This window comes from Abramis brama, assembly GCF_963993115.1.
Source record: "Abramis brama genome assembly, chromosome: 15".
Lineage (NCBI taxonomy): Eukaryota > Metazoa > Chordata > Actinopteri > Cypriniformes > Leuciscidae > Abramis > Abramis brama.
Window position 1 is genome coordinate 28,636,245 of NC_139977.1, and position 125,124 is coordinate 28,761,368.

Consider the following 125,124-nt stretch of genomic DNA (forward strand, 5'->3'; position numbering starts at 1 on the left):
TGTCCGTGTTGTTTGAAATAGTAAAAACGGAAAGAAACGGGGATAAATATGTTAGTACTTAGATAGTAATGAGAAAAGCGCGCAGCTGAGATTAGCCTGATAGCACAGTGACACACACCAACACACAGCAGAAACTAGTGCGCGCATGCGTAGACAAACCAGCGCATGTGACAGCAGTTCAAAGATCAAGAAGAAAAAAAAGGAAATGTATTTGTTCCGTTATTTATTTTTTAGTTCATTTAATAATAACATGTAAATACAAAAGGTGATTAAAAATATTTAAATACTACATTAAAAGTAGATGTAGGGGTATCATTGTTATATCATTATTTTTTAATTGTACAATGGTACAGGCAAAATATGCAAATATCACAGTTTATGAAGTTAGTACCATGGAATATTTAAAGGTAGGCTACCACAGTATTACAGGGTATAATGCCTTTTTTTCTGCTACTGGTTATTACTCAATCTGTTATTTTCATATTAGCCTAAATCATGTTGCTATTATTAATAGTTGTAACTGTTAACTGTAATAATTAAACATTTAACTGACCTATATGCAAACAGACCTGTTAATTACGGCATACATTATATTATTGGCCTACAACTGTCTTAATTATGTAGGCTATGTGGGTTATAGGCTTAAAAAATAATATATAACAGACTATTTTCAAAAATAATAAATGATCTTCTTGCTGTTGCTTTGGTCAGTGGTGTGCCCGGGACTGTGGACTGTGGAGGTCTCCGTGTGATCTACTCCTCACAGCCACTGGAAGCAGAGTGGACATCATAGACACCTCGATTGCCGGAGGTAATGTTTTCGACTGGAGCAGGTAAAGTGAGATATGTCACACGTGTCAGGAGTTGTCAAACTGCAGACAACGCGCCGGGAATGATGAATGTCATCACCACCGGAGCCCACGAGCTGAGATGCCGGTCCTCCGTCACTCGGGTAACCTAAAGACTGCACGCGAAGCAGGACTGTCCGGTGAAGATTGAGACGCGCGTGATTCATGATCATATCGCTAAATCGACTCATTTATGGTTATTGATCATAAAAAGGGTCGGGTGTAGTAAAAGAGCTGGATACCATCAGGACAAAACACCCTTGCACTGGCCTCCGGTCCAATTGAATTCGCAATTTCTACCATAATTAATAAATTATGTGCGTGTATAATTTATCAATTTATTAAGGACTACACATGTAGGCTATATACACACTATGCACTGTCACACTATCACATATGGCTACATATACGTATACAAGTTCACCACCAACAAAATGCTGATCTATTCTATTCTATTCTATTCTATTCTATTCTATTCTATTCTATTCTAGGGTTTAATCAAATGTGGATTAAGGAATTGATCAATGCAAACACATATTGTTACACATATGGTCAGAGGTGGTTATAGCTTGGTTTTATTAGCCATTATATTTTATGCTATATTTAAAAACCATCGAATGTCATTTTATTCATATAGTGCTTTACATGAAACCGATGTTTCAAAGCAGCTTTGTGGTAATAAACATGAAAATAACAGTGATGTTTAGTCACGGAATATCGATGTTATGCAAATCAGACATATCTGCATTCTATCTAAATATATGCACACCATTTTTCAAATATGATTCATGGTAACATCTAAATTAACTGGTTTTATTCAGTCAAAAATAGTATTTAGTATGAAAGAATCAATCTGCAATAGGTTACACCGGGTCAAAGGTCAAATAGCTTCTTGAGATACAACTGCACATTGTCACTTTTTTTAGTAGATTTAGTCTAGATAGCAGATATTATTGACTGGCAAAGCGCCAAAATGGTTTTCAGACTCTTTGATCAGAAGGGAATGGTGATTAAACCGCAATCCAATGCACTGAAAATGTCCACAAAGCTCCAAAGTGCTGCCTGCGATTGAGCCGTACGCTCGCCATTGATATTGTTTACTGCAATAATCATTTACTGCGATTCCAGCTTATACGCCATTCATTCACAAATTACCGTGCTTAATGAGAAACTAAACCATCGGGCTTCTGAATTCCCACCATTTTATGTTTGCTTTTATTGCTTGGACACTTTCTACAAGGGACCAGAGGAAATTATGGCAGGCTTATTAGATGATTTGACTTTAATGAAATAAATAAATAAAATAAACTGTCATTAACTCCTGTTCCAGGAGGTTAGAAGGAGAGAAAAAATACTTATTCATTCTCACTGCTACCGGAACGACCTAATGATGTAGGATTTCAGATTTGTCACGCCTTAATGCGATTCATTATATCTAAAAGTGACTTCAAAAAGCCTAGATATTACCTTGTCTAATACATTTTTCTTCCCTGCTGACACCCTGATAAGGGGCCACCCGCGCTCCGGTCTGACGTGACAGCCGTTATTATCGGCCGGGCCTCCTAAAACCGGCCCCCGAGCTGAAATAAAACTTTAAAAAAAGAGCCGTTTTTCTTTCTTCCCCTCTCCCTCTTTCTCTGACTCGTTGATTATTGGTATTTTCCTAGTTTTCCAAACTAATAAGTGGCACTATCAAGCATTTGGAAGCGCCCAGAGAGCCGCAGACAAGCTGCTGGGCCTAATTGATATTGAGCGAGTCGCGGGGAGGCTGAACGGGGCCACTGCTGGCTAATTTGCAGTTTAATCAGCGTCAGTAATGAGAGCGGCTGATTAGCGCTGCCTGGAAATAAAAGAGAGTTACAAGGAACGTCTGTCAGAGTCCGGTGATAATTCAGGACTAATTGTGGTGATTAGAGCAAACTGGATGACTTTGGAGTTTTCAAAAGCAGTGTGTGTGCGTGTGTGTCTAAACTGCACTTGCCTTCAACAAAGGCCCCCCTTTCTAATATTCAATTAAACATTTAATAATGTAAATCAATGTTCAAAAGCATGAAGAATGTCTGTCATACCAGACAGTATATTTGATCACATAAACCCAATAGTGGCTAATTCATTTACTGACTAGCCCACGTAAAACAAAGCAGTGATGTGCATCTGTTTCTGAACACCTCCACTGGCTCTCTCTCTCTCTCTCTCTCTCTCTCTTTCTTCTCCTGAAGGCTTTTGCCATGAATTTCATGTTTGTTTGACAAAAAAGTACTCATTGTGGGAATTTGTCATGCCATGTTAATTGCTAGTAAGTACATTTTATTTAAATAGAACATTTAAAAACAACAAAGCCAAAGTGCTGAACATAATTAAGAGTACAATACAATACAAAAATATAAAACAATACAAAGAATACTTAAAATGCCTGGGAGTAAAGATACATTTTCAGCCTATATAATTTTGGGAGGTGTAAGGCGGATGCGTGGCAGCTGATTTCATAAGCTAGTGGAGGCAACCAAAGACTCTATCACCCTTCGTTTTTATAGGACATTCAATAATGCTTTGCAAGAAAATCTTAAAGGCCTATGTATAGGGGATATACGAAGATCTTTAATATAAGATGGAGCCATTAAGAGCTTTAAAATCAACAACAAAATCTAAACTGGATCCTAAAACGGACTGGAAGCCAATGGAGCCGGGCTAAAATTGGGGTGACAGTCATATTTCTTTGCCCTAATCAACAGCCTTGCAGTTTTATTTTAAGCCATCAGAAGGCCAAAGTAAAGGGAATTACAATAGTCTCGACATGAAGTAATTCAACTGAAGAAATAACCTCCCCCAAATCTTGAAAAGACAAAGATGTTTTAAGTTTAGAAATAATTCATAATTGGTTAAAAAAAACAAAACTATTTTTAACAGAATTAATTTGCTTGGTTAAGCAAAATACCGGAGTCCAGAATGACACCAGGTTTTCTTACCCGAGACTAAACTGAATAGGAAATAATTAACAAGTTCATTGATAAGACCACCTCTCAATTTCGGGGGACCAAAGATAATTATTTCAGTTTTGTCTTTTTAGTTGGAGAAAGTTATTTGACAACCACCGTTTTATGTCCTCAAGACAGTCCAGCAAAGGTTGAATGGAATGCCAGCTTTTAACGGCAATACTCCCAAGTGGAAGCATACAAGTTAAAAATAAATGGGCCCAGTATGGAACCCTGAGGTACTCCACTAATAATAAGAGCTGAGGATGATGAAAACTTACCCAAAGATATAGCTATGTTATGCTAGGTTTTTTTTCCTTTCCTTGGGAGTGTTGTGAACACTCATAACCTCCACCATCCTAAAGTGACAGTAGAAGTCTCTGCATAATTTATAAGACAAAAAAGTAAGTAATTTAAGTTTTAGATTATAATTTGATTTGATATGTTAAATGACAGATTTGGCATCATCTGAATCAGCAGGTTTTTGTTTAATTTGATATATTGTTGGCTGGTTTCACGGACCGGGTTTAGATTAAGCCAGGATTAGGCCTTAGTTCAATCTAAGTAGCTTTTATAAACGTGCCTTGGAAAAAAAACTTTACTGGTGTGAATCTTGAGACAAAACAATGGCACTGACATATTTTAAGATGTATCAGTGCAAGTTGCTTTCAGTAAAAACAGCTCACACATGCATTTTAGTCTTGGACTATAAGCCTTGTCTGTGAAAGCGGGGGAATATCACTATATATATCATCTACAATGAAAAAAAACACAACAAAGACTGAGCACATGCAAGTGTTGTAACACCACTTATTTCCCCATTTTCCCCAATTACTTCTGTTGGACCCATAAAATTTAACAAAATGGGACAGTGCCTAAGCCAATGAAGTTTTATGTATTTTTATGTGTGTTTTAAACTTTATTATTATTATCTATTAAAATGCTTACATTAAAATGGAGATGGGAGGGAATGTGGATGGGGATAGCATAATCATTTTTCTAAACATGTAAGTTTTAATAAATGTTTTTAAAATGTTAAAAAATGAAACTTTATTTTACAGTGTCCTTGTTACATATGTTACATGTACTTACCATAGTAATAACAGTAAATTATGCATAATTACATGCAACTAACCCTCAACCAAATCCTAATCCTAACCCTATAGTAAGTACATGTAGTTAATTAATATTACTCAGTATTTAAATATATAATTACACTGTAACAATGACACCTTAAAATAGAGTGTAACCCTTTTTTACAAGTAATTTGAGTTACAGAATCAGATGCCTTTTTGAACTTGAAACTAATTTGCACAGTTGTAGATTTCTGAAGTCTGTAGATTTATGGAAATATTAACTAAAAATTGAAGTGCAAAACAACAGCAAAAATAAATAAATAAACAAATAAAAAAAAAAAATTATATATATATATATATATATATATATAATTCTCCCCAGTTCCCACAATAGTATCACAGATTCCTGTCATTGAAACATCAACACATGATTTCTTTGTTGCAATTCTTACATTTACAAATTCTGAAAAAGTCAAGGGAATTTTCTTTCGTGTGTGTTTGTGTGTGTGTGTGTGTGTTAGAGGCCTTATTATCAAACAAAGCTGCTAATTTCGTTCTCTTTTTTTAAAGATCCTCAACGGCCTGCACGGTGAGAGCGAATACTATGTATTTCTTGAGACGTGCCTGGTTACCCCACTGGAATAGCAAATGTAAAATTAGTGAGAATGTGTGTATGAACGCTGTCGGTCAATTAGCGCTCGGGAGGCGAGAAGCCGCTGGCACCTGCTGCCATTCATCCCGAGCGCTCTCTCTCTCTCTCTCCACTTCAGAAGGAATAAAGTTGGAAATATGACAGATACATAACAGACATTTCTAATATCGACCTGCCATCTTCTCAATTCCACCCAGGCCGGGTCTACAGGAGACAAAATACACAGTGCACAATGTGAATTTAGGTTTTACATCTGTTTCAGTCATGCGGAGAACACATGAAATATCCTCTTCAAATGTTTTACCCTCCATCCACTAACCTTACTTTGTGTTATCTGACAGTCAGTTCAGGTATAGAAGTATAGAAGACTTTAATGAGCTGATGATATACAAACATTTTGGAATAATTGAAATTAGAAGACGACTATGCTCACCAAGGCTGTATTTATTTGATCAAAAATACAGTAAAACAGTAATATTTTGAAATATTATTACAGTTTTATATAGAAATATTATTACACAAGAACTGTTTTCTATTTGAATATATTTTATAATTACATTTTTTCCTGTGATGCAAAGCTAAATTTTAAGCAGCCATTACTGATTTGCTGCTCAGCTATTATCAATTATTATTTGTGCTCAATTATAATATAATTCTTATTATTATTACTGTATCAGTGTAGAATTTTTTTTTGTCACTTTATATTTTTGGGATATCCTGGCCTTTAGGATTCTTTGATGAATAAAACGTATTTAAAAAAAAAAACAGCATTTATTTTGAAATATACATTTTTCATAACATTATTAATGTCTTTACTGTCACTTTTGATCAATTTTTTTACTTTTGAATGATAGTGTATCAGTTTCCACAAAAAATATTAAGCAGCACAACTGCTTTCAACACTGATAATAATCAGAAATGTTTGTTGAGCAGCAAATCATCATATTAGAATGATTTCTGAAGGATCATGTGACACTGAAGACTGGAGGAATGATGCTGAAAATTCAGCTTTGCGCCACAGGAAAAAAAAACGACATTTTAAAATATATTCAAATAGAAAACAGATATTTAAAATTGTAAAAATATTTTTAAATATGACTGTATTTTTGATCAAATAAATGCAGCCTAAGTTAGCATAAAATTCTTCTTTCAAAAGCATTAAAAACTTGGAATCATTCCAAATGTTCGACTGTCTAGTGTAAATCAAATCAGTGTGTAGAAAAGTAAATGTGCAGCGCTGGGTTCCTCCAGAAGCATTGTGGGCTGTGTATGTCACGGAGGTGTGATTTGGCTCATTATTTTACTTAATAAACCCGAGCGGAGTGCTGGATACACCGGGCTTTTATTCTTATTGTCCCGTATGACCCCAAGTCTTTCACGGCCGCCTGTGTGAGCTGCTGTCGGGCGGATCGATAATCCTCCCGAGGTTTATCCATACGTGCTATTCTAATGTCAGAGAGCAGGCCCCAATTGATAATGATAAATATTTTGCCGGAAGATTAGGTGAAGGGAGCGTGTCGTGGAGGAGCTCTATATTCCAGCCCCGGTAACCTCTGGCTCCGCGGGACTCATCCATCCGAGTGTCAATGGCTGTCTTGTGGAGAGCATCAGTGAGTAAACACGGCTCTCGACAGAGACCCCCAGCGGACACCCCCCTCCCCGTCCTCCGTCCTGCTGTTCCTACTTTGTCCTCCATCAATCACCGCCATTGTGTCCTGCGGATGTTAGATAGAGTCACTTAATATCCTCTTCTTCATCTGTCCGCTCCGGCGGCACATGATGCGCCTGCAAGAGCCGAAGGACGTCGCGTACGGATGGGGGACGGGGAACCGGGGACTGGTGCCCTAAAATGTGTTTGTGTGAGAGAGAGAGAGAGAGAGAGAGAGAGAGAGAGAAAGACCTGTAAACACAAAATATGACCAGACATATGCACTGGTTAACATACGCATGTTTTTGCTTTAAACTAAAAAAAAGGTTCTTCAGCCATTTTTTGCTATATAACACACTTAAAATTCTTTATGGTTCTTTAAAGATTTTAGTAAATAAATATGGTAACACTTTACAATAAGGTTTCATTAGTTCACTACTTTAGTTAACATGAACTAACAATGATCAATACTTCTACAGCATTTATTAATCTTAGTTCATGTTAATTTCAACATTTACTACATTATATACATTATTAAAATAAGTTGTATTTGTTAACATTAGTCAATCCACTGTGAACTAACATGAACAAACAATAAACAGCAGTATTTTTATTAACTAACATTAACAAAGATTAAGAAATGATGTGTATTGCTCATTTTTATAGTTCATTTTAGTTAATACATTAATAATGTTAACAAATGAGACCTTATTGTAAAGTGTTACCATAAATCTAAAATAAAATGACAATAAAACAAAAATGAATAAAATGGCCTTTGTGGAATTTGAAAAAGATTGTATAATAATAATAACAATAATAATAATATTTATTTTATATAGCACCTTACTACGAGCTCAAGGTCGGTTTACAATACAAAAAGCATTTTAGGTTTTAATTGGAACCTACTGTACTTTCATAGTCCCCATAGAGCAAGATTATGTGTTTCACATACTTGCTATTAAAAATGATGCAATTAAAACAAAACAAAAAAAACAGATCTGATAAAGCTTTGTAAACGCATTAATTTAGCAATATAAAAGCATTATTTGTTGAGTTAATTGGATTAAATTGTCAGTTGTTTTTTTCTCACAAAAAAAAGAAAAAGAAAAAGAAAAGATGTAGACTTAATTGTCTCAATTTACAGGTATTTAAAAATGAGGTGAAATAAATGCAAATAAAGAAACAAGTCATCAGTGTGTGTAGGATTGCAGGCCTGACCCGACTGAGGCTTCCCGCTGCGCCTCAATATTGACTCTTACAATTAGCGTCAATATCAGAGCCATTAGTGACCATATTATTGTGGAATTGAAATCAAAGTGAATTCATAATGACTACAGCAAACAGCATGACACGGTTAAAGGGCGGAGCGGTTTGAAAAATAGCCCTTTCATTTCATAAAGCCTTCTTAACAAATAATAAATTGACCTCTTAATAAATGGTGCAATGTTCAAACCTTGAGCAGCCGCTTAACTAATTAGGATTAAATTCCAGTATATTAGAACTCGCTAATTTGTCAATTAAAAAATACTTAGCGGCCATGGCATTGAATTAAACATTAGACATATCTGAGGACCTCCCCATCTCCAAGCATTCCCTTGTAAAAATGACAAAAACAAACCCTTTTCTTAATTGCACACATAAATACCGACTTTCACTCATGACAAATTCAACGCGCCATTTTCAAATGAAGAGATTGTGTGTGAAAGGATGTTCCCAAACCTCATCACTGTGATTTATGGAGTTAAACAGTCACCTCTGAATGATGGTCTTTCACGTGCCCTCCGAGTTTAAAATGGAGACATCACCTATCCCGCCCGGCCCACCATTTGTTTATGGAGGATTTTTTGACAAATAGGCAGCGCTGCCACGCGTGGATGGACGCCCTCATTCCGCGCACGGCTTGTTTACAGCGATGAGACCATTTCCACGGATTACACTAATCACACACACATACAGGTGAGCAAGATAAACACGCTTTTCCACAGATGACCTTCCTGACCTTTAGGTAACATGAAGACACTGAGGCAAAAGAGAAGTATTTTTAAATTAAATTATTTAAATATTTTTTTATTAAAAATATCTTTATTGTTTAGGATAATAATAATCTTATTCTTATATAAATTACATAATATATGAATTTGTGTGTAAAAAATATTAATATGCACTATATTAATCAACCACTAAGTTGAATCAACCTATGTGTTTAATAATAATAATCTTATTCTTATGTATACATAATGTATGAATATTTTCATAAACATGATATATTAATGTGCACAGTTACTTATGCATCATCCACTATCATGATGTAAAAAATATAAATATGCCTAAAACACTTTCTGTTTGCTGCACTTCAGGAGAATAGGCTATGTGTTATGTAATAATAATAATAATAATATTAATCTTATTCTTATATGAATGACATAATACATTAATATTTTTTGTAATAATTGTTTTTATTATGCACTGTTACTTATGCTTCATCCATTATTATGATGTAAAACTTTAAATATGCCTAAAATATTTTTTGCTGCACTTCAGAAGAATAGGCTATGTGTTTATTAATAATGATAATAATGATGATAATATTCTTATTCTTACGAATTGCATACTATATGAATATTTTAGTAAAAAAAAGATTAACCACCAATGAATCAACCACTATCACTATCAAAAATATAAATATGCCGAACATTTTTTTTTGTTTGCTGCATTTCAAGAGAATAGGCTATATGTTTTATATAATTTTACATCTTATGCTTATATGAATGACAATATATTAATTTGTTTATTTTCGTAAACAAAAAATATAAATATGCCAAAAACATTATTGCTGCACTTCAGGACAACAGGCTATATGTATTATAATAATAATAAAAATAATAACAATAATAATAATACTGGTCGCACTTTATTTTACAGTATGTGTACTTACCTCAGAGTAATATAAGGTAACTACATGGGTTACGGTTAGGTTTAGGGTTAGTACTTAGTTATTACCCAGTTATTGTAATATAATAAGTACATAGTATGTATGGGGAACATGACTGTAAAATAAAATCTTACCACAATAATAATAATAATAATATTTTGTCTGGTTTTAGGTTTAATCCCCCGTCCTCCTGATTTCATTGGCATTTCCCAGGACGTGTTTTGGGCACGGCCTCTGCTGTGGGAGCTGTGATGAGCCTCTCTAAAGAGGGAAACACATCCCATCAGCTTTCATCACATTTCACGACAGTTAGAGCTGCGATTCATGACACATAATGTAATAGCAATGAAAGATTTCCTCTGAACGGCGGGAGCCTCTCGAAGTAGGCCTAGATCAGGAAAATATTGTATAAATTTCTCTCTAATTTATTTCATCATTCCACATTAGGGACATATGAATTGTTCAAATTCGATAACAAGTACTCAGTTCAGTTCATTATGTAAGATAAATTAGACTTCGATAAAAATGCAGCGGCGCACAGTGGTTCCTTGAATGAAATGTAATTTGCGCGAGAATTTGTTTTATCTGTCACAAATATTCCCAATTAGCGGGCGTAATTATTTGATAGTTTCTGCAATTATGGCTTGAACTGCTGGATTTGGAACAGTGTGGGACCGTAATTGGCCTAAATGCGATATTTTGCATATTTGCATAATGAGGAAATTGGTAGAAAATTGTGTTCACCCATTTGTGAAAAATCCTATGAATTTTATGAATTTGAAAGGTCTGTTCCTAGAGCCAGTGACTTTGCCTGCTGCTCCCGGAGGAGGAACTGCAGTGGAGCGGGCAGAGAGCCAAGAACAGAGGAGGAGAAAAGAGCAGGAGGAGAGGAGACTGAGAGAGAGAGAGAGAGAGAGAGAGAGAGAGAGAGAGAGAGGGAGAGAGAGAGAGAGAGAGAGAGAGAGAGAGAGAGAGAGAGAGAGAGAGAGAGGGGAAAATAGTAGCCCTGGTCCCTTAGTTGTTCATAACCGTCCTTCAGTGATGAGAGCATACGGCTTCATGATTAGCAGCAAACAATGTAAGATAGATAGATAGATAGATAGATAGATAGATAGATAGATAGATAGATAGATAGATAGATAGATAGATAGATAGATAGATTAAAAGACGGACTGACAGATGGACAGATTTTGATGGCTGCAACGCACGCAAATAAAAGTTGGGACAGAGGGATGTTTACCACTGTGTCACGTCACCTTTTCTTTTAATTACACTTTTTATTCATTTGGGAATTGAGGAAACTAATTGTTGAAGTTTTGCAAGTGTAATTTTTACCTAATCTCACTTGACACAAGAGCACTGCTCAACAGTCTGTGGTCACTGTTGTCTGATTCTCCTTTTCATGATGGGTCCTACATGTTCAACAAGACAGATCTGGACTGCAGGCAGTCAGGCTCATCCACTCTATAGTGTAGTCTACGAAACCACTGCGTTTCAGCATGTGCAGATGAGGCCTGGCATTGTCTTGCTTCCCAGGAAAGATGTCATCTTGATGCCGTTAAATGTCTCTGTACAATCCCAATATACGCCTCCGCATCAATGGAACCTTCATGCATATGCAAGTCGAGCATGTTTGCACTGATGCACCCCAATTCCACGACAGATGTTTGTCTGGATGGTCCTTTATGACTTTGGGACTGAGAACTCAAAAACAAGCGGAAACATGGACTCATCTGACCACAGCACACACTTCCACTGAGTTCTGGATCATCTGAGATGAGCTCAGGTCCAGAGAACTCGCCAGCGTCTCTGCACTGAACAGATGTATAGCTTTCTGTTGCGTGACAGAGATTGTAATGGCATTGTTTGATGCAGCGTCAGACTGTTAAGTGACAGCGGTTCTCCAAAGTACTCTTGAGCACATGTGGCTGTATTAAACATGTTTCTCATGCAATGCCATCGAAGGTCACATCATGTTTCCTACCTTTCTTCCTGAGATTTCTCTGGATTCCCTGAATCTTTTCACAATATTATGTGTGTAAGTTGGTGAAAGACTTAAATACTTTGCACTCTTGCATTGAGAAATGTGATTTTTGAATTGTTTGACAATTCTCTCATGAAATTTGGCACTAAGGGGTGAGCCATGACCCATCTTTGAGTCTTTTGTGGATGCTCCTCTTATACCCAAACACCATCCCCTCTCCTATTACCAGTTCTCCTGCTCATTGTGGACTGTTTCAAAAGAGTTTGAAAGTTTGAGGATTTTGTTTTTCTTTGTACTTTTGTCAGTTAAATAAAGGTTAAACAGAATTAACAAATCACAGATTCTTGATTTTATTACATTTAAAAAAAAATGTCCCTACTTTTCTGGATTTGGGGTGATCGATAGATCGACAGATAGATCGACAGATAGATCGACAGATAGATCGACAGATAGAACGACAGATAGAACGATAGATAGATAGAACGATAGATAGATAGATAGAACGATAGATAGATAGATAGAACGATAGATAGATAGATAGAACGATAGATAGATAGAACGATAGATCGACAGATAGAACGATAGATCGACAGATAGAACGATAGATAGAACGATAGATAGATAGATAGATAGAACGATAGATAGATAGATAGAACGATAGATAGATAGATAGAACGATAGATAGAACGATAGATAGATAGATAGAACGATAGATAGATAGATAGAACGATAGATAGATAGATAGATAGATAGATAGATAGAACGATAGATAGATAGATAGATAGATAGAACGATAGATAGATAGATAGACAGATATCTGTAAGGAATAACACTGTGACTTCAAACTTTCCAATATAAGTATGTAAATTACATGCAAATGATTGCGCTCGATAAAAAGATTTCCATTAACTCTAACAGAAAAAATCCTAACTGTAATGGCACTTGAGATAATGCATGAATTAGTTCAAAATAATATTCAATATCACATGGAAGGCATTACTGTTATTATTATTATTGCTCTTGTCGCCGCTGTTGTGAAACAGTGATTAAGTGTGTGAGTGTGTCTGTGAAAGACACATGTTGACGGGCCGTCATAACTTCATGATGGTTTAACGCTGTTGCTCACACAGCAGCATTTGACGTGTGACAGGACTGCAGCTCACGTTTTGATTTATCAGTGAAATTAATTTCTCTTGACATTTCCTGTAAACCTCTATCCTCCTGATTTCTCTGCAATGTGCGGCTCATCCACTTCATTAAAAAGAACAATAATTCAAAAAAGAGACAAAACCAACAACACAGGTAGAACATAATAATTTTCATTAAGATATTACTGTTAATATTAAACATTAATATTACATTAATAAATATTAATATTAGATTAATATGATATAATAATGTGAAATAATAATGATCTTATGTAGGCCTAATGCTTAACAGATGAATTACTTGATGTAAAAACATGAGCAATATCTTAAAATTTTATTAATTTACTGTCACAAAGCTCAAACTCTAAATAATGACCTATTTAAAGTTTTATATATATACATATATAGCTTGCACACACACACACACATATATATAATGTGAAATATAGTGATAAATTGATCAAATTTATATACAAAAAACTGTAAAAAGCACACACAAACATACAGTGTGTGTGTGTATAATATATACACACAGACACACATATATAGCCTATATATATATATATATATATATACACACACACACACACACACACATAAATACATACATACATATACATACATATACATATACAGAGAGAGAGAGAGAGAGAGAGAGAGAGAGAGAGAGAGGGGCCTATATGAAACATTTTAATATTATTAAAGGTTTAAAAATATATATTTTGAATATTTTGTTAGAAAAACAAAGGGTGCCTTAAAAGTTCTTTAAATACAATACATTATGCATTTCCATACGCATCAACTACATCTGTTTAGCATTATATAATGCTTCCTCATGACGCATTAATGCCAGTTATCATAAAGTGCTATCAAAACATGTCATATTCATGATGTGTCCGGATCACTACTCGAGACAAGCCACCAAAGCAAACACCATCGCTTCAATAATAGCCTGAAAGTGGAGGATAAAGCTCACATATACAGACTCTCATATAAAATATCGCTCAGCGTTGGCCCATCCACTCAGCGCCGGCCATAAAGCGCTTGCAGTAATGATCCCCGCCATTTCATGGGGTATTACACCATAATGATGATAGCGCTGCCATTTGCATCCCAACCATCAGCCACCTTCATCTTTACCTCGCACCACCGAATTTATAGAGCGACCATATCAGAAAGAAAAAAAAGCAGCCTGGAATAATATAACCCGCGCTTAGTGTCACCGGGGGAGATTTATATATAAAAGACAGGGCTCACCGTCATAAATGAACAGTGTGTGTATTTGGAAGAAAAGGGAAAAATGAGAAGGTAAAATAAAAAGATAAAGGTTGTAGTGAGAATGGAGGGTGAGAGAGAGAGAGAGAGTGGGAGGCGGATGAAGGAAATAAGCAGATGAAGATGTACACTAAAATCCTCCAATGACAGCCCATAAATGATGATAGGGGTTAGGATAGGGATTGGGGGGAGGAGGAGGAGGAGGTGGTGTTGTCGAACGTAAAAATGTCCCTCAAAAACAACACACGCACACACTCCATAAAAGTGTTCCTCGGCAGATAATTCGCAACAAGCAACCTGTGCAAACAGCGTATACACACACGAGCGCAAACACAAACAGACACACAACGCTCCCTTCCCTCCTTCGCACACAAACCCTCAGTGTATTTTACCATGGGAGTTAATGGGAATGAAATACCTCAGTGGATGAGTGCAGATGTGTTTGATACAAATAGTCATTTTCCTATTTGCTGGCTCATTGACTTTGATGAATGATGGGAGTTTGGGAGGACGCATGATGAATGGCAGCACCTTGGCTCCATTGCATGCCCTATTGATTCTCTTTCTTTATTACTGCTGCAACCCAGCTGCATGATGCTCTCTCTCTCTCTCTCTCTCTCTCTCTCTCTGTGGAAGACAGGGGAGATGGGAGGTTTGGCTTTCTTTAGGGAGCGAGAGGGGGCAGAGGTGCTGTATGTGTGTGTGTGTGTGTGTGTGTGTGAGATAGGCTGGCACTGTGGGAGGCTGCTTTTGAGAAGGTACAGTATGTGGGTAGTGTTTAATCATAAACAGTGACTTATGCAGGTTTGCATGAGTGTCCATTCTGGCTGCTTGAGCAAAAGGTACCAAGTAACTTTGACTCATTAATATATATTTTTTTCGCTTGAGTGAATTTTTATCATCAACTACATCTCCCTGGGTGACGCCATACATCCGCATCTTAAAGTCACCATGAAATCAATATTGACATGTCTTGTTTTTAATGGAATATTTCAGTATCTATTATACGTGATTTATCCATGCACATCATTATTTGTTTTTAATTCATGTGCCCTCATAAGCTTTAATCAAAATAACTTCGCCTCCCTCTTGCAGCATCTCTTCTCTTCTCTGATGATGCGTTTACTGGCGTGAGGGCGGGGCAACCTGTCACTCACATGAGATCCACCAATAGCAAACCACAACCAACCAAAGATCAAATCAATTCCAGATGGACAAAGACTCGCTCTACATTTGTTCTTGTTTGAGAAGCAGTTTCACTCAGATATACATCACAACACAGGCAAGAAACGACTATCGCAACTTCAGTTTCATGTCGACTTTAACGTGAAGTCTCAAGTTGGAGGTTGGCATTCTATTGTACTTTTCCAAGAAGGAAATTCCAACTTTCCAAATTAAATGGAACGCAACTAAAACAAGCTACTTTTTTCCCAGCTAACATCATCTAGGCTGCACAGGCTATTTATTAATGTTCAATAATATTCAAACAGCTATTTAGAGATTATTTTATGCAACTGTTGTACCCAGTGCCATATTTCTAATAGTTAATGTGATAAAGTTTACAAATATACAGTAGTGTTCAAAAGTTTAGGGTTGGTAAGATTTTTTTAATGTTTTTGAAAGAAGTTTCTTTTGCTCTCCAAAGCTGCATTTATTTGATTAAAAATACAATAAAATTGAAATGTTGTGAAATATTATTACAATTCAAAAGAACCGTTTTATTTTTGAATATATATTAAAATGTAATATATTACTGTGTGATCAAAGCTGAATTTTCAGCATCATTACTCCAGTCTTCAGTGTCACATGATCCTTCAGAAATCATTCTAATATGAGGATTTGTTGCTCAACAAACATTTCTTATTATTATTATCAATGCTTGTTGTGCTGCCTAATATTTTTGTGGAAACCGTGATACATTTGTTTTTTTAAGTTATTTGAAATGGTAATCTTTTGTAATATTATTATTATTATTATTATTATTATTATTATTATTATTATTAACTCCAAACTTTTGAACGGTAGAGCGCATAACAATACTTTGATAAAGAATACCGTCAGATACGTCAAGGTGGTCTGGAAGCTGAACTTTAGTTTCCACATTTTCTCATTAGATATGTTGTATTTTGATTGAAGTTAAATCGAGGCAAGACTGTTTAGTGTTGTGTAGGAGTTAGTGCTTGAACTTTTTTTAGTTTTGATGGACAGTAAGTTTGAAGGCAAGCACGGTTTATGTGAAGAGACTATAAAAAATCATAATAGCAATATTTTGTCAAACATGGATGTCAAACATGGATGGCCTTATAAGGTAATTGTTCCTAAAATGGAAACACATTAACTTTATAATAGAAACAAAGCGGCAGAGGTTTTACACTTTGCTCACACTCCATATAATGTTATGGCAACATTCTTAGATCACTCAAGTGTTACTGTATGAAAATATGAGGCATCATGTGATATGAACATCATATGCCAGCAACACAGATGCTTGTTGAAGATCGAGCTAATTATGGCTATGACATCTGGATAAAACAATCCTCCAGATTTACATTGAAGGAGGGACCCGTGCCATGTAAAGACCAGAATATCATAGAGACTTGAGGACGCTGTTGATTTAAGCAACCACCGAGCAATGACACAAAATAATGCAGAATTCAAATTTGATAAGGAAATTAAGTTAAAAATGCACTGAAATTTGTACAGCTAATTTTAAGGTCAAGACGAACTTTGAATTCTAGCTTGGCAACCTTGTTTAAAATATTTGAAGATTTAAAAAAAACAAACTTTAAAAAGCATTCATGTTTGAAGGTTTATAGGCCTTATGGACGGTGGACAGACGGGCGGACAGATGGAAGGACAAACAGAGCAAATGATAAATAGACAGGTGGAACGACAGTGTAAATACCAGTCAGATGAATACATTTTGTGTGCGAGTCAGTTTGTGTGTGTGTGTGTGTGTGTGTTCTTGTAGTCCAGGCGGTCCAAGTCTGATGAGACTCAACACAAACTCAGTAAGGCTCCGTCACACACTCTGCTCGGGTCACTGCTGTTGCCCACAGCAACGACAGGCAGCAAAACACACCTCGAAAACCTGCACTGTCAAGCAGTCACATCTGAAAGCAGAGAGGTGGACTGACTTACAGAACTATTCCACAGCTCAGTGCTCCAACACACACACTCACAGTGCTCCAACACACACACGCACACGCGCACACACTCACAGTGCTCCAACATACACACACTCACACACACTGCTCCAACACACACACGCACACACAGACACGCACACACACACACACACACACACACAGTGCTCCAACATATACACACACACACACACACACACAGACAGTGCTCTAACACACACACAGTGCTCCAACACAGACACGCACACACACACACACACACACAGTGCTCCAACATATACACACACACACACACAGACAGTGCTCTAACACACACACAGTGCTCCAACATACGCACACTCACAGTGCTCCAACATACGCACACACACTGCTCCAACACAGACACGCACACGCACACGCACACACACACACAGTGCTCCAACATATACACACACACACACAGACAGTGCTCGAACACACACACAGTGCTCCAACATACACACACTCACAGTGCTCCAACATACGCACACACACACTACTCCAACACAGACACGAAAACACAGTTCTCCAGCATATACACACACACACACAGACAGTGCTCCAACACACATACACACACACACACAAACTTCTCCAACACAGACATGCACACACACATGCTGCTCCAACACAGACACGCACACACACACAGTGCTCTAACACACACACAGTGCTCCAACATATACACACTCAGTGCTCCAACACATACACACACAGACACACCCAGTGCTCCAACACACACACGCACACACACACACAAACTGCTCCAACACAGACACACACACTGCTCCAACACAGACGCGCACGCACACACGCGCGCACACACACATACACACACAGTGCTCCAACATATACACACTCAGTGCTCCAACACATACACACACACACAAACTGCTGCTCCAACACAGACACACACACACTGCTCTAACACAGACGTGCACACACACACACACACACACAGTGCTCCAACATATACACACTCAGTGCTCCAACACATACACACACACAAACACACACAGTGCTCTAACACACACAGAGTGCTCCAACATATACACACTCAGTGCTCCAACACATACACACACACACACACACACACACAGTGCTCTAACACACACAGAGTGCTCCAACATATACACACTCAGTGCTCCAACACATACACACACACACCCAGTGCTCCAACACACACACGCACAAACACACACACACACACACACACACAGTGTTCCAATAAACACAATCATCAGATTTGCACAGACACGTTTCATCTTCAGAGAAAAAAATAATGTAATTGTGACCATGTACGTTTACATTTATTCATGTAACAAACTGTTTTATCCAGAGACTAACAAATGAGGAATATAACAAATCGATCATCCTAAGGATGCAATTTCTTGTAATTATGACTATCTTAATATTGACTTTATTTCGAATAATTTCATCTTTATTTCTCATGATTGCAACTTTAATTCTCGTACACATTACATCTATCAATGTGACTTTACATCACAACTGCAACTTTATTTCTTATTTTAATCTCACAATTGTGGTTTTATTTTTTTTAGCAATCAGACTTAAAATATGTCTAATGGACAACAAAACACCCCAAGAAAATCTCACAGACTTACATTGAAGGAATAACACCCTAGCAACTGCATAGTGCATAGCAATGAACTTAGCATCTTGGCGGCTGCATAGCAACACCCTGGCAACCACCTTCGCACCTGCTCCCACAATTTCTTCAGAACTGATGGTCTTGTAACCCAGCAAATGTTGTTGCGACATGAAACAGATTCACATATTTATAAAGAAAAAGCTGCCGCATAAAATAACAAATGAATTAAATGTATTTTGTCACAACAAACTACATGATGGTGCTCTGACCCAACAGAAGTTCAACCTACATGCAACAGGGACATGGACGTGACTGATGGTCTCAGTAACTGTTAGGAAATGTTATTGAGACTATAATAAGTGTAAAGGCAGAGTATATATTTGGTTAAAAATGTTGTAAGGCAAGTGGTCATAACTCAGGCCAACTGTCTTGAAGATATAGTCCATTTTGCAGACACCTGCAGGTTCACATGGCTGTCAATCACTCCCTGACCCCCAGGAGAGGCTGACAGCGGGAGAGGGGTGGGATCGATCACACCAACTGATACTGAGTGATTAGCTAAATCACTGGAATCAAAATGACTATTGAACGAGTGTGTATCTGTCTGACCACAGAAAAAGCATGAGAGTCTTAAAACACCTCACACCAAGAGACAGGCTGTCAGATGCAATCGGTCAGTCGCTAGATTTCCTGCTTTCTGTTTTTATTTGATTACTAGACGGAGTCAGAAGAGTAGCTTATGAATGTAAGACCTCGCTCTGTTGTTGGTCTCGGGACGGCCAATGAGTCCTGCTTGAATTCTGATGAATTCATCGTACTGCGTGTTTAATGCACTTCTGCGTTTACTCAGTGCAACTTACAGTTGTGTTTATATATATTTGTATATATATATATATCAGGGATGGGCAACTTCAGTCCTGGAGGGCCACTGTCCTACAGAGTTTAGCTCCAACCCTGAAAAAATCACCTGCCTGTAATTTTCTAGTAATCCTGAGGGCCTTGATTAGCTTGTTCAGGTGTGTTTGATTAGGGTTGAAGCTAAACTCTGTAGGACAGTGGCCCTCCAGGACCGAAGTTGCCCATCCCTGATATATATATATATACACACAGTACTGTTTAAAGGTTTGGGATCAGTAATACATTATTTGAAGAATTTAATACTTTTATTCAGCAAGGATGCCTCTTTAATTGATCAAAAGTGACAGTTAAGAAGACATTTATAATGTTACAAAAGGTTTCTATTTCAAATAAATGCTGTTCTTTTGATTTTTCTAATCATCAATGAATCCTGAATCATTTTTTTTTTTTTTATCAGAGGTTCCACATATATATTAAGCAGCACAATTGTTTTCAACATTGAGAATAATCAGAAATGTTTCTTGAGCAGCAAATCATCATATTAGAATGATTTCTGAAGGATCATGTGACGCTGAAGACTGGAGTAATGATGCTGAAAATTCAGCTTAGATCACAGGAATAAATTAATTTTTTTTAAATGTCACAATAGTATATTTGTATATTTGATTTTAAAAAAATCAATTTTCAAAAACTATATAATTTTAATGTTATTTTCAAAAACATTAAAATCATGTGTGTGTAAATTGTGTGTGTGTGTGTGTGTGTATATATATATATATATATATATATATATATATATATATAAATAAAACAAGCCCTATATCTCAAAATGTTATTATTTTTGTAAAAAGCCATTATACCATGCAACAGACACATAACGCATCATTTTAAAGAGTCACTAAATTACAGATTAATGTAAAACAAACTCATTACAGACTCCACAGACACAACATGGGCCTGGTAGTACTTTGTCCATCAAGTTTTCTTTTAGTACACTCCAGCAGTTAACTCAGTAGTACACAAAAATTACCCTCACCCACCGAGAGACCGTGTGTAGTCAGCCATTACTGTTAAACTAAAAAAGCCAGGCTCCATCCCCGTACCCCCCGCGTACCCCATCTCTAAACGACATCAGAGGCGGTGAGAGACACACAGGCAGTAATGAAGCGCGTGTCATGTGGAGATGTAATTACCTCACTCTCCTGCTGGGTGTGCACTTCCTGGGTGAGAGGAAAGATGAATCGCCAAAGTGGGAAAGCGCTGAACCCTCAAAAGTTGAATTCACCCAGCGCAGCACCCCCCCCCCACACACACACACACCTCCCCGTCCTGCTGGCTGCTTTGGGGAGGGGAATGGTTTGGGCAGGCATTTAGCTAGCTGATAAATGATGAGTGTAGTTTTTGGTGCTCAGGATCCAGGAGATGTGTTTGTTCTGTACTCGTGTGTGTGTGTGTGTGTGTGCACTCAAACTGGATGCTGGGAGTTATTGAGTCACAGCATATGGCACAAAAGGGGGGGGGGGGGGGGGGGGGGGGGGGGAGAGAGTTGTAGAGGGAAGGGAGAAGGGAACAGGTGTCAAAGGACAGCAAAAAAATAGAAAAAGATAAGTGGAAGCAAAGAAAATTATGGGAAATAAACATGAGATTTACCACGTTTCCACCGAAATGGTGCTGATGACAGCATCCTCTCTCAAAACTGGCCAACTCTCTTCTGACTTGTGATGGCGTAGCCGACTTTACTCTACAATCTGTCCATAAACAAATATAGCACATAATTACCAGAACATAATTATCATAATATTAAATAATGCAATATATAATATACTGTATGGTATCTATTATAAACAGAAAAAATGTGGGAAAACTGTACCTTTAGGTGTTTAACAAATTTTCGATTAACTTCAAGGTACACCCTTGTACCTTATATACCCTACGATAAGGGTGCATTTTAGCAAAGTAGAGAAGGTACAAAGATGTCCATTTGAAGGCATAAATTATGCAAAATTTTTATCTTAAAATTGTATTTTACATTTTTAAATATTATCTTGTATATAGTTTGTAATTTTTTTGTTATATGAACTTTAAGCATAATATTTTAAATATTGTTAAAAAATGATATTTTAAAATACAAATATTAAAAAATTCACATTTACATAATTTAAAATATACATTTTCAATATACAGTATATGTAAAAATTCTAATCAATATGTTTAAAAAATAGTCATGTTGTACCTTTTCTACCCTTTTAAATTTTAATTATATGTAAATGTCATATTTTTTAAATTATTTAAAAATATAAATTAGATATATATTTAATAATTACATATGCACTACCATTCAAAAATCAAGTTATTTATCAACGATGCATTAAATTGATCTTGAAAAAAAAAGTATCATGCACGGTTTCCACAAAAATATTAAGCAGCACAACTGTTTTCAACATGAATAATAATAAGAAATGTTAATATAATATTATAATAATATTATTAATAATAATATAATAATATTAATAATTATAAAAAATAATAATAATTTTACAATTATTAACATAGAAAACAGTTATTTGTAATAATATTTCACAATATTTTACTGTTTTTACTGTATTTCTGATCAAATAAATGCAGCCTTGGTGATCATAAGAGACTAATCTTACTGATGCCATATTTTTGAACGCCAGTGTATTTTTTTTATTAAACATTTAAAAGTGATATAATGCAAAAAATAGCAAATACATATGCTATTTGTGAATAAATTCAAAGCAATATTAAAGTTTTGCAGCGTGGCTTGAAGTGTCAGTTGTCCAAGAGTACTATCTATGTTCAATTTGCTTTGTAAACCATACTTGGTGATGACATCAGATTGTAAACCACCAAGTTTAAGGGCCCGATACAGAGTCAGAACCACTTTTGTTTGTGGCAGAAATGTCCAGAATGGCTCCAAATTGAGTGCTGGCTCCTGCAAAAAGGGATAAAAGAGAAAGCGAGAAAAGAAGATGGATAAAAGAGAAGTGTAGAAAAAGAAAAAGAAAAAGAGAGCGCAGGTGGGAGGGGGGGTTATCGGGCCAGTGGGTGGAGATCAATTTCCCAACAGCCTATCAGTCAAACAGCACTACACTATTCTGCTGATTGCACACTTTCAGCTCAAGTCAACCGATTTCCAAGTGTGTGTGTGTGTGTGTGTGTGTGTATGTGTGTGCCGGGCACTCATAACTACAGGTCTGGAGTGAGCGAGGATCTGTCACGATGCTTTATTTCCTGAGGTGCTTAGTGAGGACGGCCAAGAAAGGGACAGTGTGAGAGAGAGAGAGAGAGAGAGAGAGAGAGAGAGAGAGAGAGAGAGAGAGAGAGAGAGAGAGAGAGAGAGAGAGAGAGAGAGAGAGAGAGAGAGAGAGAGAGAGAGCGCTCTCAGGTGAGGGTAACCCGGTCCGCCACCGTTCGCTCTGGGAGAGGGAGGTGGCAGAAAGCCGGTTGTGTCAATGCATTATGCATTAGAGTCTGCGCTCGACTGACAGCCCCTCTGCCGCCCTCGGCTCTAACAGGGCCGCCGCTAATCAAAGACGACACATCCCAATGTCCAGACACACACACACACAAATTTACTAATCAAAAAGTGTATTTCCTAGAGGCTGTCTCCCAGGAGAAATCCGGCGGGGAGAAATTGGAATAATTTATTAGCTTACAAGTTTTGGTTGACAGTTAGCCCGGGGCTATTTATCTCAGTAATAGAGAACGTCTCCAATGTGGCAAAATTGACCAAATCAAACAGCTTTGATCAGAAAATGAATCTGGCAAGCTTGTCTGTCTTCACGCACCCCTCAAGAAAAGCGGGAAACAAACAAATCCAGAAAAAAAAGAGAAGACAGGGAGGGAGAGAGAGAGAGAGAGAGAGAGAGGCTATTTAAAACAGATTTTCAAAGGAAAAAAAAACATCACAGATGATAAACAGTGAGTTAAATACATTCTACGACAAGAAAGAATACGCAGTGGTGCCGTGACCCGGCTATATTTATTTCAACCAGTCATTTAGCTTGATTAGCTCATCAGGAGGGTATTTTTACATGTAATTGATGACTTTAATCAACGTGAAAACACTTTAGTCAGGACTGCGTTCGCAAGCGAGCTTTTTTATATGAGGTCGATCACATATCTCTAACTGTTGAAGTTGAAGTTTTGAATAAATATTAATACAGTGGCTCGTTTTAAAGAATGTCCACGAACCGTTCGGACGGAAAACAGCATGTGACAACCTTCAGACACGCGCCACAGGCTTCACTTGTGAGGGACGCGCGGAGCAAAGGGGAACAAATTCAGGTCGAGCACCACAACAAACCGCCATGGCAACTGCTTTTGACAACATCACACCCGGCCTCTATACACGGCAGACAGACACGCTCATTTGCGCGGGAGATTGACGGTTCAAAGGGTCTTGATTTTGACACTGAAAAGGAACAAATATTCTCACATGTTGATCTAGTTTAATTAGAGCTGCGTGCTTTGATGCATGCTTGTCAGGGGCTGCTTGATGTTGCATCAAGTGAAGTTAAATGCGTCTCACTCAAGATGACACAACGCAAGAGAAGTTTGTGTAGGCCGACTGTCGCGCAACGTTCAAACAACCTTCAAGCTAAGACGCTTCATCTCTGTTCGACATTGCTCACATGTTCCAAACATCGTTTTCTTAAAATCTGGAACGACAATGTCCTATATTCACTCTTAAGAATAAAGGTTCTTCAGTGGTTTTTAGCTTTAGCAATTTTCAATTATAACTAATTATAATAGAGAACGTCTCCAATGTGGTAAAATTGACCAAATCTCACCCAAAAATTGAGGGAGAGAGAGAGAGACAGTGAAGAGAGCTTGTATAAAACAGATTCACACATTTTCAAAGGAAAAAAAAACATCACAAATGATAAACAGTGAGTTAAATGCATTTTATGACAACAAAGTATACGCGGTGGTGCCGTGACCCGGCTATATTTATTTCAACCAGTCATTTAACTTGATTTGCTCATCTGGAGGATATTTTTACATGTAACTGATTACTTTAATGAATGTAAAATCACTTTAGTCAGGACTGAGTTCGCACGCGAGCCTTTCTATACATGGTTGATCACAAATCTCTCATGTGGTTGAAGTTTTGTAATAATGTCTTATGTTCAGTCTTAAAAAAAGGTTCTTCTGTGGACTTTAGCTATAGCAATTTTTGATTATAATCAAACCCTTTTTTTTAATAGTTTGACAGAATGCACACTTTATTATCGCTACAACAAAATTTGTCATTGTTACAGTGTAATCATATATTTAAGTACTGAGTAATATTAAGCAACTCCATGTACTTATTATAGGGTTAGGGTAGGATTAGGGTTTGGTTGAGGGTTAGTTGCATGTAATTATGCATAATTTACTGTTATTACTACAGTAAGTACATGTAACATATGTAACACGTATACTGTAAAATAAAGTGTTACACAAAATTTCTTATACTCATTGTATACTGTCAAATAACTATCATCATGCACAACCGTTCAAAAGCGTGGATACGATTTTTTGATAACACTTTAGTTAAGGGTTGAATTCTCACTTTTAACTAGTTGCTTATTAGCATGCATATTATTAGGATATTGGCTGTTTATTAGAACTTAAAAAGCGCATATTAATGCCTTATTCTGCATGACCATATTCTACATCCCTTAATCCTTCCCTTAAAACGTACCTACCTTAAAAACTATTAATAAACAGTAAAAGTTGTAGTTAATAGTAAGAATTGGACCCTAATCTAAAGTGTGACCGGTTTTTTAATGTTTTTGTAAGACGTCTCTTATGCTCACAGAGGCTGCATTTATTTGTTTAAAAAATACAGTAAAAACAGTAATACTGTGAAATATTATGACAGTCTAATATAATGGTTTTCTATTTAAATTTTTTTTTTTTTATGTATTTTATTCCTGTGATCTAAGCTGAATTTTCAGCATCATTACTCCAGTCTTCAGTGTCACATGATCCTTCAGAAATAATTCTAATATGCTGATTTGCTGCTCAAGAAACATTTCTGATGATTATCAACGTTGAACATTTTTTTGGGTGGGAAACATAAAAAAATTTCAGGATTCTTTGAATAGGAAGTTCAAAATGACAGCACTACTTTTTCAACATTATAAATGTCTTTACTGAATAAATGTATTAATTTCTTTTAAAAATGTATATATTACTGACCCAAAGTTTTGAACAATATGCATGCAGAAACCCCGTTTATGAGTGCGGTTCATTACAGGCCCCTCACGCCGCCAGCAGAGTGAAATTTTTCACCTTGTGCAGACTGCTTTTTAAACTACATTTGGACTCGTGCCGACAATTACCTCCTCAAAGTCTCTAAAGTACCAAAGCTCTGCCTAATTAGTATGCATTATCAATTAACAGCCTTAATAGGCGGCAGATTGATCACATCCCCCTGTTTCAGGGGCCGAACAGAGGCGAAAGCTGGAATGAAAATTTCCTCAACCGCTCTCACTCACGAACAGCAACAAAACATCCATGATATAAAACAACTCAACTGCTGCTGTAAACACGACTGCAACACCCAATAAAGTACATCAGGAAACTGAGTTATTTGAGGTTTTTTTAAATTAGCACTTTTTTATATAATTTTCATGTTTTTTTTTGTCCTTTCTTTATGTGCTTTTGTCACTGTATTCATTTAAAAATGTTTAATCATTTTTTTTTTTTTTCAGTTTTAGTTAGTTTCAGTTTTTATTTATTTCCAGTTAATAATGTTAGTGCTTCAGCTTAAACTTATACATTTCTAATTTTCATTTAAGTTTAAGTTTAAAAAAAAACAATATTTATATTTCATTTCGGCTTTATTTCAATTAACAAAAACGTTTTTATTAATTTTTATTAGTTTTATTATTAGTCCTGTCAGGAACTACAACAGTAGGCCTACTACTAAAAGTATTATTATTATAATTATTATTACATATCCAAAGTGACTAACAATTAATAATAATACTAATAATACTAATAATAATAATAATAATAATAATAATAATAATAATAATAATGATAATAATAATTAGTGCAATTAATAGCATCTAACATAAATGTTTTTGTTTACATAATATATGTCTGTATGTATGTAAATATATATATATATATATATATATATATATTAGGGCTGTGAAAAGATTAATCGCGATTAATCCCATCCAAAATAAAAGTTTGTGTCTACATGATATATGTGTGTGTACGGTGTATAATTATTTTGTATATATAAATACACACACATATGCATGTATATATTTAAGAAATATTTGCATGTATATACTGTATATATTTATATATAATTTATATTAGGCTATATATAAATTTAAATATTTTATATATAAATAACAAATATTTCTTAAATATATACATGTGTGTATTTATATATACAAAATAATTATACACAGTACACACACATATATCATGTAGACACAAACTTTTATTTTGGATGCGATTAATCACGATTAATCTTTTCACAGCCCTAATATATATATATATATATATATATATATATATATATATATATATATATATATATATATATATATATGTATATGTATGTATATACAGTGAGGAAAATAAGTATTTGAACACCCTGCTATTTTGCAAGTTCTCCCACTTAGAAATCATGGAGGGGTCTGAAATTGTCATCGTAGGTGCATGTCCACTGTGAGAGACATAATCTAAAAAAAAAAATCCAGAAATCACAATGTATGATTTTTTAATTATTTATTTGTATGATACAGCTGCAAATAAGTATTTGAACACCTGAGAAAATCAATGTTAATATTTGGTACAGTAGCCTTTGTTTGCAATTATAGAGGTCAAACGTTTCCTGTAGTTTTTCACCAGGTTTGCACACACTGCAGGAGGGATTTTGGCCCACTCCTCCACACAGATCTTCTCTAGATCAGTCAGGTTTCTGGGCTGTCGCTGAGAAACACAGAGTTTGAGCTCCCTCCAAAGATTCTCTATTGGGTTTAGGTCTGGAGACTGGCTAGGCCACGCCAGAACCTTGATATGCTTCTTACAGAGCCACTCCTTGGTTATCCTGGCTGTGTGCTTCGGGTCATTGTCATGTTGGAAGACCCAGCCTCGACCCATCTTCAATGCTCTAACTGAGGGAAGGAGGTTGTTCCCCAAAATCTCGCAATACATGGCCCCGGTCATCCTCTCCTTAATACAGTGCAGTCGCCCTGTCCCATGTGCAGAAAAACACCCCCAAAGCATGATGCTACCACCCCCATGCTTCACAGTAGGGATGGTGTTCTTGGGATGGTACTCATCATTCTTCTTCTTCCAAACACGTTTAGTGGAATTATGACCAAAAAGTTCTATTTTGGTCTCATCTGACCACATGACTTTCTCCCATGACTCCTCTGGATCATCCAAATGGTCATTGGCAAACTTAAGACGGGCCTTGACATGTGCTGGTTTAAGCAGGGGAACCTTCCGTGCCATGCATGATTTCAAACCATGACGTCTTAGTGTATTACCAACAGTAACCTTGGAAACGGTGGTCCCAGCTCTTTTCAGGTCATTGACCAGCTCTTCCCGTGTAGTTCTGGGCTGATTTCTCACCTTTCTTAGGATCATTGAGACCCCACGAGGTGAGATCTTGCATGGAGCCCCAGTCCGAGGGAGATTGACAGTCATGTTTAGCTTCTTCCATTTTCTAATGATTGCTCCAACAGTGGACCTTTTTTCACCAAGCTGCTTGGCAATTTCCCCGTAGCCCTTTCCAGCCTTGTGGAGGTGTACAATTTTGTCTCTAGTGTCTTTGGACAGCTCTTTGGTCTTGGCCATGTTAGTAGTTGGATTCTTACGGATTGTATGGGGTGGACAGGTGTCTTTATGCAGCTAACAACCTCAAACAGGTGCATCTAATTTAGGATAATAAATGGAGTGGAGGTGGACATTTTAAAGGCAGACTAACAGGTCTTTGAGGGTCAGAATTCTAGCTGATAGACAGGTGTTCAAATACTTATTTGCAGCTGTATCATACAAATAAATAGTTAAAAAATCATATATTGTGATTTCTGGATTTTTTTGTCTCTCACAGTGGACATGCACCCATGATGACAATTTCAGACCCCTCCATGATTTCCAAGTGGGAGAACTTACAAAATAGCAGGGTGTTCAAATACTTATTTTCCTCGCTGTATATATATATATTATATATTATATACATGTATGTCTCTGTGTATGTGTATATACAGACAAATATTTATACATATGCATATATACACAGATGCACACACACATATAATATACTATATATATATATATTTATATATAATAATTATATATATATATATATATATATATATATACACATACACATACATACACACACACACACGTATATATTATGTAAACAAAAACGTTTATGTTAGATGTGATTAATCGCGATTAATCAGTTTGACAGGAATAATAATAATAAACCTTTGCTGAAAAAATATACAGCTTAAACCTGCCTAAAGTGGTTTTCTGGTTTAAGTTGGTCTTCCAATCTGGCCAAGCTGGTTTTGCTGGTCTGCCAGATGGTGCTTCTGCCTGGCCTGAGAAGTGCTCAAAACCTCTCTTAAACCATCCAAACAGACCAGCATAACCAGTGAACATTGCAAGACCAGCAAACCACCTAAGATACATTTAAATGGCTTATAACAACTACAATGAATGAATGGATAGATGGATGGATGGATGGATGGATGAATGAATGGATGGATGAATGAATGGATGAATGAATGAATGGACGAATGAATGAATGAATGCAGTCTGAAATACTTCAATGAGAGCGGTATTAAACGCACACTCAACTAAAATCACGTTTGATCCAAAGTGCGGCCATTCATCAGCCAAATGAGACTCATGTTTCCAGCATACATTCATTTTCAAGACATTGTTTAATTGCGCTGTTTTACATAAAAGTCGCTGAGTGGAGGAAGAGTGTGATTTTCACTTACTCTCACCAAACTGTGTCCTCGTTCATCACTCGCACTCATCAGAACTCTCATGGAGAGCCGTTTCCATTAGAAGAAACAACAAAATGCTGTTGATGCTGTGTGGTGTTGGTGAAGATTGATTGACTGATGCATTGATGGAAACCATTCAGGGAAGATCTGGAAGCAAAAGACAATAGAAATGTGACATCCTGAAATTAAGCAAGGCAGCAGGAATACAAGAAATGGCTCTTTACTCATTCTCTCCTGAATATCATAGAAAAATTACACTGTTACAAAACATACGTAAATACATTCCTATAAATTAATATTCTGCGAAATGTAAAGCCATTATATTGCACGCATTTTAGCCGCAGGTACCAATCATGACCAAGTCTTCATTACCTACTTATATTTGATTAATTTTAGACTTATTTTTCATCTACACTCTGTGGCCTACATTATGCTACATAATATGCAGGTCAATATTGCGAGTTACTGAGATTGCCACTGGCCATTAAATTAAAGTTTGACAAATGACGCTCTCACTGCACAAATTTTCAGCTAAACAACTTTGGCCACCAGTTTGAGCATGTCTGGAATGGAGATTTTAAGCTCATTTTTATCATATCAAACGTCCTTATTTGTCATCGACCCATATGCAAAACAATATTTACAATAATATTTACAACCATTTGGGGTTTAAAGGCTGTGGGAGGGTGCCGAGATGTAGGTCTACCTCCACCGCCCTGTTTGAGCTTGCAAAGTTTTAATCTGTATAAATGAATGCATTAAATTGTTTGCTTATTTGAATAAACACCGATACAAATCATTAGATGAATTACTTGGCCTGCTGATTACAACTTATGCATCAAAATGCACTTAATTTTCATTAGGAGGTATAAAATTAGATGATTATTATATTAATTAAGATGATTACAAACAATTATCCTTCCCGAGCACCCGCGGTCCTGCAAACTAGGTCAGTGTGATGATGTATTATTCCTGCACGGAGCCATTTCTCCCGGCCTTCTTTCAGCACGGAAATCCAGAATAAAGGCCTGGAAGGGCAAATAAAACGCTGGTCAGAATTTTCTTTGTTTCAGCCGTCATAGGGCCACTGGTGTTGGGTTGTTTTCAAACGCAACAACAGGGAGCTGAATCCATTACCTGGCTATAGGGCCGCAGACACGCGTCTGATGTCCGAGTAGTTCACGCCGCGTAATACACTGGGCAGAATGTGCTGAGAATTCGGGGAAACTGTGGAATTGAAGAGTCACAAATAATAAGCGTCACCGGGACAGTGACCGGAGAGAATGGCCTTCCTTTACGTCTCTGAGAGCGAGCAATCTAGCTCCAGAGAAAACAATAGCACCATATAGGACTCACTCGCCATGACTTAAATGACAAAAGAGCATGCAAATTAGGTTAGGATGGAGATCAAATGCATAAACTCACCTCATATAAGTCAGATACCTTGTGCAGAGAATCAACTGCAAACTGCAAGATATAAGGTAAAACACAGCAAACATTTATAGGCCTGTGTGTATAGTGTGTAAAATGATTGAAGTCACCCTGTTTCTGCCAAAATACCAGTTACTGTCATTGTTATACTGTAAGAAGTTTTCCTTTTGTTTAATTTCCTTCTTTTATTTTAATTCTCGTCAGTAAAATACTTTGTATAGCCAATTTTCATTTGTTTGCTAACTAAAAAGCAACATGTCCTATTCAACCAATAAACTGAAATCTGCAGGCCGTTTAGAAAATTATGTTAAGTTGTCATTAGATCGTTCCTATTTTAAAGTATATATATATGAGTCTTAACGTAAAAAGAAAAACAGTGCAATATTTTCATTGAAAAGAAAGATAATAAGTGCATCTTGATCTTTTAAGACACAACCCTTAATTACAGTATAAAAATACAAAACTATCATTCATAAAAAAATGCATTTTTAGTAAGACTCCACAACAAATAACTAATAGTAATAGCAAAATCAACTACAATGACAAATAAGGTCTGAAAAAAAGCTAAATAATTATCCTGTAACAATAATATGTCATGCTGTAATGCATGCTGGGAGCTCACAAACCTTTGGGAAAAAAACAGCAACATTGATCATTTTGAAAGTATTTGTGTAAAATCTGTAAATTAACTCATTTAGTCAAGATGGGACAACATTTGGTGGACTATTTTGTTATTCTAAAATGTGTTTTTACATAAAAAGTCATTCATATTTATTAGGCCTATCTGTGACTTTACAATGCTGGTATTTATGCAATGGATAAAATGCGACTGGTTATTTATTTATTTTGTACAGTGAAGTTACAACCGTTTCATTTTAGTATGGTATTTTTGCAGAGACTAAGCTTACCAGGGTACATTTCTGAGCCATCTCTGATGTTTCCTAAAGCAAGACCACAAAACCCACTGCAAACCCCACACCTATGCGCGCGCTCGAGCCTGTAGCTGCATTTCAAGCCTGTTCTCGGCACGCTGATGTATATTTCATTGTCCACGGCTTAATTTTGATTTATCGTCCGTCCATAAATTAGAAAAATATGTTTTAGAATTCCATCTTGCGGAAAAGCTGCGCGTGATGCCGGGGGATTGGACGATATTTAAGATGTCAGAGATACATATTGGATTAGCGCGCTTTGTTCGCGCGCCATAGCAGGTGTTTAATCACGGCTGATGCGCGCGCTGAAATGCGTTAGGACAGGAACGGGAGCCGCGTTCCCCGGGACTGCGATAAATCACAGCCGAAAGCAACTAACAATCCCCCTCCCCACCTACACACACACACACACTTCCAAAAAGCATAAAGACAATCCTAAAGGCGCGCGTGCACGTCACTGAGGGCAGCAGTCACATAAACGCATTTAATCTCGAACTGTTAATCGGTCTTTAAAGCGTTTAAACTTTTTTTTTTTTTGCGTCGTATTAATTTTTTACCTTAAAACCGAGCGAGTGCGAGTTATTCAGTAGCCTACCTCTGAGAGGGTCCACTTTTTCAGAGAATTTCTGTCAGTATTTTTCTTATGAGATTCGTCTCGCGCAACCATATTTGGCGCCCTCAGCATCCAAACGTTAACTATACAATAGGCCTCTACTTTTGTAATTTTTGCGATTACTGAAATGTTTGCATTGCAGCCTGTAAGGACTTAGCTCTATGATCATTGCACTAAATCTAATTGTATGTAAATATTAATTTAGCCATTCTACTGTTAAGCCTAAAACAACTTATGAAATATTTTCACAAATATACAGTAGGCTACTAAGAAAACAACAACAACATGGAAACAAATACTGATTAAGGGACACAAAAGATATGATTTTCACTGTACACCCCAACATTTATACGCACAGTTGTAATTGCTGCCTTACTAAACTGAAGTTTGATTATTGCCTTAAATTTGTAACCTGCAGTTCATTACACTTTTTGACTATTTTGAATATAATTTTGATGAGGAATTCAAGTTGATATTCTGAAAAATCATATAGCCTATTCAGGTACAAAATGAGATAACTGTGACAATTTAAAAAGTTAAATGGATTGAAACAAGGATATTATAACAATGAAAACACTGCATGACATGAGTGTGTGTGTGTGTGTGTGTGTGAGAGTGAGTGAGTGTATGAGAGAGAGAGAGAGAGAGAGAGAGAGAGAGAGAGAGAGAGAGAGAGAGGCGGGACAACGTTTAGGAGAGCAAACATTTTCAAGGTCATCCGGTGAACTGGAACGAGCTCAGAGAGATGCATGGCGAAAACGGCGCGTTTTGACACGAGCGCGAGGTTTGATTAAAAGGTAAAGTAATGGGTTTAAACACACGCCACGCGCGTGGCGCGCCAGACTCTGTTGGCTTTTCGCAAATTACTTAACGGTGCAGTGATGGAAATAAGATTGTAATGTTTGGTAATGGAAAAGAAAGCCCCATATTCTTTTTCTAGCCTTCTTGTTTTCTGACATACACAAAATAAATTACCCAGGCTAATAGGCATGGCGCGTGGAATTTTTTTCCCCGCACCTTCTGAGGGAATTCAAACGTGTTCCTAGCGGTTTCATTTTACATTCGTTATCTCACGCAATATTGGTTGGAATGATGAAACATCAAACACCTAATGTAACATTAACAGTACTGACTGCTGAGACAAATAGCTCACACACAAAAAAAGCCCCAAAAGTAACTCAACCTTGAACATAGTGGCTCTGCTGCCTGCGCGCGCCTGGCCTTAAAATATGCCTAATAGTGAAAACCAGGGGCAAGAAAACAGCCATCACAAACTGGAACAAATGGGGTTTTGCAAAACACAAACAAAGATGATTTAAAGTGCTACACAAATACGTGCGCATGGTAGTTAATACAACCCACAACTAATCATGCATGTGTGCGCATGGGAAAGGCAGACCCGCAAAACCACGCAAACCCGCACACAATCAACCCGCCACGCAAAAGATGCAATTTGCAAACGCATGACTTGGCATGCATTTTGGCTAATTATTAGGCAAAAACCTGTAGGGTAATGGGGGAAGATGCCCTCCTTCAGAACAATGTGCATTTACTTTTAAATTGTTACATATTTAGATATAGCTAAGTTTAGCATGTGCAGGATTATTATGCATCAGCCAATGTGCTATAAATAGAATAGACCCCACGATCTATTCATCCATCCATCCATCCATCCATCCATCCATTCATCCATCCATCGATCCATCTTACCTCATGGGTCTAATTTTATCTTTTTACTTCAAAATAAAAACTATAACTTTTACTCCTCAAATCCAAAAACATGAATATGTGCCCACAAATCCCTCATTAACAAATAGACAAAAAACTTTGATATTCAACATAATACAGTATCATAGAGCACTATTTTCCAGAGACACAAAATTAGATCAATTAACCTCAGAGAACTGTTTCGGCTGACTAAATCTGACAAACGTTGATATTCAGTTAAAATGACAAAATTAAAATTAGCGTACACATTTATCAAAAGTGCTGAGATTTTGTGTCATCTATGGTCAGGAGAAAAATTAAAGTGACTTACTATGTAGCAGAGGAGACCGGGGCTAGTTGTCACACTTTCTACTCAAGTGGGTTTATGTATAGACACATTACCTTAAAGCCTTCTAAACATTTCCACCATCTTTGCCCTGGAAAAAAAGATAGTTTATTAAACATACGCTGACCAATAACAGTGCATGCTGTCACATTATGAACCTGTCTTGAAATAGCCATATACAGTAACAAGTAATTGCCAACAGATTGGCTATTGCAATTATTAAATGCACATAATGACAACATTTGTTCTGAGAACACAGTTCAACCTTCATTATAGATATGTTTTATATTTTGGTTTATAGTGGTTATTTATTTATTTATTTATTTATTTATTTATTTATCAAACATTATATAATATTACTTCATTATAATATACTGACTTTCTATCTATCTATCTATCTATCTATCTATCTATCTATCTATCTATCTATCTATCTATCTATCTATCTATCTATCTATCTATCTATCCATCCATCCATCCATCCATCCATCCATCCATCCATCCATCCATCCATCCATCCATCCATCCATCCATCCATCCACATTATAACATTATGGTGTAGGAAATTGTAGAGGATACCATGCACAAAAATGATCCAAATTTAAGACTAACATTCACTTGACTGGACTTTTGACGTAAAACCTCATGCATTGATTTGTTTTACTAGGTCACCACACTGACCGGTTAATCCCCATCAAGCGCTTCTGCTCAGCTTTAGAGGTGCCGGCGAGCTTCAGAAGGTGATAGCGCCATTAAACAGCGATCAGAATATAGCAATTAAGCTGACATTACACTCGCCCGGCGCTGTCCATAGGTGTCCACCGTTTATCCGGGAACCACCTCCTCTTAATTGCCTCCTAATTCCGTGTGTCAGATCCGTGTTTCCCTGCTGTCCCGCCCGCTGGTCGTGTCTGTGTCTTTACCGTTCTTAACTCCGAGGCGTTACTCAAGTCAATGACACAAGGCAAATTGCGTTTAATAAATGAGCTTAATGGATCACGCGATTGGATTGTGAGCGCAATGCTTCCTCTGGTTAAGCAAAACATTTATATCCAGTTCTAAGTGTTTTTTAAACCGTGCAGACGGGCTGTGTCTCTCACCTACGATTTAAACTCATTATAAAACAGGTGAGACAAATTCAAGAGCATGAAAAGTGATTTAGGATAATCAGGGGCACGACAGTGTCAGTTTAAGCTTGCTTCAGTCAAAGCGACTCCATTTAATCACAGATGACATTAAAGTACTGAGATATGCAATACTTAGCAAAGTATGATGACACTTGTCCAATATGGCATATGGCAGTCACCGTCAAACGTCCTGGTGCGACCACGTGGATATTCTCTAATCTTGCACGCTCACCTAATCGAGAATGCGAGTAAAATGTCAGAGATGATGACACCTTCTCTCTCTCTCTCTCTTTTATGGCCACGGTATGTTTGGGTGCGCAAAACAATCTCATCGGACATTATTGATGTTACAGATGTTGTAGTAATCAAATTATCGGTCTGTGAAGGGCCCCCCTCAGTCACCGGCGCGCGCGGTGATGAATTACGGTAAAGGTCATCACGCGGCTCCGTTTTATTGGAAGTTTATATGGTAACGCTCGGATGAGTGTCTGTAGGGACACTGTGTGTGTATGGGAGGGGTTATGTTAGAAGTTTGGGAATATTATCTGCTTGCAAACATAATATCCAGGCATGTTCATGTGAAGCAAAGATAATCATAGCCCACAAAGTTCATTATGCTATCACATTAGCTACTTGTAAACATATCTATTTGTAAATGCGCTTTACGGTCACACAACACAACCAATTTTGTGTTCAGTTGTTTTCTAAGGTAGCATCCTTAACAGACACTAAGTGGGCAACTGCATTTCAGTTCACAGCAATGAAGTGAAATAATGCATTGTGAAAAACAAAACAAAAAAACAACAAAAAAAACAAACAAGTAAATGTAATTCAGTTCATACCAGAAAGAGACCATTCTCTTCATTACATCTAACAATAAGGCTACAAATCAGCATGTTCAAAACAAGTAGGCCTAAGTGCTACATAAACATGCTGGCAAGCTATTTTTATTCTTGCAATCACCTCTATTTCCCACTACAATAGGCGACACGTATTGTCCCGTGGACAAATCCCACATTCAAATGTTCATTTTATTATAGGTTTAACGGAATGTTACCAAATAATTCAACCATTGAATCTCGACAAAATCTCTCTCAGCGGGACACCTATAATCCCTAAAGGGGAACCAACACCTATAACTGAGCCTTTATAGGATTATCACGGATTACACCACATTAGGGTCCCACGTGGCCCCACACCAAAGGCCCGGTGCCTCATCCATTGTGCGGGACCAGTCTCTCGCGCTGACACTCGGGGTTATTTGTTGTCACTCCGAGCACATTAATCCCGCCACAATTAGGTGTCAGCTCGTGGCGTTCTCTGTTTGATGATAGCCTTGGGCGGCTGCAGCGCTCGAGCCCTAATCAGCAGAGTAAACTCGCGCTATATTTCAATTTGGGGAGGCGCTCTTCCGCGCGGAGGGCCCCAGCACGGCAATAAATAAAGCGCCTATTTACGCCACCATCACACAGAGACATCCAAATGCACTTACCACCGGCCCTCTCATCATGGCCCGCATTCAACAACAGCCATAAATCAGAGCTTTTCAAACGCAATGATTAGTGAAGCCATTTACACACACACACAGCGCGCTCAAAAAACTGAACATACACTTCACACTACTCTTGCACATTTTTGGTTTCCATAGATCTGTGCTGTAAAAGAGAACCAAGTGAATACATGTTAAGTGTATTTATTTCAAAATATCTCATTCCAAAATCTCATCAAACTTTACTTTTGACTACAATACTGAAATCTATCTATCTATCTATCTATCTATCTATCTATCTATCTATCTATCTATCTATCTATCTATCTATCTATCTATCTATCTATCTATCATCCATCTATCTCTATTTCTCTCTCTATCTTTCCATCCATCCATCCATCCATCCATATCTCTCTCTCTATCTTTCCATCCATCCATCCATCCATCTATCCATATCTCCATCTTTCCATCCATTTATCCATCCATCCATCCATCCATCCATATCTCTCTCTCTATCTTTCCATCCATCTATCCCTATCTATCTATCTATCTATCTATCTATCTATCTATCTATCTATCTATCCATCCATCCATCCATCCATCCATCCATCCATCCATCCATCCATCCATCCATCCATCCATCCATAAAAGTTTGAATTTTGAATTGTATCTGTCACTAATTTCATAGTGGCACTATTCGCCATGGATTAAAGTCAGATTTTTTATGATACAACAATGAGCATACATGAAATATATTTTTACAAGTGAACAGATGCGACACAAACATGTTGGCCAACAATACACATTCTAGCAATCAATTTAAACACCCCAACTTCTAATTTGACCATGAGGAGTCACATGGAGTGATTTCCCCTCTTCACACGGATTACAAAAATCTGTTATTATGGCTAATCTGGCATTAGACATTCAGCACGAGGTGGCCCGAACAGCCCAAAACAGCGCTATTGAGATGTTAAGCAGTGCGTTCTGTCTCTTGTTAGAGTGTTAATTGGGTAAGTGTAGTCCATTTGTGTAATCCCTCAGTTTCTCCTGATCTCTCATTGCTTTACTGCTCTAAACGGGAGTGGATCTGCGTCAAGTGGCGCCCGTAATCTCTATTCAAATATCTCCATATGACAACTGCCTGCAATTAGAGCGCCATCACTCTCTATTTGAGTCCTTCATCCGGGATCCGTCAAGGGAGCGCGGGGGGCCAAACAAAGGAAACGCTTTATAGGGTTTGATTTTCCATGAGCTGCCTCTCAGTGTAATTCTCACGCAGGATCTAGAGGAGGATTAGGCCTCTGTTTCAAAACCTAGCAAGCTGTCTTCTTAGTGCTGGGCTCAGATCATGTCAAGTATTTGACTTATAACAAACTTGTACTTTTATGAAAGCTACAATTTCTTTCACTTGACAATTGTAAAAAGAACCAAAATGGCAGTGGCCCAAAGAGTTAAAGGTAGCTACCTCCACACATTTTACTTTTTTAGGTAACATGCTTATGGTGCACTTTCTTTGTTTTAAACATTTCACAAATGTATATACTGATGTCACCAACAACAGATCTGCATCCATTTTAGCATTATGAGCAATACATACAAGAAATTAATCATTTCTGAGTTCTAGGATGTGAACAGCTATCCACACTCTTGAAAATAAAGGTTCCTTATTGGCATCATTTGTTCCATGAAGAACCTTTAACATCCATGGAAACTTTCCATTGAACAAAAGGTTCTTTATCGAGGAAAAAGGTCCTTCAGATTATTCAAATGTTCTTAAATGGCTGTTTCACTTAAAAGTTCTTTAGGGAACAAAATGGATCTTCGGTAACACTTTACAATGAGGTTTCATTAGTTAATGTTAGTTAATGTATTAACTAACATGAACTAACAATATATTTGTTACAGTATTTATTAATCTTTTTTAATGTATAGTTAATAAAAATACAGCAGTTCATTGTTTGTTCATGTTAGTTCACGGTGCATCAACTAATGTTAACCTTTGATTTTAATAGCGTATTAGTAAATGTTGACATTCATATTAACTGAAATTAATTAATGCTGAAGAAGTATTGTTCATTCTTAGTTCATGGTCACTAAAGTAGTTAACTAAAGAACCTTACTGTAAAGTGTTACCGGATCTTCTATGGCATCGCTGCAAAAACCTCCTTTAGGATCCTTTACTTTTAAGAGTGCAAACTTAAAACTCTCTATATAGACGAACCACACTGAAGACTCGACTCACAATTAACTTTAATACAGTCTGTTGTTAGAATGTTGCCAAGTCAACAATGCAATACTCTAATAAGCAAAAAAAAAAAAAAAAAGATCAATCATGATGAATCAATGATTAATCTAACCAAAAGTCACATTTTTGATTAGATTAGAAATACAAGTATAATTTTAAATCATGATTTCTGACATTACCTGCAATGTTTAACAGTATGAAAAAATTAGTATGAAACATTTTTATAGAGGGATTTCCTTCTCTATAAAGATAAACATGATTTAACATTTTAATAATCTATCTTAGTACACCTTTTGATGCCTTAAAATGCTCCCTGTGTAGTCAACTCACTTGCTTTTAGAACAGAGCCTAAATCCGAGGAATATGCACGGGTGAAAAAAAAAAAAGTCCCCTCTCTTAACAAAAGTGGCCAGAGCAGCCAATTGAGAAATGAGATGCGCATTTAAAAATCGGAGGCTGGCCGCGGAGGGGTACCTGCTCGCTTTGAGCCCCACGGGTTAATTAATTGGGGTTGAATGCACATGGGCGAGGAGCGCAACCGCGCGCCTGGTGACACTCCGCATCTGTGCGGCCAAGTTGCGCGTGCGTTTCGTCTTTTCTCCTCGCCGAAAGTCCATTGAGAAGGGGCGCGCAGGGGAGGATTCTTAAATGGTAAATTAGCATTCTGATGAGAGCGCGCAGGGCCCCTGAGAGAGTCAGGAAAAAGGGAGGGTGGCATTAATGACACCGCGCGCACTCCAGTGACATAATTTTCCACCGTAACCGGGCCCCTTCTCTCTCTTTCTCATCCCATCATCCCCGCACGGTGCTAAAAAGACCCCGCTATAGACCCTCCGTCCCCAGGGAATGTGTGCCCTCGGTGCCTCAGGCCCCCGAAGAGTCTCAATACAAATAGCCAATTTGTAATACATATTGTGAGGAGGAGGCCGGTCTGGTTTTGTAAAGCGGGCCGGCAGCAGGATCTCATTTCCAACACCTCTCTCATGCTGTTCACCGAGATTCACCTATCAATGGCGGCCGCTACTCGCACCTGCTCGCGAATTTGGTTTTAATTCGTTTTTCTTGTGAGTACGAAGGGAAATGACTGGACTTTTAAGAGACCAATCAGGCATGCGCCCCGGTGATAGAGGCCTTCACACACACTCATTTTGGGAAAATATAAAAATGTTCTTCTACTTCACAAAATAAAAGATTCAAAACCTTGATTTCCATCAAATGCTGGGAAGTAATGTGTGTTTTATTGCAAGGTCCCTATTATGAGCTTAATATCAAATGCATTTGCGTGTTAGGACATTTTTTGCAATTTATTAGATTGAGAGAGATGCATTTTGGAAGCATTACGCAGGCCACATCTCTCCATTTTAAACATCTCATAAGTCAGGCTTTTACACAGAGCCTCTTGATTTACAGGTTGATGGGGCATTCTGATTGTTTGTAAAAGAGAAATTCATTTAAAAAGCCAAACCGCGGACAAAACCTAAATGGGTATTTCCATGCCTTCCGCAAGAGTGCTTTCTCTCAAGAGAAGTATGGTGGTGGATTTAAAGAGGATGAGATGGGAAGAGGAAAGCTCTCTGATAAGAGGGTGGTGGCGGCGCGAGTCTTTATTAGCGTTAGCATGGAGAGCTGCATGCTGGTTAATGAGGAGTACTCAGGGTCTTTGTGAAGCTTTTGTGTCTCTAATGCTACTCCGCTTTGTCTGGAGGTGGATTTAGCCAGACCTTTATAGAGTAAAATTATAGCTGAATAGACCAGTCAAACCATGGGGCCCGGCCCCCTCTGTCAAGAACTCATTCATTTATATTAACTGACTCTGAGCACTAGATTTGAGCATGCAAGTAGATGAAGACCCCAAATCACCATTATTTTATGCAAAAAGTCAAATATATATATAAAGGTAAAACATATGCAAATATATATATTTGCAAAAATATATGCAAAAAATATAGGTAAGACTTTACAATAAGCTTAATTCGTTAGCATTAGTTAATGTATTAACTAACATGAACTAACAATGAGCAATACATTTGTTAGTTAATCGTTGTTAATGTTAGTTAAAAATACAGCAGTTCATTGTTTGTTCATGTTAGATTTACATTAACCACAGTACATTAACTAATGGTAACAAATGCAACCTTTGATTTTAATAATGTATTAGTAAATGTCGAAATTAATATGAACTAAGATTAATAAATGCTGTAGAAGTATTGATCATCCTTAGTTCATGTTAACTAGTTAACTAATTTTAATTAATGAACCTTATTGTAAAGTGTTACCAAAATATATGTATACTCAAATACTTCAAATACTGCACATTAAGGCAGACTGAATATATATATATACACACACACACACACACACACACATTATACATACAAGTATACACATATAGATAGATAGATAGATAGATAGATAGATAGATAGATAGATAGATAGATAGATAGATAGATAGATAGATAGATAGATAGATAGATAGATAGATCCTATATGGCAATATAGAGCGTATATTGTCAACATTGTATTGACAAACCCAAACTAAATATGCAGCATTGGTGATGAATTGTTTTTCTATTCCCAATTTTTCTGCGAGACATGTTAATGCACTGAGTGTTTTTTTACGGCTAATTCAGGCACTTGAGGGCTTTCACGGAGCAATCGGGGCTAATTAAGACACTATAGCCTTCACACTGAGCAACTCCTATTACATCTACAGCTTTTACTACATAAACACACAATCAAAGGCCACAAATTTGTATGTGCGCATTTTGCTCGCCAGAATTCAGGAAACACCTGCAAAAGAGGGTACTTAAACCTTAATGTGGAGGCACAATGAAAGGGACGTCGGCTTTCAATGAGAGTTTAATATGAAATGAAAACACCCTCTTTTATGACAACACATTCTATAAAACCCATTATCAGCCAATTACACAAACTCCGTCCTTTACAGAGCAGCTCACAGCTGAATCAGCCTGTCGGTAGACAAGCCTATGAATGATGATCATGATTTATTTTTAGCTAAAAATTATTAGATTTCATTAAAAATTCATAATGTGCCATAACAGCTTTTTTATTGCATCTTAAATCAGATGTGATGACATACATAATTGCGGTCAGACAGCTAATCTGTTGGAGTTATCGTGTTTATTTACTATTTTTCCTTTGAATAAACTACATATTAACATTTAGTGGTGTTTGCTAGGGTGTTGTGAATGGTTGCCAGGGTGTTGCTAGGAGGTTGCTTGCTAAAATACACTTAAAGGGATAGTCCACCCAAAAAAAATTAAATCCGGTAATCATTTATTCCCGCTCATTCCAAACCTGTATGACTTATTTTCTGTGAAACACGCGAAAAGATATTTTGAAATACAATGAAAGTCAGCATTCTTCAAGATAACTTCTTTTGTGTTTTGCAGAAGAGTCAAACAGGCTTGAAACGACCTGAGGTGAGTAAATGATGACAGACTATCATTTTTGGGTGAATTATGCCTTTGATACAATGGCAATCACTTTACAGTGTACAATGACACAAATGAGGCACTTTTCCAGTTAACAGATCTTAAATGACTAGGCCACAGCACCACATATAGGCTACTTTAACTGACCTCTAAGTCTGTAGGACTCTGTAAGTCTGTAAGACCTCATTCAGTCTGTAGTAAAAAAAACAAAAAAAACATACTGGACGTAAATATGCAAAAAAATACTTGAAAGTGCCAACCGCTCACCAAAGGAAACTCTTTTCTGTAGGATCAGCGTGAAACCAAAGGCAGACAAGCTGGGATTTTCAGGAAACCTGTTTGGAAACAGTCATTAGTTTTGCAATTTCATTCAGTGAAAACGGTGGTTGAAAAATTGCATACTTAAGCTGTGAATTAGCAAATTAACATGATAGAACACAGAATAAAGGGTCAGTAAATGTGAAGAGGAAAGATTTGGCATCAGTGTGTGTGTGTGTGTGTGTGTGTGTGTCTCTCAGCTAAACCCTGTGTGTTCCCTGCTAAACCCTATGTTGCCACAAAAATGGCAATATCCAAAATCCTTGACCTTGTGGGGACATTTTTTGGTCCCCGAGAAAAACAGCGTATAAATCAAATCAAGCCCCTTTCACACAGAGCGTTGATCCCATAAAATTGCCACAGTGCCTTCTGTGTGAACGCAAACATGTCCCGGGATTGAGTCCGGCATCGATCCCGGGATGGGGACCTATAGTAACATTGTCCCGCAGTCCCGGAAAGCGCCCTGTGTGAACAAAAAGCAGAATCGATGCCGTAAAGAGCCGAAGCGGAGATCGTTCGCCAGCGTAGTGAAATGGTACGTGATGTGCTAATTTATGATCGAATCAGAAAAAAGAAAAAAAAATGCACGAGCGTGGTTTCTCGATAGAGAAATCGCAGATCATAAGCAAACTGAAGACGCTGCAGAGACATTACACGTCACAGTGATGTCTTTACGGGATCTTTATGGGATCTGAAAAATCACTGGCAGTGCGAATTAACCAAAATCAAACGATCGCGGGACACATTATCAGTGAATTCATGTGTAAAAGGGGCTAAAGTAAGTTTGAAAATGTAAAAATGCAGAAAGTTTTCTGTGATGGGTTTAGGGGTAGGGTTAGTGTGAGGGGACAGAATAATATACAGATTACACAGTATAAAAGTCATTATGTCTATGGAAAGTCCTCATAAAACATGAAAACACAATGTGTGTGTGTGTGAGAGAACAAACAGTAAAGAAATTCATTTTTTCTTACGTTATTTCTCCACTAGCTTGTGATGACCACAGGCAGAAATTACAATTCTCTGTTTCATCTCACGAACGAATCATCTATATGAATGACGAAAAAGAGGAAAACAAGACGGAAGATGAGGAAGAGAGAAAGACCGAGAGAGAGGAGAAAAATCAGCTGAAAATCAGAAAAGATGAATCTGTCTTTCTCGTCTAATGAGCATCTGATTGAATACTTCAGAGGGAGAACATGCAGTCATTTAAGTTCAGCTCCTCAAAGACGACCAAAAAAACCTAATTACAATAAAACAGACATAACATAGCTGTGAAGCAGCCACTTACGGCTAATCATATCAATTACTGCGCCAGGGGCTCCTCAGAGACACCGAGTGATTGTTTGAAGAGAAAAATTGTATTTGGTGAGCCAGAGACACTCACTCACAGCAAACCATCCATTACTCTCCATTCACTTTCCTCTGCGAAACTCCTAACCTGCACACACACACAAGAGTAATCACAGGGAGGAATGTATAGGTTACTGCTGCAATTTATGCTGTCGAGCTGTTTGTGTCGTAACTACGTAAATTGGATGTTAAATGAGATGAGAAACTTAGATGCGTAACAGGAGATCAATGAAAACAAGACTGTTATTGTTATCCGTTAAAGATGTAGATGTTATAAAGCCGCAGGTGTGTAAATGTTTTCCATTAGGATCACAAAGCTCACTTTAAACTACTTTACACAGCAATATCTACTCGAAAATGATTTGTTCTCACTTTTAAGTTCCCTTTATGTATATAAAATGATATATATACACACTATGTCCATTAGATTATTAAATGTTTTTGAAAGAAGTCTCTTATGCTCACCACGGTTGTTCACAAAATACGGTTAAAAACAGTAATATTTTGAAATATTATTACCATTTCAAATAACTGTTTTCTATGTGAATATATTTTAAAATGTAATTTATTCCTGTGATCAAAGCTGAATTATCAGCATCATTACGCCAGTCTTCAGTGTCACATGATCCTTCAGAACATTTATCATCATCAACGCTTAGTTTTTTTGTTGTTGAAAAGATGATACTTTTTCTTTAATGAATAGTTCAAAAGAATAGCATTTGAAATGGAAATGTTTCGTAACGTTATATATGTCTTTCTTGCCAGTTGATTAATTTAATGAATTTTTGATGAATGAAAATATTAATCTTTAAAAAAAAAAAAAATCCTTTTTCCTTTCAATCTTCAGGACTGCAAAAAAACTGGAAAAAGTAAATGAATTCATGCATCAGCAGAGTTGCGGTAACACTTTACATTATGACATATACATTAGACTTAATTATAATATAGTAACTGAGTCATTGCTTTGAAGGATATGATTTACATGTAATTCATTTATATTACTCAGTAATTTACTTGTATGCATATGCAATAATGCAAGTGTTTTTCCAAAGCCTTTCAGAGCATTAAAGAAAACGGCAACACATTTAAGCTTTGTTATTTTAAATTGATTGAAAACGATTAATCGCACTTTCATCGAGATGGCTTATCGCGATTTTAAAATAGCAAAGGCTGCGATTATTTTTTATGCGCAGCTTGTCATTGTAGTGTATTTATAAGTCGAGTAATACAGTCGTGTATTTATAAGTCATGTTTAATCAAAGCGTTTCAATCTTCTGTTTATTCAGCTACAGCGATAGGGATTTCCTGGAATAATGCGCATTATTGTAGGCTACTTCTGCGGCGGGGCATATTTATCGTGTTTGCACGAGAGCGCCCTCTGGCGTTCAAATGGGGCAGTATTTACTACCGATCAGCCGCACTCCACTGACAAGCTGCGCATGAAATAATCGCAGCCTTTGCCAAATCGCGTGCGGTTTTATTGCGATTAATCGTTAAGCCCTTCTCCAAAAGTGTGATTTTTTAGTTTTTTAGTTTTAACGTTAAAGAACATTTAGATTTCTTATAACAGGCCAAAAAGGCATTCCATGAAAAAACAAATTGACACAAAGCAAATAATGTCTTAGAAATACTGCAGCACTATTTGAAAATGACAAAAATACCTGCATGCGGGAGGTTATTCATTTATGAACTAAATTAAACGTATAATGAATTCTTTGAGTGAAGCAACTTTTTTTGCTGTTGTGTCTATATTTAAAAAAGATTCTGGAAATCCCTAATTAATAATCCTTTTGTCATAATGTTAGATCATTTTAAATACAGATGCCGATTTACATGACAGATGATGGATATTATTTTAGCATAAAATGTGTCAAAACAGCCTCACTAGTGTGCATTTGAAACCGCGTGCCTTTGCTTTCAGGCGGACATGACACAAGCAGGTGAACACACTCGATTTAGACCATTACAATCCAAAAAAAAAAAAGTTTCACAGCATTCAAGTTCTTTTAAAACATCAAATATATTGCGTGTGAACCCTGAAGCCAAACGGAGTGTGATTCTTTCCTCCAAGCAGTCAATATTTCACCCTGACAAACGGTCCTGAACATCAAGCGCAAATGAGTGAACAATAGGTCACATGTCCTCGTCCCTCCCAGCACTTCACCCGCTGTTAACTGTCTTTGTTAGAGCACAACAGATGCATTTGTAAACGCTTGTGGCACTTTTAACCACACAATTAATCAAGAGAGCTGCTTTTCCTTTGTGTTTTTATTGTTTCTTGTTTTCTTTTGTTACAATATCTGCTGTCACGGAGCACTTAGTGTATTTCACCAGCTGAAATCCCCCCAGGCCTCTACTTACACTGAACTCCAGTCACTCCAGTCCAGCTGAACATGCTGTGGGACACATCTTGTGTTGTAAACTACTGAACGCCATATTCAAGACTGAAATGAACAATGTTTTTTTTTTTTTTTACTTGAAATTGTAGTGTTCTGTGGTATTCATAAAATTAAATATTTGTTCTTTTCTCTTAAAGGGATAGTTCACCCCCCCAAAAAAGTAAAGTTCTGTCAATTTACTCATCCTCATATCGTTTCAAACCTGTATGACTTTCTCCTGTAGGACACAAAAATTATATTTTAAAGAAAGTTCTCAAAATATTCTCATTTCAGTAATTGTAATACATTATATACGTACATACTGATCTAATTAACTTAAAAGTGTGTTATATTTGCTTTTTTTGCTATATTAAAGTATAAGTATAAAACACAGTATCAAAACAACACATTTCACATGCTATATTACACATTTCACGACAATATTGTTGATCTGACTGTACTTATGCTGTTGGACATCATTTTTTCCAGAACTGCTTTATAGATGAAATGAACTAATTTAATAACTGATGATCTTTACGACGGAACTGAATCAACACTGAACAACAGCCGACATGCTTCATTTCCCTGTTATCACTATAAAGCTTGAAACAATCTTGTATAAAGCGCTATATAAATAAAGGTGACCATATGTCTTATAATGCATATCATTATATTATATTGTAGTGCATTATATATAGGCTATATAACAAGCTGCATTATCCACTTTGTTTTGCAACACAGAAATAAGTTATTTTCTGTGAATGTGCAAGACTTCTGATTCATTAGCCGCTATGTGAAATAAATAGGCTAGAAGAATAACAGTAAACATAAAACTATTTGCACTACAAACCAGTGTGTTTATAATTCCAACAACAATACTAATATAAGAAATACCAGTTTGCAATATCACAGATGACACCAGAAGCCAGACACATTCAATGTACAAATGGCCGGAACCAACTCTTATGTTAAAAACAAGGTGGATAATGCTTTATGAATATGTCCATAAGGGAATACTGTATATATTCAGAGTTCTCACTTTATAATAAAGATTTAGCATATGACATCAGTCTGTGGCTAACCTCATCGACATGCATGATGCTTTCAGTAAAGCTCAATAAGAATGACACATAAAAAAATGTAGATTATAAAAAAAGAGCAAGAATGCAGAGATGAAGTGGGGGGTAAAAAAAGAAAGAAAAGAAGAGAAAACGCCAGTTTTATCAGAACATGTCAGCACGTGTGTGTGTGTGTGTGTGTGTGTGTTTGTGACGCTGTCAGCAGATCGGAGATACGCTTGATAAGATTCTGTCTAATAGGAGCTGCTCCCCACGGTCGGGTCAGACAGCCGTTTCCAAAAGCTACTCACACACACACACACGCTCTTCCTCCTCCTCTGGCCCTGACAGACACCATGAAAAGCTCAGATTAAGAAGCCCATCATGTTGCCCTGAGCTGCCCACCGAGAGACCACGAAATCAAGCTGTCAGAACAACAGAGAGAGAGACAAAGAGAGAGAAAGCAAAGGAGTGCCGGTGGCGGAGAGGACGAGAGAGTTTGTTCAAGCGTGTCAGCAATGTATATTTATATTGCACAGTTTCTCAAAGTAAACGATTAGCCCTTTTTCATTGCAGTGCTTTAAGTGAAGCACAAGTGAGAGAAGTCATAATAAGTGTGACAGAGTCATGTGTGTGATTGACTGTGTGAATCGTTGTGTGTGTTGACACCTGTTGTTCTCTTTATTCACATGATGAATATGAGATCTGTCCGACAGCCCTTACAAATATACTAGGATAAACAGTTTCTTCCACAATATAGTTACTAGAATTACTGTTGCTAGTAAAAGCATAATACATTTAATATGAGTTCTTTTAAACTGTCCAATAAGTTTTCAAAATATTTGTTTTCCCACATCTTTATTTTAGAATCAATAGGGTATTTTTGGGGAACTCTGTTTACTATGGTACATTTTTGTAAGGGAAATATAACCTAAATGTCTTTACATTTTGTTGCTTAAATGTTGCTAGATGCTAAAAGAATAATACAGCTTAAAAGTACAGCAACAACTTGAAACCTGTTAATCTAGCGTACACTACCATTAAAAAAAATTCTATTCAATTTTTGAATATGTAAAATGTTTTTGAAATAAGTCTCTTCTGCTCACCGAGGCTGCATTAATTTGATCAGAAATACAGTAAAAAGAGTAATATTGTAAAATATTATTACAATTTGAAAGATTTTCAAAGAGTTTTCTATTTGAATATATTTTAAAATGTAATTCATTCCTGTGATGCAAAGCTGAATTTTCAGCATCAGTCTTCAGAGTCACATGATCCTTCAGAAATCATTGCTGCTCAACAAACATTTCTTCTTATTACCAGTGTTGAAAACAGTTGTGCTGTGCAATATTTTGGTTGAAACGGTAATAAACAAATTCAGGATTCTTTAATGATGCATAGAAAGTTCAACATTTATTTAAAATATAAATCTTTTGTAACATTATAAATGTCACTTTTAATCATTTTAATGCGTCCTTGCTGAATAATATATTCATTTCTTTAAAAGAAAAACTGCACAACAACCTTAGTGTGCATGCTTTTGGCAGATGAAATCCACTTAACACTAATAAAAATGGAATAATACAGATGACATTATTTCTTATACAAGGAGACTTTTCGAAGCCATGCTGTACTGTATCTAAAGGGTGAATTTAGCATGATACGATCATAAAGCTAAAAGTGGAATTAAAAGATCTTTAAAAATCACAGAATTTCCTCAGAATAGGAACCGGCTGATTCACTGGAGTTTGTACCCGTTACACACTCAAAAACAGCCCCGCATCACAAAGCCCACGCAGAATCTTCACACTGTCAGTCGCCATGGCAACACACGTACAACCACGCCACCCGAGCAACCTGCAACATCTCCAGGTTTAATTGAAAGCGCAGTGTTTACATTGCCCTAATTTAAGTCAAATCACGTCGCAGTAGAGTTTAAAAATAATTACTGAAGCGCCAGCTGAATGCCTTTAAAAAACTTTCTAACGTCAAACCGACTTTATCAGAGGAAAAACAATTCCTCAATGCAAGTATATGAAACCTTTGATTAAAGGTGTGCCACGCCTTTTGTCAGAATGCTGTGATAAACTGTATTTTGAAGTAAATTACAGCACAATCTTGAAGGCCTGCTGCTCAAGAGCTACAGTTAGTGAGATCTCTGTCAGATCTCTTATGTCTTTACAGTTCAGTCACACTCATAACACAAACTTTGCAGCTAAAAATCTTTGAGCATCGCATCCACACTCAAATCTATGATGCTCCAAAAAAGAAGTATATGCAGTCAGTTCACTAGATCTGTGAAAACAGCCATAATTGACTTATTTTTTCTTTTGCAAGTTTTTGCACGCATCAGTTTTAGGTAAATTTCACATATGGAATTTAAGTTTAAATTCAAAGTTTAAGAAAGCAGAACTGTCAGATTTTGTACTGGTTAATTGCTCTTAACTTGAAATATTTAAGTAAGATAACTCCTACATTTAACTTAAAATTAATCTAAAAGTAATCTCAACTTTAATATTTTTAGCAGTTGAAACTTAACTAGGTGATTTAATAAATACTAACATGCTAAATGGTAACACATTGCTTTGAATAACATAGAAATTGCTGAAAGAGTACGGAAATATAGAACATTTATGTGTATCTGTTCTCTTGGTCATGCTCAACTCGTCACCATGATGGTAACGAGTTGGACGTTTAGGGTTTACAGTGCAGGAAAAACTGCATATTGATAAACAATTAAAATAATATTCCCAAGAAATTACAAAAAACTGATTGGGAAAAAAAAAAAGAAAGAAAATGTAACACTTTATTTTACAGTACCCCGTTACACTTACACTATAGTAATAACATAAATATTGAATAATTACTTGCCACTAATCCTAAACCAAACCTTAACCCTAATTATACAGTAAGTAGCCTACATAAGTAATAATTATATAGTAAGTAGTTAAATAATATTACTGTTCTTAACTGTATAATTATACAGTAACACGACACCCTAAAGTCCCCCTGTAGTCAATGATTGTATCGCTTAAAACTCATCCTTGATCACCAAAATGACACATTTAAACATTTTTTTCTTTGAAAAAAAATTATCCATGCCTTAAAATGCTTGAATGTAACTCTACACCCTTGCTTCATTTAGTATTTGCGGTTTTATGAATATTCAAATGAGTCCCGCCTCCACTCACTCACTCCAGCTCAGAGATCCACTGGTTGACGATCACACGTTGACCTGATTGGTTACAAGGTAGTTTGTGACGACAGAAACACCAGCAATTTCAACCCGTGTTTTTGAGACTGTCTTTGGTTCACTGCAGTTTTAAAGAGAAAATACTCAGCAATGGTGTTGACTTATGAATTTGCACATGGTTTGTCTTAAAGCATATTAAAAACACCAAATAGATAGACATATAAACAATATTAAAAGCTTGATTTTCACCAGGGGGACTTGAATAAATTCCCTAATGTTCACTTAAACATGATATTTAAAAAACTAGCTAATATGTAAAATGTAAATAATTGCAATTAAATGCTTAGTAAAATAATTAGTCTAAAAATCTGTGTCCCTAATGTTCTGAAGGGGCTATAGTCATCTATTTTAACAATCATTATTTTTACAGTATAACACTGCAGTTCATACCTTTGCCTCATAGTTTAGAGATTTCACCATTTATTATATCAACAGTATGATTTATAATGATTATCATCATTATTACACAGAGATAAAAGCCAGGCGGAGATAAACCAGCTAAGCACGCAAGGTGTGCGCATGATGAGTGTGTTTCTCAGGGCGTTTTTGGAGTGCATCTTAACGGCACACTGACATCTTAACAGCCTCCAGTGATGGAAGGAGATGCTGCCGAATTCTCTCTCGCAGGCGTCCGTTCCATCTCTCAGAGGCACATAAAAACGTCAGCTACACACATCATATCTGGGCTGTGTGTTACTGCAGTGATAGACAACAAGTGCCATAATGCTCAATAAAGATGTGGCTTGTTGCTTGACAGAGGGAAAAAAGCCTCATACTGGCCATAAACTACAAATTCTCTCAGTTAATGAGCAAATGTACTGAAAAAAATCTCTCGATATACATGCTCACACACGCATACACACATCGACAGGGCTGAAAGAGGCCTCTAGAGTCAGGAAGTGTGTGTTTATGGGAACAAGTGTTTTATGACATTAACGTTATGATTAATGTGAAAGCATTACACGTTAGCTCACACCAAACTTTTCAATGGCACTAGATCACGGTTTCCACAAAAAGCAGCACAACTGTTTTCAACATTGATAATAATAAGAAATGTTCCTTGCATATTAGAATGATTTCTGAAGGATCATGTGACACTGAAGTAGTGTGTGGCTTTGCCGCTTTTTTGGACATCTCTTACCTTTTGTTCTTCTTAACTTCCTCACCTACAACATGTTTGTTATCTTGTAGAAAAAAAAGCAGAGTTCCCATTGGCAGAGACAGATCCTGCTTGCAAACTCCTTGAATGCTGTATTTTGTTGTGTCCAGGACGGCCTGCAATCGATACAACATAAACTAAATCCTTGCACGGTATTTGAGAAGTACCTTCACTCTCGTAACACAAATTCTCAAAGAACTACAATACATACCTGTTACCTGCATTCATGCTAAACGCTGAAGAGAACAGAACCTATAATATCACAGTACATAAAACTCCTGATTGGCTCATCCAATCAGAGGAAGTGACTGTTCTTGATCCGCTTCATTTAAACCAGACATCATGTCTTGTGGTCATATGACAATAACATCACAGCTAACATCACACAAATTAACCAAACGATCAAGAACTTAGTTTACATACATTTTTTAATCACTGTAATTATGAGTAAATGTAACTCGTCTGAGAGCCTGTCGGGCTCCTGGAATAATCATTTAAAGGAAGGCACTTCACGTGTCTGAACATTTTGCGTGTTTTGATCACATTAAGCGCAGACAGAAAAAAGGTACATACTGGTGACATCATGTTATCTGGGAATTGTCGAAATTAAATCTTCCCAATGAAAAAAAAAAGTCCAAAGAGTCAGTATTGAGCTCGAAAAGAATTTCCGAATACAGATTAGCAGAGAACATTGATGCACTCTTGATGAAAGCAGAGACTAATGCAAGCATATTTGGGGCATAGAGAATGTGGACAGATATAAAGTCTTTCTGTTTTGTGCTTTACACACTCAAAAACCTGACAGGATATCTTCTCAAGACAATACAAACCATCCAAAGTGTCATTATAACCCAAAGTGAGCTCTACTTGAATTATGGCACTGAGCTTGTGAGTGTGAAAGGGTGACTGTGAGCACTTCTAGGGGGTGATGTTCGTCAGGGCCGTTTTAAACTGTCTCAGGAGCATAGAGGCGATCACGGTTTTCTCGGTGTTAACGGTGATCAGAGCATCAGGATCCTTCAGGGCGACTGACACCAGGACCAGAGAACCAGAACTCACCGTCTTACCAGCAAACCTGCAAACACACACACACGCAAAAATGAAGGAAATAAAAGAACATTGGATTTTCATAATTAAAACAGAATAGACACTTTAATTTACTTTAACAAATACTCTTAATGTTATCATGCACAATTCATACATTTACAGTACAGGCCAAAAGTTTGGAAACATTACTATTTTTAATGTTTTTGAAAGAAGTTTCTTCTGCTCATCAAGCCTGCATTTATTTGATCAAAAATACAGAATTTTTTTTTAATATTGCAATATATTATTACAATTTAAAATAATTATTCATCAAATATATTAGGCAGCAGAACTGTTTCCAACTTTGATAATGAATCATCATATTAGAATGATTTCTAAAGGTTCATGTGATAGACTGGATGTCACATGTGACACTGAAGACTGGAGTAATGATGCTGAAAATTCAGCTTTGCATTACAGAAATAAATGATAATTTAAAGTATAATAAATTGAAAACCAATTATTTTAAATTGTAATAATATATCACAATATTACATTTTTTTTTCTGTATTTTTGATCAAATAAATGCAGGCTTGATGAGCAGAAGAAACTTCTTTCAAAAACATTAAAAATAGTAATGTTTCCAAACTTTTGGCCTGTACTGTATATTATTCCAAAAAGTAATCTTTCCACTACATGTAATAACTTTCTCATCTGAAAGTTGAAACGCATCTGAAATGACTCTTCGGTAGACAATCAATGAACATGACATTACTTAAAACAAACTGTGAGTGAGATCATCAAATAAATTAGAGAAATAAATGGAAGATGCCAGCCACACACAAATTATATAAACAAAAACTTTTGTTAAATGCGATTAATCAATTAATCAATTTGACAGCACTACTATATATATATATATATATATATATATATATATATGAAGAGTTCAGATGCAAAAGCCTCTAAGTGCCATCTGAAATTTTCTTCTAGAATGATCATTTTTATCAAGCTCGTATATTTAAGTTCAGTAATTTCACTTACATGGCAATGAAAATTACCTATTAATTGTCATTTAAGTGAAATTACTGAACTTAAATATATGAGCTTGATACAAATGATCATTCTAGAAGAAAATTTCAGATGGCACTTAGAAGCTTTTGCATCTGAACTCTTCATATATATATATATATATATATATATATATATATATATATATATAAATATATATATACATACAGTATACACTATATAATAATAATAATAATAATAATAATAATGTAAATACTGTTCTATATGTCAAATAACATAACATAACATAACATAACATAACATAACATAACATAACATAACATAACATAACAGCAAAGTAAGATGTTTTCCAAAACGGATATCAGGTTTCCAACAGTTAATAGCAATGACTAAAGTAAATTAATAAATGCATTTCATAAAGCACATAGATTTGTACCATACCCATATTGGAGCATGGGAGAGGGTGGGTGGGTGTGTGTGGGTGTGTGTGTGGTGAACAGGCATGGCAGTCTATTATTTGGTCTGATTAAGAAGCTATTAGGGGCCAAGGGACACACTCCTGTCAATCACAGACTCGAACCTGGTAGCCAGACAGCGACAGCGAGCAAAAAGTGGGGGTGTGCACTAAACAGAGTGCAGAGGACAAGAAGACTTCAGTAGTGAAGGAGTAAAGCATAAAACAGTTATTTCAATAAAAGCTCCAATGTGTGATATACATGCTGCAGTATTAAAGGAAATTCACACCAGTAGCAAACCATTAAGCAAATCCAATTATGTTGGATGATTTTTGTTGGGGACTCATTTAGCTCCGTCGTTTCACACTTGGAGCGAAGTATACTTAAATATTGCTAATTGAGTAAGTATGTTTTACTTGGCATCCTTCTGCCAGTAGATTTAGTCACTGATATGTAGTAGAAGATTGCTTAATGCAAATCAGGTATAATGGAAAGAACGAGGAATAATTCAGTGTGATGTGCAGTGATACAGCAGTTTGAATAAGTGTATTTTTGCACTACTGGAACGCTTTTTGACCAAACATCCAGGGAAAGCCACTATCGATTTTAAAATGCATAATAAAAAACGTGAATGGATGTGTTGTCACTGTCCTATAAATGGCACTGTATGCTGTAAGTCAGCTATAGTGAGCTCTAGTAGTAACAGTGGTGAACTGTACTAATGAACCGTTCCATAGCGCTGTGGGAGAATTCTTTGTGTCCAGTAACCGTGGTAACGTCACAGACTGGAAACACTAGTGAACGTACTGACAGTGGAGACACGACCCTGTCCGACCTCTACGCCCTTGTACCTCCTTCCTGTCTGTCTATCCTTCTCTCTCTCACTAAGGAGGACCCACGTGCCTGATACACTGCCATCTGCCTCCCATTTACACACCCTATTATACAACAATGGACCGTTTAGCACACACCCACACACACAGGGACCCCTTTTAGCACTGAGAAGCACACATGCCCCCTGTCCCACCATGAGGCCCCTCTCTGACTCTCAAACTCTGTCTCACACACACACAATGGCCACCATTTAGTCATGACAGCATGAGACACAAGGGCCGTCAGAGTAAACTGCTAACCAACTGGAGAGGGCATCACATCTGACAATCAGGACACACACACACACACATAATACCTGACAGATATAGACAGACAGAATGACGATAGATAGATAGATAGATAGATAGATAGATAGATCATCACAGACAGACAGATAGACCGAATGAACGAACGATAGATAGAACATCAGACAGACAGACAGACAGACAGACAGATAGATAGAACATCAGACAGATAGATAGATAGATAGATAGATAGATAGATAGATAGATAGACAGACAGACAGACAGACAGACAGACAGACAGACAGACAGTAGACCGAATGAACGAACGATAGATAGAACATCAGACAGACAGACAGATAGATAGACAGACAGACAGACAATCAGACAGACAGACCGAATGAACGAACGATAGATAGAACATCAGACAGACAGACACAGACAGACAGACAGACAGACAGATAGACAGACAGACCGAATGAACAAACGATAGATAGAACATCAGACAGACAGACAAACAGACAGACAGATAGATAGATAGATAGACAGACAGACAGTAGACCGAATGAACGAACGAACGATAGAACATCAGACAGACAGACAGACAGACAGTTGATAGATAGATAGATAGATAGATAGATAGATAGATAGATAGATAGACAGACAATCAGACAGACAGACCGAATGAACGAACGATAGATAGAACATCAGACAGACAGACAGACAGACAGACAGATAGATAGACAGACAGACAGACAGACCGAATGAACAAACGATAGATAGAACGTCAGACAGACAGATAGATAGATAGATAGATAGATAGATAGATAGATAGATAGATAGATAGACAGACAGACAGACAGACCTAATGAACGAACGATAGATAGAACATCAGACAGACAGACAGACAGACAGACAGACAGACAGACAGACAGAACGACAGACAGAACGACAGACAGATAGATAGATAGATAGATAGATAGATAGAACATCAGACAGACAGACAGACAGACAGATAGATAGATAGATAGACAGACAGACAGACAATCAGACAGACAGACAGACAGACAGACCTAATGAACGAACGATAGATAGAACATCAGACAGACAGACAGATAGAACGTCAGACAGACAGACAGACAGACAGACAGACAGACAGACAGATAAACAGACAGACCTAATGAACGAACGATAGATAGAACGTCAGACAGACAGACAGACAGACAGACAGATAGATAGATAGATAGAACATCAGACAGACAGACAGACAGACAGACAGATAGATAGAACATCAGACAGACAGATAGATAGATAGATAGAACATCAGACAGACAGACAGACAGACAGACAGACAGACAGATAGAACATCAGACAGATAGATAGATAGAACATCAGACAGACAGATAGATAGATAGATAGATAGAACGACAGACAGACAGACAGACAGACAGATAGATAGACAGTAGACCGAATGAACGAACGATAGATAGAACATCAGACAGACAGACAGTTGATAGATAGATAGATAGATAGATAGACAGACAGACAATCAGACAGACAGATAGATAGATAGATAGATAGATAGACAGATAGATAGACAGACAGACAGACCTAATGAACGAACGATAGATAGAACATCAGACAGACAGACAGACAGACAGAACGACAGACAGATAGATAGATAGATAGATAGATAGATAGATAGATAGATAGATAGATAGAACATCAGACAGACAGACAGACAGACAGATAGATAGATAGATAGATAGACAGACAGACAGACAGACAGACAGACAGACCTAATGAACGAACGATAGATAGAACATCAGACAGACAGACAGACAGACAGATAGAACGTCAGACAGACAGATAGACAGACAGACAGACAGACAGAACGACAGACAGATAGATAGATAGATAGATAGATAGATAGATAGATAGATAGAACATCAGACAGACAGACAGACAGACAGATAGATAGATAGATAGATAGACAGACAGACAGACAGACAGACAGACCTAATGAACGAACGATAGATAGAACATCAGACAGACAGACAGACAGACAGATAGAACGTCAGACAGACAGATAGACAGACAGACAGACAGACAGACAGACAGATAAACAGACAGACAGACAGACCTAATGAACGAACGATAGATAGAACGTCAGACAGACAGATAGATAGATAGAACATCAGACAGACAGACAGACAGACAGATAGATAGATAGATAGAACATCAGACAGATAGATAGATAGATAGAACATCAGACAGATAGATAGATAGAACATCAGAGTCAGACAGATAGATAGATAGAACATCAGACAGATAGATAGATAGAACATCAGACAGATAGATAGATAGAACATCAGACAGATAGATAGATAGATAGAACATCAGACAGACAGATAGATAGATAGAACATCAGACAGATAGATAGATAGATAGAACATCAGACAGATAGATAGATAGAACATCAGACAGATAGATAGATAGATAGAACATCAGACAGATAGATAGATAGAACATCACAGATAGATAGATAGAACATCAGAGTCAGACAGATAGATAGATAGAACATCAGACAGATAGATAGATAGAACATCAGACAGATAGATAGATAGATAGAACATCAGACAGATAGATAGATAGATACAGACAGATTTTCAGACAGACGGATCTAGTATTTTGTATCTCTGATGTCAGTGTGCTGATGACACTTTGATCTCTTAAGTCCCTGCGGCACAACTAATGGAGTCAGTTTATAAAAATCTTATTTACACACGAACTTAACACGGCCCAGAGGCACAGTGTGTGTGTGTGTGTGATAACCCAAAGCCACTTGATTTACATGATTTCAGTGGCATCTAAACTTGCACACACAAATATAGACACACACACACAGAGGCAGAGTACAATTACAGCTGCAGGTCCTGATACTGGACAGCTATTCTGTTTAACTCTCCCTTGTCTATCTGTCTCTCATTCTCACATAAAATAAACATTCACACACCCACAGCAGCTCTACCCACTGTGTGTGTGTGTGTGTGTTGTATACGGTGTGGTTCAGGCACTAAATGGGTCATTGGTATTCTGGTCTATCTCCACTGGGCCTCTGAACTGGATTAATTGAGGCTGTGGGAAGAAAAGCAAAGCAGAAGCCCAGCGCTGGCCAGCCAGACCGCTATCGATCCACACACACACACACACACACGCTAACACTTGCTCCTAATCAGAGAGAGAGACTAAATGACTGTCGCCTCTTTATTCAACCTTAAAGACTAGACTGGTGAGATTCCTGTTCACACGGAGCAGTTATCATTCACTTTCACAGATGAACCTAAACAGTGAAAGAAACATTGCTCAGCCAATTTATTAAATCATATTTTACTGATAAAGGGTCTGCCTCGCAGATTCACAAAGGTGTTGATGTAAATGGGTAAACCACACGAAATCTGTCATGAACATTCAAACATAATATTTCACCCCCAAATAAAAAATAAAAAATAAATAAAAATAAAAACAAATAAAATTCTATTTCACTTATTGGAAAAAAAAAAAGTGTTTTTTTAAATTGTGAAATTATATTAATTACAATTAAGCACATTTAGCCAATCATCCTTCCCATAATGAAAAATAAATAAATACATTTCCATACTCCAAAATTTCCAAAATATAGTGACATATTTACAGTACTTATTTACCATGGTAGTACATGCTGCATTGCCTGTATTAAAAAAACTAAAATATTTATAAATAAAAAAAATATTTTTTTTTTTAGCAATTAAGCAAAACAAATATTTACATAAAATATATATAATATAAATATAATTATATAAAAATTGACATTTTATATATATATATATATATATATATATATATATATAGCCTATATATAGCCTATATATAAAAATATAAATTATTATGCATTACTGCATTCTAAATATTTTCAGGGGAAAATGTATAATTACCCTTAATTATCCTGAACATGTCATTAAAAATAAAATTTATATTCTTTACGTTGCAAAAAATTATTTATTTTCTTTATTTTGACATGTTTTCTTGAGATTCGAAAGCTACTTAGTTCAATAAGATTGGTACTGGCCATCACTGACCCATATCGGTTGACCACTTTCACTACCTCAAATCTCCTATTCACGTTTCTGCAAAGGCCAGAAAACATTTCCTTAAACAAAATACAAGTCATGTTCTTAAACACCGAAAGCAAATGTTTTGCACCATATGGTAAAGCCTTATTCTGGTATCTTGTTCCTCTATGTCCTCAAGTCTGCAGAGAGGGTATTAGTCATCAATTGCCAAATGTCCGTGCCAAGTATGTTTGTGTGTGAGCGTGTGTGTCTGTTTTAAGAGTCCTCTGTACTAATAGAGGTTAATGTGAGTGACCAGATGACCAGCTGTCCCTCTCCAGAATGAAGGACAAGCTTCTCTCCTCTTCTCTGAAACAAATTCCACTCACACAGCTGCTAACTAACACACAGAGGATAGAAGTACACATACACTAAAGAGCGTGCATGACATATGACGTAAACGGACATGAAACACTCCTGGAGGAGAGCAGAGGACCAGGAGACCGACATCACAAGACTCTTTAAAAGCTGATTGTGATGACTTGGGAAGACTTGGTGAAGAACGTACTGAAAGGATCCAAAGACAAACCTTTGATGAATCCCAATCCACATTCTAAAGAAGGACAGATGCTATTGCTCACATATAACAAATATGCTTCATCTGTATACAAAGGCCTGGTTACAGCTAAAACATGCTGCATGTCTTTTTTTTCTTTCTCAAATAATCATAAATCCAAAATGTAAAAACATCCAATCTACTCCACTTTAAAGTTTGCGTTTTCTTAATCCAGCTAAGTGGTCACGCTGTGGCATATCAATGTTCTACTGGTGATATGTATTCGCAGATCAGAGTTCACCAAACTTGAATTTTAGCTAAACTTCACGAGCCTGCGTTTCTGGTCTCCGGCATTCATACACGTTTGATTCAAGTCAATGGAACGAAAAGTGTAGTGTGAACGCCTCTTATCACTAAACACACTAAAAAATCATCTTATCTATAATAAGCCCACTGATATGGCTGCTTGTTATTGCTTTGGTTTGGCTTGCTAAAAAACAAAAGTGAGAATAGCTGCGATTCATTCGGTCTCTGTTTAGTAGCAGAGAGGACAGCATGTTTTCTTTCTGTAATCTAGAGGAGGACAGGAACAGAGTTCTGTTTTTCAAGCTCATTTAGAAGCTGCTCTCCTGGATTCCCAGCATTCTCCAGCTGCGGCTCTAGACAGAAGCAGTGCTGCCCCCTGCTGCCAAACTGGACAACCGCAACCCACAAACACCCACAATCCACTGAAGAACTGGGGCAATTAGCTCTACCACACCAGCAGGTACCATTAACCACAGAAAGCGCAGAACTTTGTGCATACATGTTAATAATGAACTCTACAAGAAAAGTATACAATTAAAGGTGTCAAAGTTGGAAAAAGAGACCATATATTTCTCGTTACTTGGTAAAAGTGTATGAACAAGTATGTAATTAACATCTAAACTGCATTACAACAATGTTTAAAACCGGAGCCATTGTTAAACTTTGTTAATTGAAACTTTCTTAAAGGAAACTCACATAGAACATCTCATTCATATGTTTGTTAGTGTAAAAGTGTCTAAAGGTTTGTAGAGGAAGGATAAAGGAGTTTTTTTCCCAGTATGTCTGTTAAGAAACAGCCGCGTGATTGATGACACGCTCTCATTTGCCCGATTGCGTATTCTAAATGAAATATAGGCCTTTTCCACAGACCTGCAGGCATTGATTTCCACTCAGCCTGTGTGCTGTGTGTCCTTGTGAGGAAGATTTTAATGCTTCTCAAGGTGCTTTCATATTTGCTCATATTTTATAATTAAATTACCCTACATCAGACCGACCCAAAGTACAGAACAAACGTCACTTTGTTTGTGTGCATATATGAGACAGAGACAAATAAGTTCGTCCGTGTGTCAGCAAGATGGCTGCGTGTGTGTGTGTGTTTGTGTGTATATGAAAGTTTTGGCTGCTATAGTCCTTTACAAAGTCAGATTCAGATTCAGATTGTTTTATTTCCTTTACAAAGTCAGAAAGACGTCCTATAGTAATTACTCTGAAAACTGTGAATCTCAGTAAATGTTCGAGAAATACACGCATCCCTATGCCTAACTATAACTGCATTTTAAGAGAAAGAAACATAACTGATGTGTAACTGACACATAAACCACTTTTCCTTTTTATGACATTCCCAAAAGTAGGTTTTGTCAGTTTTATGCAACTTTGCAACTTGCAAAATGTCCTGAAATTATAGCTAGATAAGACATAAACACACAAATTCAAGTCCTGGAGAGCAGAGAAATCTATTAAACTCGTAAAAAAAATACTACAGTAAAACTAAAAATGGAAATGACAAATTTTTGGGCATATTAAGCATTATTTGTAAGAAACAAGACTTTTTCTTTACCTGTGTATGTTCTCTTGATTGGATGGAATCACACCTAGGTTGGCGGCAGACACCACATTTCTGTTTACTGATTGGCTGGAGATGTTCTCTGGCGTTGTGGTAATTGTTGCCGTTGACTCGTTCATGCCCACCAGTTTACCTGAGCACACAAATAATCATTAGTTTTAGACTTTGAGTAATCTAGGCTCTACGGAGGTATTCAGGTTACAGTTGAAAAAGTCAGAATTAGCATTTTGTTCTGTAAATTGTTCTGGGAGCCCAAGTTAGACTCTAAACTGCAAGAGCCATAATTATGTAAGTTTCCTGCATATATTTGTTGAATATAACAGCAGGTGCTTGTTTATAAAGTTAAGAGATGAAAAATGAAGCCTTGAATGGAATAAAAAAAATAAAAAAAAATCTCCAGTTTACTCCAAACCTGTATGACCTTCTTTAATGAAAAACAGCAAATGTGATTGTCCATACACACACACACTCTCAAAAGTTTAGGGTCAGACGTATTTTTTTAATGACAAGTCCCTTCAAAAATATCTAAAGTCAAAAATATAGTAAAGCAGTAATATTGTGAAATATTATTTATTTACAGCTATTACTAGTTCATTTCAAAGCACTATTAAAACAACAGAGCGTTGACCAAAGTGCTGTACAGTAATACAATTATTCCTACTAAAAGTACTCCAGTCTTCAGTGTCACATGATCCTTCAGAAATCATTCTAATATGCTGATTTTCTGATTTTATTTTTGTACAGTTGTGTTACTTATTTTTGTGGAACATGTTTCTTTTTCAGGATTCTTTGATGAAGAGAAAGTTCAAAAGAACAGCATTAATTTGAAATAGAAATCTTTTATAACATTATAAATGTATTTACTGTCACTTTTGATCAATAATGACTGAATTATATGACGACTATCCCTTTTAAAATCTTAAAACTTAAATCAAGCTTAAACTAAAGGGAACACTTCCAGAAAAAGCTTTTAGGAAACTCACACTTCAGATTTCTAGAAAGAAACATCTAGCATGCATACATGTGCATTATTTCATATTTAACATAACTAGCACAGAACGAAAGGTGCGGGGTTAAAATAATCTCGGCCTTCGGTAAGAGCATGCGACATTTGGACCACTAGACTTGATTAAGACTAACACGAGCGGAGAAACACGGCGACCTTGCAGGACATTAGCCGGAGATGGCGTGAATAAGCCTCGTCGAGCGGTAACAAGCACATAAAAGCAGAACGCCGTTGCTTCTCCAAGGAAACGTGTGCGGACAATACAGCTTAATGCATCCAAACTGGACTAAATGAAAATGTTGTGTTTCACTTAAAAAAACACAGACAGACAGGGTGCTTTTCTTTCTGAAAGGCACAAACTACGAGCCACTTCAGCGTGGCTTTCAAACGGTGTGAATGTGAGAGAGTACAGTGATACGTGCAAACACACACGCGCGCGCGCACTCGCTCGTTCAGGGGGCAAGGTTTTTGAGAGTGCTCATTTAAAGTCTTAAATCTGTCCATTAGGCTCTATTGTAGAGAAAATGTGGAGTAAATGAATATAGCGTGGCTTATGCTAAAAGCCTTTGCCACAGCACCCAATTAAGAATAAATGATTGGCTATAAAAAGCATCTTACTTCCTGTTCCTCGTCTGTAAATAGTGAGGCGGGAAGCACTCTCTTCTCTCATTAAAATGTGCGCGCACGCGTGTCGTCCTGAGTGAAGGTATAGGCGGCTCTCTAAAAAGACAAGGCAGGAATCCATTGAGCGTAAATGAAAAATCAAACCCGCCGCTTCTTTCGGAGAGCGTCTGCTTCATTATGTCGGCCTAATGTTGGGCCGTAAAGCGGAGAGAGGTATTCTAACGGGCCAGGTGTGTGTGTGTGTGTTCCCGAAAGGCATCCGAACAAACCAGATGCATGCTAAACCAAGCTTTTCTCCTCTTGGCATCCATTTATTTGGTTTTCCCATGCCTGTGTTTGGCTTTATTAGCTGGAACGGTTTGTTGCCCTAAGGAAGGAGGAACAAATTTGATCAGGAGAAGTTTAAAGTTAATTTCTGCACCACTAACATAACTAAAAAAACAAAAAAGTAATGACTGTTTTCAAACAGGTCTCCCAGTAGCTAGTCTGTCATTGGTCAGACAAACAAACACCCCAAATTTACATGAACGGTTGAGACACTCGCTGCATCCTAAATCGCCATACGTCCCCTACTATATAGTTGGAGAAAAACACTGTAAAAAGAGAAGAATTTACAGATTTTATAAAACAGTAAGGGAAAGGCGTGCTTCTGATGGACACTTTACTATGCTTAGAGGAGTTGTGAATGGCAGCAACAAAACTGACAATGACTATGATGGATGTATCATACTAACACATTCATACTATAAAGAACGGTTACAAAGTAATTACTTTTTCAAAAGAAGTACATACTCAGAGTATGCGATTTTTGAGGCAGCCATTGTAAGCAGGCAGAAAAAGCATTTTAAAATTGAAAAAATTACTCAGGACAAGAAACAGTTAAAAGAACCGATTTAAAAATAAATAAATAAACGCATTCACATCAATTAGTTCACCGCAAAATAGTTTCTCCAGGTTCCTGCGGAGAACGGGTCATGGTCAGGCCTAGATCTCCGTGGACAACTTCAGCGGAGATGCTCGCGGTGTACATGTTAAGTATATGTGTGTCAGATTTGGCTGTCTGAGCTTTCTGCATCAGCGGTTATATTCAGAGGGACAGTTCGAAGAGCGGGGACAGTATTACATGAGAGATTGTGTGTGTGTTTAAATAACCAGATTTATATGTAAAGAGCTGCTTTATTTGAGTTTTTCAGCTGTGCACGCCTGTCACCAGCACTCAGCCAGTTCATCAACTAAACACTGCACACACTCAAAGTGGTGTGTGAGGGTCTCTGGTTTTCCCAACATGTTTGGGCCAAGCAGCTCTGGAGCGCATATGTGTGTGAATATGGGAATGGATCACATGCATATGAGTTTTTTTAAGACATGCTGTTTAGGTTGGGCAATATATTGATTTTTTATGATATATTCACAATTATTTAAATAAAGTAACATCATGACTTTTCCAATGACTTCATGCTTTTTTTTTGCCCATTAAGTTTTCAATGTTAAGAAAAGATGTTTTAATATAGTCTGTTATCATCGTTTGTAAGGTCAATGCAACGGAATCCATAAATCAAATGATCGGTTAAGTGAATTAGTTCAAAACTCTGCTTGAAACATTTGTTTGAAGAGTTTTGTCAACTCTGGCCCTCAATGTTTATTACTATATGCATAAAAACAACAGCATTCTTCTAGATCTAGATTTTGATTTTGAAACTTTAATTCTAGTTGGGTGTAATGGCTGTTTGGTGGAAATATTATGATTCTTCATGCTAGAAAAAATAGAAGACGCCGAGGAAATAATCACCCTAATCATAGGCTTAAAATGGCGTTTATATATTGAGTATCACCCAGCCCTGAGTAGTGTGTTCTTGAGTGGTCCGTAGATGTTTTTAAGAGACAGTGCTGTATTTTTGAGGTGTTTAAGTGTTATTTGTAGGTTTTTACAGCAGCAGTGTTGTGTTTTGTAAGTGCTAAGAGGTGTTTGTATTACCCTGCTCTTTGGTGAAGTCTGCTTCACTCATTGTGATGGGCAGCAGCAGCTCTCCTACCGCAGGCTGGATGGACACGCTGAATTCATCTTCTTTAGTACTGAAGGAGGAGAGAACAGAACCATCAGGTCACTACACACCTGTCCATCTTTTCCCATGTTTCCCTTCTATATATACACAATACTGTTCAAAAGTGTGTGCTCAGTAAAAGAGTTTTGGAAATGAATTCTCCGCAAGGATGCATTAAATGGATCAAAAGTGACAGTATAAACTTTTAAAGTGTTACAAAGAAATTATATTTTAAATAAATGCTGACTATTGAAAAAAAAGGTTGTTTTCCAGAGAAAAGAGAAAAGTTATTTTAAACTGTAATATACATTTAGTGCTGTCAATCGATTAAAATCGTCAATCGTGCTGTCAATCGCACTTTACATTGAAGTTTTTAATATATTTTTATATTTTAATAATTTCACATTTAATCACCAAATTAATGTAGAAACAACATACCGTTATTTTTAATATTTGATCTAACAGGTAGGATATATACAGAAAATCAATAAAGTTATCAAACAATACATAATCGTCACTACATAAATGATAAATTAAAAATAGAATAATCTATTAAAACTTATTAAAGCTTTTGTTCTTTGATTATCCTTAATGACAGACATCACAGCAGCAGCGGGTTTATTAGGCTGCTGTCACTTTAAGATCTGACGCACAAGACACATCCAAAATGTAGTAAATGCAGTATTGGTGAGCATTACAATCTTCTTTCAAAAACATGACAAAATCTTACCAACCCCTGAATTTTCAATGGTAGTACAACATATATGGTATTTGGTACAATACAGAGGATTGCATCTTATACAATTACATGTATGGTATTTATGACAATTTGATGTCATCTTAAAGGTGATCTAAGTAACTTTTTTATCTTAACCGAACAGCTTCGGAGTCATTGGAATGGTTATATGACTGTTTTCGGGTTGAATGGTGGTCGTCTCGCACCCCTCGAGCGCCTGTGAGACGAAAAACCACCCTTGCAACTTTGGGCCGGCGGGCCCAGGAAGCATCGCGTGATATCAGGTCTCGCGATGTAACAAACTGCTTTACGGCACTGCACACATATACTATCTAAACATTTATATGCTAGCCTTCTGTGTATCATACATACCTCAGTGGACATGGCTCTGTGCGTTCGCCGGGTTCTTTGAAAACAAATGCACATGACCAGCGGGAGAAGATGGGACGAGCCAACGAGTTTTAACGACAGTGTTGTCAAATATCTATTCCGAAGCTGTAGGGGGAGCTCTATAGAGAAACCCGCGAGCAAAAAGCGAGAAAACAGCGAAGAAGTCAGCAAAGCTGCATAATGCAGCTTTAAGCTCAGTAACGAGAAAATAATTACCAGAAATATGTACAAATAAAGTAAATATGGTTAATTTTGATTTCATCTTAACTAAGGAATTGATGTGATAAAGCAGTAAAACATTTTAGGTAAGTTATAATAGTTGTTTACAGTTTTTTAAAGTAGTAACACAATTTTACATCCATGAGGAGAGACTAAAACCCAATCTATTTTGTATTCGGTCCCCCTCTCATCCCAAAAGAGTAAAAGAATAAACTTATTGATTGTCAGGTTTGCCAATTCTCTTTGTAAGTAGTCAATTAGCTGAGAAACAGAACTGTTATTACCATCCCACTGGATCAATCATCACTGATCCACAGATGGAGAGAGCCGAAAGACAGATAGAAAGAAGGAGGGAGAGGGGAGAATGAAAGGCATTTCTATTTTCATATTCGTACTGATTAGCATCCTCACTGTCTGTGGCCTATTGAAGGAAAGAAGACTGTCAGGTACTCCGATAAAGACTGAAATCTGACATTAAAGTCCCATCATGAAGAGCAGCAGGCTGGGAAATAGGAAGCCAATAAAGAGTGAATCCAGGAGTGGGAGAACAGGGTCACCACGAAGATCAGGTGATGAGGGGAAACAGGCTAGAAAAAGATTTAGAGACCAAATAAGCGGGCTAGGGATCAACGTGCAAAGTAAATCCAGGTATTTCTTTCTAATATGGCATAATCTCTTGACGTATCGGTGATAGAGAGCGGCCGAATCCCTCCTTAAACCGACTCCATGAGCTCGGCTTTTGTCTAGGGCCACAGACATGCGTGCGGGCCTGACCTGTGCCCACTCGTCTCCATGTCATTGAACTCACATTGGCTCCATTAGCACACATAATCTACCGGTCTCTTGCTCGCTCTCTCTCTCCGGCTCGGCTGTTTATGGTGATGTTATTCACGCCTGGCTATTTCACTGTATCGATCACAAAAGCCTCCGGCGTAATCGAAAAAAGAAAAAACAATTACAAGCTTTGTGGGGAAGTGTAATCACTCCAAATTAGATTATTAAAAAAATGTAATGCATATTATTACCATTCACACAATTCGGTAATAATTTATTTTTTAAAAACGTATTGAAAAGGGGAACAATTAATTTTGTCTTATTTTACCCTATGTAAGGATAATGAACAGCAGTAATTTAATCTGTATAATGACATGCTAGCGCCATCATATTGTGCACGCATTGTGAGTGTCTATTAATGCTTTTGCTGAATGCTGTTTTTTGAGGAAAGCAAACACCATCATGCCTCATTCTCAGGCGTGTCAGAGCTACCTGATCTAAGGGTGTTAGTTCCACTAAAGCAGATTGACTCAAGGCAGAGATGGAAAGGGATTTAATGATTCTGGTTCCTCTTAACGATGTATATGATTTGCTGTATAGAGTATGAGGCATATATGCAGTATGCAGTGAACTCTTACCATAGCTGGAAGTGTGCAGCCTGTGTGGAGTCATTGAAGTCCACACCCATGGACACTGTTACTGACGCCTGTGGCTCCAAGCGCTCTGAAGAGGGAGAGAAACATCTGTCAGCATGCGGTCAAAAACAAAATCAAAAACATAAGCAAAGCAATGTTTACATATCAAGGAAGGAAGGAAGGAAGGAAGGAAGGACGGAAGGAAGGAAGGAAGGAAGGAAGGAAGGAAGGAAGGAAGGAAGGAAGGAAGGAAGGAAATGAATGGAAGGAAGGAAATGAATGGAAGGAAGGAAGGAAGGAAGGAAATGAAGGAAAGGAAGGAAATGAAGGGAATGGAAAGGAATGGAAAAGGAAGGAAGGAAGGAAGGAAGGAAGGAAGGAAGGAAGGAAGGAAGGAAGGAAGGAAAGGAAGGAAGGAAGGGATGAAGGAAAGGAAGGAATGAAGGAATGAAGGAAAGGAAGGAAGGAAGGAAGGAAGGAATGAAGGAAAGGAAGGAAGGAAGGAATGAAAGGAAGGAAGGAAGGAATGAAAGGAAGGAAGGAAGGAAGGAAGGAAGGAAGGAAGGAAGGAAGGAAGGAAGGAAGGAAGGAAGGAAGGAAATGAAGGAAAGGAAGGAAATGAAGGAAAGGAAGGAAATGAAGGGAAGGAAGGAAGGAAGAAAGGAAGGATGGAAGGAAGGGAATGGAAAGGAATGGAAAAGGAAGGAAGGAAGGAAGGAAGGAAGGAAGGAAGGAAGGAAGGAAGGAAGGAAGGAAGGAAAGGAAAGGAAAGGAAAGGAGGAAGGAAGGAAGGAAGGAAGGAAGGAAGAAAGGAAGGAAGGAATGAAGGAAAGGAAGGAAGGAAAGGAAGGAAGGAAGAAAGGAAAGGAAAGGAGGAAGGAAGGAAGGAAGGAAGGAAGGAAGGAAGGAAATGAAGGAAGGAAGGAAGGAAGGAAATGAAGGAAAGGAAGGAAGGGAAGGAAGGAAGGAAGGAAGGAAGGAAGGAAGGAAGGAAGGAAGGACATATCTGCTCCTCTGCCCAGAGTTGGTGTAGAGTTGAATTTGAAAGTGAAGCACAGTATAGAAAGAAGCTTCATCCTCCTTTCACAGCCATGAAATTAATCTTTGTGATGCTTTACCAACACAAGCATGATTCAATTTATGTTATAAAACCCAAACCTGTCCTGCGAATGACTAAGAACTGTTTTGTGAGAGAGAAAGAAACATCGGGAATGTGAGTGTGTTTGGTTCTGATGATAGGATTCTGCTAATCGATACACAGGCTGAAATCATATCAGCGGGATTAATACGGGCTGAAGGAGGGAGAAGGGGAACATGTGAACGTGTGTGTACTGGAGAAATCTGTTAACATTTACCAAACACATAAGACACAACTGGATGGCTTTCCTGAATTCTATCAAATTTAGATGGTTTGTGATTAGCTGAACTGATTTAAAGTTTACATGACAATCTCAGGGGGGAAAAAAGATTAAACTAAAGGGTGAAAAGAAGGTAAAGTCTCCCAAGGGAAAGAGAAGAAAAAAAAAACAGAAAAAAAAAGACGAGATTAATAATAATAATAATAATAATAATAATAAAAATGTATAAATAACTATTATTAACTATAATTCAAATAAATAAATATACAATGTTAATAAAATGTAGTATATAATTTATAATAAGTAAATAAATAAATTCCCAAAGTAAAAAACAACTATAATAAAAAATAAATAAAAAAAGACAATATTAATACTCAATGTACACAACAATAAGAATATCCTATGTAAAAACAACAACGATGGAAGGATGGATGGATGATTGGAGGGATAGAGGGATGGATGGATGATTGGAGGGATAGAGGGATGGATGGATGATTGGAGGGATGATTGGAGGGATAGAGGGATGGATGGATGATTGGAGGGATGATTGGAGGGATAGAGGGATGGATGATTGGAGGGATGATTGGAGGGATAGAGGGATGGATGGATGATTGGAGGGATGGATGGATGTTTGGAGGGATACAGGGATGGATGGATAATTAGAGGAATAGGATGGAGGGATGATTGGAGGAATTGGAGGGAGGGATGGATGGATGATTGAAGGGATAGAGGGATGGATGGATGATTGGAGGGATGAAAAGTAGTAGTAGTTGCTGAATAGGCATTGATATGCAAACATGGCTGTTTATGCTTTAATGTGATCATGATTATGTTTTAATGTGATCAATTTCTGAACGATTTATACTTCAAACTCTTATTTCAAACAAAAGCAAGAAAGTCCAATTGTCCACGTTATGAAAGCCATGCTATTCCTTTGCATTACACAGCGTGGTGAGCTCACCGATAGCGCTGAAGCGGTGGATGTTTTGTCCGCTGGAACTCTTCTCAGAGATGTGGATGTTCTCGAGGGCTTGCTCACTGTTGTTGCTCAGTGTCAGCTGCAGGGACACCATGCTGTTGCCATAGATACAGGGCTGGCGGGTGAAGCGGTACTGGGCGGACAGACCTTTACCAGTCATCCTGTGGAGCAGCTCATGGGAGGTTTCCGGCACAAACACGGGAGAACTCGCCTGCGTACATGCCCAGGATATAAGAAATGGAAAGAACAATATGTATCAAAAAGAAATTTGGTCATTATGATCAGCAGCAGTGACTTCTGGATCATTTGTGGTACTAAATAAGTAATAATAAAGACTATACTGTGGTCTTAAACAGGCTGATCTAATGATTTAAAGGCGACATGTAATTCTGACCAATGGAAGATGAAAGAAGTGTTTGTGAAAACCTGTATGAAAGTCATTATTTTTGCAAATGATCAAAAACCTTAAGCATGCTTAAAATGTCAATGTTCACATTCAAAACATCTTTGTACACACAGAGCGACATGGAAAAAAGAGGAGGTACAGTACATACATTCATTCTCTTGCACACATACAAATTGAGCCCATTTCTTATTAAATAAATAACCTTATTAAGCCACGTTTTAACTTTTCATCTTAATGTAAAATCCCTGAGACACAGATAAAGATGAAAGAGAGGCATGAGGCTATTTTCATTATGAACACATTAGGGAAAACCTTAGTAAAACGCCTATAGTAACACTTGGTTAAATAAATAAAAAACACTCCAAATTCAGTTATCACCATAATGTTATAATCTACAATTAGATGTTTATTATCAAAATCAAAATAATTAGGTTGATCAACTATATTAGAATCAGTTACTGTTCAATAAAAATCAATAAAACTGTTTTTTTTTTTTAAATAGTACAATGGAATAATAAACTAAAAATGTGTAATGAAACATTGCCTCCTTTCATATTGTGATTCCTCAAGGCTCTGTTTGCGGACCGGTAATGTTTTCACCGCTTTAAACATCTTCTGCTCACCAAGGCTGCACTTATTTGATTAAAAATACATTAATATTGTAAAAACAGTAATATTGTGAAATATTATTACAATTTAAAATAATAGTTTTCTATTTGAATATATTTTCAAATTTAATTTATTCCTGTGATGCAAATCTGAATTTTCATTTCATTTATTTATTTATTTATTTAGCACATTTAATGCAACAGCTGTTGCCAAAAGTGCTTCACAATCACTAAAAAACACAAAAATAAGAGGAGTACAAGGTAATGTTTAAACACCCATCATGACGATGCCCAGGAAGTCTTTAAAATATTTGCTTTTAACATGGCCTTAAATTTCGGTAGTGACTTTACTGACCTTACATAAAGAGGGAGATCATACCAAAGCATCATAACTTCAGTCTTCAGTGTCACATGATCCTTCAGAAATCATTCTAATATGATGATTTACTGCTCAAGAAACATTTCTCTTTTTTTTTATAAATGTTGAAAACTGCTTAATATTTTTGTGGAGACTTTCTTTGATGAAAGAGTTCAAAAGTATTTATTTGAAATAGAAATCTTTGTAACATTTCAAATGTTTTTACTGTCATTTTTATCAATTTAATGCATCTTTGCTGAATAAAAGTATTAATTTCTTAAAAAAAAAAAAATCTTCCTAACATCACATATAACCTTTATATCCACTCTCAGCAATAACATAAAAATAATCATCCACAATTGTTTCAGCAAAAAAAGTCTCTTTTAGTGCATCCCTTATCATAAACATTCACACATTATTACAATAGTTTGATTTAAAAAGAAAAATCTGTAATGGCCCAAAGAAAAGAAAGGCCAATCGTCATGCCTGAATTGCGTCCTGTGACACCGGCTGCCATCGATATGACGAGTGTGGAAAGACCACTGACGTCTCAATGCATTACTCCTGACTCTCTGGATTCTCTCTACCTCGTGTGACAGCAGAACAGATTGGCGGCTGATGGCAGTTTTCTGGCTCTACACAGCACTCCTGAACACCTGGACAGGGATGACATTTCTGCCTGCAATTTATTTATTGGCTGCGGCTCGGTCTTCAACACCAGCAATCCCTCTGAGCTATGGATTCCATCTGCAACCCAATACTGGAGTTCTCTCACAGAGTGATGCCGGATGTTATAAAAGCTAAAAATAGTGCAATAGAAATAAACTAAAAATGTGCAATGAACAATTGCATCCTTTCAGGTTCTGATTCCTGAAGTGCCTCAAGGCTCTGTTTGCGGACCGGTAATGTTTTCACCACTTTCAAATTTTTAACATTAAGACACACCAACACCAGGACCAAATAAAAAAATATATTTGTTTTGATTTTGCAGAGAGAGAAATCTACAAAATTCTGGAAAGATGATTTAAATAAGGTCAAATGTGTTAAATTTAGCTAAAATAAAATACAACTATTTACTCATATTAACAGCTGAAAATGTTGAAAAATACTGTAGTTTGATAAATTGCATAAAATATTATCATTAAATAATATTAAAAACAGATAAATAATTGTTGAGAAACCGATAAAAAATTGTTGAAATGGTTTTAAAAAAAAATATATATAACACTGATATTAATATGACAAAATATTATATTTTGATACATGATGTTAAAATATTAATATGACAAAATCAAATATCAGATCAATAATATTACATTATTTTATTTTTAATTATTAGTATTTTTATTGTTTATTTTGATATACATTTAAATACCTATTAATGAACCTATTATTTAATATACAATTATTTTACAAAATAATTGCAGAGCTTCTGTACGGGCCTGCCCATCACCTACAATCACCATGACGGATGGCGCAACTGAAACTAGACAAACCAAAATAGAATTGCTTTGAAAACCTGACAGTACGAATGAGTTGGTTTATCTGAAATAGCGTTACTTGAGCACGTGAAGTAGAAAGCACCTTTAGACGTGCCATATCCTTTTGTAAGCTTCCTACCAAAACACACACGCATTCACACAACATAAATTTACAGCCGTGCTTTTGGAGTTGTCAAGCCGGTCTGTGTTGATAAAAGTAGCCATAATGTTTACAGCGTCAGATTTACCACACAGAAATACGCGGGTTGTGTTGTGTCCACCATTTCATGATAACCGCTCCTGTCAGTGTCCTCAAGGACTGGACGAGCCAATATACAACACATCGCTTATGATCACCAATATAACACACACGTCCTATAAAGTGGTCAACTCCGCTGGGCGGTGGAAGAGTAAATAACCGAAAGAAAAGAGTAACCTTGACCGCACCGTCTCGCACACACACGCGCGCGCACACACACTCGGACATGTCTCCTGTGTGAAGGGGAGCTTGATTGAGGGGCTCTATTATGGATGAGCTTAAAGGAAACCTCAGTGATGGATGACAACTCGCTCTAGTCACCTTCACATATCCCAGCATCCTCTCTGTCCAGCTGCCGCCCAATTCTGCTGACAGATGCAAAACACATCCGCCAGCCTGGATAAAGAGGGAGAGAGAGAGAAAGAAAAGCAGAGGAGGGAAAAGAAGGATAAACGGAGGACAGGAGGACACACAGCAGAGAGAATTAAAAATCTATTTTCTATTGCTGTTTAAAATCTAATTCATTTGTTTATGAGACTGTCTGCAAGAGAAAAATGTCATTTGGTGAAATGGCGAGGTGTGAGTGCAAGCATTGATCCTGTCGAGTGTTAAAAGTCACATTGATTAATATTGAAGGCTGTAAAATAAACGTAAAGGAATACGAGTGAGTTTCATTTGTGTAGCAAAACTCAGAATGGCAACACGTACAAAGCATCTGACGTTGTGTTTTGCACCATTGCTTTGGCAAAGCATCGGTCAATCTATCAAACTAAAATCAAATTTGCGATATGGCACACAAATGGCTACAATTTAATTAAGCATATAGTTTGTTCATTTACAACAGAGCAGCTCATGATCCAGTGTTTAAAGCATCTCAGAGTGGCTTTCATCACAGAAAATGCTGTGACCTCAATCTCTGCATGTGTTCAAAGGTTCATCATATAAAGCGATCGGGTCTCTTCAGAAAATTTGGACTGAACCGCTCAATTCATATGGATTAGTGTTGCGATCTCTTTGTGAACTTTTTGAAGCATCAAAGTGGTAGTTGTGTAGCCGTCTATGGAGGGTCAGAATGAAAGCTCTCAGATTTCATCAAAAAACATCTTCATTTGTGTTCCGAAGATGAATGAAAGTCTTTCGGTTTGGAACGACAAGAGGGCGAGTAAATGATGACAGAATTTTCATTTTTGGGTGAACGATCACTTTGACGTCAATTTGGGAATGCAACATGCATAAGGTTTATTTTCTCATTCGCATAATAAAAAAAAAATAATTGTGGAAAAAAAAAAAAAAAAAAAGTTTGCAAACCTGCTCTCAAATGAACACACAAACGTTTCTCTGCAGATATGCGCCAAAATAAAAGCTTGAGGGTTTAACTCGAGTAAAGAAATTAAGACTTAAGTACTGTAATTGTACTAATGTAAAGTAAAATAGTTATTAATATAGCTATTATGGAATTTTATTTTTTTATTTTACAGAGCAGATGTATTACAATAGTATATATCAATCTTAGATATAATAATATAACGTTATTTCTTTTTATTATATTCAATTGTTTGGCCTCCTAAAAACACTAGTGTGAATGTGATGTGGACTGAGACTATCACAACTAAAAAAGAGGTCAGTGAAATTATAGCATCATAATATAATAGAGATACTATTATAGTTCTTATTCACATTTTGAATTAGTTTTTATTTTTATATTTTCAGTTTAATTTGAGTTTTGATGTGTGTTTTATATATATATATATATATATATATATATAGTTTTTATTAATTTTATTTCCTTTCAGTTATTTAAGTACATAGTTAAAACTATTGAAAATGAGAGATGATGCCTTGGCAACATTATTTTTATTTCATTTCAAGTAAATAAAGTTTTTATGGTTTTAATTATAGTTTTAGTAAACTAATAACCCTGTATTGAGTCTTTAAAGTCTAGTCAATGTCAATGCAAAGACTTTTTTTTTTTTACTCCGTTAAATATGGTCACTGAAAAGGGGTTGGAACTCTTAATTTCGCTTTCAAAGTGCACCAGATTGATGCATTTAACTTTAAATATCAAAAAAAAAAAAAAAAAAAATTCCATGGGACCATGTCCATAGACCCCCCTAGAAAATCTGAGCTCCACCAAACCAAAGTCTCACAAAATCCTGAGGAAAATACTGAAATGACACAAAATCAAATCAAAACTGTCCTACTGCGCAAGAAAAACGCTAAAATGTGTAAGCACATGTGATTGACAGCACGAGTCTCCACGTGCGTTTCTACCTTGCTGCTGAGTCATAATGAGGACGGCACTGAGCGTGCTCCGAGAAGAACAGGGTCACCGCGGCAACGCTGGCCAGCTGATGGGCACCAAATGAACAAATTATGACGCGGCCCCCGGATTGTGATGGGGTCAAACGCCCCCCAGCCCGCGCTCGCCCTCGTTCGCCCCCCGCTCGCCCTACACTGACAGTTCAATTTCCCTCCAACGCCCCGCATTCGGCCCCCATTCGCCCTGCGCTAATTATGAATGAAAAGTTATCAGCCGGCTCCCCCGGCGCGAGCTTAAACAGTATTTCAGAGCAGATCCGCATGTCAAAATGTTATTAGAAACGGGAGGAGCCGAGGCAGATAGTTCGCACACTGACCCCGGATCGGCTAAATACCGCCGCTAACCATCCCAGAATGCATCGGAGTGTCTCTCTATTTCACACACCGTTATTTCATCCGTACCCGTGCCTGCCGAAGTCACGCACACCCACACGCGGCCGTGTCATATGAATATATTTTCATACATCTGCATGCACGCGGCTAAGAAAGACCAGCTGTGTGACGTGACACACCATAATAAATGACCACGTTTGAATGCGTGTATGTGCGAGCGAGAGAGATGAGGTTTATCCACCGTGACTAAGATTATAGCGGCCTGTAATGTATTTATGCATAGCATTGACTTTAAATAAGCCCTTTCTCTTTCTCTCAATCTCACCCTTTATTTCAGCTCTGATTAGCCTGCCCGCCGAGGCTCGTGGGTAGTATTCTAATGACCTGTGCCTAACAGCTTCTAGCTGCGCGGCGGCCCGGTCCTGACGAGCCTGTCAATCAAAGCACCCGCCCAACGCGGTGATACAGGTCGCCGGGGCAACCCTGCAGTGATGGACAGGAGGAGAATAGGAATTCTGTCAGATGGAAGTTTAAAAGTTTTCTTTCAAGGATCTCAAGGATCGTGCGTTATCAGCAATCATAGTTTGACCACAGTGCTGTCAGTGTTTGCAGTTTAATAGCATGCTCGTATACTGAAGGTAATATTTTAGTATGACCTTTGTATGCTTTTTTGGTGCATTTTTGACATTCAGAATTTTCTAATAAAATGAGAATATTAATAATATCAGAAAAAAGGACAGGAAATTGGGGAACATTGTATTATATGATACAATATAATTTAAAGTCAGAAATTGGGATGTACACAAAACTATAAATTAGTTTGAATGAAATTAATAGAAAACTTGTTTTACACAATATGTAAGATATTTTGAAAACAGAAAATATGCATTAACAACCCTTCGCTAAGCCCTGCCTTAAAATCATTACTGACTGATCCTACCCATACTGTTGCTATCATTTTCTCCACAAGCTTTTTGTTCTTTCTCTAATGAGGATCTGCGTGTTCAGATAGTTTTAAACACATATTATTTTTGGCTAACAGTAAAAAGCATTAGTCTCGATTCTAATTCAGTCTTAACAGTTTTTAAATCACTCCACTGCATAATTTCTTGCAATCTCTCTATTATTTCCAGCCAAAGTAAAAAATTATATCAATTTTAATATCAAATATCAAATCAATTTTAAGCTCTTTAAGGGAATGTTTTACTGAAAATTACACTGTTCCTGGAAATCTCCAAATCATTCCTATGGAATGCTTGTCTGAGGGAACAACAGTAACCAAGGAGGGCAGAACTTAGTGACAATTGACAAGTCTGTCGTTAGATTTTGGAAGCTTGTTATTCTGCCAAAAGCCAGTTCTGAAAATCTCTGAAAAACTGATCTGAAGCAGTTTACACAACAGTTACTTCAAGTCTACTAATATGTTTGGACAAGTGGCTATTTTCATTAGAACCGAAAAATTAACCGAAAAAAGTACACTAACTTTCAAAAGTTGGGGGTCAGTACTTTTTTTTTAGAAAAAAAAAAGAAAAGAAAAATTCAGCAAGGATGCATTGAATTGATAAAAAGTGACAGTAAAGGCATTTATAATGTTACAAAAATTTATATTTTAAAAAAAAATGTTCTTTTTAATTTACTATTCTACAAGAAACCCTGATAAATGTATCACGGTTTTCAACATTGATAATAACATGAAATGTTTGTTGAGCATCAAATCATCATATTAGAATGATTTCTGAAGGATCATGTGACACTGAAGACTAGAAAAATGATGCTGAAAATTCAGCTTTGATTACAGGAATAAATTACATTTTAAAATATATTAAAATAATAAATAGTTATTTGAAATACTAATAATATTTTATTAAGTAGTTTGTATAAGTATTTAGATCAAATAAATATAGCCTTGTTAAACATTAGAGATTTTTTTCAGTACAACAGTAAAAAAAAAAAAAATCTTACCAACCTCAAACTTTTGAACGGTATTGTAGCAAGCCATAATGTGTCTGAAATGCCAGTTGCTCATTAGCATTAATTAACTTTTATTTTTAAATAAGTGCCGACGTGTTTACGATGTAAAAAAACATTCAATTCTCCTTTCAACACAAAAAATGTACGCATAGAGTTAGTGATGTCTTTCTGAACATAGGAAAGTGTAAAACAACACAAAGTATTACAAACAATAAGATCAAGGTCCAGATCCCACTAAGAATCTTTGGGTTGAAATATGACAGCAGTGCTGTTCTATAAACACGCGTATAGAGTGTGTGTGTTATTGTCAGGAGGTGTCTGTGGGCCGCAGGGATATTACAGTTCATGTGTCAATCCTAAAAGAGAAAGACACAGATAGTATTTGAGAAGAAATGACCACACATGCTTCATTCATCTCTCAGTGACATCTCTCCCTCCCTCTCGCTCTCTTGAAATCCCTCTCTCCCTGACACAGGGCTCTCGCGGGAGAGGAAGGAGCCTTCATACTGCAAAAGGTCAACAATCACATACGCTGACAACACACACACACACTGGACACACACTGGTGGAGAAGAAAGCAAGGCAATGAAAAACCAATCTATAATACAACAGGACAAAGAAACAAAGAACATCCAAGACGGACACAAATAAAAGACTGGAAAGGAAATGACAAAAAGGAAGAGGTATGTACAGTCAGTCGGTCATTAATGCAAAATAAACCCAAACAGAATGAATATACAGTTAAGCCCGGGACACACCAAGCCGACGTCAAAGAACTAGCGGTGACGAAAGCCGACTGTGTTGTCGCATCGGCCAAAAAGCTGCGCTTGAACACACCAAAAGGACTAAAGGCGACTGTCGATTAGCACATGCGTTTCTGCACCTGCGTGTAAGTAAATATCTGTCTATATCAGCTTGTAGTCTATTTTTTGTCCTTCAAAAAACTGAAACTAGGACTGCAGAAACCGTAAACAAAGCGGCGCTTGCTTAGCTTTCTGAATATCAATCAAGCTGTTCACTTCTTTCATTCCAGTCGGCTCATGTTATTAATGTAAATTAAATATTTGTGTATTCAAATGCTCAGGGATTTTTTTTTACCAATTACAAATTTACCAATCCCCCCAAAAAATCAGACGGCTTCCAACTAGAGCCAATTGGGCGGAAAAACTAAGCCAACCGACGCTCAGAAACGACCCGACGGCCAACCGTTGGCTTGGTGTGTTCCAGCTTTTAAATATAAACTTTAGCAGTCATTTAGATACTTATAACTCCATGACTAATCAGAATGAAGTACTCCAGAGAGCTACCCACAAAAAGTCAGAAAAAGGGACAAACACACACACACAAACACACACACACACACACACCTGTAAGGCTGATGCGCCGGGTGAGAGTGAGAGCCCCTGCAGGTCAGACAGAAGACTAGGAGACAGGATGGAGCTCTTGGGTGTGTTCACCGGCACGGGCGAGACTGCAAATACAAAAACAACAACATTAAAACCCATATCGTCGCCTCGCCATTTTTATTTTTTTCATAAATCATTACTATGGGTCAACCTTTACATCTGTCTTTGGGTTTTGCAAAGAACTAATCAATGAAAAGTTAAATATGAGGATCCAGAAGCAATCAGGCAAAGAGAACGTCACACCCAGGGCAGACCCAAGTACAGTGAGAGACAGGGGAGGCGAGACCCCCTCGTTTTAACACTGGCTTTCAGGACTACAAGTGGAACAGCTCCTCCCTATCTCAACTCACTGAATGAGCTGCCAACCTAGTGTCTAGTCTAGCATTTGTCATTGAGTCATAGCCAAAACTGTCTTAAATAGCCTGTGCAAAGCATGTGGTTTAATTATGAGGTTATGTCGTGGATTTTCTTTTTTTTACGTAATGAGAAAAAGATTTGGTAATGAGATTTGGTAATTTTCTCGCTGCAATTCTCTGATTGGTGGAGACGTCCTTGCAGAATCATTGCTAATGTAATTTTTTCCCCAGGAATTCTGATGATAAACATGATTATTTAAAAAATATAAGTTGAAATAATCCAGGCTGATGTCTTCAACAAAACTATATAAAATCGATTAACAACCTCGCAGCTCACAATAGGTCTGTCTTTAAAGGTTTGTAATTTATCATTAAAAATGTATTTCCCTATGGGGAAAATTAATCAGATTTTTTCTTCTGGAACCTGTATGTAGACAGTACGGTTTGGGAAATAACCATTCTATTAAAAAACAATCAAATGCCTCAATTTTAGTCAAACTTACAGTCGTCCAGATCAAGGAGAGACACTTCCTTCTTCTCAGCCAGCTGAACATACACACAAACATTAAAGTTAAAACATGGATGGCAGATGTTACACGCATACATGTTAATATGCAGAAAAACTTCATATTCATAATTGTTTGTACTCTCTTGTACTTCCTACCTTTGTAACCGGTTTGGACTGGACAGTTTTAGACTTTGTTTTTCTCTTCTGATCTGTTCCCGAGTCTGAATTTGAATCCAGTTCAGATTCTGATCCGGATTCAGACGAGCTCTCTGACGAGGAGCTCTCAGAGTCTGATTCACTTCCGGATCTGGATTCATCATTTGCAGCTTTCCCATTCTTCAGCTTCCTGTTAAGATCACACACACACACAATTGAACTATTTGTTGGAGTTCACTAGCCAAATGAATAACTGCAAAATCAACCTACATATTTAAAAGTGGACCAATTATGCCCTTTTACAAAGTCTTGATTTTGTTTTTGGGATCAACTAGAATAGGTTATTTTTTTTTAAATGCATCATTTGTCACATATTTTACACTGTTGCAGCTCCTCTCTTCCCAGTCTGTCAGTAACACTCTGTTTAGTTCCTGTCTCTATGAAGCCCCTCCTTCTGAAAAGCACAATGTGCTCTGATTGGTCGGCTGGACCAGTGTGTTGTGATTGGTCAACCGCTTCAAATTTGTTTGGGAAATGTCACGCCTCTTACCATAATCTCTTACCATAATCACTAGAGTTTCAACACTACTATCGCAACTCAAACATCCTTGCCCCTTTATTTTGCGTATGCCTTGGGTGGGAATTTTTTTAATGAGGAATATTGTGACGTGTTCGTTCCCAGAATAAAGTCAAGACTACAATGATATAGAGAATAACTCCCGCTGGAGTGACTTTGTGCTTTGTAACTTTGCAGACAAGTTTTTAATGCTCAAACAGAAACGTTACACACTAAAGAATGTTGAAAATGTAAAAAAGCGTAACAGGACACATTTTAAAAAGAGACACACTTCACAGAACATCTATAACCTTTCTTATGCACAAAACACTACAATATTTATCAATGCATAAATACTTATTGATGGGTCATATTTGAAAGCCTGTTCAATAATGAACTACTCAAGAACATTTCAGTGTTCAAACATCAAAAGGGACATTGTGTGATAAGTCTGAGAGAGAGAGAGAGAGAGAGAGAGAGAGAGGAAATTAGCAGAGGGAACAATGTCTGTTTAATTGTGAAATGATTAGATGGATTAATTTGGCCTTTGGATTTCATTTGCTCAGAACAAGAAGTGGCGCGGACACACACACACACACTAACTGATGTGTGCACAGTTCAACAGCAGCATTAAAGCAGGTTGTGTGTGTGTGTGTGTGTGTGTGTGTGTGTATTAATGAGAGCATTTCACGGTGGTTGAGGATGTGGGCGAGAGCCTTAAATTATGCACAATGATGGCAGAACAGCAAACAAAACAGGCAAAGAGTGCATCATACACACGCGTGTGTGTGTGTTTGTGTATTAGCGGTTTAATTACAGTCTCTAATGAAGGCAGCAGGGTCAACTACAGGAACATTACATCACAACAATCAACAGTGCGAACTGTGTGTGTGTGTTCGTGTGTACAGGATGGAGCAAGTCGTTGGTCGTGTGTGAGTTTTTATGCCTTGAAAATGTAAACATTTGGTTTTAAGTGATAGACTAAACATTGTTGCAAATTCTACTGATTTTAAACGTGTTACTAATGTTAACAAATTGCAAATGCAAATCGTGCGTTAAACTTATAGCAGTTAATGATTTAAATTATAGCTTTTTAATTGAAACTTAAAATGGAATGAAAAATTAACATATTTCTGGCAAAAAAAACATATTGCTAAAAATAAAATATACAGGTTCTTTGTGGTGCGGCCAGTAAAAATGTTGTAAAAATCTTAATTACTTATTGTTGAGTCCTGGCATGTGTGAAAGAGAAAGTGTGTGTTTCTTTGTGTGTGTGTGTGTGTGTGTGTGTGTGTGTGTGTGTATATATGAACAGATGGAGGGTGAGATTATTGGTGCCACATTTTATTAGTCACGTTTTATGCTGCAGCATACACAATCACACACTGAACACACACATTATTTAAATCCTGCACATATATAAAACCCAAGTTGTACATTGTGTGCACACTTGAGCAAAACACACCAGAAGTCAGAAGACCAAAGTCAATCTCACATACCATCTGTCTATATATTTATGCACATGAACACTTCAAAATTAGCAATAGCATGTGATGTAAGTATTAAGTGCTGGAATTCAGTCTTTTGAGCAAACCTCCATTAGCCTTAAAGGGATAATTCACCCAAAAATGAAAATTCTGTCATCATTTCCTCACCCTCAAGTTGTTCTGAACCTGTATGAGTTTCTGCTAAACACACAAGAAGAATGTGGGTAACAAACGGTTGATGGTAGCCATTGACTTCCATTGTATGGGGATTCAACTTTTTTGTTACCCACATTCTTCAAAATATCATCTTCTGTGTAGCGTTCAAAAGTGTGTGGTCTGAGATTATTTTATTGTTTCACGTTTACATTTTTAATGCTTTGTTTATGCTCAAGGCTGCATTTATTTTATAATAATCAATAATACAGTAATCAATAATACAGTAAAAACAGTAATAGTGTGATATATTATTACAATTTAAAATAAGTTTTCAATTTTAATAAATTTTAAAAAGTAAAGCTGAATTTTCAGCATCATTACTCCAGTGTTACATGATCCTTTAGAAATCATTCTAATATGATGAATTGCTGCTCAAGAAACATTTCTGTTATTATCAATATTGAAAAATATTGTTTTGCTTAATATTTTTGTGGAAGAAACCATGTTTTTTAGGATTCTTTAGTGAATAGAAAAAACAGCATTTCTTTTTTTTTAAATTGCAACAATATAAATGCCTTTTGATAAATGTAATGCATCCTTGCTGTGTAAAGGTATACATTTCTTTCTTACCTCACTGACTCCAAACATTTGAACATTTATATGACATTGATACCTGTCTTTGATGGCTGGTTTCTGCTGTTGTAGCTTTTTGTTTTTCTGAGTTTTCTTCTTGTCAGTGTCTGATTCACTGGAGCTCTTCTCTGATTGGCTGGAGCTGCTCTTGTTTGAATCATCGCTGTTCTCCTCACTCTTCGATTCGCTCTCTGATTCTACATGCACACACAAACAGGTTAAGACAAGGATCGATTTGAAAACACATCCTCTTACACTAACCAAGCCAAACTCATGTTTTACCTCCACTGCTGCTACTACTGTCCTCACTACTGCTTCCCTCTTCCTCCTCCTCCTCCTCCTCCTCTTCCTCCTCAGAACAAGAGTAGAACTTCTCATCTGATTTGGCACGTTTGGATTTACCAAGCGCTGGTGCAAGGGTCTCTTTCACCTGCCCCAGGCAAAAAGGAACAGGAAATGAGGTCATAATCATTTGAGACGTGATCATGGCACTGTAAATACGCTGTACTCTGAGGCCAGTTTATTTTATAGACATCAGCCCCTTTCACACAGTGATCCCAGTAAATTACCGTAAAATTCCCAGAATGACTTTACAATAAATACATAAATATACTATTCACACATGATCTCTTAACGTTAATTTACCAGTAAAGACTGTATGTGTGAAAGGGGCTGTTGCTAACATTTTGTGAAGATTATGCGTTTAAAAAAACAAAAAGATAGCAATAACAGAAAAAGGATTCTTGCCGGTTCTACCACCTCCACATTTCTCACTGATTGGTCAGGAGCGACAGACGGCCAATTAGAAAGCTCCAGGTACCCAGTAGCATGAGAATTAAGCGAATGAGAGAGTGTGCCAAGCTGAAAACGATCTCGATCTGAAAAACAGACAAATACATGTTGATGTCGTCAAATACGGTGCAATGTCATGGTGACTGAAGACATTTAAGGTTTTTACACCAAAGCAACATCTGCTAACACAAAACTCAACTCAATGGTAAAAGTTTCCAGTCAAGGTAACTGAACAATTTTATAAAAATAACTGAATAAAATTTTTTTTTAAATGAATAAATAAACCAAAAACTTACTGAAATTGACAGTTGCAATTTAATTCTGCCTTTTAAACAGAGGTATTATGAGATTAATCAGAAGTTATTATATTATATTATTAGAAAATATACAGTGCCAACTTAAATATTTAGTAAATATGTTCCAGATAATATTTGACTAATATTTTTAATATTATTTTCACTGTATGAGGTTAAAATAAAAAAAATGATAAGTAATAATTATTCAATTCAATTTAAAAGAATAATCATCATATTAATTATAATAATGCACTTGTACTATGTAAACAACAAAGCACAACAAGTGGCCAGTAAAAATCTAATCTATTCTAATCTAAAACTTCCTTTATAGTTTAGAAATCATATCAACATATATGTGGCATGAAAAGTTTGAAAACAACTCAAACTGTGTTGAACAAGCTGAGAAGTGGATGATGCCTTACGATAGTCAAAAGTTTTGCTGCGCAAGACTAATAAGAGGGCTTCAAGTTTATACCTCCAACTCTGGGTTTACTGTACTTCTTTGTCATAATAAACAAAAAAGCAATAAGTGTCCCCACAGACCTTCAAGAGACCTGCTGAGTAATTGGTATTAAACTGGCAGAAATGCCACGGCATTCAGATCTGCCCGTGTGCCCTTCTCACAATACACTGGGTCCATCCCATAATAACCAAGGTATATGAACGCATAATCACTCTGGCTCTGCAGAATATAAACATGAGCGAAAAAACACCACCGCACACAGTAGATCTAAACCATGAATATTAAAAATGACAGCAGCAGTTAAATGTCTCGCAAATGTTATAGGGTAAATTTATGCCGCATTAATGAAATAAAGACTAATGGCTGTATGTTTCAGTATACTAATTTATTTTAATCTGTGGTAACCATGGGGACAATCATAAATTCATTGTACTAAAACAAAAGCGGCCCCATCAGAGCCAAAATCAGGAGCTGTGGTTACATGGTTACACAGTTGCACTGGTTCGGACTATTGATACGTTTTTTCGGCTAAAGCATGATGGTTCACCTTCATCGCAGAGATCAGGTTATGTGTCGCAACTTCACGTGACTTAAAAAAACACACACAAAGACATGTCGCTTTGAGTTTCAACACAGAGAAGCATAATCATCCCTTACAAACTTTATTACCTCCTATTAAGAGCGGGACACGCTTTACCAAGCACCGAGAACGATACTCAGCACAACAAAAATTACCCCCAGCGACAGCCGGCATCAATCACACGGAGCGCATCCTTGGTGCAAAACTCAAATCCATCCATGCATCCATCAATGCATCCATCCATGTATCTACAGGAGCAAATGAGTAACACCCTTTTCCTGCTCGTGAGCGTAATTACTCCTGGTTAATTGCAGGTGAAGTGCGTGAACGTACAGGAGGAGTTGTAAACCGACGGGAGGGCGTGTGAGGGGCGGACGGGGCTCCCATATTCCACTGTCTGTTATCAAATGATGCAAAATCCAACAATTCAATTCTGCACGGAAGGAACAGATGGCGTAGCATCCCGATTCAAGCCGCTAATCCAGAGGAAAAAAAAAAGTCCAGCTCCGGGGCTGGAAAAAATAACTGCGTGCCGTTTGATAAGATCAGATCAGAGTATTTCTGCATGCTGGATTGATATTACGGATTAGCATTAGCACTGCTGTCATGGCCTGCGGGGAAGAATTCCCATGATGGTGTTGTGTGTTTCAGCTCTGAAGCCCTGCTGCAGTGGAATCATGTGATGTAATAAGAGAAAGTCGGTGAAATCAATGTCAGCAGAAATCTTAAGTTCGTATAGATGTGGTGGTATAATTCAGAATCAGAGCATGACGGACTCCTTCAGATTATTATTTTTTTAACTGCTTCAGCTGATTTCTCACGCACCAAAGCTTTAAACACGAAAGATATGGCCTAGGGGTTATAGATCTGGGGTGGAAACTGAAAGGTTGTAAGTTCAAATCTTTCACAGAATGATTTCAGGGATCTTATGATTTCCCATGAATTCCCTTGATTTGCAATACATTCATTTTTAAAAATTATTTTAACAGAGATTGCAATAACAAAAAGCAATTTCTAGCTGATAAAATATTTTACTAGAGTACTTAACTACAAAAATAATCACTATAGAAATTTAAACAACTTTTTATGAATTTTCCAGACCTAAAAATCTACATTATTTGAAATATCATTTTTATTTATTTTATTTTTTATAGAAATTAGAAAAAGCAATTTCTAGCTGATAAATGATTGTACTACTTAACTGTAAAAAATATATTCACTGTAGAAATATAAATGACTCTTTATGACTTTTCCAGGCATGAAAATCTACATTATTTGGATTTTGTACCTGCAGTTTCAGGTGGAGAATAAATAAATAAATAAATAAACATAAATTATTATATTTGATAAATATAATACTATATTTATAATATAATACATATAAGTTGATAATTATTAGATAGATGGATAGATATTTTATTTATAAAGTGCAGTGTTATTTTACATTTGATTACAGTTTCTGTACCTGAAATTTTTAAAACACTGTTTATTTCAATAGCATCTTTGTTCAGTTGTATTTATTTGTGTGAATGCTAATTTGTTTATTTGGTCTTTTTTAATTACTGAGTGTTTACTTATCTTTAATAATGCTTGAAATGTATATTAGTTAGGCTAGTTGTTTTTGCTATGGTATTTTTAAACTATAGGCAAAAGTTCCTTGTTTAAGTGTTCTTTAGCCTGTTGATTTTTGTTCATGGTATTCAGCTAAAATAAAACGTTTTGCAAAAAGACTTTATGATATCTGTGTTGTTGTTTTTTTCCTCATTGGAACTGAAATTAGGAATCGATAAGAAGAATTGGAATCGTTAAAATTCAAATGATACCCAACCCTTGTAAAGCCAGTCATTCATTTTTAAAAATAATTTTTACAGAGATCTGTGTGATCTATATGTCACCAACCTTTAAAGGCAGACTGCAAAACAGGAGCCGGTTTGGGCGCCATCAGGATCCGACGGGCGTACTTGCTCAGGGCTCCGCTCTTCTCGTTTGGAACAATCAACTGACGAATGAACCGTGTTCGGTCTCTGATGTCATAGTTCTGATCGTACTTGCCCAAGTTCAATATGTATTGAGTCAGCAATTTCGTCTGTATGAGAGAAAGAAAGTGAGATAAAGCACAGCCAAAGCACACACACACACACAAAGTGTGATTTGATTTCACCTGTTTGGAATTGGTCAAGTAGAGTTTGGCAGCCAAGTTGACGATCTGCAGTTTGACAATGTCCTCCTCACTAGTAAAGGTCTTGGCCATCTTTCGCAGGACGTCAGGGGCGATTTTAGGCACGTGTTCACAGTATTCACCCATCAGCCACAGGATGCTGGCCCTCGCCATTGGGACCTAAAGAAGCAAATGGACACCAAATACACAGAACATCAAATTGTAATATTACATGATGTAAATAAAACCCAATCAGACTATAGTTGCACAGACAACAGCACTACTGTTGTGTAATATTGTGCATGTCTCTCACAGTGATGTTGTCGAAGAGTTTGGCCATATGTTTGATGATGTCACTGTGCTGTGATGGTTGAGTCTGCAGAAGTTTCTTGATGACCACCACACTCTCCGCGACAACAGTCTCTACAAAGACAAGAAACGCGTAAATACACCAATATAGTATGATTTTTTTTTTCTGTAGTAACAATAACTAACTGTTGTAACCAGAGTTTGTGGAGAAACTACAGAAAAGGAGCAATCAAATTGTATCTTACTGTGCATGCAGTTAATATAATTTACTGTGCATGCAGCTTTACATTTGAGCGAGGTGAGGAAATAATCATACACATGCTCATATTATGTCCTCTCGCTCTCAAATGTAAAGTCTGGGAGTTATTTTAGTGAATCAATTCATTCAGATTCAGATAAATCAAGCTGTTTTTTCATTGAGTCCCCGTGATCCACACATGTAGGTAAATACTGCATATTTTAAACTCAAATACAGTGTTTTTCAAGTTTCATCGGTTGTGCTTAGTGTACACAAGTTTGTATGTGTTAAATGTAATGCTTTCATCCTTACTGAGATCCTCATTGTTTGTGTCAGGTAAACATTGCTCTGATTATACAATTATATCAGAGGTTTGCCACTTAAAGGGATAGTTCGCCCAAAAATGATATTTAAGCCATGATTTACTCACCCTCAAGCCGTTCGAGATGCATATTTCAATCTTTTTTCAGACAAACAGATTTTCAGTTATTTTAGAAAATGTCTTAGATCTTTCAGTGGTTATAATGTGAAGCAATGGGGTCCAGCTGATTCAAGTCGCAAAATGTGCATGCATCCTTCACAAAAATAATCCATCCGGCTCCAGGGGGATAAACGAAGGCCTTCTGAGGGTAATCCGTGCAGTTTTGTCGTAAAAATATACATATTTTTTAAACTTTATAAACGAAAATAACTGGCTTCCGGTGCCTCAGAAGGCCTTCGTTTATCCCCCTGGAGCCGGATGGATTATTTTTGTGAAGGATGCATGCACATTTTGCGACATGAATCAGCTGGACCCCATTGCTTCACATTATAACCACTGAAAGATCTAAGACATTTTCTAAAATAACTGAAAATGTGTTCGTCTGAAAAAAGATTGACATATGCATCTCGAACGGCTTGAGGGTGAGTAAATCATGGCTTAAATATCATTTTTGGGCGAACTATCCCTTTAAGAAATTACTAAATCCAAGGTTTCACTAACTTTCTCCACCCTGTACTGTGAATGATTACTCAAGAGTATTCAATTCAATAACAATGTAAAAAGTACAATTTGTGTGTTATTAGTTGTTTATCTATAATTGTGTTTTAAATAAAGATCAGACCAGATTTATTGAGTAATCAGTGCAGAAATTCACAAATGTGAATTCTTGCCAATGTATATACATTAAATATCTCATTTTAAATATCACTAGCACTATAACGTCAATGTAGTTAGTTACTTTTTTTGTTTGTAGTTTGTAGATGACCTAAACTACTGAAATAATTTCAACAACAGTATATGTTATTGTTTATATCCAATTGTTTAAAGTTCAAAACATGTTTTTTGGGGAGTTTTAGAAGTCTGTGTCTAGAAAGTCTAGAAATCTCCATCTGTGGTGATAATGGCTCTGTCTTAGTCAAATTTGTCTTTACACTATAAGACATAATGAACTTCATCATAGTGCCATCAGGCAATGAGAAGCACTGGTACTCATGATTGAACAATAACTTTAAAAGCAAAAGGCTGATGAGGTCAGTGTATGATTACCGTCTCTGTTGGACAGCAGCAGGACCAGGCCGTTGAGGCAGGTGTCGGTCACCTCAGAGATGTCAGTGGCACACCGGCCGATGGCCTGGATGGTGGCCGCCGCAAACGCCTTATCCTGACTTTTCACGTATGTCTGGAACACACAAACATTTGCTTAAAACTGCCATTCCTGTTTTAAAACCTAGTGAGCTGAGGATTTTTAAGCATCATCAACGTATTCAAACCTCATCATTTCCCCTCAAAAGTTTGGGGAAGTTCTCCCAGACTGACCATCTAAAGTGGCCAAGACCCCACTAAAACCAGTCTGCTAAACCAGCTATAACTAGACTGGAAGACCAGATAAAACCAGCCAACCAGCTTTATGATGCCTAAAATGCTGTCTAGGTAGGCAGCAGAATAGGTTTTGAAACGCAGCCCTCCTTCTGGTAAGAGTAAAGCTTAATTCGCAAACACAGAGATAATAAGAGAAAACAAATCAATTTAATCTATAAAACTTTACCTGGAATTCTCTCAGTATGGTTGAGATGTTTGCTTCATTAGCCAGGTTAGTTAAAATCTCCAGCTGAAGAATTTAAAAAGATGAGATAAACATCAGATAAACCACAAAACATCAGCAAACAAGCAGATACTGTGCATTAACACTGCGCTGCAACACAAAACAATGATGAAATGAAGGCAAGTCTGTTTTACCTTGAGTGTTTTGATGTGTGTGGCATCTGTAGACCTCACATAGAAGCTCTTCATAAAGGGTTCAAACATCCCCTGAAAAAAATACCTTAGGTTTTACCTGTTCAAATCAGATTATAGTGTGTACCTTACGTTTTTGTTTTGTAACCTCAGTGATTACCTTAAGGCTTTTTACCTCAGATTCTACATTAGTGTTTGGCATTTTACCTCAGAATTAACCTTCACTGTTTATTTCATTTCTTTATTAAGTTCCACAAAGTTCTACATAGTAACAAGGTTCAGCACAGTAGGCAAAACTAAAGAAGGATACATGTGCAAATGAATAAGTAAGTAAATAAATAAAAATGTGGATATGATGCTCAAAAGGAGTAGGCAGAAGCTTAAGCTGACGCCTACCCCCTTTTATACATTTGAGCAGTAGATACATTTACTATAATCAAGAAGACAATTGACACATATCTATGTTGTCCTATTCCAGTAACTATACAATCAACAATATTAACTCACAATCATTCTGCTGATTCCAAGACAAGGAAAGAAGACTCTTCAATAAGTACAAAAACCCATCATTACCAGTAACAACTAGTCACCAATCTTTTAATTTGATCTTTTGTTCCTTATTGTTATGAATTCAATACATTCAATGGTCACAATTGTTTATAATTATAGTTTATTTATATTATTTTTATTATCTTATATTATCTTTTTGAATTTACCTGCATACATCTTAGTTTACATCTCCAAATTTACATCTACTGTACCATCAGAGTTTTATGTTCAGTATACCTCAGATTTTACCGAATAATTTACTTCAGATTTGACTGCAGACATCATTACTTTAGTCAGATTATACCTCGATACCTCAAATTTTCTTCAGACATTACATTAGTTTATCTGAAGCCTAATATAGGCATACCTCAGATTATAACTGAGTGTTTACCTCAGGAGATATCTTGGATTTTATCACACAAAATATGTCAGATACTACCCTCAGTTTGCTTAAGACATAATTGAAACCTCAGATTTTACCTCCTGCAATTTACTTCACATTTTACCTCTAGATTTCCTTCAGAATTGAGGCCTACTTCTCATTTTACCTCAGTGTTTACCTCAGATATATCAGCATGCAATTTGCTACTTATTTTACCTCATGATCTCACTCACCTACCTCTACTTCAGTGTTTACCTCAAATCTTACCTAATGATTTACTTCATATTTTACCTCATGAGTTCCCTCAGAATTGAGGCCTCTCGTTTTACCTAAGATATATCAGCGTGCAATTTACCTCATGATTCACCTCAGAAATAAGGCCAACCTCTGATTTTACTTTAGTTTTGACCTCAGATCTTACTTTATGATTTACTTCATATTTTACCTCATGATTTCCTTCAGAATTGAGGCCTACCTCTCATTTTACCTCAGTGTTTATCTCAGATATATTACCATGCAACTTACTTTATATTTTACCTCATGATTTCCCTCAGGATTCCAGCCTACCTCTGATTTTACCTCAGTGTTTACCTCAGATTAAGCACTTAAAATAGACTAACACATTTAGGCCTAACTGCTTGTAAATCATTAGCATTGTTCATAATATGTTCAGATTTAATGAGAACTGTGGGATGAATGTCTGTACCTTCCTCTGAATAGACATGGTGGCGATGTTCTGCAACACAACATACTGAACTTCCCTAGAAGAGCCAAGAGGGAAACCAAAAACAGGAATAAGATTGACAGATTTGATAATAATGATATTTCCATCCCGTTTCTTTCAGTGTGTTACCTGTGGCTCCTCAAGAGTCTCACCAGGGACTTGGTGACGATGCTAATTTCATGTTTAGGGGCCAAATGCCAGTAGAGCTGAGATACTGCCATCACAACCTAAAAAAAAGAGATGATTATATTAATGAAGGACCAAGCATTGTAGCATCCAAAAACACGATATTATCACGCTTTTTCCATGGTACGTTTTTAAAAAGGGAGTGAGAGTAAGAGATAGACAGGTAAGAAAGAGAGACAAATTAATGGGAGACGTGGTGAAGAGTCCCAGAGAAATGTGAAGTCAGAGAAAGAGGAAGAGGAGGGTTAGAGAGAGATAGAAAAAGAGATAGATGGTGATAGATTAGGAAGACTTCAATGTATGTAATGATTTTGTCTTCCCCAAATTACTTTGACCCCAATATACGAACAGGACAGCAGACTTCAACACATCAACCACTAAACCAGCAGAGAGAGAAAGAGAGAGAGCTGATAAAGACAGAGGGCACACTGAGTGTAGAACAAAGCAGGACAAGTTTTAATCAAAACATATCACACACACAAACGTCAAAAAACACACATACACACAAGACCTTGAGCTTCCAGGTTGATGGAGCACTTGAGTCACTCTGTGTGTGTGATGTAGGAAGGAATAACATTTTCTGAGCACATTTCTAAGGCTGAGTGTATGTAACGTGATTGAGCTGTGTCTGACACAGCCTTGGTCCAAACACGCACACACACACACTCACACACACACACACACACACACACACACACACACACACTTAAACACAAAACACACACACACTCAGGTGTGAAGCCCTTCACTATTGCTCAAAGTTGAATAGGAAAGAGCAAAAGAGAGGGAGAAAGATATGAGAGTATTTGAGTAATATTACAGAAAAATTATAAATTAATAAAGCAAAAAGGATGTTACTATCAGGTAAAATGAAGCAAACTACAGGAATTACATCAGTAATGCTTGACTAGATGTTTATCCACTTAAAAAAAGCTTCAAAAGAACAATTTAGACAACTTTCATACTTTCATCTTGTGAGAGGTGAAAAAGTAGATGTAGCCTAAATAGTATTAACTAAATTATATTATTATTATTAATAATAATAATAATAATATAATAATAAATGATGATAATAATACACTATATTAAAAATGACCATGATTAATATTGTTGCATCAACATTTAAATGTGCAAAGCAACATCTTGTCTGACAAATTATATGTCGTCGTCATTATAAAAGAGGGCATTGTGTGTCTGTGTGTGTGTGGTTCAGGTATTCCCTACATTGTGGGGACAAAATGGGACATGGACCCCATGAAGAAAACAGCATATAAATCATACGAAAGAAAGCTTCTTCTTTTTTCTTTTTTTTTATGTAATAATGCATAAAATGTTCTGTGAAGGTTAGGTTTAGGGGATAGAATATACAGTTTGTACAGTATAAAAATTCCCCAACCATAACCATAAAAAGTCCCCATAGTACACATGGAAACCCAATGTGTGTGTGTGTGTGTGTGTGTACTCACTGCAGTGTTTCTGCTCTGTAACAGTGGTTTAGTGTTTCTGAGCAGGAGTCTGTGGTCTGGATCCATGATGTACGGTTTGGACTCGTCCACTCTCCTCTCTTCCTCAGAATCGTAAAAGGTTTTCTCGTTATTCTCATCAAACACGGCATCCTACAATCACACACATGATTAATAAACAAATGAATAGAAATATCTAATGAATCGAACCAACTTCAAGCCAAAACTGAATAAAGAGGCTACATAGCATAATTCAGAATTATATCATATATAGTCCTCTCTCCAACACTCCTTCATACCTGAAACCCTCAATGCTAGCATTGAAAAAGATAAAAGAAAATGAAATTCAGATCAGCAATTTCGTGTCCAACTGAAACCGCTTTTCTTGATAGCTGAGCTTTAAAAATATGTAAATAATAATTAAATACAAATTGTGCTTAATGATTTAATGAAAGCACACACACACTAGCTCACCTCTCTCCACGGGCTCACAAACTGCGTCCTGGCGTAGCGTGTCAGCATGTGTATGATGACGACCTGACCCCACTCCTCCACATCCACCAGCATGTTACACAGCTTCCGGTAGTTCTTATGGATCAAATCGATCCGGTCTGGACATACCTCCTCAAAAGCCATCACCACGCTGCCGGCAACCAGCTACAAAAAACACAACAAAAAGCAGATAGTGATACTTTCACTCTGTGGTACAGTAGTAAATTTAAGTTTAGAATTCTTGATTTTGATTAGCTGTTACACATTCCAGTGGTGTCAATCAAATAATTCCATACCATTAATGTTGGCTGTTTCAAAGCAAGATGTTTAACCCTCTGGTGGTCATTTTACAATTTATTGGAATGGTTTGACACTTGGTGACTTTAGTGGCACTTGCTATGTGAACACACACCAAAATAAAATTTTGAACATAATTTGAAAAGGTTAAATGGTTCTAAAAAGTACTCAAACTTGTATGAAACTTGCCATAGAATGAATAAGGGAAAAAAAAATACAGAGAATTTTTGGGAGGTACTATCTACAAATCAGCCACAATGCAGAAAAAAGCACACAGCGATGAAGGAGTTAATTGAAAAATAATTTTAAAAAACATAGGGGAAAAAAAAGTGTCACACACAAACACACCTCCACAGCTTCTGTGCAATTATCACTCACCCGTTTCTCCTGCAGCAACCCTAAAGTTGTGCTGGAGGTTTATAATTGCAAATTAAGCTGATTAGGTTATATATGCGTCGTAATTACAAACCTCAGTGTGGTCTCAAAACAAACAGATGCTTGGAAGATGACAACCTGTTCTGCTTCCCACCAAGCTAATATAACACACCACTCTCACTTTAGACTAATGAACTACAGTATATGAGAGAGAGTGTGTGAAAACAACACAAAGAGATAGAGAGGGAGAGAGGGAGAGTTTGAGCAGGTCAGGTGCTTCATTCATCATCATGTGACATCAATTCCAGCTCTGAGAAAAGGAAATTACAGGTAACGGATCACTTAAACCTTTACAAAAAAGAATGAAAATGAACTTTTTGCCACATTGGACTGAACAGGTGAACTGAAAAAAAGAAAAGAAAAAAAAAACTATAAATATTTCACAGCAGCCATGAATTAGTGAAAAATAAATATACTAAAATGTATTTGAAATACATTTATTTAATGCTAAGTATACTACAAATACATTTACATATGTATGTACTTCATATAAATACCCTGCAATTGCACTTTTGGTATACTAAACTGATATACTTCAAGTCTGCTCAATTGAAAAAACTTATTTTGTACTTACTTAATGCACTTTAGTTATCCGGACATAATGCTGAAGTTCAACTCAAGATATACATAGGTATGGAACTATTGCAACTATTCCAAACCTGTATGAATTTCTTTCTTCTGCTGAACACAGAAGATTATACTCATATTTAGGTGAACTATCCCTTTAAAACTGATGGGTAAAATGTACACTCCTTCATCTACTGGTTCTACTGAGGTAACAGTTGTTTTTTTGGTCTATCTTTCTATTAACGGTTCATCTTTAGCCATCTTCTCCCCATCTTTCTGTTCCCATATTACCCAACAAGATCTCCAAGGTAAACTCCATCCACCATCAACAAAGCTCTTACACACACACCATCAACAAAGCTCTTACTTACACACACCTCATCAACAAACCTCTGCTATCTCTGCTGCTTGACAAGACCTTAATGGAAAAATCACACTAAGCAAATGGTTCCTCTAATAACAATAAATTTCCTGTAAAATTATGAAGGGTACAGGACGTTTCCCTGGATCCATTTTGTCATGAATTCTAATTAAGGCCGGGCGTACTGACGGGAGAGGAAACAGGGAATGCTGGGTCATCAGCGAGCGAGGAGAGATAGAGAGAGATGCTGGAACGCCGTCGCTGTGATTGATGCTATGCTTGCCGGTCACACTGAAGACACACACATACGGACTCATATTTCTTGAGCAGGAACACAAATCGCAGTGAGCTTCCTGTACACACTGGAAGCTCAAAGAGACGTCTATTACTGTATGTCACAATAAACTTTTACCAGGAAGCTCTACAGGTGAAATACAGCTCTGCACTAAAAGCCTATGAGGACAACGTGAGCTGAAACCCCACATCATGAGCAGACGTAATTCAGATCTGAAGCTGAGCATGCTTTATGATAATGCATCGCTGAGACTTTGTCCAAGGCCCTACTGGGGATATTGTGAGGTCAGAAAGCGTTTATTTTACTGTGAGTATTGTTTCAGATAGAGAGAAGAATAGCGATAGGGAGGTGAGATAGGAAGGAATGTGGTGTTGTTGCACCATCTGCTGGTTGAGAGCTGTAAATGAAAGTTAATGTAAATCAATGCACTGGGTTTGATTAGTTTAATTCAATTCAGCTCATTTGTTTAACACCGCTTACAATATACATTGGTGTGCCGCTTAACTCAAACATACGTCACAATAGAGAAGAAAAGACTATCGCAACTTCCGTTTCATGCCGACTTAAATGAGAATGGATGGACTTCACTTAAAATAGATCGGCTTCATTATTCAACACAATTACAATATACACTGTTATGATTTTCATCACTGTGAGAATTAAATCACAACCCCATATAGTCACCCCAGAGAACTACATATACCTCTCTCTTTCGGTAGAGTAGCATGTTATGTATAGGCTTAAAAAAACTCAAATATCAAAAAAAAAAATAAGTTAGCCATTCTTAGTCATTATTTAATTAGTAATGAATTCATTTGAAATAAATAATAAATAATGTTTACCCTAGTGCAATATATGCTTATGAAGAAAAAACAGGAACAACTATTCATAAAATAAACATGCATTTTAAGTGCAAAACAGACCATTTAATTCTATTAAATCTCAATTGTGTACAATTAATTCGCTATTTTTAACTAGCAAGATTATAGTAATGGCTCAAGAATAGAAAAACTGGTTGTGTTTGTGTGTGTGTCGAGTTATTTTACCGTGCTTTTGTCTTTCAGGAGTTTCTCGATCACTTCGATCAGATGCTCCTTCTGATCAGGGTCCAGACTGGAAACGAAAAAAGCAGAGACCTCAGTATAACACCCTCATCCATTAGCATTCAGTGAGGACATCTGTATGAACGTGTAGATTACCTGTAGAGTTTCTGAATGGCGTGAGCGGCGGTTTTCCGGACGTAAGGTGAAAGGTCGGTGGATGATTCTTTGATGGCCAGCATCATGATGGGGACGATGATGGGAACTCTGATACTGGACAGGACCCTGAGAGCGCTTGCTCTGATCAGCTGATTTGGATCCTACACACACACATAAACACACAAATGATGAAAATGTGTTAAATTAGTGCTGATCTAAAATACAGGCAAAATTGCTATTCCATGCAAAAAGGGGCTGAACATAATGGGAGGAGACTATGGCTACACGACATGGGGAAAAATCTAACATTTTGTTATTGTATATCAATATGGCTATAAAATGATGATAATAATAATTATAATCTTAACTATTATCATCTTTATTACTAAAAAAAAAAATATGAAAATTACTAAAACACTAAATATTACTACTGTAATATTTCACCAACATAAAAAGATAGTATTATAATAATTTTATTGTAACACTTTACAATAAGGTTTAATTTGTTAACAATGTATGAACTAATAGGAACTAACCATGAGCAGTTTATTTGTTACTGTATGTATTAATCTTTGTTAATGTTAGTTAATAAAAATGCTAGTGTTAACTAATGAAACCTTATTGTAAAGTGTTACCAATTTTATTTTACATAACTGTAAAATTACTATACTAATATTTATGGCTGTTTTAATTCATTTTCAAATGTTAAACCACTGAAGATGAAAGGGGCGGGACTTGCCTTGAGGGCCCGCTGGAAGGTGCTGATTGACAGGAGGGCGAGATCCTGCTGTTCCTCTGCATACCGGACGAGGTACACGTACACCAGCTTCTTCAGCTAAAGCATACACGCACAAATGCACAAAATATTAATATAAATATAAATATAATAATAATACAAAATATAAAAACAATCCAGTTATTGTGGGTTCATTTGCTTTTGTTTGTGTTATAGTTTCCTACTAAAACACTTTAGGAAAGAAACACAAAACTTTAAGAAGCAGATAATCAAGCATCATCCAATCCCAAACTCATTTTTCATCTTAATAACTCGGAGTCTATCATGAAACAGTCTGATCTGCTTGTGCTCAAAGGTGAAGGGTCAAAGGTCGGCCCTCCGTTTAATTGCGTCCAGCTCTCGAGGTGACGAGAGGTCATTAGCGATCAGGGAGTCACGGCAACGCATTCCATCATCATCACCACAGCGATTACCAGCCAAATGGAAAAACATCACTCACTTCATAAAGAGAGACATTACCCATCTGCCCCTCTGGTTAATCACATTTACATACAGCGGCCTGCTGATCAGGGATTGGAGCATCCGTGCGCATGTTAATTAGACAGCGGCTAAATGAACCGCTGGCATTTATGAAACAGAATTATATGAGGAACAGAGGGCTTGTTTTTTCACGCAAGACTGTTGTTGATAGGTCATTTGAAATAGGGACACAAGGAGCACAAAGAAAAGTGCTTTTCTAATTTGTTTGCCAAATCTTTAATAAATCCTAAGAAGTCTGTGAATTAAACCAGGGGTTTTCAAACTGAGGAAGCAAGGATGTGCCAGGGGATCCACCGGAGATGTTCAGAGGAAAACATAAAAGGCAATTAAAATAAGTAATAAAGTAAATTAAAAAATAATAATTTAAATTAAAAGTAATAAAATAACAGCGATAAAGCTAAATAAAAGTAGTAATACAATAAAATAATAAATAAATAAATAATAAAGTAAAAACTAAAATAAATAAAAAATAAAGACATATCATTCACCTTCAAAATAAAATAAAAATAAAATAAATATTGTATTAATTATTCTAATTAACGGATAATACATAAGACCTCAAACTCACAGCAAGCAATATATAGCAATATTTTTCAAATTATATTTTGTACATATTTATATTTTGTACATATTTATCCTCATATTTTTTGGGGTCATGGCATCAAAAAGTTTAAAACATGATGGTGTAATTTAACAATTGATTTAGAGAAAAAGAGCAGATAAAATGATATTTATGCCATAACATAATTAAACCACCAAAAATAATAATATCAATAATGAACATTTTACTGAAATCCATTTAATTGTTACTCCTATAGCATATTCTGTTCAGCTTGTCTCAGTTAACAACATTAACTAAAGCGGGGTGGAGCTTATTGAAGGGTCGGTTGTGTGTGTGTGTGTGTGTGTAACCCTGCATTGAGTGGACCAATGGTTTCAGCTATAACACCTGTCGTCTCGTATAAGTGTGTGTGTGTGTGTGGATCAATGCCAGAGTCCCCGTGTCTCTGAGCTCCAGAGGGCGGCAGCATTCGGCACACAGCTGCCCAGCGCGGAGCGTCAGACGTGGGGGAGACAGAGAGAACGTGACTGGACCCCTAGACCACCAATTACACACCGGCCCCTCAAAACACCAGCCGTCCTCTTCAGCCTGGACGTTTTTCCCAACCACCTCTCATGTCTTTTCATCATCCTGTCTTCTTTCCATCTAAACATTCATTCTTCATCAACAAGGGCTTCCCTGTCAGATGCCTGATCAAAAATAGCCCCCTGTCCACAGAGGTCCTCACAACTGTCGAACGATTTTCACTTTCAAATCAAACCAGAGCAAAGAACACGAGGAAAACTAATTCAACTCATTTTTGCATGTTGTGTGCAGTTTTGAGCATGTCAGTGTTTTAACTCTTTTCTTACCTCAATGTTCTTACTTGCAACGTTCTTCACCACTGCTGGAAAAAGTTCAGATGCATTCTTACCCTTGGCAATCAACTGATAAGAGAGATGAAAATGAAGAATGAAGCATCACACTGATGTAGTCATTTTTAATATGATCTTAATACGGGACCTCGGCCTCCCAGAATGACGTACCCCGACTATCCTCTTCATAGCCTCCAGCTTCAGAGACTCTTTGCTGTTTTCCAGCATCTCCTTCAGATCTTCATTTCTGCAGAGAAACAGATGATTCAGTGTTACAGTAACTCACGTTTAAACACCTAGGATAAACCATTTGAGTCACTGACATTCAACATTACAATGATAGAGTTTTACTAATGAAATGAGAGTAGAGCTGTCAATTCAGTTCAACTGAATTAATTTATTCTTATTTAACATTCAGTTCTTTTATTTAGTAAAAAATAAAAGATATCTGTATTACCCCTATAATATCTATTATAAACAATAGCATCTTTTTTCAGTTTCAAAACGGTAGAACTACTGAAAAAACAATTTCTAAAAACTTGTTTTATATATATATATATATATATATATATATATATATATATATATATATATATATATATATATATATATGTGTGTGTGTGTGTGTGTGTGTATATATATATATATATATATATATATATATATATATATATACATACACACACACACACACACACACACACATAATTAAAGACATTTCCAATCATGTCATAGATGACTATTATTTAAGCAAAAGGAACTGGATTATAAAGAGGTTCATACCGTCATGTGAGTGTTTGAATGAATGAATGAATGAATGAATGAATGAGTCGACAAGCTAATAAACAGACAGATTATATTTTGACTTTGAAAATAAAGGAGCAAAGGAAGGAAAGCACTGAAAACCACTAGATCTGTGCCTATTTTTTATACTTCAGAAACAAATTCCTTGTTTCAAAGTGATTTAATGTTGCTGGGCATGAAAATCATGACTTTTATTTCCAGAAAGCAGGTTTTCTTGGCTTTACTTGAGCATTTCTCATACCCTCTGCTTGGTTTCTCCCCATTACCACTGCTGTGGTTGTTGGTCAGAGCCTGTTCCTCCGAGCTGATGTCTGATTTCAGCGTGAGTTGAAGGTTCTCGGCGGAGACGAGAGCGGTCCGCAGCGCTCCAGCGGCCTCCAAGCGCAAGCTACCCAATCCTCCGTTCATCTTAGACATGTACAGAATTACCAAAATCACAAACCAATGGTAGAGAAGGTCAAGATGATCAAAAAAAAACCTGGATGCGTTAGAAGAGCCATTCATCTGTCCATCACAAGAGGTTTCTCACACCTTGCTCATCTTTGTAAATCCATGAAGAAACCATCCAAACAGGATTACAAGATCGACCAGTTCTTCAAATCAACCAAGAAGACTAGGTCTCAGAAGCAAAAGCCTAGAGAAAGTTTGAGAGGGGATGAAAGACAACGTCTACTGGTTCCTTTCTCTCCACCGATGCGGTTGAGAGGACCAGAGAGGGACAAGATAGCACTATCCTCCAGTCTGACTCAATCATCTGGTTACTGGCCACGTGCAGCAGTCGCACAACCATCCAGTGTGACCATCACACATTAATTAAATCCATGAGCGCTGAGAGACCAGCGAGGTTACAATGGTTCACTCTTATCATAGACTGAAGCCTGAATTCCCTCCGTTTCCATCCCAGTTCTCCTGCTTCTTGCTTTTGGTTCTCCGTTAGAGTATGATAAAGCCTCAGGTCTCGATTAGGTTGTGCGATGCTCAATCTCAGCAGATCCAAAGCTTGCGTCCTTTTGAGTGCCAAATGTGACTAGCCAAACTAGGAAGAGGGGAAAAGGGTGGGAAAAGTCCAGCGAGGTCAAAACAACAAGGCTGGAGGGTGTTCCTGATGTCTGAAACTATCAGGAATGCTCAAATTAAAATGATCAACTAGATCCAGAGGTTACAAGTTGGGTCCCTTTGAGTGCCAGTTGTGAATAGTAGCCAAACTGAGAAGTGGGTAAAATGTAAAGTAAGTCCAGCGAGGTCAAAACAGAAAGGCTGGAGAGCCGACTCCAGCTATGGTATTTCTTTGTGGGAGTGGTCGTCTCCTGTCAGAGGAAGCATAGAGGCTCTTATCTTCAACCCAAGACTTTCATCACCTCCGCAGAACCGTGTTCTTTGCTTGTGTTCGTAGTTCACGGCAGGTCTGCTTATTCTGATAACGTGAAACTTCCTCTGCCAACCAAGCCAACAAAATATAACAAGTCTGAAACAAAAGTCAAATCCAAATAGTGAACTGGAGGCAGAAGCGGGAAGAATATTTTACGCACATGGCCAGGCAATGTGTTTTTTAATGTGAAGACCATATACAACTGGTTGAAAACACTGGATTGAATCTGTTGGATTGAAAAAGTAGCCATTTTCACACAAGCAGTAATTTAGTAAAAAGTAAAAAGTCATTATTTACCCTCATGTCATTGCAAACATGTATGCCATTTACACTGGTGATAGTAAACGCAGGCTTTTAAGCTGCAAATTTACGCAAGTCATTATTTACTCATAATCAAGCGTTTTCTATGCCGAAATATTTTTTGTCACACACAGCAAACATCTCCTCACTATCCGCTAGCCGCCTGTCCCCTGAACACACTGTAAAAAAACGTGGTCTCTGTAGACAGCCCAGGCTCCACAAACGGCAACAAAAACAAACTGGCCCAGCCTGGACCACGAATCATAACAAACAGTGTTCCAGCCAATAAACGACAAGATTGATTTGGGGGTGAGGGTGGGGGTTGGGGGGTTAGTGCATGTGCACATGAAGGGGGGGGTGGAGGAGAGAGAAGCATGAAGAGGGAAGTTAGCTAGAGGAGAGATGTCCTAGACAACGACAACGACTAACGTTAGAATTATATTCTCTTGAATTTTGGGAGAAGGAACGCGCAAAGTCCCGAATTTACATCGGAAAAGCACGGGGGGGGGGGGGGGGGGGATGAGGAGGTGGGAGGGTAGAGCTAGCCTCCGTTTTGTTTGACAATACTTTGAACGTCAACAAGAAGTGACGTCACCCAACATCGCTTAGAGCACCTTTAAATTATTCGTTCATGAACTGATCTGATTTGTTCACAAACTTGAGTTCATCTCACTGACTCACTGAACATGTTTGTGAATGAAAGTGGTCCGTATGATATTTTGCGTCTTCTAAAGTCGTATAAAAAGCTTTGTTAGAGGAACAGAAAAAAACTGAAGTTGTTATTCTCTGAAAAAATTCCATCCAGTGACTAGTTCCATCTCGACTCGAGAACTGATGCAAATGACTTAGTGAATCAAGGAGTTCAACCAGAGAACAGAAGCAATAAACAAATCATTATTTTGAGCTGGTTTTCATAATTGGGCCAGTCCAAATAATACCCTCACTTGAGGTCTGTGCACTTGGCCACTTGTCTACTTATGACGTATATCCGGAGTGTGGCCATAGTGTTCAAGTGGGCATGAAGACCGCAAGTGTTTTAAGATTTTTGTTACATAAAACTATCAAATGACTTGAAATACGACGCATGAGTTATATAAACTACTTTTATTATGTTTTTTGTCCATTTTGGAGCTGAGAGCACAATCAATCATATGGAAAAAAGACCAGTGTAGATATCTTCTATATCATCACAATTTAAATCTAATATATCTAACGTTTTGTTCCAGAGAAGAAAGTAAGTCAGACAGGTTTGGCAATTGGCATAATATATGAAGGTGTGTAAATTGACACTTTTTTTTTTTGGTGAACTGTGCCTTTAAGTGTGTGTTCTCAGTGTTCTTGTCCCTGTGTCTCATTCTCAAGGCTTCTCTCTCAGTCCTCATGACTTCAGTCTCCTGCTTGCAGTCATGTGAGAGAGCCAATTCAGTTAGGCCTAAATAACATTAAGAATCATCCGTTATTACCCTCAACATACCAATAACACACACACACACACACAACCCATCTTTAACATCAGCTATAGCAGAAAACCATGCTCTTGAATTCAGTAAGCAGATATTAGAAAGCAAACAATACCACACACAAACAATGACCCTCTTAACAACAGAAAGAAATCCATACAATGTAGTAAGAGTGAATAAATAAAGACTAACCAGCAGTGAAGTCTATTTGCGCCATAATAAATGACCCAATTCTCATATGTCTCATTGTATTAAACAATTAACAGGCTCATTAATGCAGGAAACAGTATCAGACTTCCTGTCTAAGGAGGGAAATTTGTAATTTGGTACCATAATCGCAGGAACAGAGCTAAATGGAGTTAAGATCCCATGGGAAGAGGACTTAAGGGTTGACGTCAGCCCAGCCCTGTCTATGGCCTTCACAAAGAGGCTGGAGAAGACAAACACTGAGATAGTCTGGACAAATAGCAAAAACAATACAGTATGTAAATCGATCCAGACAGCACCTTATGAAACACCTCAGTAAAAACAATAATGTTAAGACCCAGGTCTAGTTTCACAGCTACCTTTATGTGTACTACACCAATAGTACTCTAATATTACAGGCATACTGCCCCCTGCTGGAGGAGGACTACAACAACCAACTGCATGAGTTTGCAAGACAAAACACAAGACTCAAAGGTTATGCTGACCACCAGAAAATTTAAATTAAATTTTTTTTAGGGATGCACAATATATCGGCCAACATATCGGTATCGGACGATATATGTTCGTTTTAATGTTATCGGCCCGATAAGAAAATGTGGCCAATGTATTAAAGCCGATAAATAATGAATTATTTCCTTCAGCTGAGACATTTTTAGATGCGCACTGTTCACCATGATGATTTTGAATTGCTTGAAATATGATTGGAATCATTTCAAAAGATGTTCAGCACAACTCTGTCATATAGGCTACATACAATTACAATGAGAACATTATAATTGTGTGCTTGGGACATGGCTTTTAATGGTGAGACTTTTGTTTTTGTAATAAAGGCTCTTAAAAAAAATTATAAAAATTTGGATTTAGATTTATCGGCCAATATATCGGTTATCGGCGTTTTTAAATATAAAGAATGATCGGTATCGGCCGAAATGTACATATCGGTGCATTCCTAGTTTTTTTAGCAATATATTTTTACGTTTGTTAGTCTTACTGAAGCAAGACTATCAAACACACAAATTATGTTTGCATATTCCACAAAACCTCATCTATTATGTCAACCAGGTAGATAACAATATATTGGTGACAACTTTTGCATCAACAACGAAAAATACATGACACAAAAGCAATCATTTAAAGGGATAGCTCACCCAAAAATATAAATTCTCTAATCATTTACTAAAAGAGATATTTTGAAGAATTTTGGTAACCGAACATTTCTGGGGTGAACAATCCCTTTAAGTTCTCAAGGAATAAAATTATATGTACATTAGATGTAAAATTGTTTGTGACGACACAACATCCCACTGAACCGAAAAGGCAAATGACAGATCTGTCAAACTTACACTGGCCTTTCAGTGATGATAACTCTATGAGACTGGCTCCAAGCAAATATTACACAGGCAGTTGATCTTATCTAATAATAATAATAATATGTATCTGTGGAAACTGAAAACCACAGTAAATAAAGAATTAAATCAACGTTTACTAGTATGTTATTAAGGAGCATACATAAAAACAACAGCTTCAGTAGTGTGAATGACCATGACGTAGACTGCTTCGTGCACATCTGTAGGGGTGTGTGTGTGTGTGTGAAGTCTTACTTCTTGCAGTCAGCGCTGAAGAGGCTGAACGCGGCCCCTCCACTGCCGCCGCCGCCGCCGCTGCTGATGTTGCTGTTCTCCTGCGCCGCGTCCACGCCGGACTCCACCGAGCCCTGATCATTATACGACACACTGTTGGCGGACATCCCGAGCATTTACCCCGACTCACAGCGCTCACTACAGCAGCACAATCTTAGTTATCCTCCGGTAAAGGCAGCTGTGTTTAAACAATGTCGCGCTGCTATTTTTCACTGAATGAATCGCAAGAAAACAAACTTTTTGACTCCTGACGTGCAACTTTTTCCCTTCTTCCACGCAGAGTCGGAAGTGAGCTGGAGTCACATGACCGTCACATGACGGCAGCGTGACGTAGATCAAACACACACATCACTCTTCATTCCCCCTTTCCTTTACATTGTGTACAATGTATATTTATGCTTTTATATATATATATATATATATATATATATATATATATATATATATATATATATATATATATATATATATATATATCAAATCAAATCAAATCAAGTATATTTGTATAGCGCTTTTCACAATACAGATTGTATCAAAGCAGCTTCACAGTATTAAAATAAGATAATACAACAAAGTTTGTTTCTAGTGGAATTTATTGATTGATAGAATAAAATTAAATATCCCCAAAATATCCCCAAAATATATATATAATGTACAATTGATTGTGTGTGGCATATAAAAGGGAGAGAGGAACAATTGGAAAAAATAGGGGACTCTACATTTTTTCAACCTGTAGAGGGCAACACGTATTTACACCATATATTGAATTAAAACCCAGTCTATGATTAAAACACTTTATACCCAAATGTCAAAAAATGTACTCGAATCAATGAACAGCACTAATAAAGCCCCAGTCTTACAAATCATTAACTAAAAAAAGTTGTTTTACGGTTTAGTTACCCTTTAATATCTGTTGTGCGTTGTAAACGTGTGTGTATTTGCTTTTGCATAATTTTTTTTTTTCAATTATAAAAAAGAAAATCTCTCCACATTCATAAAATGAAAATTTTCTCACTTTAAAAATGACTTCAAGCTTTATTGTACTGTTTTGCATAATTGCATAAGTAGCCTACAAAGGTAATTTGCTTATAACATTGAATGATGTTGTATAAAGTGGCACCCTTTTCCTATTCTTTATTATAATTTTGCTTTTGTTGTATTGTCGTCTGGCACTGGTTTGCTATATTTTATTATTTTTATTCTTTACTTCTGAATTACTATTTCTCAGTAGCCATACTTCTTGGTTTATGGCATTAATATATATATATAGCTATTTTATTCCTTTTTTATAGTTATTTTTATTCTTTGTATACATTTCTTTTTCATCGCATTTGCATCGCATGTCATTATCCACATTAGTTATTAATTATGTTATACAAGCTTTCAAACTAAAAACTAAAAGAGCTCTTTCTGTTTTTAGATGTTCCTTTTTTATTATTAATAATCTCATTTTATGATCCTAATTCATTATTAAACATAGCCCCTGAACGTTCTCTCTCACTCTTTGTATTTTAATATTTTTCTTTATGAATTATTTAACAGAACATTTAACTTTCTTAAAAGACCAGATAATATTGTGTCAGCCCCTTACACACATAAAGTACTGTGATGGTACTATGGTATAATGATGTATCAGATGGAAATACCGTGGTACTTTGATGTAGGCTACTGAATGATTGATTGCCACCATGGCTTTTAATCAACAAATTTCCATGATTTTTCAAAGATATTCTGGTTACAAGTTAAAAAATAATAATAATAATAATAATTGAGATAGCCTAATATCCAGATAATATATAATATATTAATTATGTACGTTCAACGTATGGTTGTTTCGGTAATAAACCTGCTTTGAAACAATCTGTATTGTATAAAACACTGTATAAATAAAGGTGACTTTGTGCTCATAATAACCAGCAGAGGACGACAAATCCTGATTAAAATGTTAGCAGGCGTCCAGTTTTGTCTAGTTTTGTCATGGTGCTGCTTCTGATCTGAAAGTCAGTGTAAACTATGCTTGTTAAATCCATCTGTACATCAACATAAGTGGCCCATTAACTACACGAACAAAAACTTGACTTTCTAACTTACTATCAGCAAGTAGACAAACTATGAAAGCTCATTTCTGCCATGCACATATAATCCTTAGACTAGTATGTCTTAATTATGTCTAAATCAAATCATTATTATGAGATAAAAAGTTGAAGATATGACATACTAAGTCAAATTGACATTAAAAGTCATAATTAATATATAACAAGTCAAATATTAGAAAGTCATAATTTCGATGTTTTGTCTCATAATTTCGACTATTTATCTCATAATTATTACTGTCATAATTCCGACCTTATCTCACTTTTTATATCGACTTATAGTCAGATTTTCAACTTTTTATGTTGACTTCTTAATATCATACACTGTAAAAAATAATTCTGTGGCTTTGTAAATATTACAGAAATATTTAACTTTATTAACTTAATAAAATCTCTGAATATCGTTTACTTGATTGTTTGAGTTAAACATACCAACATAATTGAGTAAAAATCCAACAGTTAATTTTATCTAAAATTTACAGTCATATTTAAGCTTTTTTCACTAAAAGAATTTAGTATTTGACTAACCAATTATTTCTGTATAATATACTTAATATATTTGTGAAATTTCTATCAAAATTTGAGAATGTTGAATTAAACTGGTCTGTTTCAAGAAACAAAAATATTACTTTATTCAAATCAATATTATTAATATATTTAACACTTTTTTTTTAAGTGAGTGTTAAATAATTTATTTAACACAAGAAATTGAGTAAGTTTACTCAATTAAAACAATGCACCCCTCCCCCACCCTCTGACGTGACGACAACTCGACGGTTGAGTGAGCGCGCGCTGTTTGAAATCTCTCCAGTCTCCAGAACAACAGTTCTCTTCTCAGCGGCGCAGATTTGGTGCATTTCCTCTGTGAAATTCAGGTTTGTGAATGTTTTATTTTATCTATAAAATCATTACTGTGCTTTAAATCATTTTATTTAATGCAAAACAACATACAGAGGCGTAATGTGACACCTAAACGAGAGTCGCGTCTGTCTTTACAGTCTATGGTCTTTTCGTGACTTTTTAAGTCTAAATTTTGATTTAGTATGTCATAATTTTGATTTAGTATGTCATAATTTTGACTTCTTATCTCAGAATTATCACTTATATGCCATAATTATGATTTACCAAAGCATTTGTTTTTCAGCAATGTTTTCTTCTTATGTGGCAGAAATGGGCATCCATACAAAACCCTCACCTGCTTATGCAATGCCACTTTTTTCTTTACTTCCCTTTTTCATTTCTCCTCACTTCCACATGTTTGACCCTACACTCACCTTTACATTGTAAAGCTTTTCGAGAAGTCAAGAGTTACTCTTTAAACCACAGCAATCAGATCACTGTTGACCAGGTCATTGTAAAGGCACATGTTTAAAGTTCTGTGTCTGTGCCTCAGAATATCTGACACAGGTGAGGCTGGATTGGGGGATGTTTTTTTCTTTTTCTTGTAATGTTTATAGAGCAGGAGGCTAGAGGTCTAACAGTCTCAGGGTCAGTCAACAGACACATTTACAGTGAGGGAAGACAGCATTGAGCCGACATCAAGCCTTCAGGTTCAGATTTCAGAGTGAGGCATCATGACATCATTACCTCAAAATGAATACTCATTACTGTAAAATATTAGAGTTTTAAGAGTTCACAAAGACACACACACACACACACATAGGGTTTCCATGTTTTATGGGGACTTTTCATAGACATGATTTTTATACTGTACAAACTGTGTGTATATATATATATATATATATCCTAATCACACATCTAAACCCATATTTCTGATAAGCAAAAATATTCCCTGCAGGGTTACCAGAGTCATGCTTTGAATCTACATGATCCTTGTATAGATGAGATAGAAAGGTAGATAAAGAAATACGAGAGTGAAAGCAATAGAGAGAGAGAGAGAGAGAGAGAGAGAGAGAGAGAGAGAGAGAGGGTGGGGGGGGGGGTAGTTTTTCCTCTGAAAGAAGCAGGAAACTGAGATGCCATTTCCTGATATTCCCGTTCATGCTTGGCAGTTTGTGCCAGAGCGATCTGACTTCAGCAGCTGCACATATAAACACACTGGACATTTTCTTTTCTTTTCTCTTTCCCTTCAGCAGGGCTTTTCTAGAAAACACGTGAAAGATGATTTCCTGTTGTCAAAGAAATGAAGAACCTTGAATGTTCAGATAGATAAAGTTCACCACTTAATCCCTGGAAATTTTAATTTTGCTGTCTCGTGCACTAAAACCAAACGTGCAAAATGACTGACAAGCAGAGAGCCGCCTTTAAAACTTCTGATGTGATTTTTGTTGTGTGATATTTCAGATTCAGTGTTTAATTTGATGTTTTATTTAAAAGTCTTGTTTTTGAGAACCACTTAATTTAGATGTTGGATTGATATGTAGGGATTAGATTTCTCTCTCTCTCTGTGTGTGTGTGTGTGAGGGCTGGTATTGTGTGTGAGCTGGAGTGCGCTGAAGTGTGTTTAAACAGTGATTAGCAGCTGAATGTTGATGAATTCCTGTTCAGAGATGTGGAGAAGAGAGAGCGAGACCTCAGCATTAACTCTTTATCTGTCCCTCTGTCCTCTGACCTCTGTCCTCCCTCTCTTCCTCTGGGGAATCTCAAGATTGTCCCGTCAGTTCATTCATTCTTCGCCAGTCAACCTCCAGTGCAAAAAAAATCACACTGTGAACACGCAACACTTCATTATGCACACTAATTTTGAATACACAAAACAAACTACTTCAACTTCAAACAAAATATTCACAACACACTTCACATTAGCGACACTAATAACAATGACTATAATGAACAATTCTTGCTTCACACTTGCCCTATGCACACTAAAATTAACCATTTTATGTCCAAAAAATATATAATTTTCAGTATTTCAAATATATATATATATTTTTTAAATACACTTATAAAAATAATGGTCAAAAATATATTACTATACAGTAGATTTTCTAAGTGTATTTTCAATAAGTTTTAGTTACTTATATTTGGGCATTTGTATATAAAAATCTATTAAATATATTTAATATAAAAATGTCTAAACATATTAATATAGTCCAAAATATTGGGGGGAAAAAAACTCAAAAAGTATTATGAGAAAGGAAAAGTATATTCATCCTCTTTTTGGCATTTCAAATCAAATAAAGCAAACAACATACATTTAGCATGTATATTAAATATAGTTTTGCTGTATTGGTATAGAGTAGATGTATATACAGATGGCAGATTGTTTTTCTAGCTGTTTTTTTTCTTTGGCAGCCATTAAAAAATGCTAGTTTGTTCTAACATACGTAATAAATGTTTTTGCAAGCAAAAATATAAAAGTCATTATGTTATAGTAGATGGGTCACCATTGCCATTTTATTTATCTATTTTTGAAGACTCTGTACTGTATATTTCCATTTTCTACCAACAGGGGGAATAATAAATTTAATTATATAAGTATTGAAGGGATAGACAAAAATTAAAATTCTGTCATCATTTACTCAACCTCAAGTTGTTCTAAATCTGTATGAGTTTCTTTATATTTTGTTGAACACAAAAGAAGATATTTTTAAGAAATGTTGGTAAACAAAGAGTTTCTGGTCCCCACTGACATTGAAATACAAATTACCAAGGAAGTAAATGGGGACCAGAAACTGAAACATTCTACAAAATATCTTCTTTTGTGTTCAGCAGAAGAAAGAAACTCATACGGGTTTAGAACAACATGAGGGTGAGTAAATGATGACAGCATTTTTATTTTGGGGTGAACTATCCCTTTAAAACTCTACGAGGGAAAAAATCTACAGAAGAAATGTATTGCAATCTCAAGGAGATTCAAATAGATTTGCACAGAACGAAGTGTGTTTAGTTTAGGAATAACAGCATCTTTTGATCTTAAATCTGCTCCTTAGGGAAAAAGGATTTTCCTTTGGACTCAACCACTGCACCTGTCCTCCCTCTCTCTCACACACAAACTCAGTCTCACACACACACACACACACACACACACAATCACTGGCACTGATTTATTGGGGTCGACTGCTGTGTTTGTAAACACACTGAGGGTCAGGTAACCTCAGTGAGCCAGATTTCTTATCTACACCACACACACACACACAGAGAGAGAGAGAGAGAGAGAGAGAAAGAGAGAGAAACTCAGTTGTTTTACCATCTCAACGTGGAACACAATCAAAGGGAGTTCACAGCACATGAAGCCTTCAAGACACACATGAATCAGTGAGTCCTGATGATAAATGAAGCTCCGACTGTCGGAAGTGGACATTCGCTACAGATAACCTCACACACCTGTTGGACATATGCACAGAAACACACAGACAACATCATGACGATCTGCCCTGAAAAAAAAAAAGACTAGGCAAAAGTTTGGACAAACTGAAACATAACCGATCTGTTTAAAACAATGGTTCTCAACTGGTTTTGCTTTAGGACACAATTTCACATTAGACATGAAGTGCTGATACATCACAGTATCAGGATAGTTCATTAAATAAACACTGAAAGAGAGACTTGGAGGTGGGCTCTGGATCAATAAGAAACCATCAAGCAAACACCAAGAACACAATAAACCACATGATAATCCGAGGGAGAGAGATTCAGGGCACTGCAAACTTAATCATTTGGATTTATGTTATGTATTTATATAATTCATTTTTTTATAAATAGCTCTTCGCTCTATTTCTGCTCACTGAGAGAAAATCAAGTTAAAGAGTTCACTTCATTGCAAACTTTGCACTTGGGTACAGCGGTAAAGTTGTTTTCATGCATCATTTCATTATTATGCCTGGTCATATAGAATCTCATTCTTTGATATTTTGACCAGTTCACTTTTTTTTTTTATTCTGACTGCTAATAGTCCAATAAAATCAGCATGAAATGGAATCTGCGATAGCCTTTTCTTCTCTATAGTGACGTATATCAGAGTGAAACGGCTTCTTGAACAAGAATAAATGTCGGGCGGGACTTGATTTTGTGCATCCGGAATTGATTGGATGGTTGTGGTTTGCTATTGGTGGATCTCATGTGATTGACAGGTTGCTCCGCCCTTGTGCCAGTAAACACATCATCAGAGAAGAGAAGAGATGGGTTACGAGGGCACATGCATTTCAAATAAATAATGATGTGCACAGATAAATCATTCATAATAAATACTGAAATATTCTATGACATATAATTGAACATAATGCATTTTTGAACACTCAGATCACCTTCGCACATTTCCCCCAGAAAACGTACTTAGATCACATCATAAACCAAGACGAGTGATATTAGGATAAATTCAAAAAAAAAAAAAATACTCTATATATACTCTCTCTGGAAAATCATTAATGAAGCCCATGTCACTGTTCAGGGCTGACGGATGACTTCGGAACGATGATGTTACGGGAAGAAGTCACACTTCCGCTGACAACATCCATTGTTGCCATGGACAAAAATGAAATACATGCGCATACACACTCATAAACATACATCCCAGAATGCAGCAGGGAAATGATGTATGGTGCACAGGATGCGAGTAAGCCTGCACAGACGCTCCTGAGGAACGCCAGAGGAAACGTTAGGGAGATGCCAACCAATAACTAACATCAACAACAGCCACTGGCTAAGTTTACACCTCAGCAGGAAGTGACCTCACGGCCTGCATCCTCTCCTGTCTCGCGGCTCTTCTACCCTGGACAGGAAAGAACCACCCAGCACACATGACCTTTACGTGACCTCCAGCGGCCTCCGTTCTCTCTCTGTAGACGTCGTGCTCATCCAGGCCTCATGACCACACAATCTCAGGGTCAAGAGAGTGTGTGTGTGTGATTAGTTTTACATCCTGAGGGCCATCAGACAGGATTTCACAGCCCTGTAAATCTTAAGAATGCATTAGGAGTCTCTTTTTCCTCATGATCTCTTTTCTCTGTTGCCGCTTTTCAAAATCAGCTGTATGAAAGTCCATGTAGATATTGAATGACAGGCTGATATTAAAACCCTCAGTCACAGTTAGATGGTTTTAACCCTGCAGGCTTAAAAGAAGAAGGAAAAGAAGATGGATGTGACAATGTGTCGAAAGAAACTCCTAAGCAGCAGCGGGAAACTACAGGGGAAAAGAAAGAAAGATTTTTGTATTAAAAATTCAATCTGGTAAACATTAAAAAAGCTGATCGTTCAGGTTCATATCTTTCCTAAGCTGAATTTGCAGGTCGGAGTTTACTAACCATGAACTTTGATACGCAATAGGTGAAAGAGCTTGTGTTCATGTTCACATGCTTATCACAGTATCAGAAACATACGTATCATGCTTAATGTATTTGCTTAATAAAATAATGTTTTAATGTTTCCTTAATATGTGTTTATATAATAATAAATAAAGGTGTAATACAGTTGTTAATATAACAATCATTTTATTTGAATATGAATGTGTATAATAGCTTGCAATAATAAATATTATTAGATATTTATTATATTAATATGTATTATTATTTAATATAATATGAAAATATAATTAACAGTTTTTTAGAGAAAATGTACATTAAAGGCAGAGAAAGAAAAAAGAATGAAGGAAAGAAAGAAATTTATGTAATTTATTTATACATATAAATGTAAATAAAACAAGTGTAAATATAATAAATATACAATAGTAAATATAATATACAATAATATATATTTTTTTTATTATAGTATATGTATACTTATTTTTATATAAAATAAATACATTTCAAATGTATAAATCTAAACATCTAAAATCATTCCACAATTATGCAATGCAAGAGAGAGAGAGAAAGAAAGAAAGAAATGTTACACAGTGTCACAAATGAAAATAACATAAATGAGGTATTATTCAATATATAATTGTAAGTCGCTTTGGATAAAAGCATCTTCTAAATGAATAAATAAGCGTCTGCTTAATTAATATACATATATATATATATACACACACAAACAAGTATATATATAAAATGTACAATAATAATATATATTTTATTATTATTGTATATTTTAAATAAATATAAATATAATCTTTCAATATAAAATCTTTCACAGTATAACATAATAACATGAGTAGATAAATCAGTCCACAGTTGCGCAAGAGTCGCTACACTGTAAATGTACATCATGGAGGTGATTTTAGGATGACTGACATCAGTTAAATATTTTCTTAGTCACACATTATTAGCTAATAAAGCGCATGGATTGGGTTCAGAGTGTGTATCTGTGGGAATATGTCTGTTTTAAGGTCTTTGCCATCTGGGTCCACATGCTGAGAGCAGGAACAAAAGGCCAAGAGAAGGAAGGACAAGGAGAGGCGACCCAAAATAACAAGTGAAAAGAAAAACAGCAGGAGGGAGGGAAAGACAAATAAATAAATCACAGGTGGAGCTGAGACTGGACGCTACGACATACACCTGACAACACAGAGTCACATGAGAACATGAACACACACTCCTGTAAGTCCAGATCTGTTTTTGTGCTACTGTCACACAGAGTAAATCAACCCACTCCCACACAAACACAAGCGGGACTGTACAGGAACAGAGGTCATTCACCCCAGACAAAGCATTCGGGGTGGTTGTGATCGTGTACAGTGGCCCCAACAAGTATTTGGACACTTGTTCATGTCTGAATGTCATTGCATTAGATACAAAATATCTGACCAAGTGGCATTTCATTTTAAATAAAGATCACACAAGTACAGTACACTATTAGAAAATAAATGATGTGGGTTTCTATACAACCCTAGGGTTCTTGACTCAAACCCTTTATGCCAAAAAGGTTTTGAAAAGTCCCCCTGTTGTCAATAATTGTATCCCTTAAAACTCATCTTTGATATGAAATATTTAAACGTTTTTTGTTTGAAAAAATCTTCATGCCTTAAAATACTTTGGATGTAACTCTACACCTCATTTATTATACGCTGTTCTATGAATATGCAAATGAGCCCCGCCTCCACTCACTCACTCCAGCTCAGAGATCCACTCGTTGACGATCACACGTTGATCTGATTGGTTACACAGTAGTTTGTGTCAGAAACACCAGCGATTTCAAACCGTGTTTTTGAGACTGTCTTTGCAGTTTTAAGGGGACAATTCTCAGCAATGGTGTTGACTTATGAATTTGCACATGGTTTGGCATATTAAAAACACCACAGACATATAAACAACATTAAAGGTCCCGTATTATGCCCCTTTTCACAAGATGTAAAATAAGTCTCTGATGTCCCCAGAGTGTGTATGTGAAGTTTCAGCTCAAAATACCCAACAGATCATTTTTTACAGCATGTTTAAATTGTCATTTTTGGCGGCTCAGAAAAACGCGCTGTTTTAGTGTGTGCCCTTTAAATGCAAATAAGCTGCTGCTGGACGACCCAGGGGGCGGAGCTTCATGAGCTCGCGCTCAGTCTGTCAGGACAATTTCATCTCACGGAATGATGATAATATCAGAAACTCTTAGTAACGTGTTCATTTCGAGTCGGACAATAATGCCTACAGAGTCAGAGTGCTGTATAGAGATGAAACGGGTATAGTTTAGTAGTTTAATTACGGTTATTATAATGTATTTGTCATCTGCTTATATGTAGGCTATCCATTATTTATTAATAGCCTACAAGTCTGCTGTTTCAGACCAGGTCCGAATGATGATCAAACATATACTGATGAGTTAGATTTAATAAAGTTTATTGTACATCACACAAAAGATGAAGCGTCAGTTTTACTTCAGAAAATCACTGTAAGAGCTGAGTAAACACAGTAAGTTATAAGAAGTGCGCAAGTACATAAACGAATTTCGGTAGAGTTGAGGGAGCATTCCTGTGGGCGGAGGTTAGTCAAAAAACTGTTCTACTGACGTCATTAAAGAAGGAAGTAGAGGGATGTAGTCCAAATGGGCCGTTCGATGTAGGCGACTTCTGTTAAATAAAATATCTCGCTTGGCATTGAACTTTACAATTTTACAGATATTATTTATACTCTAACAACAACATTACACACTAACTAAAGTTTGAAACATGGGATCACGAAGAACGGGACCTTTAAAAGCTTGATTTTCAACACACAGGGACTTTAAATTATTGCAAAATACTCAGTGCTGGGTAAATTACTTTTGTAGTCTGTTACTGATTCCAAATGTAGGTCCATTACATTACACACGTTAGGTAATATAATCAGACTACTTTGATTACTTTTAGATTACTTTTGACCTAACTCGTTTATCACATTGAATTGAAAAGGTTAATACTATACCATATTGATATAAAAAAAGCACAGAGAAAGAAACTATAGTCCATTTTTATCAACATTAAGTGCATTAAACATTACATTACAGCAGGGTTTCCCACACTGGGGTTTGTGAAGCAACTGCAGGGGGTTTGTGAGTTTAATGACAAGCTAAATAAATAAATCATAAAAAAATTAATTATTTTAAAATAATACAAAATTATAATAAATGTGTTTGAAAGACAAAAGCCTTCCATGGCTGGTCTTTGTGTGCAATTTCACAGAACTTGCAGACTTTCTAAATATATACAGTGGTGTGAAAAAGTGTTTGCCCCCTTCCTGATTTCTTATTTTTTTGCATGTTTGTCACACTTAAATGTTTCAGATCATCAAACAAGTTTAAATATTAGTCAAACATAACACAAGTAAACAAAAATGCAGTTTTTAAATGAAGGTTGTTATTATTAAGGGAAAACAAAATCCAAACCTACATGGCCCTGTGTGAAAAAGTGATTGCCCCCTAAACCTAATAACTGGTTGGGCCATCCTAAGCAGCAACAACTGCAATCAAGTGTTTGTGATAACTTGCAATGAGTCTTTTACAGCGCTGTGGAGGAATTTTGGCCCACTCATCTCTGCAGAATTGTTGTAATTCAGCCACATTGGAGGGTTTTCGAGCATGAATTGCCTTTTTAAGGTCATGCCACAGCATCTCAATAGGATTCAGGTCAGGACTTTGACTAGGCCACTCCAAAGTCTTCATTTTGTTTTTCTTCAGCCATTCAGAGGTGGACTTGCTGGTGTGTTTTGGATCATTGTCCTGCTACAGAACCCAAGTTCGCTTCAGCTTGAGGTCACGAACAGATGGCCGGACATTCTCCTTCAGGATTTTTTGGTAGACAGTAGAAGTCATGGTTCAATTTATCACAGCTCCTGATCCTTCCAGATCCTGAAGCAGCAAAACAGCCCCAGACCATCACACTACCACCACCATATTTTACTGTTGGTATGATGTTCTTTTTCTGAAATGCGGTGTTACTTTTACGCCAGATGTAATGGGACACACACACACCTTCCAAAATGTTCAACTTTTGTCTCGTCAGTCCACAGAACATTTTCCCAAAAGTCTTGGGGATCATCAAGATGTTTTCTGGCAATAATGAGACGAGCCTTAATGTTCTTTTTGCTTAGCAGTGGTTTTCCTCTTGGAACTATGCCATGCAGGCCATTTTTTTCCCAGTCTCTTTCTTATGGTGGAATCATGAACACTGACCTTAACTGAGGCAAGTGAGGCCTGCAGCAGTTCTTTGGATGTTGTTGTGGGGTCTTTTGTGACCTCTTGGATGAGTTGTCGCTGCGCTCTCGGGGTAATTTTGGTCGGCCGGCCACTCCTGGGAAGGTTCACTACTGTTCCATGTTTTCGCCATTTGTGGATAATGGCTCTCACTGTGGTTCGCTGGAGTCCCAAAGCTTTAGAAATGGCTTTATAACCTTTTCCAGACTGATAGATCTCAATTACTTTCTTTCTCATTTGTTCCTGAATTTCTTTGGATCTCAGCATGATGTCTAGCTTTTGAAGATCTTTTGGTCTACTTCACTTTGTCAGGCAGGTCCTATTTAAGTGATTTCTTGATTGAGAACAGGTGTGGCAGTAATCAGGCCTGGGTGTGGCTAGAGAAATTGAACTCAGGTGTGATAAACCACAGTTAAGTTATGTTTTAACAGGTGGGGCAATCACTTTTTCACACAGGGCCATGTAGGTTTGGTTTTTGTTTTCCCTTAAGGCGGGCGTACACGGTGCGATTTTTGCTGTTTTTAGAGCTCGCAGATGATTTTTTTCACTCGGGAGAAATCGAGTGGAATCGGTGATGCTCGCATGGTCGCGGCTCGCAGCGTGTGAGAGGAATTACGAGCCGAGCCGAGCACGTTATGAGCACCTCCCCGACCTCCCGATAATTTTTAAACATGTTTAAAAAATTCGGGGAGTCGGCCGATTTTCACCAGCTGTCCCACACAACCACGTCGATATACCTCAGTGGCAGCAACCATACAGCGTGCGCATACACTGTCTCTCTCTCTCTCTCTCTCTCTCTCACACACACACACACACACACCTCTCTCTCTAGTTTTTATGTTGAAAGGAATGGCTACTGTTCTCTGCTTTTCAACAAATCATTTGCACACACATTTCTGTCATTTTTCTATCTGAAACTTTGCCTGCATCATGCAACATTGACGGTCTCTGTGTTTAGCGCGAAAGCTCACGTGATTGCTGACGGCTCGGGATAAAATTCGTGCAGGACAGTCGTGCCGTGTACCAGCTGCTTTGACGCGATTATCAGTTAAACTGACTCGCAACGTGTGCAATATCTCACGACCTCCCGAGTGTCCGAACCAGGTCCGAACTCGCACCGTGTACGCCCGCCTTTAATAATAACAACCTTCATTTAAAAACTGCATTTTGTGTTTACTTGTGTTATGTTTGACTAATATTTAAACTTGTTTGATGATCTGAAACATTTAAGTGTGACAAACATGCAAAAAAATAAGAAATCAGGAAGGGGGCAAACACTTTTTCACACCACTGTATAAGTGATATGCTTTCTCAACATTTAAAACATAAAAGTAAGAATTAGGGAGAATTAATAAATTATAAATGATTTACTGTCAGTATGTGAATAATATGTAACCATGCAATCAATTAAAAAGTAAGTATTTTAAAATATAAAATAATTTCATTAACACGATTATGTAATCCAGATTACATGTAATCAGTTACTACCTAGGATTGATAATACTTCAATGTTTAAAAGGATATAATAAAAATTCTAGTGATAAAATATGTTTACTAACTGCTAAAATTTATAAAATTTAATTCAAATTAAAAATGAATTAAAAGAAACTTAATTAAAATAAATCCATAAAATGATCCCATGATGGGACCTTCTATATGAAGTGACTGACAGACACTTTTAAGGTTCTGAATAGAGTGACTTATTTCACACAAAAAAGAACTTAATGATGTTTAAAGGTATAAAAAAATTGAAATGCTGTTCACCTGTGTGAACCTGAGGAAAGATGACTTCAAGCCCTATTCGGACGGGACTAGTTTAACATGGAGAGGTGGGGTAAAGTAGCCTAATTATCACCAGAGCTTCTCTGTGATTTTAGTCCCGTCCGAATGTGCCATCTCAGTAATCATTACAGACAATGTCAGTAAAGATTACGGCGACTTTAACCATCAGTAAAAAGGTCCGGAAAAATGACCTCAGCTAAAACTAATCCCGTGCGAATAGACCCGCTGTAAATATTATCGTCATTTCCTGTTTAAAATTAGTTTTCCGCGGTTTTCAAGTATGGAGACGCTTGAAAAAGCATTCGAGTCTGTGGCAAAAAGTGTTTTTCTGAGATATCGTATCCTGTGTGAATTGGCCATTCATATTACAGATGTCCTGTGGTAAAATTACATCACTCCATACCCTTGTAAAGTTAATCCCGTCCGAATAGCCTAGTGCTTATGAATCATTAATTCATTAATTCAAAGACATTAAGCACAAATGATGAAGAAAAATTAAGTTAGTAAAGAGAACAGCTGCATTTGAGCAATTTAATTCGCACACACACACACACACAGTTCAATATGAAGCACATTTTTAGATCGGATTCGTTTTCTCTGCTATGACATCACCATCTTTGTGTGTTTGACAGCAGTGTGTATCACAGTCGTTTACTTTTTGTGTAATGTTAGCTGTGTTTTGCCGTCCTGGCTGAAACTCTAGCCTGTTCACCCTGCTCCATATTACTTCTTCAAATAAACTGCCTACAGCTTCTTCCTCTACGCCTCATTGCTGGCTGGCTTAGTTGAGGACACTTAATATTCAGCGATTTTACAGATTTGACTGCACTGACACTATTGGATGAGAAGTGAACTGAGCAGATGATGGCATCACTGTTTTCTACAGAGCTGCTTTATAGCTGAACTGAACTAATTTCATATTTGATGCTATTTTACAGTTATTGAACAGAATCAACACTGACCTCAGCTGAACAATGACACTATTGTCTTTTTAAAAGTTGAACTCTGTTTACATCATTGTATCATTCCTGTTTATTTCTGTAAAGCTGCTTTGAAACAATCTGTATTCTATAAAAAAAAAAATCCATTGGTTCGGCTTTTCGCAGATGACGAGAACTGAGGGATTTGAAATGTTGTAAAAGAGACACAGAGATGAGTAAGGTATTTTATTGAACAGATAAATTGCCATATGTAGCTCTCTAACAGAGTTCATTGTAAAGCATATATATCTGTTGTGTGGGTCATTTCATTATGGTTGTTGTAGCTGTGCTGGAATAGTGTGTCTATGAATGCGTATTAGTTACAGTAACATCTTCAGTCAGCTTGAGATCCTTTCCATCTAAACTGGTTATATCTCTTACGCCTAAAATTGAATATGAGCAGGAGGAGAACCACATTCAAGCACAAAGTTTTTATTTTTTTATTTTTAGTCAAACAACAAATTCCCTCTTCTTACAGTAAACTGATAATGTGGACTAGAAAGCGATTGGCCGCAGATCAGTGTGGGTGTGGTTTAGGGTGCAGGACTGTTGGCCACGCAGGGGAGCAGTAGCCTAATGCTGACATCACTTCCCATCTTTGTTCCTGACATTATTTTCAGGTTTAGGAATGTAATTCCTCAGAGACTGGATGTGAAGGCCCAGAACAGAGTCTAAACTCTATGAACATCTTGTTTCATTCTTATTCAATACCTCATACAGTTGTCATGTAAATGAAATATGGTGTTAGAAGATGTTTAGGTCAGCATGACTCTTCATAGTCTGCATGTGTGTGTGTATGTGTGTGTGTGTGATGGTTCTTTCTCAGTAGGAAACTACTGTCAGCAGTGAAGGGATTTGTGGGTTACTGCAAATTTTCCACCCAACATCAAAATCACTGTGTGTGTGTGTGTGTGTGCGTGCATATGTGTGTGTGTGTTTACTTACTTAACTGTATTTTGGAGAAATTTGTACCCAGAAGACCAAAACCTGACAAAATCCAAAAACCTCCATTTAGAGACGTCCTCACTTGTAAATCTGGTATAAAAATAAAGTAATTCAAGTTTTTTTTTTTTATGTAAATATGCCTTTTTTGTGATGGGTATGTTCAGGGGTCAGGTTAGTGTATGGGGTTAGAATATACAGTTTGTACAGTATAAACACCTTTACGTCTACGGAATGTTCCCATTTAGATCTAATTAAAGGGATACTTCACCAATTAACATTAAGCTTTGTATCAGTAGAAACCCGGCAGTATTTTCGTATGACCGTGCTTCCCTCCCTCATGTCCCCCTGAGACCAGAGATTTCTGTATTGTGTGTCTGGAAAAAAACCTCAGATGACGCAAAAATCGTCATTTTGCGTCATCTGAGGCTTTTTTTGGCCAGAGGCGAGAGACTACAGCCATTTCTTCCGATACTGCCCTCTGTAACCGGTAGGCATGGCTTGGGAGTGGCCTCGTAGGGCAGCAAAGCAAGTGCATTCTGGGAGTTTTTCATTTTTCAAAATACATTTTCTGGCTTTTCTCAGTCTAGAAGGCACCAACTTCTAAAATAATTTCACATTTCTACTACATAAATTACCCAATTTAAATACACATTCATCTTTCCAGCGGTGAAATATCCCTTTATATGTGTGTGTGTGTGTGTGTGTGTGTTTGCTCCTGGTAAACCCTACATTACGGGGACAACATTTCCCCACAAGAGGACAATATGAAAATGAATGTAAAAATGCAGAAAGTTTTCTGTGATGGAGAGTATTGGGGATAGGGTTAGGATTAGGATTAGGGAACAGAATATACAGTCTGTACACTACCATATGAAAATCTTTATTTACTGTATATATACAGGGCTTCACATTAACTTTTTTTTTGCTCACCAGCCACTGTGTTTAGTGGTTTTCCAAAGTTACTAGACACTCAGCATTTTCACTGGCCACAATTTTGACATTGATACCATGGGGAAAAGCTGCTAAATAGATATTTTAAATATTTTATATATTTGGAAGCAGGTATATTAGGCTGCTGTCACTTACCTGACCTGACACACAGATCCATTACACTGTTACACGTTTTCTTTCTCAACTGTTTATGTTCACTTAAAACATAACTGACTGTGTTTGCATAAATACCCGACAAGATCTTTTTTTTTTTTTTTTTTTACATTATTGTGTGTGTGTATTTGACAGTTTAAGTGCAATAAGCCACCAAAAAGAAGTCAATTACCGAAAGGCGGCTTTATGTCTGAAAATTTTTAATAAAAAAAATAAAAAAAAGGACTTCTGAAGTGCAAAACACTATTTTAAATGCACTTATTGGTCAAATAATATTCTGCTTTAAATGTACTGATATGAACAGAT

At 36.8% G+C, this 125,124-nt stretch overlaps 2 protein-coding genes across 3 annotated transcripts in view; both read right to left on the reverse strand.

Moving 5' to 3' along the window:
- tbca (tubulin cofactor a) overlaps nucleotides 1-169 on the reverse strand; it is an 11,931-nt gene extending 11,762 nt beyond the window's left edge. The window contains exon 1 of the mRNA XM_084136975.1: nucleotides 1-169. This exon is cut by the window's left edge and continues 53 nt beyond it. The gene's annotated coding sequence lies outside the window, so the exon portion shown is untranslated.
- A 53,290-nt stretch (nucleotides 170-53,459) lies between these two features.
- Nucleotides 53,460-107,739, reverse strand: ap3b1a (adaptor related protein complex 3 subunit beta 1a). 2 transcript variants are annotated; one of them, XM_084136886.1, is made up of 27 exons: nucleotides 107,385-107,739; nucleotides 101,815-101,890; nucleotides 101,641-101,715; nucleotides 99,691-99,786; nucleotides 98,952-99,112; nucleotides 98,799-98,865; nucleotides 95,780-95,962; nucleotides 95,309-95,458; nucleotides 93,786-93,883; nucleotides 93,639-93,693; nucleotides 92,005-92,076; nucleotides 91,814-91,876; nucleotides 91,315-91,447; nucleotides 89,553-89,662; nucleotides 89,243-89,419; nucleotides 88,981-89,167; nucleotides 85,710-85,828; nucleotides 85,233-85,380; nucleotides 84,991-85,147; nucleotides 82,119-82,308; nucleotides 81,958-82,000; nucleotides 81,060-81,163; nucleotides 71,940-72,168; nucleotides 69,624-69,708; nucleotides 66,800-66,897; nucleotides 63,189-63,327; nucleotides 53,460-54,124 (listed from the first exon to the last, which is right to left on the reverse strand). In XM_084136886.1, the coding sequence occupies exons 1-27, from the start codon at nucleotides 107,537-107,539 to the stop codon at nucleotides 53,968-53,970; spliced, it is 3,327 nt and encodes a 1,108-aa protein (XP_083993012.1). In that variant the 5' UTR covers nucleotides 107,540-107,739; the 3' UTR covers nucleotides 53,460-53,967. The 2 variants fall into 2 exon arrangements, with proteins under 2 accessions (XP_083993012.1, XP_083993011.1); XM_084136885.1 differs by having other exon boundaries at nucleotides 85,698-85,828; nucleotides 107,385-107,735.
- Nucleotides 107,740-125,124: the final 17,385 nt, after the last annotated feature.

Coding starts and splice junctions, on each gene's coding strand:
- ap3b1a (XM_084136885.1), bottom strand. CDS start 107,539: ATGCTCGGGATGTCCGCCAACAGTGTGTCGTATAATGATCAGGGCTCG. Junction 85,381..85,697: donor ATGTGGAGGTGGTAGAACCG/GCAAGAATCCTT, acceptor TGCCTGGGGCAG/GTGAAAGAGACCCTTGCACC. Junction 72,169..81,059: donor CCGGCGCATCAGCCTTACAG/GTGTGTGTGTGT, acceptor GCATGTACGCAG/GCGAGTTCTCCCGTGTTTGT.